The 120,827-nt window shown below is 36.5% G+C and overlaps 8 protein-coding genes, 2 long non-coding RNA genes and 4 pseudogenes across 23 annotated transcripts; 5 read left to right on the plus strand and 9 right to left on the minus strand.

Moving 5' to 3' along the window:
* Positions 1-1,679: 1,679 nt before the first annotated feature.
* On the minus strand, positions 1,680-2,596 carry LOC310722829 (transcription factor HES-5-like; annotated as a pseudogene). Its single transcript, XR_014538332.1, has 2 exons — positions 2,348-2,596; positions 1,680-2,243 (listed from the first exon to the last, which is right to left on the minus strand). The product of XR_014538332.1 is annotated as a transcription factor HES-5-like (transcript).
* Positions 2,597-5,478: 2,882 nt separating this feature from the next.
* On the minus strand, positions 5,479-8,317 carry LOC310722440 (transcription factor HES-5-like; the record flags this gene model as incomplete). Its single annotated transcript, XM_083534884.1, has 2 exons — positions 5,479-7,965; positions 8,072-8,317. 2 exons carry the CDS (start codon positions 8,315-8,317, stop codon positions 7,546-7,548), a joined length of 666 nt encoding a protein of 221 aa, XP_083391010.1. The 3' UTR covers positions 5,479-7,545.
* A 1,938-nt stretch (positions 8,318-10,255) lies between these two features.
* LOC310722442 (transcription factor HES-5-like) lies at positions 10,256-11,913 on the minus strand (annotated as a pseudogene). Its single transcript, XR_014538333.1, has 2 exons — positions 11,656-11,913; positions 10,256-11,551 (listed from the first exon to the last, which is right to left on the minus strand). The product of XR_014538333.1 is annotated as a transcription factor HES-5-like (transcript).
* A 3,513-nt stretch (positions 11,914-15,426) lies between these two features.
* On the minus strand, positions 15,427-17,023 carry LOC310722443 (transcription factor HES-5-like; annotated as a pseudogene). The gene is made up of 2 exons (XR_014538334.1): positions 16,905-17,023; positions 15,427-16,798 (listed from the first exon to the last, which is right to left on the minus strand). The product of XR_014538334.1 is annotated as a transcription factor HES-5-like (transcript).
* A 2,680-nt stretch (positions 17,024-19,703) lies between these two features.
* On the minus strand, positions 19,704-20,450 carry LOC310722844 (uncharacterized protein). The gene is made up of 2 exons (XM_083535600.1): positions 20,327-20,450; positions 19,704-20,029 (listed from the first exon to the last, which is right to left on the minus strand). Exons 1-2 carry the CDS (start codon positions 20,374-20,376, stop codon positions 19,789-19,791), a joined length of 291 nt encoding a protein of 96 aa, XP_083391726.1. The 5' UTR covers positions 20,377-20,450; the 3' UTR covers positions 19,704-19,788.
* Positions 20,451-22,911: 2,461 nt separating this feature from the next.
* Positions 22,912-23,558, plus strand: LOC310722444 (transcription factor HES-5-like; annotated as a pseudogene). Its single transcript has 2 exons — positions 22,912-23,036; positions 23,139-23,558. The product of its transcript is annotated as a transcription factor HES-5-like (transcript).
* A 3,439-nt stretch (positions 23,559-26,997) lies between these two features.
* Positions 26,998-27,984, plus strand: LOC310722881 (transcription factor HES-5-like). The gene is made up of 2 exons (XM_083535661.1): positions 26,998-27,146; positions 27,262-27,984. Exons 1-2 carry the CDS (start codon positions 27,084-27,086, stop codon positions 27,658-27,660), a joined length of 462 nt encoding a protein of 153 aa, XP_083391787.1. The 5' UTR covers positions 26,998-27,083; the 3' UTR covers positions 27,661-27,984.
* A 2,951-nt stretch (positions 27,985-30,935) lies between these two features.
* Positions 30,936-32,691, minus strand: LOC310722745 (transcription factor HES-5-like). The gene is made up of 2 exons (XM_083535434.1): positions 31,872-32,691; positions 30,936-31,756 (listed from the first exon to the last, which is right to left on the minus strand). Exons 1-2 carry the CDS (start codon positions 31,932-31,934, stop codon positions 31,358-31,360), a joined length of 462 nt encoding a protein of 153 aa, XP_083391560.1. The 5' UTR covers positions 31,935-32,691; the 3' UTR covers positions 30,936-31,357.
* Positions 32,692-36,285: 3,594 nt separating this feature from the next.
* On the plus strand, positions 36,286-37,695 carry LOC310722473 (transcription factor HES-5-like). The gene is made up of 2 exons (XM_083534918.1): positions 36,286-36,605; positions 36,885-37,695. Exons 1-2 carry the CDS (start codon positions 36,555-36,557, stop codon positions 37,338-37,340), a joined length of 507 nt encoding a protein of 168 aa, XP_083391044.1. The 5' UTR covers positions 36,286-36,554; the 3' UTR covers positions 37,341-37,695.
* Positions 37,696-40,303: 2,608 nt separating this feature from the next.
* Positions 40,304-50,910, minus strand: aldh4a1 (aldehyde dehydrogenase 4 family, member A1). Its single transcript, XM_083535308.1, has 15 exons — positions 50,556-50,910; positions 48,651-48,744; positions 48,470-48,562; positions 48,228-48,275; positions 47,717-47,872; positions 47,487-47,636; positions 47,294-47,368; positions 46,990-47,177; positions 46,523-46,596; positions 45,261-45,457; positions 43,113-43,160; positions 42,867-43,019; positions 41,644-41,765; positions 41,379-41,497; positions 40,304-41,111 (listed from the first exon to the last, which is right to left on the minus strand). The coding sequence occupies exons 1-15, from the start codon at positions 50,594-50,596 to the stop codon at positions 40,999-41,001; spliced, it is 1,671 nt and encodes a 556-aa protein (XP_083391434.1). The 5' UTR covers positions 50,597-50,910; the 3' UTR covers positions 40,304-40,998.
* A 2,210-nt stretch (positions 50,911-53,120) lies between these two features.
* Positions 53,121-54,336, plus strand: LOC310722763. The gene is made up of 2 exons (XR_014532483.1): positions 53,121-54,047; positions 54,238-54,336. It is a non-coding gene; the product is annotated as an uncharacterized lncRNA (long non-coding RNA).
* A 1,303-nt stretch (positions 54,337-55,639) lies between these two features.
* Positions 55,640-100,464, minus strand: iffo2b (intermediate filament family orphan 2b). 9 transcript variants are annotated; one of them, XM_083535334.1, is made up of 10 exons: positions 99,409-100,403; positions 71,966-72,026; positions 69,634-69,720; positions 65,001-65,066; positions 64,039-64,197; positions 61,939-62,084; positions 61,495-61,681; positions 60,624-60,713; positions 59,199-59,323; positions 55,640-57,233 (listed from the first exon to the last, which is right to left on the minus strand). In XM_083535334.1, the coding sequence occupies exons 1-10, from the start codon at positions 99,891-99,893 to the stop codon at positions 57,128-57,130; spliced, it is 1,512 nt and encodes a 503-aa protein (XP_083391460.1). In that variant the 5' UTR covers positions 99,894-100,403; the 3' UTR covers positions 55,640-57,127. The 9 variants fall into 9 exon arrangements, 8 of the variants coding, with proteins under 8 accessions (XP_083391460.1, XP_083391459.1, XP_083391462.1 ...); XM_083535333.1 differs by having other exon boundaries at positions 69,625-69,720; positions 99,409-100,402; XM_083535336.1 differs by having other exon boundaries at positions 61,495-61,651; positions 99,409-100,400.
* LOC310722758 lies at positions 90,414-100,320 on the plus strand. The gene is made up of 2 exons (XR_014532477.1): positions 90,414-97,838; positions 97,941-100,320. It is a non-coding gene; the product is annotated as an uncharacterized lncRNA (long non-coding RNA).
* A 10,444-nt stretch (positions 100,465-110,908) lies between the features above and the next one.
* inpp1 (inositol polyphosphate-1-phosphatase) lies at positions 110,909-120,322 on the minus strand. Of its 2 annotated transcripts, none has more exons than XM_083535372.1 (6): positions 120,120-120,322; positions 116,716-116,921; positions 116,573-116,633; positions 114,498-114,698; positions 114,169-114,343; positions 110,909-112,150 (listed from the first exon to the last, which is right to left on the minus strand). In XM_083535372.1, the coding sequence occupies exons 2-6, from the start codon at positions 116,917-116,919 to the stop codon at positions 111,649-111,651; spliced, it is 1,143 nt and encodes a 380-aa protein (XP_083391498.1). In that variant the 5' UTR covers positions 116,920-116,921; positions 120,120-120,322; the 3' UTR covers positions 110,909-111,648. The 2 variants fall into 2 exon arrangements, with proteins under 2 accessions (XP_083391498.1, XP_083391499.1); XM_083535373.1 differs by having other exon boundaries at positions 114,498-115,890; positions 116,123-116,633; positions 120,120-120,309.
* Between the last annotated feature and the right edge of the window lie 505 nt (positions 120,323-120,827).

The following is a 120,827-nucleotide window of genomic DNA, read 5'->3' on the forward strand; positions in this document are numbered from 1 at the left end:
ATTATATTTACTGAAATAAAAAGTCAGCTCCCGGCAGGTCTTTTTATTTATTTGTTTTGCAAATAAATGCAAAGCATGTCACCAAGAAAATCCCACCATACATACTTTTTTTAAAAGACGTCAATCTTAGTCCACTTAGACACAAACAGTCGGGAGACCATGTGTGAAATGTCAATCAGGGGACTATCTGTCAAAAAGCAAGGTGCAATAATGAAGTGTGATTCTGCCGTCCTGCACTTTCCCACACTTTTCCTATTGAAATGAAGTGTTGAACAATAGACGTGTGTCCATTTAGATGCTAATGACTCTGTTGGTTAGCAGATCCTGACAGGTTTCTTCACGAGTGTGCTGAAAATTCTTTACCAATCATAAAAGAAACAATGACGCTTAGGCAATATGGACCCAATACTTCCTGAATGTCCTCTATACCAAAAAGGACAACTGTTCATTTGAACAAATGTTGAAATGTGAAGAATGTTGGTGGCAAAAAAATCCTTTTAGAATTTACTATACTAAAAATGACAGATCATTTAAACTGTTTTTGAATGTGGTATTTGGTGGTTGATTTAATGCCTTATTAATAAAAGTATGATTTTTTTTTTAAGTATAGCACTAGCGAAGCATTTATATTAGATTACTAGAAACATTTATCAAACAATTTTTTTTAACTGCTGTTTCTTTTCACTGAGTACTTTAAAACAGTGCTCAAAATGAGTCAAGTCTTATGGGGGGGGGTCCCCAGTTCATATATATATATATATATATATATATATATATATATATATATATATATATATATATATATATATATATATATATATATATATATATATATATATGTAATTCATATATTTTTTACTAAAATAATCTTGGGGACCCCCCTAAGTCTATTTTTTACTTGTCACGGGGGTCCTGGATTCCCCCCAGCCCCCCCTCAATTCGAGCACTGCTTTAAAATAGGATCCATTTCAGGAAAGCAAGTGAGTAATTTAGACTTTTTTATTAGTTCAATATGAGGGATTTTCTCATAGTTGAACAGGTGATAACATATCACAACTTTCACTTGAGTTCTTCAAGACACATGGCACTCATAACAGAGCAGAGCTTAAAAAGCTCGTCTTTACAAAAGACACAGGAAACATTTCCGAAAGAAAAAATATCTGTTAAGTACAAACAGTAATAAACATAGAAATTACAATCAGGAAAAATGTGTCACGACAGATACCGTCATTGACAAAGTGTAGATTTCATATGCAATAGTACATACAATAGAATTATTACATAAAAGTCATTAAATAAGGTTAACAAAAGGTAATTTAACGATGTTATCATGATAAACTGACAGTAAAATTACATTTTATAAAAATCTAAGCTTAATAATTCTGTGTTAATCAGAATGTGATTACCTTCATAGAAGTATTATACGTTTTCATTTATTATATAAACATACAATGTATATAGTATCATATTTCCTAGTATTCAACACCATTTCATAGAAATGTCATTACGTCTGATCAAATATTATCAGAATTTTGTAAAATCAAAAGAGAATATAAATGTTAGTTCAATATAGAACAATGGTCAATTTTTTCCTAAAATGGAAATAAAAGATGTTGCATGAACTAAAAACTATTCATAAGTATAATTTGTAATAACAAACATGCATTGTAAGGATTCTACCAGATTTTCAGTAATAACCATTCTTGAAGTAGAAAGGTATAAATATATTGCCATAAGGCAATAATTACATGTTAAGTATTAACATTGTAATCCTGTTCACAAAAGTGAAAATAACTAAAAATGTCCACAGCTTTCTTTTCTTTAGCATGGATTCCAGAGGGAGCTCTTTACTGAACTCTTATTTTTGCTGATGATCTGCTGCTCTGTAGCGCTCAGCCTAAACTAAAGCACTTTCCCTCCAGTTCTCATCTGAAGATGGCTGCAGATTCTGGAAGTGGTTCAGCAGTTTTCTCTGCTTTTGTGTCTTCATATTCTGTTTGGACAGGAAATGGACAACCTCTGGAGAAGCCTTGTTTAGCAGCTGCTGAGCTGGAGGAGAATGCAGTCTGCTGCCTCTGCTGCGGTCTCAGGAAGCTGACTGTCATCTCCAGAATATCTGTTTTTTTCCAGGAGAAAGAGTCAGGCTGCTGGTTGAGGACCTTTGAAGCCAGGAGAGACTTTAGCTGCTCAATGCTGCTGTTGATGCGATCTCTGCACATCTACTCCACCATTGGCTTCCTCATCTGCAAATAACAAAGAAAACATTTAGTCGTCTTAAACTATAAAGAGTTATTGAGTAGAAAACAGGTAATTATAAGCACTAAATAGAAGCAGGGTCTTAATTTACCTTGTTGTTCAGAGGTAGGTGTTTGTTTAAGATGGTCATTACTGAAGTAATGGTTGGAGCAATGGCTGTGTCTCTGTGCTGTAGATCTCTCTGTGTAGAGTGAGTGTGATCTTTACTGGCTGCATCTCCTCTATTTATACTCCCAAATCTCCATATGAATGTGTGGGTCTTGGGTTTGTTGGAGTTTCTCACAGTTTGGAGCCAATGGGAGAGCTTGGACACACAATGAAGAATGTAGGGTTGCCACATGCTCAGTGGTCTTTTAGCAGAGGACAATGCTTGAATCTCATGGGAGCAGGTGGAGAGGTGGGGTGATGGAGTCACAGAATGCTGTATGAATCTGGTAAAAGTGGTGACCCTGTAAAGAGAGCAGATCTGCTGGCGGATGTTGGGATCAGTGTCACTGACAGAGCACATGCTCATCATCAACTGTGACATGTGTAGAACCTTATCTACTGAAATTCCAAAATTGTGCTATAGTATTTATTAGTATTGAAGTAATAAATATACTCAAGGATGTAGAAAGCAGGAACACGCGTCTCTTAATCCTTCGATAAACATTTGCAAGTCTTAGTTTAAGCCTGTGTACAGATGATCCATTATACTAATCAGTAAATAATATAAAAAACATTTACAAATACAAAACAGCAACTATATCAGTGATTTTCTTTAATTCTATGGAATTCTTTTAAAGTGTTATGAGTAAATATTTAGGGGTCATATTTATCATAATATCTTATGGATTCTTTTCACTTCGGAGTGCATCAATATATATCACTATTTAAACTAGCTATAAGTGTGCCTATTCCCACATGAGACTATGTATGATGTGCTGATTCAGATGACAGTACCATGATTATGCTAATAATGTCAACTGTGTGCTCCCCCTCATATCCATAAGTGTGCCTACACCCCTGTGTACCCAAAATACCCTGTGGCCGGTGGAGTTTAAGATAGACTGTGACTCTTCCTTCCTGAGCTTTCCCACACTCTGACTATTCAAAGATGGGATTCGAAACAATAGAAGTATGCCTATTCACATGCTAATGCTTCTTTAAGAAAAGATCCTCTGGGGGCTGTTTGTCACTTGAAGGAGTTACTCACACTGACCTGTAGAGTAAGACACTTTAATATCGCAGTATCCTAAAAGAATTAATGGTCTTACTTTAGAAATTATTGAAATACAAGATAGATTTTTTTGTAGAATCATGTTTTAAGGTGTGTTACATTTTTTGGTCCATTGTGCACTTGGAGGTTTATTTGTACAAGTAAGAAATTAGAAGATGACTAGTGCACCTTTTATATAAACCTGTGGTTTGAATTATAGCTGACACTACTGTAAAATCTGCTGTTATAGAAAATGTCAAACCATTGTGACAATTTAGAATCAGGACTTCAACACTGAATTAATCATTAAATGTTTTGGAAACTCGTGTACAAGATGAAATATGAGACACAGAGAGATGAAGAAGTTTGTGAATTGAGGTTTTGCACTCATGTTAAACAGAGACAGAATCCTGAATGAAAACAGTGGTTGAAAGGAGTTCATTATCAGTCACCTTCTTGAGTGAAAGATCCCTATTAGTCAGGGGTGGACAATTATTTTTTTTCCAAAAGGGCCACTTGAGAAATTGGAATGGTTTTAAAGGGCCATAATATATAAAATATATTCAATATATACTTATTGCTTATAATATACTTAAGTAGTTAAACCAAGTAAAGTTTATTTCTATAGCGCTTTTCACAATGGACATTGTCTCAAAATTTACCAGTTAAATTGAACGATGTGTGTTTATCCCTGATGAGCAGCTATGGTGACTGTGACAAGGAAAAACTCCCTTAGATGTTATGAGGAAGAAACCTTGAGAGAAACCAGACTCAAAAGGGGAACCCATCCTCATTTGGGTGACATCAAGAGTGTGATTATAGTCTTTAAACAATTCAGAACACAGGAGAGTGAGACCTAACATGAGCACTGGAATGTAAGATAATAAGTAATGTTCTTTCTACAGTCTTATACAGTCATTTCAGATTATGGAACCAGGAGCTACTGAGCAACTCAAAAAATAACTCAATATTTGTGATTATCATAGATCCAACACCAGTTTCTTCATGCCACTTAAAGAGGTCCAATGTCAAAACTCCACATGAAGTGGGATCCAAATGATACTGGTATGTCTCTAGATGGTTTGGGATGTTTGCGGGGTCGGCATCTAATTGTTTAAAGGTCCATAATCTTCATGAGGTGGGAAGTCCCAATATATATGATATCTCATTATAAGAAACAGTAAATGAAGCATTACAGTGAGAAAATGTGGAAGATAGAATTATATATATAACAATTTTAACTTTTGCAATGTTTAAAGAAAATTGCATCATAATTTAACATGTAATAGCAGCATCACCATCTTAACTTTTATTAACTAGTTTTCAAAGATCATATTCATTTATGAAAAAATGGTTTACCCCAGTTCTTTTAGTGTTTAGTGAGAGACATCTAGCCTGTTTTGAGAATGAACAAGTGCACTGAAGTCAGGTTGAATATCTGAGTTAGATATGCGAAGCACAGCACACAGATGATCATCACTGAGAGAAGATCTGTATCTGGATTTGGATCTGGATATCTTAACATTCTGCCTCAATTTTCTTTTTTAACGTTTACATATTTGATGGCTAAGAGCTAATTTCTTGGAAGCTGTCCAACACATTCACACGATCGTAATAAAGAAAAAATAGTGGCCTTCAAAATAAACAACATATAATTGTATTTTGCGCACCTATTACAAATGAATGGGCGTCACTTTTACACCTTTACTAGGAACTCATGTGGGCCGGTCAAGGGTAGTCAGGAGGCCAGATGTTGCCCGCTGGCAGTAAAATGCCCAGGTCTGCTATTGGATGAAAAGTGCTGTCTAAACATTTGCTTGTTAAAATGTAGGTATATGCTTCAGCTTATACATTATTTTGTTGTCATCAGTGAGGGACCAGTTTTAATTAAGAATTCATGAGTTCAAAGAGGTTTAGTATGAATTGGACATCATGTATATTAGTGAACATTGTAATAGCATTAAAAAAGATGTAACTAAGATTGTGTATAAGATAGAAATTCAGATTATAAAGGATTTTATGGATTTTTTTGTGAAATCTAAAGTGTTTCAAATAATACCTGCAACATGCAGTGTTTGAGTTATTACTAAGTTTGGGGTATCAGGCATTAAACCAGCAGTTCAAATGGAACAGATGTGTCTTATGTCATGTCTTTGTAAGTCAGTGTGAGTTCAGGGCTCGTCTGAGTTTCCCACACTATGTCCTCTATGCTGAGATCAGTGGACCACAAAAGCTACAGAGACCTGAATGGACCCTTAGTGATGACTAAACACATTGAGTCTGACGTCACTCACCATCTGGAGGCAAGTCTGAACGTGACTACAAAATTCAAATAGTATTCTAACCTGCTAGTAATTAATTTAGATACCTTTCTTGAAAAAAAAAAAAATATATATATATTGCGCAGGTGATCATGTGAGTAATGTGATTTATTCCGAAAAAATATGTGAAGGTACATTTCAGCATACATGCCATCATAGAAAAATACATTTCCTACCATGAATGCTTTATTAAGAACACTTATTTTAGTCCACTTTAGACACAAACAGTCAGAAAACCATCTTTAAAATGTCTACAAAATGTCAGCTGACTCTCTTTCAAAAATGCATGGTGCAATAAAGAAGTGTGATTCAGCTCTCCTGCACTTTCCCACACTTTTCCCATTTAAATGAAGCGCTCGACAATAGAAGTGTGTCCATTTAGGTGCTAATGACTCTGTTCATAAGCAGATTCTGACAGGATACTTCAGTTTAAGCTGAAAAGTCTTTACTATGCATGAAGATTAGGCGATGTGTACTCAATACTTCTAGAAATTCCTGAACTTTCTCTATAATGAGCAGGAAAACTGTTAATTTCAGACAAACATACTATGTTTTTGTAAATATTTGACAGAATTTTGTATGACCTTGGATTGTCATGTTGAATTAAAATCCCACAAATACAATTACATGTTTTGCCTGTATTTTTTTATTAACCCTAAAATGTTAAACATTCTAATTCACAATGTTAATGTAAACAAATAACTGAAGTTAATATTCTGTGTTAATTTCTAATTAATGAAATACTTTATAAATTTGCTGTTTAGAAAAGTATGGAAGTAACAAATCATTCATATTTATGAATTATAATTATTGTATATTGCATATATTAAAGAAATATAATGCTGTACAAATTCATTCAATACTTTGGTCCCAAAGCATGATAAAATATCAAAAAAGACAAAAGGTTAGAATTATTTCAACTTAATTTTTTTTATTCGTTGTACATGTACAACTGGTTAAGTTAAGAAAACAGGTGATAACATATCACAACTTTCACTTCAAGTGTTCTTCAAGACACATGGCACTCTTAAAGAGAAGAGTTTTAACAGCTCGTCTTTACAAAAGACACAGGAAAACATTCAACAGTTAAAAATTGTATGAAGGTATTTCTTAACAGTGATTAATCAGAAAAATCAATGAAACACAATGTGTCAGATATTGGCATTGACAAAGTTTCATACATAACAGTACCACACAATAGGTACAAATTTAACCAAAAACAAAAATTAAATACAAAAGTATTGTGGTAAAATGACACTAAAATTACATTTCATAGAAATGAAAAAAAGCTTGAATATAATCATCGTTATAGAAGTAATTGAATGCTTAGATGCATTCAGAATGACTATATAAATCTAAATATTTTATAATAATATCAAATGTAATCAGAATGTACATAGTACACATACTAGTGATTTTTAAAATGTGATCAATAATAAACAGATACATGTCCAACATAGAACAAGAAAACACAATATTTTTTCCTAAATTGGAAATTAACTTAATAGGCCTCTTTAAAAATTTAAACAATTTATAGATTATATTAATGTCTAACATAGACATGCATTGTCAAGCCTGAATCCTTTGCTACTGGATTCTACCAGCATCTTAATAAAGAAATAATTATCCCATGAGAAAGAACCTACTGCCAGAAGGCAATAATAATTTAGTTTAAACAAACTTTGTTAAAATTCTGCTCATGCAGAAGAAAACTTGAATGTCCACAACAACCTGTGTTTCCAGCTTTCATTTTCATTCGCGATCATCTCTTTACCAGGGCCTCCAGAGGGAGCTCTTCACTAAAGCCTTCTCTTTGATGATCTTCCCCTCTGTAAAGCTCAGCTGTGCCAGTATACTTTCCTTCCTGTTCTCATTTAAGGATGGCTGCAGATTCTGGAAGTGGTTCAGCAGTTTTCTTAGATTTTGTGTCTTCACCTCTTCTTTGGACAGAAAATGAACAATCTCATGGACACATCTGGAGAAGCCTTGACTGGTAGCAGCTAAGCTGGAGGACAATGCAGGCTGCTGCTGTTGTCTTAGGAAGCTGACAGTCATCTCCAGGATATCTGCTTTCTCCAGCTTGGAGTCAGGCTGCTGGTTGAGGAACTCTGGAGCCAGGAGAGACTTCAGCTGCTCAATGCTGCTGTTGATACGATCTCTACGCATCTTCTCCACCCTCGGCTTTCTCAGCTGCAAATAACAAAAAGAGAACATTTAGTCATCTTGAACTATAAAGAGTTATTCAGTAGTAGGCAGGTAATTACAAACAATGAAATGAAGCAGGATCTTAATTTACCTTGTGCAGAGGATGGTGTTCATTTGAGATGATCATTGCTGAAATTATGGTTGGAGCCATGGCTGTGTCTCTGTTCTGTTGATCTCTCTGTGTAGAGTGAGTGTGATCTGAACTGGCTGCATCTCCTCTATTTATACTCCCAAATCTCCATATGAATGTGTGGGTCTTGGGCTTGTTGGTGTTTCTCACAGTTTGGAGCCAATGAGAGAGCAGGGACAAACAATGTGGCATGCAGGGCTGCCACATGCTCAGTGTGCTTTAAGCAGAGGACAATGTCCAGGTCTCAGGGGAGCAGGTGGAAGTTTGGGGTGATAGAGATGGACTGCTTTGTAAGTCTGGTAAAGCGGTGATCCTGTAAAGAGAGCAGATTTTCTACCCGATGTTGAGATCATTGTCACTGACAGAGCACACGCTCATTATCACTGCTCACACGTGTGGAAAGACTTCATAGCTCTAATGATCACATTAGTTTTATTAGACATCTGATTTTAACCTGGAATTGTAGAAAATGTTTGATTAATCTCAAATATGTCTTAGGAATTACTCAATTTATTAGACATAGATAATCACTGTGGAAGACAAGTATTGCCAATGTCTTTATTAGAAATAATATAAATGTATTTAAAATAATAGTCTTCCTGTTGACTTATTTGTTTTCAGGACTATTTTTTTAATGCTATCAATGAGACCTGGGAAATGTTTATATAGAATATATCTAAAAACCATATTTTACATTAACTTTAAAGTTAACTTTTTCTAACCAAACAGTCCAGATGTGACAGATCAGATGTGTCTTATGTCATGTCTTTGTTAGTCGGTGTGAGTTTAGAGCTCTGAGTTTCCCACACCGAGTCCTCTGTGCTGATATCAATAGACTACAAAAGCTTTAGAAACCTGAATGGACCCTTACTGTTGACTAAACACTGTGTAGTGGGTCGTAAAGTGAAGTCACACACCATCTGAAGGGAAAAGTCTGGACATGGTGCTAGAATTGTGCCAGCAATCAATCTTTTTTTGTATCTCTTTTCTATGTTCATTTTTTAAAATCAGAATGAAATAACTTTTTTTCTTAAAGAATCAGTAGTGTATGTGAGTGAGATGACTACATTTATTTATCATGTTACCAGAACTGCATTCTACTTCTGTCAAAAGCAAATTGGTTTTAGCATACTGCTACCATTAAGTAGTGTGATTCTGCTTTACCACACTTTCCCACACTTTTCCCATTGACATCAAGCTCTGGACAATAGAAGTGTGTCCATTCAGATGTTAATGATTCTGGGGTAAGCAGATCCTGACAGTCTTCTTCATAAGTGTGGTAAAACCACTCTGCCTGGTCAAGGAAGACCTATCAAGGAATAAAACACTTTGTGAATTGATTTTATCATACACTTACAAATACATATATATATATATATATATATATATATATATATATATATATATATATATATATATATATATATATATATATATATATATATATATATATATATATATATATATTTGTTCAGTAACAGCATTGTTTTGCACACAGTGGAGGTATTTTTGATACCTTAAAGTTGATTATTGTGCAATAACAGCAATGCTAATGTACCAACACTGGTTGATTAATGAAAAAAAAACTATTAAATTATTAATAAACATATACTTGTATTAATTTGTTAGTTTATCAGTTATTTCTTTATTGATGCTATAAACTATGTTTGTAAGTTAGACTAGAACAAGATTTTATCAGAGTTTACATCCCTACTTAGGCAAATTACAATTTTACAAAGTATGTTCAGTGTAGGAAAAAAGAGGAAGGAAGGAAAAGAGGAAGGCCAAGGAGGAGGTTCATGGATGTGGTGAGGGAAGACATGCAGGTAGTTGGTGTAAAAGAGGCAGATATAGAGGACAGGGTGGTATGGAGACGGATGATCCGCTGTGGCGACCCCTAATGGGAGCAGCCGAAAGAAGAAGAAGAAGAAGATGTTCAGTGTAGGAAAAAAATGCAGTTCAATGAGTTGAGTCTAATAAGTGAACTGAGTCAAATGATTTGATTCATTGAAATGAGCCAGAATTCCCTTCACTGCTGAGAACATATTTTTGAATATGTTGTTTGGAAATATTCTTCTTAATATTTTTTGCTTCTGTATTATGGTTTCATTGCTTAATCAAACTACACAATGCAGACACAAGTCATTTCCACATTTTTTATTTTTTATTCTTATGCATTGTATTATAATAATTTATCACAGACAAGAACATTTGCGATAATATATCACAACAGTTTCTTAAAGAAAGCTTCAAGACACATGCACTCATAATAGAGTAGAGTTTAAACACTTGATCAGTCTTTACAAAAGACAGTGGAGGAATTTCCAACATGTGAAATAAACAAAATATGAACACACTGTTATTGAACCTAATGTTAGTAACAAATTGTATGTTTCATAAATATCAATACCACAAAATTGGTACATTTATTATATCATATCATCAGACTGGTGGAAAAGCCAGTATTTTTTAACCCAAACTGAATTATAAAACTTAATGATAATGTTCTGATCAAAATTGTATAGCTTTCTTTGAAAGTAATTCTTGTTAAATGACATACATTGTGTAATGAGTCAGAATGTACATGGTAAATATGCTGCCCATTAAATGAATATACACATTCACAAAGATGTAATCATAGTAGAGTTTTGTACAACAAAACAAAAAATGCTAAATTCAATACTAATATAGTATTAAATTGATGTCAAGACAGTTTTCCTAAAATGGAAAAAATATATATAAGAAGGAACTTATAACAAATTCAGTTAATCTGTTCATGCACATTTAGACACATTACATTAAGCATGCTTGTATTTCCTGTTTCCAACATGTCCATTCAGTGAACATTAGGAATGATGCAGATTTTATCTTTAACAAAAGGTATCAAATATTGCCATAGGCAATAAAGCAGTGTTCGTTTTTAACAATTCACGATACTCATGTACAAGGAATGGCAGGAAAAAAAACCAGTCCACATAGATTAGTTTTTTTCTGCTTTATACTTTGAGCTTCTCTCTACCATGGCCTCCAGAGGGAGCTCTTTACTGAACTCTTCTCTTTGCTGATGATCTGCTGCTCTGTAGATCTCAGCTGAGCCAAAACACTTTCACTCCAGTTCTCATCTGAAGATGGCTGCAGATTCTGGAAGTGGTTCAGCAGTTTTCTCTGGATTTGTGTCTTCACCTCTGCTTTGGACAGGAAGTGGACAACTTCATGGACACACCTGGAGAACCCATGATTGGCAGCTGAGCTGGAAGAGAATGCAGGCTGCAACGTCTGCTCTTGTCTCAGGAAGCTGACTGTCATCTCCAGGATATCCGCTTTCTCCAGCTTGGAGTCAGGCTGCTGGTTGAGGAACTCTGGAGCCAGGAGAGATTTCAGCTTCTCAATGCTGCTGTTGATACGATCTCTGCGTATCTTCTCCACCATCAGCTTCCTCATCTGCAAATAACAAAGAAACATTTAGTCATCTTGAACTATAAAGACTAATTCAGTAGAAAGCAGGTCATTATAAGCATTGAACAGGAACAGGAAAAGAAATTTACCTTGTTGTTTAGAGGATGGTGTTCATTTGAGAGAGTCATTGCTGAAGTCTTGGTTGGTGCCATGGCTGTGTCTCTGTGCTGTAGATCTCTCTGTGTAGAGTGAGTGTGATCTGTACTGGCTGCATCTCCTCTATTTATACTGCCAAATCTCCATATGAATGTGTGGGTCTTGTACTTGTTGGAGTTTCTCACAGTTTTAAGCCAATAAGAGAGCTTGGACACACATTGAGGAATGGAGGGTTGCCACATGCTCAGTGGTCTTTTAGCAGAGGACAATGTGGATTTCACAAGGGAGCAGGTGGAGAGGTGGGGTGCTTAAAATGGACTGCTGTGTAAATCCGGGAAAGTGTTGACACTGTAAAGAGGGCAGATCTGCTACCTGATGTTGGGATCATTGTCACTGCTCACACATGTAGAGATGACACTTACATCAATAAGATGTAAAATAATTTGTTTATATAATTTTATCTTTAAAAGCATTATTATCATACTGTTATCCATAAAGTCCTACTGGCTGTTTATATTGTGAAAGTTTCTTCTAAAAACCTCGATGTTAACAATAATTTGAGCTTTACACTAATATTATCTTTACTTTTGGTTTGATCATTTTCTACATTATCTTCATCATTTCTTATAGCTTTCTAATGCACTTTACACTAATGTGTTCATGCTTATGCTACTGTATGGTAATGTTCACCCTCATAAGTAAGTAAGTGTGCCTACTCCCTTGCGTGTACCCAAAATATCCAGCGGGTGCTAGAATCTAGGACAATAATGACATTAGATTGTGACTCTTCCCTCCTGAGCTTTCCCACACTCCGACTATTGAAACAGAGAGTGAGAAACAATAGAAGTGTGCCTATTCACATGCTAATACATTTACATCTTTACAAAAGACGGAACAGTTTCTCTTTTATGGCCCCTGAGGACTCTACCCTTGCTCCTGCACACACACTTAATTTATTACTACTAATGCAAGGCGCATTTCTGTTCAACAGGTAACATGACACTTCAAAAAAATAGGTGGTAATAATTTTTTAATTTAGGATTTTGTCTGGATCACATCTCAGATCTCTTACTTCAACACTGTCACAGACGTTTGACAGACAGCCCAAAATGTATTGGGATATTGATGGATTATAAAAATTATCTCCTGGATTAATTTAGCACCACAGAATTTTTAAGATGGAGTTATCTTTTGATTAGATCATTAAAATCATCAGGGTTCATGATTTCTGTTTGTTATCATCTTCATATGGATCAATCATTCATTCATTCATTTCATAATAAAACTGATTTAGGTCATATTTGGAAGAAATGTCTTACCCCCCAAAAATATTAGAAATTCATAATCATATACTGTATGATATCCTGAAAATACTAAAAATACACTTACAAATAAAAACACATTATAGAATGATTGTTCATATTATCCATTACTGACTACTGAAATAATTGTAATGAATTATTTCACTTATGTAATAGTTTTTTTTTTATTGATTTAGTTTTAACAACAAAAAATTGAATTAATTTGATCAAATTCCAAACTTTAATTATTTTGTGCTTAAACCTCCTAAAAGGACTCCAGATGTAACAGATGTGTCTCATGTGATGTCTTTTGTACGTCACCTTGAGTTTAGAGCTTGTCTGAGTTTCCCACACTGAGTTCTCTGTGCTAAAATCAATAGATTACAAAAGCTTTGGAGAACTGAATGGACCCTTACTGATGACCAAACACACTAAGTCTGACATCACTCACCATCTGGAGGGAAAGTTTCCTATTGGCTGATATATTCTGTGCTGAGTCACATTTTTAAATCTACTTCTTGTCTGTTTTTATTTTATTTCCTACCTTGATATTGTTATGTTGTTGTTGTTGTTGTTGTTGATCTTACTTTAATTTCCACCTTTTGAAATAAAATATTCTTATCATATAGAATATATATATATAGGGGGAGTGGTGGCTCCAGCGGTTAAGGCGCTGGATTGCCGATCGGAAGGTCTGGGGTTCAAGCCCCGGTATCGCCAGGCTGCCACCCTTGGGCCCTTGAGCAAGGCCCTTAACCCTCTATGCTCCGGGGGTCCCTTACGAGGGAAATATCAAGGTCCGTGACGTCGGAGTGACGTGGGGCCGCCTTCCCGTGGGCTCACCACCTGCAGGAGGGACCGTAAGGGACGGTGCTGTGAGGATTGGGCAGCAGTCGAAGGCGGAGGCCTGCTTAGACTGCTGCCCCCGCGACCCGAATTACGGATAAGCGGAAGAAAATGAATGAATGAATATTCTTATCATTTAGAAATTTCTCCATTTGGCAAATTATAAAAAAAAAATACTATACAAAAATTAGCAAAATTTCACAAGATTGTATGTAAAGCGAATTCATGAGAACTCTACAAGCGCAAATCTGAATTAGTCAACAATTGTCAAAATTTTATTCGTGCAAATTTATAAAAAAAAATTAATCAAATCGTTCCTACATGTTACACATAATGGCAAATGAAATAGATTAAGAGCTTATTTTAATAGAAAACCAATAAGCACAAGAGGAATCGATTTAAAAACTAAATTGTAAAATAGGTTTATGTTGGAAATTCGGCACAGTGAGCAACAGATGAATAAAATAATATAAAAAAATCTGTAATTGTTGAAAACGGTGTAACTCGCACAGTATGCTATATATTTTTTTTTAAACAAATCCTCTCTGTTCTGAGTGAAAACCAAATTTTATTTAGACTGTCATTTGTTAAAGTTTGCACTATTTTAATAATCATACATGAAACTTCAGGTACCATGATCCCTCTGAAAAAGATTATTTAATAATTATTGTTTAGATTAAGATAATATAAAATGAAAATACAAGAAAATCTGGAAAAAATAAACATATCATGCATATCTTAATGTAGGAAAATGGATGTGATTTAAAAAAAAAAAAATAATATTATTTAACGACAGTTATATAACAATCATAAGGAAAATTTTAAGGTCGATCATTTCAGTAAAAATGTCTAGTTGCTGTATTTTTGATAAAGAAACCCTCCTTTTATAGGATCCTAAATATAAGAGACTCAGAGACTGATCCTGGTCACTTCATTTTTGTATGTTTATAATAGTCTAATAGCTTCTATAGTGTCTGTAACAGAGGTGCCCAAAGGTTTTACAAGGAAAGGCAAAAATAAAAATCTAACTTGATTTAGGTATATTGGTCAAAAGTTAAAAAAATAAATAAAATAAATAAATAAAAAATTGTCTACATACTTTGAGAAAGCTAAAAAATGTTTTATTTCATAATTATAAAAACAATATTCTATTCTTTTAAATCAGCAGACAATTAGATTTTTTTCTGTGTGCTACTGCTTCGATCTCTCCATTTCTTCATAGCTTTGTGCTGAGTGTCACAGAACCTTCTGTACCTGCACCTTGAAGTGTACAAATTCATTCTTAATATAAATAAATGTTTGTGTTCTTGCCTAAAAATAAAACAAAAAAATAGATTTTAAATCAGAAATGAAAATGTACCCCCACTTTGACTCTTCTTATATAAAATGCTAATTATAATGTATCATTGAAACAGTATGGTAAAGTTCATCCTCTCCTCCATTAATGTCTCTTTTTTTAAGTGAGCATCAAAATACTCAGTGGCTAGTAATGTTAATCACACTGATGACCATAGACTGATTTCTTAACTCCTTTTTCTCTTTTTCATTTTGAGTCTCAAAACTCATCAAAAGTCATAAACTAGACATGACAAATTTCATTGAACATTACAAAACTACGGCTTTTTTATTTTTATTTTATTGCTCTTGCTTTTGTGTTCAAAAAAGGTAAGGCAATATATATATATATTCACGTGATAATATATCACAACATTTACTTGAAGAATTCTTCAACAGACATGGTGCTCATAATAGAGCAGAGTTTAAACAACTTGTCTTTACAAAAGACATACTGAACATTTCCATGTTCAATATGTAGACAATATTTCTCAACAGAAATAAATGAGTATCAACAGATACTGTCAAGGTGTATCTGTAAAATGTTTCATAATTAACAGTACCATACAAAAGGTACAAAAAAAAAATAAAACCTTGAATAAGGTAAAAACAAATAGAATTTTTAAATGAAATAAAAATAGGAATGAATAAAAATCATTGATATACTGATACAAAAATCCCATTTGAAAGAAATGGATTTTAAAACATAATTCTGTATAAATCAGAATGTGATCACCTTCACAGAAGGTTGTTAATGTAATTATATATTCTAGTGCACTATTTAAATATAGCGTATGAACCAGAATATACATAGTATGAATATCATACATTAAAATTGGGGACCAATTTCCAAAAATTTGATCAAACTTTATCAAATACAGAGTCAAATAAAAAAAAATTTAAAAAAAATAACAAATAATAGTTCCAATAGTGAAGAGTGTTTTTCTTATGAAAACAAAACAGCACTGTAAAGATAATTCATAAACTGAAAACAATTCATCAGTCTTATGCATTATCAAGAGTCTTAAAAATATCTTATCTTAATGTTTTTTCATTACCAGCATTTTCATTAAGAATCTACAAAAGTAGTTAGCATATTGCTATAAGGCAGTAATAACGTTAATATTTAACAACTCATTTATAATCTTGTTCACACAGATAAAAAAAAAAAGAACCCTAAAATGTTCACATAGACTTGTGTTTTCTGCATTGAGTCTAGATCATCTCTTTACCATGGCCTCCAGAGGGAGCACTTTACAGAACTCTTCTCTTTGCTGATGATCTGCTGCTCTGTAGAGCTCAGCTGAGCTAGAACACTTTCCGTCCTGTTCTCAGCTGAAGACGGCTGAAGGTTCTGGAAGTGGTTCAGCAGTTTTCTCTGAATTTGTGTCTTCACCTCCTCTTTGGACAGGAAATGGACAACTTCATGGACGCATCTGGAGAACCCATGATTGACAGACGTTGAGCTGGAAGAGAATGAAGTCTGCTGCTGCTGTCGTCTCATGAAGCTGACAGTCATCTCCAGGATATCTGCTTTCTCCAGCTTGGAGTCAGGCTGCTGGTTCAGGAACTCTGGAGCCAGGAGGGACTTCAGCTGCTCAATGCTGCTGTTGATACGATCTCTGCGCATCTTCTCCCCCGTTAGCTTCCTCATCTGCAAATAACAAAGAGAGAACATTTAGTCATCTTGAACTATAAAGAGTTATCTAGTAGAAAGCAGGTAATTACAAACAATGACATGAAGCAGGATCTTAATTTACCTTGAGAGGTTGAGGCTCATTTGAGATGGTCATTGCTGAAGTAATGGTTGGAGCCATGGCTGTGTCTCTGTGCTGTAGATCTCTCTGTGTAGAGTGAGTGTGATCTGTACTGGCTGCATCTCCTCTATTTATACTCCCAAATTTCCATATGAATGTGTGGGTCTTGGGTTTGTTGGAGTTTCTCACAGTTTGGAGCCAATGGGAGAGCTTGGACACACAATGAGGAATGTAGGGCTGCCACATGCTCAGTGGTCTTCTAGCAGAGGACAATGTGGATGTCTCAGGGGAGTAGGTGGAGAGGTGGGGTGATAGAGATGGACTCATAGAATCTGTGTGAGTCTGGGAAAGTGGTGACCCTGTAATGAGAGCAGATCTGTTGCCTGATGTTGGATCTAAGCCACTGACAGAGCACACGCTCATCATAAACACTCACACGCATTGGGTTATGAATCGCATCCCACAATGGAATGCTTTTTATTTGGAAATTTCCAAAATTTGGAATTGTTTGTATGAACACAGTCTAAATATATTTCGAAAGTCAAATGGAGAAGGTTTGATACTACACTGTATTCTACACTAAATATTTTAGTAATTTAATAATAGTGCTATGCAAAATAAGCCTAGTGTTCTTAATATTTCTTTTTCAATCATTCTACAGTAAAAACTAATTAGGAATTATCATGTATACATTTCCTAATAATTTCACAGTTTTATTCTTTTCATACTGTTTTATGCAGTTCGTCTCATTACTTTTTTGAAGCATAGTCGACATTTTTATCTAAAACACCTGTCCAGGTTTAACAGATGTGTCTCATGTCATACATCTCATGTTTTAGTGAGTCAGTGTGAGTTTAGTGCTCGTCTGACTTTCCCACACTGAGTCTTCTGTGCTGAGATCAATAGAGTACAAAAGCTTTAAAGACCTGAAAGGATCAGTGCTGATGACTAAACACTGAAGCTTAACGTCACTCACCATCTGGAGGGAAAGGTTCCTATTGGCTAGAACAAAATGACTCTGTAAAGCATTGTTTTTCCTTCCCAATTTCATTTATTCATATATTCTAATATAACCAAAGCAGAAAGCTCAATAATGGTTGTGTACTCATCTGCTGTAGCATTTGATTTATGTTGAATTGCACATATTATGACAAATGTGTTAGATAAATTGTCCCTTGTAATAACACTGATATTAAAACCGATATTGACATTTAAAGACAGTATTTTTTAATGAATAGTTTGCATAGATATTTGAATAATAAATAATAAAGACCTACTATACTATATATGAAAAATAAAATATACTGTTTATGTCAATACAGCAGCATGCTGGTGGCCCATGGAATTAATGTTAATGACTAGTAAAACTGAGACTCTGCTTTTCTGAGCTTTCCCACACTCTCTTCAATGAAAAGGTTTCAACGAACAATAGAAGTGTGCCTACTTAAATGCTAATCACTCCTACACACAGCTGGTCCTCACACCCCAAGGCCTGAAGCTTGTTAGATAACCATCTTGACCTTTCTTAACCACACTGAAAGCACAAAACATTCCTATCTGACAAGAATTTGCAAAAAAACAACCATTAATTCAAAATTCAGTTAGATTTAGTGTTGCTTTGTTGTTTGAAGTATGTTTTATCAATCAATAAAAAGTTAATCAAGTCTGAGGATCAATATATATATATATATATATATATATATATAATTTTTTTATTTTTTTATTTTTTTATTTTTTTAAACATACATTTACACATTAGCCATGCGAAGGGTATTGATTATATAAATTATATTTGGATTCTTTCCATTCCATTTATGTATTATTGTTTTTTTTTTATTACATATTAATTGTATTTTGAAAATATATCGGTAATATAAAAATCTGATTTCAAATTTTTTACATATTTTAAATTTTTTTATTTATTTATAACGTATATATTTTATATATTTTACGTATACTTTTTTTTCTTATTATAAAACTATACATTTTTTTATATAGCAATAAAACATATGCATTACACAAACAGTAAATAAAGTCGTTTAAGAATTTTGCTATTTTTTCCCCATTCTTTAACATAATCCAACTAATAGTCTACTATATTGTAATAATATTGTAATTATTATAGTTATAATTTTAATTAGTTTACTCTTGTCATTTTAATGCCCTTTATAAACTATAAGATACAATTGTATTCAGTATTAGAAGATTTTTAAAGAGATTTGAGAAACAATGTAGTTTGAAAAAGTTATGATGCTCACTGATTGCTCTTCTACACTTCTACACTAATATAGACTATAAATGAAGTTGGGAATTTTGTCCTATTTAGAATTGATGACTATTATCCTAAGGTATAAAATGGTATATATTATTTGTAAGAACAATTCATGGCACTAAATTACACAATAATATAAACTATTATAATAGGTTATTACTTTAATGGACACACAAGAAATATGTACACGATTAAAATCATATTTATTTCATAAAAACAATTATTTAACAAATGATAAAAAAAGATCAAAATCAACAAAATATTGTCTTAAAATGATACATTGTATCTTTACATATTATTTCAATGTTTTTTTTTTTGTTGTCGAACGTCTTTCAACAGACAGCATGCTCAATATTTCATTCTAAACATACAAACATCTCTCAATGAGAGCAAAAGAAGATTTTTAAAATGTATGCGAATGCATAAACTGCATCCTGTACTTATTCCACAATACTAAATATATTTGTGGAATATTTTTGCTTATAATCTCTATAGGCATTTAAACATTTTAAACTTTATAGGCTCAGGGTCTTCCAGAGTGAAAGTGCCATTTTTTCGTCTGCGGTTGAGGTAGTTCAGAGTGTCTTTTTTAAAAATTCTGACATCCTCGTTGTGTTACTGTTCAAAAAACAGCGGTGTTACATCTTCTGTTGGTGATGGACATCGTCGAAGAATGTCTCTGGTACACCTGGAGTAGCCGTTATGGAAAACCAAAGCTTTCTTCATGGTGAAAAAGGACACTGTCTTTTCCAGAAGATCAGAGGTGGGGATTCCATTTTGCAAGTGTTCTTCAAGTGATGACTTCAGCTTCTCCACCTTGCTGAAACACTTCCTTTCCAAGCTATGGAGTTTACATCTGAAAAATAAGAGTATACATTAACATATTGGTTTAAATCTGGTGTACAATATAGTGTGCTGACATACTGGTATGAAGGTTTACTGTAATATTACTGTAATATGAAAAACAAAAACCTAATTTTATGTATAAGCAATGATATATTCTCAATTCTGATTGTTCAGATGGTGTTCATTTATTTTAGTTTTTTGCATAAAGCAAATAAAAAGATATCGCTGTGGTTGTTTAATGTTAACTGCAGGAAGAGGCAAAGAAAAATGCCATCCTGATGCTGTATTAGATTTGTTTTTAAAGTACCTGGCATTATGAGCGTTGTCCTGAGGTGTGATCTCCATGTAGGCAGGCATGTTTAATGCTAGCTTCAGGTGTTTAAGAGTCAGGTCCGGTTCTTCTTAGAGCACAGGCCCGTTTGGGATTCAGTTTGAATCTGCTTTGTATCCCTTAATCATGCCTGTATTTATACAGAAGTTTGTCTGGGTTCAGCCAATGAGAGCATCCAAAATGAAACAATAGTCTGCTCATAGATCTTTGGCCAGTGGGACACTGATGGGACCCTTCAATGAACAGGTGGGATGGTCTCTTTTTTGCCATCTGGTATTGGGGTCACACTTACTTGACTGTGGGAAAATGACTAGGGGCAGATTTTCCCAAGTTCCCACACTGTGATTAGTGATAATGACAGAGGGTAGCTGTGCACACGTTTTGTAATCACGGGGTGCATAAGGCTAAATATGTGCACAATTACTGCAGAAGGAAAAAGAAATAGTCGTCCGTCTATTTGGCTTTTAGTGGATATTTTTCATATGACCCACATGCACTGTTAGTAGCTGTATTACAATTAATATGTAATATAAAATAAGTGTATATATAAAATTTGAATGTCTTGCCCAGCATGAAATGACATCTATATTAGTATTTACAGGACTACACAAAGATTTCAGAGTTTAGTTCCAGTTTATTTGGGTCCAATCCTTTACTCTGGTAGCTGATTGTGCCTGAGAGTCAGACACACTTCTTTTGTGTGAGGGATTTAATGTGATGAATGCTGAAGTGTGGGAAGCCGTGTGCCTGTGTGACTCCCACCAGCTCAGAGCAGACAGGGGTGTGTGACTAGGGCATTCTCAGCTTACTACTGATGGACAGCTGTGCATGTGCGTGTGTACAAGACTGTGTGAAATGTATAAGCCTGGGAACATGTAACATATGGATAGCTCTTAACTAGAATATTTAATATTTTTTTTAAAGAAAAAATGCTATAATTGCACCTTTTGTATATTTAGTTTGTGATTTTCATGATAATTATAATATAATAAATAGAAAATACCTGTAATCGTTATAGGGATGTTTTCAGAGTCTTTTCGGGTGCATAACAAGGGGATAAGAATCACAGTTGTATCTTTAAAAGGCCAAGAAAATGTACTGATATACAGTTTTATTAGACAAAAACTTTCTTTCGGCTTATTAGGGGTCGCAACAGCGGACCATCCGCATGGTCGATTTGGCACATGTTTTTACGCTGGATGCCCTTCCTAACGCAACCCTTCCCATTTTTCCGGGCTTGGGACCGGCAACAAAAGTGGCTGGGGTTGGCTCTCTGACCGGGCATCGAACCCGGGCCGCAGCTTTGAAAGCGCCACATCCTAACCACTAGACCACCATATTAGACAATTTAACAAAAAATTTGGTGTTATAGGAGCATTATTAATGACAGGCAGGTGTAGAGTGATGATTATTTCACTTAAACCAGAGCAATGTATAATTTGGAGTTTTGTTTAATTTTGTGGAAAATCTGTATGACAAGTGTCTTGCTGTTATCACTTGAGTTGTAGCAACTACACAATAAGTTTCTCATCATCCTCTGCTTTTCCCCCTCACTCTTGAAATTAATAAGACTGAGGCATAAAAAACAAAGGAGCTGCAAAACTGTCTATCCCGAAAGTTTGAACTAATTAATTTATTTGCTCTGACACTCAATGGTAAATATGAAGACATTTACATGTTATGACAACCCTTAGGTTCAACATTGTAATTGATCTAAACTGGAATTGAAAGGTGTTTTGATTTAATAGAGCAGAATTGTTGAAATGGTGAAGATTTCTGTAAGGAGATATTTACTATTTATGGAATAGTTTCGGGTGTTAGCACTTTGCCACGATTAGATGTGGCAAATCCTACAGTTTAACATCTAACTATTCCATAAATAGTAAATATCTCCTTACAGAAATCTTCACCATTTCAACAATTCTGCTCTATTAAATCAAAACACCTTTCAATTCCAGTTTAGATCAATGTTTAAAAACTTAATCCTACAGTTTAACATCTAATCGTGGCAAAGTGCTAACACCCGAAACTATTCCATAAATAGTAAATATCTCCTTACAGAAATCTTCACCATTTCAACAATTCTGCTCTATTAAATCAAAACACCTTTCAATTCCAGTTTAGATCAATTACAATGTTGAACCTAAGGGTTGTCTTAACATGTAAATGTCTTCATATTTACCATTGAGTGTCAGAGCAAATAAATTAATTAGTTCAAACTTTAGAACAAACATAGCGACACGTGTGCGTGTTCATGATGAGCAGTGATTCATGTCATTGACACTGATCCCAACATCAGGCAGCAGATCTGCTCTCATTACAGGGTCACCACTTTCTCAGATTCACACAGTTTTCTATGAGTCCATCTCCATCATTCCACCTCTCCACCTGCTCCCCTGAGACATCCACATTGTCCTCTGCTAGAAGACCACTGAGCATGTGGCAACCCTACATTCCTCATTGTGTGTCCAAGCTCTTCCATTGGCTCCAAACTGTGGGAAACTCCAACAAACCCAAGACCCACACATTCATATGGAGATTTGGGAGTATAAATAGAGGAGATGCAGCCAGTACAGATCACACTCACTCTACACAGAGTGATCTACAGCACAGAGACACAGCCATGGCTCCAACCATTACTCGAGTAATGACCATCTCAAATAAGCACCTTCCTCTGAACAGTAAGGTAAATTAAGTACCTGCTTCTTTTCAGTGCTTATAATTACCTTCTACTTAATAACTCTTTATGGTTCAAGATGACCAAATGTTCTCTCTTTGTTATTTGCAGATGAGGAAGCCGATGTTGGAGAAGATGCGCAGAGCATTGAGCATTGAGCAGCTGAAGTCTCTTCTGGCTCCAGAGTTTCTCAAGCAGCAAATTGACTCCAAACTGGAGAAAATAGATATCCTGGAGATGACAGTCAGCTTCCTGAAACGACAGCAGAGGCAACCTCCTGCATTCTCCTCCAGATTAACAGCTGTCAATCAATGCTTCTCCAAATAAATCTATGCAGTTTTCCACTTCCTGTCCAAAGAAGAGGTGAGGACACAGAGCCACAGAAAACTGCTGAACCACTTCCAGAATCTGTAGCCATCTTAAGATGAGAACAGGTGGGAACGTGTTCTGGCTCAGCTGAGCTCTACAGAGCAGAAGATCATCAGCAAAGTGAAGGGTTCAGTAAAGAGCTCCCTCTGGAGGCCCTGGTAAAGAAAAGATCAACATATAAGGAAGAAAAGACAAGTCTATGTGTACTTTTTAGGTTTTGTTTTCTTATTTTAACAGATTTTGTTTTTACTTTTGTGTGAACAAGAGTATAACAGAGTAGTTAAAATTTACCGGCATTCACCCTAGTTTTTAAAGGTAGATTAGATTGTTTGCTGTATATGATATGTTTTAAGGAATGATTGCATCCGTCTGCATGCGTTTTATGCTAATATTATATACTCTATGAGTGCCTTATTCCTTTCATTTCTAGATATTACATATGTTATAAATATCTAACCACAGTGTGGTTGTTGTTTAGTCAAAAATTGACATCAGTCAATTTATGTTAATCTGCAAATTGCAAGTTTTTTATTATATGCATTCCTGTTAAAAAAAAAAAAAAAAAAAAAACATGGCAACTTTCTCTGTGTCTGAGAATCGACATTGTTCAAATATGTGCTCAGTAAATATTTTTTTTTATTAATGTATTTATGTTTATTTTTCTAACGTCTAACCACAATGTGGTTCTTGATCTAAACAATGAAAATGTTTGTAAGCCTTTTATAAAGGTTTATTTCTTACCAAATAAATAACTGAATTCACTATGTGAAATAGACACCATTGCATCAGTGTTTCTGTTTGTACCAATGGCTGTTGTGAAAAGGGAATAAATAATTTAACCAACAATGGGTTCAATGTAATGAGCATTATTCTCCTAATGACATTCCTCTCTTATTAATAATGCATTAATTAACACCAAAGGAAGCCTAATAAGTAGTATGCTTTCTTTTTTTGCAAGGGCCATTAACTCTCAAATGCTTATCAGTTATGTACTCTTCTTCTGTATTTGGATAAAATATTCTGATGAATGACGATGTAATATTTTAACTTAGTGTATATGAAAACCCAATAACACACACAATCTTTTCTGTTGAGTAAAACAATGGATCAAGCCAAGCTTTAAACTTAAATACAGGGAATGTTTATTAAATTATTTTAATTACAACATTTCACCAAATAAACGAATATTAACAAAAGACAATATTAATATCCGAGATATAAATACATTTTTTGTACAACACCGGTTCTCAAATTTGGTCTTGGAATCCCTATAACACACAGATTCCTCTCAGAAAGTACTGGAAATTGGGTGATGCAATGCAATGCATACTGTGTCAGTTTTTCTTCCACGGTCTCCACAAGGCTACACGGTTTCTGGACGATGTTCTTTTGAGTGATCTGTAAACAAGATGGCTGTGATTTGGTAACATTGAGCCCAACCTCAAAATGATCCTCTGCAGGATGTAGAAACGTTTGATTTCTTCTCGGTCTCTGGGTGGCAGGTGGGCGTGTAGGGAAACATTTGCTCTCGAACAGGCCTTCTGCCTGAGAAACATCACAGCCATTTCTAAAATGTCAGCTTTCTTCAGTTTGAGAGCCTGCTCTTCAGGAATTTTTATGATGGAATAGAAAATGATTCTTAGATGCTCGATGCTGCTGTTCATTCTGTCTCGGTGCATTTTCTCTGCCAGGAGCTAGGAAGGAGAAGGGAAAAATAAATAGGAAAATAAGTTTTTAATTGGAATGAACAGGAATTTTCTTAAAATAAAAAGAAATCACATACATTTAGAATGCAATTATAAGTATTTCACGTGATAATGTTAGTAATATGAGTTCATACGTTGAAAAAAATTATACTGAACTCTATTATGCAATATAATTGAAAACGAGCTCTTAATTCATGTGCTCACAAGACAAATGTGTAAAAAAAAAACAGCATGGTCACATGTGAAGCTTATGTTACTTTTCTAAAATTGGATTTTCTTGGGATATATACACACACATACACACACACACACACACACACACACACACACACACACACACACACACACATAAAAACATGGTGCATGAACTATATTTATTTAATTAAATCGAATCTTGGATTTACATTTTCAATCCAATTTCAGAACCAGACCCACATGAAAATCAGTGGAATATATATATATATATATATATATATATATATATATATATATAGATATAGATATAGATATAGATATAGATATAGATAGATATATATAGATATATATAGATATATAGAAAGAACGCCTCTGTTCATATAAAATATTATAGTTTGAAATATAAAAAGTTCACTTTCACCATGTTATTAAACTTTATTGCAGATTTATTGCATCGACTACCTGCACATATTTCTGTTCCAAATATTATTCAGATTTCATTTTTTATTCTGTTCTTTTATTTATATACAATAATAACAATAATAATAATAATAATAATGATAATAATAATTGCAGCTCTTTCAGTTTTCTCTACTCACTTTATTTTCTGTCCTCGCACGTGCAAGATCCACGTTTGTGCAAATGCTTTGCATTTCTTTGCACATAGTTTCAAAAAGGTGTGCAGACTAAACAAAACAAAACCCAACGCGTGTACGTGAATCTATATTTATACCCCCTGACACCCACACATACACACTCTTCCCACGCCGACGAGAACAAAAAAAACCCCTCACAGAACGTGATGCCCCCGGTATGTCTTGTGTTGCAGCTACTTCCTCTCCCACGATGGGAAAGCCGACACGGGCCGCTGTTGAGGTGTTAAAAGCGTGCCGGTGACTCCTGCCGTGGCTGCAGACGCGTCACAAGTAGGCGCGAGGCTGTAAAGTCGCCCAGCCACGCTTCATTACGCGCGTGCGTCTTTGATCCTGCAAGCTGTAATGGCCTTGTCTTTGCTTTGAAGCCCGACCCGTGTTTCTCATCCTCATCTCTTTCTGGCACGATGTCTTTAGCAAACCAAGATTATAATGCCGTTATTCGCGCCGGATTAATGCATAGCTGTGCATGGGGTTATAAGCATGTGCACACCTGGATGTTAGAAAGGCACATCTGGAAAACATCTGATTTGAAAAATGAATTATTTATTGTAATATATCCTTTAAACAATTTTATTTTTATTTCGTGTATACGCACACACACACACACACACACACAGACACACACACGTGCAAACACACATTCCTAATAATTCCTAATCTTTATGAATATAACACATCACTGCTAATAAAAGTCTATTAAATATTTATTTATATTGCTTTAAAAATTGGAGATTCATTTTATGGGTCAATAAATATCTAATTTAGTAATTTTTAAAAATGATTTTGAAAATGGGTTTTTGTGGCAATGTTACACACATTCATTTAAAAATGAATCATATTAAAACATTATTTTAAATGCTTCATTGTTCAATAAATTAACTTTAATCCTACATTAATGATGTATGTATTGACTAAATATTGATTACTGGAAGCCTATTGGCATGATTTGATTTGTCGAGGACGCCTCTCCCACTGGCCTCTGAGTGTGGGAAACCTAATCCTGCCTGGGACTCATGCCTTTGTAATGCAAATGTGCTCCTATAAATAGGGCTGAGAGGGCTCCTCACTCCAGACCACATTTGACTCACGTTCCTCAGAGAAGCACAAGCTCAAACTCTCCGTCTGAAACGATGGCTCCTACCTGCATGCCTTCTGCTGACTACTCAAAGCTTTCCAACAAGGAAAAACATAAAGTGAGTATCTTTGTTGATGTATATTTAGCCCATTAATCTTATTAATTTTGAACATTTGTTCCATTTTAACAAAGTGATCAAAGTTGCTAACAGAATCTCTTTTTTATTTTTCTAGCTAAGAAAACCAGTGGTGGAAAAAATGCGCCGTGATCGCATCAACAGCTGCATCGAGCAGCTTAAGGGGATGCTGGAGAAAGAATTCCACCAGCAAGACCCCAACACCAAGCTGGAGAAAGCTGACATTCTGGAGATGACTGTCATCTTCCTGAAGCAGCAACTGCAAAGCCAGATCTCAGCACCCCAGAAAGCTCACCGTGACGGTTACACCCAGTGCTGGAGGGAGACCGTGAACTTCCTGTCTGCCAACTCGAAACTTGATGTGACACTTCAGCATCTCAACAGCTGTCAAGAAGCCCAAAGAGCACAGAAAGATTTCCCAGTGTCTCCACGTTCCTCCCAGGCTCCAGTCAAACAGGAGATCAGCGTAAACAGAGCTGTGTGGAGGCCTTGGTGAAGAGACACTGAGCACTGAGACTCTCTCATGTTAACCAGATGGTAGTTTCACCATCACTAAGTAGGAGTGTATTTTCCATTTTTAAGATTTAGATCATTTTCTAATGTTGGATTTTGATCAAAAATCGAAATGCATGTTTATTGTATGTCCTCCCTATGGGTGGGCCATTAACTTATGTCCTTTATCTTCATATTGAAGCGTTACACATGGTCTTAACTCCAATGAAGTTTTATTTATTAATTTATTTGAAATTATATTATTTTATTTTAAACAATTAAAAATTGATTATGTATGTATTCTTATTTGCATGTTGCCTTAAACGTGACAATGATTAAATTTACTAAACATATTCCTTCTCTTGGTTTTGTTCATTCATTTATATATCATCAGATAAAACACTTATCAGCTGTTGCTCCTCCATGACCAAACAAAACCACGTGTTTACATTAAAAGAAGTTTAATTGAATGCAAACCATTTACACTCTGTTTTGCCTCAACGGTACTATTTACATTTCAGTCTCACAACAAGCAGTACATCTTGGGCCACACTGTAAATATTTACCACTGGAATGGAAATGAATGGATTAGGATTTTCTTTGTTAAGAAGATGTATAGTATTCTTGAAAGAGTCTTATGCACTGTATTAAATAGCTCATGCAATATAACATTCAATATCATTATGAACACTTTGAAAAGATCATTTCTAATCAATTAGCCCGGAAATTGTATCAATTATAAAATTACAGGTCTTCTTATAAATAGATAGCAGCTGGCTAGCAGCTGTGATATGGATTAATAACCAAAAACTTTGTGAGAAAGCTGCCTTTTAGCCATTTAGTTTAAAGACATAGATTTACAGTATATAAGACTGCTTATAATAAATCTAAAAAATCATTGGTCTCCTACTCCAGGTATTTCTCACCTTTCTCCTACTTTAGTTATTCCATTGACTATTGTTCTATATGATTAGGGCACATGCACAGGTGTATAGACACAAGAATGATGCACGAGTTCACAGGACTGTGAGAAAGACAGCTTTAATATTGATGTCCGTACCCCAGAGCCCTGATCGTCAGCTCTGGTTTCATCGGACAGCTGGCGAACTCAATGGATACAGGCAGTGTTTCTCGGCACATGTGTGGGGCCAGCTTCTCGCAGGATTTCCCACACTCCTGACACAGTCTCGCCTTTCAGAGCAGACACAAAGGAAGTGTGCCGCGCTTAATTATCCATTAGGCATGGTGGTGTGAATTGTGACCCTCCATCACCTCTGATTCACAGACTTCCCCAGAGAGAGACCTGTTAAAAATCAACTTGTTGAAGAAATTAGTTTATATTGTTAATATATTACACATACAGTGCATGTATACATCATGTGTGAATGAGGACATTACAAGTGAGGCCAAAGCCAGTGAAAGCATGTAGTATATAATGAAAAATTTAAATCCCAATTTCTATAATAAATTGATAATGATTATAATGATGCAAATCCTTTAGGAATGCCAAAATAACATTTATTTCTACAATCAAAATATTCAGCTTAGTACTGCATAGTCATGATATTGCATAGTCACGTCATTGAATCACAACAGGAATCAGATTTAGAGGCAGCATCTGAATCAGAGTCAGATTTGGTAGGTGGTAACTTTGCAACAGCAACTAAGATCACTGGCACACTTTTCACACTGTCACGCATGCAAATACAACCGAATTGCTGTCCCAAGTCTAACAGGATGTCACATTAGTGGGATTAGAAAACAGACAAGCAAACACTCAAATATACTGTAAGATAGATCTGTGGTTTTCATAGTGCTATCTGAACACCCCATAAATGTGTGTTTATTCATATTTTCTGACATTTATATATTATTATATTATGAAGCTAGTTTAATGGAGATTAGCATTATTATTTAATAACTTCATAATAATGGGTTTAATACTAATACATAATGTCAAGTTAGGTTTAATAAAGATTCAAAAAGTATTGTTCATATTAAACAAAATGCTCAAAAATTGCACGATACAAAATTTTAACACAGTGATTTTTTTTGTTTGTTTTGTGCATAGAAAGAAGAAATACAAATATCACTGGTCTTTGGTGTCTAGTGTGCCTGTTATTTGATTAGTTTGGCTAAACTGACACACTTTTCTCACTCTCGCAGGTTTGCGTGGAAATTGTTTTGCACAACTGTGACCACAGTAAGTGGCATGTGCCTTTACTACTGTGCGAAGCCTTTGGTCTCTGTCAAGTTGCATTAAGAGACAGCAACCCCCAAGCGCACACACACATCTTGAAACACACACACCGTTTCGGTGTCCTAACCCCCACTGAGATACACACTCCACTTCCTGGCGTCCCCCCTCCTTTTCTTTTCCAGCTCAGGTTTGCCCTCAGGCTCAAGCCATTGATGTTATCAAGTGTTGCACACAAGCCCCTGATTGGACGATCGAGTGTGGGAAAGCTCAAAGTGTCTTAGACCCATGCTGTTAGACGCCGAGAAACGTATTGTAAATGGAGCATCACCTTTGTGTGCAATCCGCCATCATTGTCAAACTTGTTTATAGAAACCGAATAGCTTCTTACTAAATATCAGTTACGGCCTGTATTGATGCTAGCGAGGGAAAGGGATGATAAGACCACCCAAGTGAAATTTGATTAGATTTCATAGATTTCTTATGATATGAAGAATTTAGCAACAGTCAAGTTTTATTTATTTTCATTTATTTTTATTTGTTTAAATCAGATTCAGGCATTTGGATTGGAAAACCACACTGACAAAGAAAATGTTAGTAAGCTGAAAAAAACTAAAGAAAAAGAGATTTGATAGCAATATTTTTAACAGCAACTTTAGACAGATATATGATTGGAGATGAATGTGGTTATGTAAGTGGAATTGTGTATAAGATAATTGTCTACTGATTTGTGTAGTTAGATTGCTTACTAAGTTTGACACCTATAGTCCTTAAATCCGCACTACTTTTAAGGTTAATATAAAAAATTATGATCGAACTTTCATCACTTGTTCTATTAATTTCACTAGATTATTTGACAATGAAATTAAACGTACTGCTAAATCTGAAATGCATATTATCCATTACGTGCCTAACTACTATCACTTAAGTATTTAATAAGCAGCAACAGATTATTTACCCAGGAAAAGCAAATCTAAATGCAATTTTTAAAAGCTTTAGGTTTAGTGTTTGTGTATGAAATCTTCAAGTGTAAATACTGTAACAGTGTGGATTATTAAAGAACTTCAGAAGAAAGTCATAAATTCATTTTATAAATCAATTGTCTTTATTAAGCAACAACACCAGACACACGGTGTCAACTATACACTTTGGTGCATGAAAGTACCAACACGAGAAAACATATAGTTTCTCAGCTGCCTTTATAAAAAGACAAAAATCAAGGATTATAATAACAAAATCCAACATCTCATTACAATGCTTATTTTAAGCAGAATAAGTGAAAACATACAGAATTTCTGTAAAACAAATAACTTTGACATGGCAAACTTATAAAGTTCAGCTTTCAACAGTCTTCAATATGAAGAATCTGAATGAAGAATTAAGTGCTTCTCAAAGAGAAGTATTTCTTTCAAATCCATATTGGAAATACAAATCTCCTACATCATATAAGATGGTGAAACTACCATCTGGTTAACATGAGAGAGTCTCAGTGCTCAGTGTCTCTTCACCAAGGCCTCCACACAGCTCTGTTTACGCTGATCTCCTGTTTGACTGGAACCTGGGAGGAACGTGGAGACACTGGGAAATCTTTCTGTGCTCTTTGGGCTTCTTGACAGCTGTTGAGATGCTGAAGTGTCACATCAAGTTTCGAGTTGGCAGACAGGAAGTTCACGGTCTCCCTCCAGCACTGGGTGTAACCGTCACGGTGAGCTTTCTGAGGTGCTGAGATCTGGCTTTGCAGTTGCTGCTTCAGGAAGATGACAGTCATCTCCAGAATGTCAGCTTTCTCCAGCTTGGTGTTGGGGTCTTGCTGGTGGAATTCTTTCTCCAGCATCCCCTTAAGCTGCTCGATGCAGCTGTTGATGCGATCACGGCGCATTTTTTCCACCACTGGTTTTCTTAGCTAGAAAAATAAAAAAGAGATTCTGTTAGCAACTTTGATCACTTTGTTAAAATGGAACAAATGTTCAAAATTAATAAGATTAATGGGCTAAATATACATCAACAAAGATACTCACTTTATGTTTTTCCTTGTTGGAAAGCTTTGAGTAGTCAGCAGAAGGCATGCAGGTAGGAGCCATCGTTTCAGACGGAGAGTTTGAGCTTGTGCTTCTCTTAGGAACGTGAGTCAAATGTGGTCTGGAGTGAGGAGCCCTCTCAGCCCTATTTATAGGAGCACATTTGCATTACAAAGGCATGAGTCCCAGGCAGGATTAGGTTTCCCACACTCAGAGGCCAGTGGGAGAGGCGTCCTCGACAATAGAAGAGGCATCAATTATTCCATGGTTAACTGGCTTCATGGCCCCCCCAGTAGGGACAGCCTTCTAGATATCAGTAGCACAGACACAAGACAGGTTGTTAGACTTTTATTACCTGGGAACCTTCCCTTTGACTGATAAGCCGTCTACAACTGAAGTCTGAGAGTCTGATCATTTCCCAAGGGACACTGGCATAAAGATAACGCATTACAATTCTTATCTGTTTCATGCACATTTCTAAAATGAACAGATGTTCCAGCTATGAAAAAGAATAATCAAGATTTAGTTCCTGTTTATTTAAAATGTTTAAATGCTAATGAGCATTTTCTTTTTTTATCAGAAATGCATCACTAATACAACGTGATGGGATTTAATTTGACAATACATACAACTTTTTTGCTGCTTTCTCATGCCCACACATACACACACGGAGAGGAATGCATTCACAGTAAATGTCAATTAAGAACAATTATCCCATGCCCTGGAGGACGGCACACTTCTATTGTTCGGGGGCACCCTCCCTCGACCCGAGAATTTCGGGTAATAAATGGACAGACAGTGTGGGAAAGTCAGGCAGGATCCTGCTCACACGTCCTCCAGTCAATAGAGCTGAACCCCTCCTTGTCCTTCCCTCCCCTCCCCTCCCAGACACACACACACACACACACACACACACACACACACACACACACACACACACACACACACACACACACACACACACATCCTTTGAACCTGTTGCTCAGCCCGGAGGTGGTGAGGGTTTGTGAGACGCGTGCATGTTCTCATCGGACCTCTCCCATATCACCTGCTCCCTTCATTCCCACACTCTTCCCTTTCCCCTGCTCTATCACTACATAACATGTGCCTAAACATCTTCATAACAAGGATGTAAACATACATTTCTCTTCATCCTGAAAGTTTTCATCGCGATTAAAGGCCTAATTGTGTCATCTGATGTTGTCATTTTAATCATAATATTCACTTTATTTATTATTTATTTGTGAAAAAACATTTCCTTTTTATTTTTTTTACTCGACAACACGAAAATCATATACGGATAGTTAACGTGAAATAAGGTTGTAAAATAAAATACTTAATGTTGTTAGTGTTCAAACAAGCATGTAAATGTCTATAAACACCATATGCTCTGTGGTGGTTTCGGAGGGAAACTTCTATCCACTTCATTTACTGCCTAATGGTTTCCCCTCTAGCTACACATTTCTCGACAATGATTCACAATGACAGATGACGCCACTTAAAGAATGTGCAGCTTCTTTTCCATAAAAAAAGCCCCCTAATACACCACATATTCAGCCATATAGTGTCTCTATGACTGTGCGCCCGACTGCCCAAGTATCTAAAGTTTGGCCAAAGCAGCACTCTCCAGCAAAGAATGTGTGAGAGCTTCGACCTGTATGTGTTTCCCACACTTTGGCTCCATTCAGAACCGGCTCCACCCTGCCTCCACAGATCTAGTGTGCTCCATTATGCCTCAGCCTCAATAGACCATCTGGACTTCTGCATACACACACAAAGCCTCTCGCTCTTCCACACACACCTTAGAAAGGGAGGGATACAGGTAGAACTCCTGTTGACATATCTCATCAAGGTGCAGGAACCCATAACTGCGTATTCATACACAAACACACACACACACACACACACACACACACACACACACACACACACACACACACACACACACACACACACACACATCCCTGAGGCAATGTAAACAACCAGGCACTGTGCACCTGCCTATGCAAATGGTTAATATTGACTTTAATTCTGTCATGATACAAAAATCACCTGTTGGATGTTAAGTGGCATGGGTTGTAAATGTTAGGCCTAACTCCAAGCATAAACATTCAGCCACCCTCTATTTTGAGAGAGTTATCATACCTTTAAAAGTGCAAAAAAGTTATTTTTTTCTTTAGAGTGTTTCCCATTTCCTCATCTTTTTGTTTAATGACCAAAAACACACCATCAACTGCTGGCACTTTCTTAATGGGGCAGAAGGTATGTGACAATGCCACAGTTTTACACTCTAAGAGTCTTTTCATGGTTTGTCATGAATGCCAGGTCATGTGACACTGGAATGCCATTGAGCGTTTCCTCACATCAAGGACGAAATTCCACCGTGCAGAGGGGAGGTCAGGGCTTTCCCAGCTAACATGCTGAGGAGCACGCTCAGCATCTGCCTCTCTCACTCTCTGCGTGGGGGTGAGAGTGTGTCAGGCAAGGGGCGTACCGTCAAAGCCTGGTTCTGGAAGGAGGCACCCACATATTGTGCCTTTACAAGCTACTTTTGGCGGGAGTTGGAAGTGAGTGTGGGAAAGGATTTGGGGTTAAGCCCTCCATAACAACCCACACCACCCACCCACCCACACACACACACACACACACACACACACACACTTGCAGATGATTCAATGCAAAAGTTCTGTTAAATGGAGTGATGCAATAACACAGTTATGCGCTTCAGCAGGTGCTCCTGTTATATTCGTTTTTCCAGTACAGAAAAATATTGTAAATACAAGGCTTAACACGCTTTGCAACCTTGAAATATTCATATGACTTTGAACAAATTAGTGTGATATAGATTTCATTCAACATCATGTAAATAGAATTGTTAAAAATCTAACTTTGAAATTACTTAAACATTATAATTTTTCTAATATATTTTACAGAATTATTGACATTTAAGTTAGAAATGAAATTTCATAGAAATGAGTGAATCATTCAGTGGTTTTTAGATTAGATACCTTTTAGCCAACACACTTTTTACTCTTTGACATGTCCTTAAACATCTGCATTTCACTTCACTTCACAAACACTTAGGTCTGTGAATTGATCAGAGGTTGTGAAATCAGAACAGAGATAAGCATTTTGCTAAAGACTGAGTTATAGATTAAGAATATATTGTAAAATATGTGAAATCATAGTCGTAGCCATGAATTGTGTAACTTGAGTCCAACTTGAGGTAACATTGTACTTTAAATGTACAATACCACTATTGGTATGTACATGCTGCAGTCCGAGTATACCGTAAATACATTTAATCCAAGATTAAAGTACAATATTATAATTATAAAACATATGACCAACTGAAAATGTTGGAGTATTGCATGGCAATTAATGTCATTGCAATTTAATGTGGGTAACAGCTATATGTTGTTTTCTGAATACCATATGCTCTATACCAAATGGATCACATTGTAAAAATAATAAATATATTACTTATTTAAGGCAAGCTAATACAAATAGAATTGGCAATTGTCATAAATGATTTTTCTTTTCTTTTTATATATATATATATATATATATATATATATATATATATATATATATATATATATATATATTTATATATATATATATATATATATATATATATATATATATATATATATATATATATATATATATATATATATATATATATATACATTTATTTCTGCCACGTCTTCTTTAAACTTCTATAATAAAAACTAATTTGTGTCCATTTTTGACCACATTATTTAAAACTTTTTAATATTTATAGGAAGACAATTACATCTTGTTTACTGATATACATGTGAATTGATAACTTTAACTATTATTATATAATAGATAATATAATTATTGACATTTTGTTTGATGGAAATAAGTTGATCAAAAATAAAATCAACATCTGATATTCAAAAAAATAAAATAAAAAAATAAGAAAACAAAAGACGATGCTTAACATGCTTTGCAACCTCGAAATATTCATATGACTGAACAAATGAAACAAACTTCTTGCAAATATTTGCAACAACAACAAAAAAACCCTTGAAATTGCATTATAAAATAAAGAAATATAAATATCACTCAGTTGATATTGCTGTAGGCTAGACTAAAGACTATAGGCTAGATTAAAGTTTGGAAGCAAGATAAAACATATACGTTAATAAAAACAAAATAACTAAAAATTTGCCATAAATTAACGCCTGCCATTCCAAAAAAATATTTCTCTTGACAGCATCTTTAAATAGATATTTTTAGTTGTAACAACAAATAGATTTTATTTGCTTTAAAGTTAATCAACAGGACATATATATGTTGTTTTTAAAATGAAATAATTATTGAATTAATTGTTATCCAATACTAAAAACAGTAGTAATTGTTACATATTTGCTGATGGGTAAAACTTTGTTATTACGAATTCTCCCGCCGTTTCTGAGGTAAATTTTGCGAACAAAACCCGTGTTATGACGTATTATTTGTCCTAGCAGAGGCACGCGCGCCGTAGACCTAACCAATCAGGAACGCGCTCGTCGTCACTGCGGGAGTCTCTGATTGGCTGGTACGTGTGACAGCTTGACGGCGCGCGAACGCAGGGTGATTATAAATAAAAAAAATAAACGACGTTTTGGCACGTGAACGCAGCGAGCGCACGCGGGCGACGGATGACAACCGATGGCTCCCTGCGCGCGCGCGCCGACTCGTGAGAAAACAGAAAAACCCAGAGTGAGTATTTCAGATTAATATAATATAATATAATATATTAATTATATTATATTATATTATATTATATTATAATATAATATAATATAATATAATATAATATAATATAATATAATATAATATAATATAATATCATATCATATCATATCATATCATATCATATAATATAATATAATATAATTAATATGATATGATATGATACAGCTAATCATTAGAAATAGAAACCCAGTTCTTGCACGCGCTCATCCGCTCACGTGTCATTTCTTACGTTCGCGTTAACAGTTACGGAAGCCGGCGATGGAGAAAATGCGCCGAGATCGCATCAACGCCGGGATCGAGCGCTTGAGACTGCTGCTGGAGGAAGACCTGAAGCCCAGATCCAAGCTGGATAAAGCGGACGTTTTGGAAACGGCTGTTGCGTATTTGAAGACGTGCGAGACAGTGACGGCACGCGCATCGCCGGAGCAGTGCTACGCGGACCTGGAAGAGACCGCGCGCTTCCTCACGTTGCAGAGCCGAGTCGAGACGTGCAAACACGTCGTGATGAGCAGCCTGGGTCATGTCATGCATCCCAAAGAGATCAGAACTGTCAGCTCGAGCGCAAAGAATCTCGAAAGTCCCCCTGAATACACCGGAGTAGTGTGGAGACCGTGGGATTCTCAGCAAGATCCCAAAAAAAGACACTTACTAAACCATGGTCATGGTGTCCATGGTGTTCATGGTGTTTGCATTGTATAGTGTTAATGTCAATGCATGTGCAACTGTTTTTAGTGCACCTTACTTCACCTGTGTGAAGATAATAATGAATACTTTACAAATTGTAAACTAATAATAGGAATAATAATAATATGAAGTACAAGAAGCAACCAAAGTGGGAAGGTAGAGGTAGAGCTGCTCTGAGAAGATGCAAAAAAAAGGTTGCATGAAATGGGATGAGAAACCCACACACAAGATCCTAGGATTATGCATTTGCATACCTGTGAACATTCCCTATAGAGACCTGAGTAATATTCTTTATGTATTTGATCTATCATATTGATAGAATTGTCAAAGTATGTCTGAACCAAGACAATAAAAGGTTTGTTTTGATGTCTTCATTTGTGTATCTGTGAACCATTTAGGCTGATCACATAAACACCATGACATCTGGATAAAAAGACTGCATAACTATCTTCAGTAACTGCTTCATCCTGGACAGGGTAGTGGTGCATCCAGAACTTAGTTTGGCAACACAGCACAAGGCAGGAGAACATTCTGAATTCCTATACTCACACCGTGAAGCACTCACCTGTCAGTGAACTCAGAGGACACTCAATAATGTATTGGAAACCGAAGGGGTCAATTTGTAAATCATTTGACATGAGACATGACCAAACTAGGGATATTAGAGATGTTAGGTGTCCAAGTTTGACATGTGCAGAGGAGGGACATGGGGTATATCTGTAGGAGAATGCTGAGGATGGAGCTACCAGATTGGAGAAAAAGAGGAAGGCCAAGGAGGCGGTTCATGGATGTGGTGAAGGAAGACATGCAGGAAGTTGATGTGACAGAGGCAGATGTAGAGGACGGGGGTGTGGAGACGGATGATCCGCTGTGGCGCCCCCTAATGGGAGAAGCCGAAAGAAGAAGAAGGTATCCAAGTTACCACCACCATGTCATGGCATACTACTCAAAGTATTACTTCTACATTTATTCACAAAGCAAGATTTAGACTGGTGACCAGGAAACTATCATCTTCCTCCCTCTGATCTTTCAGTGGTCAAACAATGTTCATCAAAGTAACACTAGAATAACGCTCACAGAGACCGAGCCTGTAATAACAAATTCTTCATCCTGATGCATATGTGATGATCAACTTCTGTAAGTCATATTCACCACGCTCTCACGTATGAATAAAATCTACTTCAAAACTGCTCACATGAATCCAAACATACGATCAGGTTTGTTGTATTGGCTTTATCTTGACTGGTTCAGCTAATTAAACTTGACACTTCGACTTTGTCCCTGTAATGTCTTACTCAGGCAATATACACACACGTATTTTTCTAAAACAGCCACACTGAAACACGCTTTTGGTCTCCTATCTGACTGATCCAGCTGATCTAATTGCAGACTTTGAACCCTTCAGAAGGTGTCAGGGATCCTCTGACAGCCCTCGTTCCCAGGCCAGCACATCTCTCATTTTACAGCGTGTTAAGAAGTGTGTCTTACAGCCCCAGTAAAGCGTCTGAGGTGTGTATTATGAAGTGTGTCTTACAGCCCCAGTAAAGTGTCTGAGGTGTGTATTATGAAGTGTGTCTTACAGCCCCAGTAAAGCGTCTGAGGTGTGTATTATGAAGTGTGTCTTACAGCCCCAGTAAAGTGTCTGAGGTGTGTATTATGAAGTGTGTCTTACAGCCCCAGTAAAGCATCTGAGGTGTGTATTATGAAGTGTGTCTTACAGCCCCAGTAAAGCGTCTGAGGTGTGTATTATGAAGTTGGTCTTACAGCCCCAGTAAAGCGTCTGAGGTGTGTATTATGAAGTTGGTCTTACAGCCCCAGTAAAGCGTCTGAGGTGTGTATTATGGGCCTGCAGTGTGGATACATTCAAATTAGACAGTCACATATAGAGAATGATGTGAGAGTTATTACTATTATTCATTGAATGAATAAAGTTTCTATGTATGCATGCTGATAATTTTTGGAGAACAATTAGTCCTCAGTAATCATAATGAAGAAGATGGGCCAATGTTCTTTTAAGATATCACTTCCAGCCATAAAAGCTAACGGTACCCCATGAATTACCGGCTATAGGTTTCCTTCCTTTTGGCATTCGGTAGAGAACACCTATTAGTCAAATGAATCGGTTTAAACATTCATTTATCCCCTCAGCTGTAAAGTTTGTAAATTTAAGGTAAATATCTGTTATGAAAATTGCCTATTTGTACTGTGTGTTTGAGTCGTCTTATCTGATGTGGGAAATAAATAAAGATGAACTGAACTATAATAATAAATTCCTTAAATAGGATGATTTCTTGTCAACGTGACATAAACATTGCTTCCTTGTGATCAATACTTAATCTTTCTGTGTATTCGACGTAAGAGAAAGTTCTAGAAGAGGCATCTTGGATTTCCTAACATTTTGAAGTACATAAATAAATAGAAATTTCTTTCTTTTACTGTTTTTTCAATGAAATGTATAAAAAAGTACAATATTAAAATAGAAACTGTGAATAATCCAGAGATTCAGGTTATACAGCCATATTAATGTAATATCTAATCAGAGACGTGATGCTGGTTTTAACTTTTTAAACACTTTTTCATTCATTCACTTTTATTCGTTGCTATTGATTTTAAATTTTTACAGAAGAGATGTTATATCAGATATTACATTCTAAATAAATATCTGTAATAGAGCCCTTTTTTTCTCTTTCTCTTATATATGGAAATGGCGAGTTCTTGCAGGGCCTATTTTGGACATCTCTGCTTTATTGCTAGCTGTGACCATACTGCCACTTTGATCCAACACTCCTAAAGTAAAATGAAGTGTGCCACACAGACAGGTGGTCTATACGAGCTTTATTATATGATGACGTAACAATGAGTTGACTGAGGAAGTCCACTAGATGGCAGCATCGATGTCCAAATGTAGAGAAAAAAAACAAGCTCTTGATAGTAGTTTGCTGTCACATAATTTTGAACATTTCTTAACTCCAGATTCCTTTGTTTTACAAACAGCATTTCATTGTGCTGAGTTAATACCACACAATCAATAAAAATTAATAATTTGTCAATATTGTCATTGAATGACGATGACACCATGACACCAATACCATTTTCAATTACTTATTATGTTATTTTTATTGAATTCATTATTAAAAGAGTTTAGATTCAAACAAAAAATGAAAACTTAAATGGTAATCTAAACACAATCTATATTTACACTACTATAGTAATTAAACACATTCCGACCTGGGCTAAACTTTCAGGATATCAGGATGGGATTTAAAAGAGAAGTAAACAAAAAAATTACACTTTTACATTATTTTCCATAAAAAAACCACAAATGAGTGTAACAGAGACTATCAGTGGATTTCTGATGCGTTCGCTTTAATTAAATGAAATGCTTTATATTTAAATGAAATGATGTATGTGCATGTGTGTGTGCCTCTGAGTGTGGGTTGGGAAACCACTAAAGGCAGTCTTCATGCAGGTTCTTTAATTGTGTTCACATATATAAGGGCTGATTCAGTAGTTTTGCATGTTTTTAGCCCAGAGCAGCATTACATGTAGATATTTTCCCTTCGAGGCTCTTTTGTGGAAACCAAGAAGCATACAACATTGAAAGGTCACTTTTGGTAACAGAAAAGTCTTGCTTGTGCATAAGTGCTGTTTTGTGGATGGAAGGGGAACCTTATTATCCCATGTAGGGGTATTTCCATTCCCTGAGTGGAACGTGGGTCTCCTTTACAACCTGCGGCGAGGTCCATCTGAGGATATAGTGTGGGCCACCGGGTTTGTCGTTGGTACCTGAATGGATGGAAAAATAGCAAGTTCATGCAAAATAGGTAGACATTGTAGCTAAGAAAAAACAGGAGGAGGCAGGGATTAGTATTTATGCAAGACATTTGCTTTCTTTATCGAATTGTAGAATTATTATTTAACTTCATTTAAAATAACATAAAAAGGGACTTTCCACTAGATCCTTCCCCTTTTAAGTGTAATACATGCAAAACTGTTTTCAACTATATTGTCCACCCAGACTTAATACATTGATACGTGGTTTCAAACATATACCTGATGCTCTGGCGCCTCCAAATGGCTGCTGAGCCACAACTGAACCAGTGGATTTGTCGTTAACGTAGAAATTTCCTGCTGCGTGTCTCAAAACCTTCAATGTTTCGTCCACAACATCCCTGAAACAAGTATATATCCAGACGTCGGCAGTAAGTTTACTAATTCCCACAAATATGAAAAGTTGCCAGGGCGACGTCCCGTTATACAAAAAGTTATTAACGTCAGCTATTTTCAGGAACACGAATCGAATGAATGCGATACTCACCAATCTTGAGAAAAGACAGATCCTGTTAAAGCATACGGAGACGTGCTATCGATCAACTGCAGCACTTCCTTGTAGTCGTTCTCAGGATAGACGTAGACAGCCAAAATTGGTCCAAAGATCTCCTGAAAAGGATAAGATTTCTAGATTCAGTGAAAACGTCAATAACAAACCACATAATATAGCAAAATAATGGCTGAAATAACGCACAAAACAAACTCAACCAGTCGAACTTGATAGAAATTTGCACACTAATGTCCCTGTGAGCATATGTGAGCATAAATCACATCACATCAAAGCAGATTTACGTTTTATGATACCTACAAAAAAAACCAGGGCAAAACCCACAACCATAAAATGAAAATAAAATGGTTAAAGAGCACCTATAAATACATTTTCCATTAAAGGAAAACCAAACCTGTTCCACTATGACAATGCCCCTGTACACAGAGTCAGCTCCATGAAGATATGCTTTATATGGGTTGGACTGGAAGATCTTGAATGGCCTGCTATAGAGCTGAACTTAACTCTATTAAGCACCTTTTGAATGCTCACTGCACCACAAGTCTCTTCACTCCACATCAGTACCGGACTTTTCTCAAAAATCTAAAAATCGAATCTTCTAGAAAATCTTTCCAGAGGAGTGGAGGTTATCAAAACAGCATATGGGGACTGAATAGGGGAACGGGATGTTCGAAAAGCACATTAAAACCTTATGGTCAGATGTCCACATGACCTTTTGATGAGCTTTTGTACAGACAGTGCATATTTAATATGGAATAAATAACCTATTTAATACAATTGCAACAGCTTATAATCCATTTAAAAAATGCAAAGTTATGACATTACATTAAAAACAACTAACATAAACATAATAGCTATAGTAGGATACAAACGTTTTCCCTAACTGACTAGATTTACAAAATTTCAAATCAAGTTCAATGATATCTAGTCTAGACGTTTGGTTGAAGCTCTGCAGATTTGAGAAAGAAGAACGAATGAGCTGAGCTTCTGATTCTGTGAAGTTAAGCATGTAATGCAGCTCAGTGGGAGAGATTGGCTTATGCAAACAAACCAAAGTCCATGCACACACAACCCTGCTTGTGTGTGCACTGCAAACCTCTAAAAGTCAGATTTTTAAACAAGGATACTTCCATCAAATAAAAATCCGAAATTAAACACCATTAATTTTATGCACCTTATGAGAATAATCATGCGATAAATACCTCATTCATTATTTTATCCCGAGGGTCTTTGGTTTCGATAATCGTGGGTTCCACAAAGTACCCCTTTTTATTGTCACATTCTCCTCCAGCAATCACAGTAAGATTGGGAGATGACTTTGCATGTTCGAGCCAGCCTTTGATCCGGGCAAAAGACTTGCAAAAGAAGATAAAGAATTTGGAAAGTAAGTTGTAGGAACATAAATAGATAAATAATCGCATTGACAGTAGCAATAATTTCATTCTTACCTTGTCATCAATAACTGCTGAGAAAAATGTGCCAAAATCCTCAACTGGCTGTGAAGTTAAACAAAAGTTCATTTAGAATCTGTATAATCGACACATTATATCATGTAGTTCTAATGTTTATATACACTGTATAACTTTTGTACAGTTGTACATAAAATGTACATATTTCATATTGTAAAAATTTATACATCCCACATTCTCTACACATATTGTGCCTTAAAAATGCCTTGTATTAATGTATACATATATACAGTGAGGAAAATAAGTATTTGAACACCCTGCTATTTTGCAAGTTCTCCCACTTAGAAATCATCGAGGGGTCTGAAATTGTCATCGTAGGTGCATGTCCACTGTGAGAGACATAATCTAAAAAAAAAAATCCAGAAATCACAATATATGATTTTTAAACTATTTATTTGTATGATACAGTTGCAAATAAGTATTTGAACACCTGTCTATCAGCTAGAATTCTGACCCTCAAAGACCTGTTAGTTTGCCTTTAAAATGTCTACCTCCACTACATTTATTATCCTAAATTAGATGCACCTGTTTGAGGTCGTTAGCTGCATAAAGACACCTGTCCACCCCATACAATCAGTAAGAATCCAACTACTAACATGGCCAAGACCAAAGAGCTGTCCAAAGACACTGGAGACAAAATTGTACACCTCCACAAGGCTGGAAAGGGCTACGGGGAAATTGCCAAGCAGCTTGGTGAAAAAAGGTCCACTGTTGGAGCAATCATTAGAAAATGGAAGAAGCTAAACATGACTGTCAATCTCCCTCGGACTGGGGCTCCATGCAAGATCTCACCTCATGGGGTCTCAATGATCCTAAGGAAGGTGAGAAATTAGCCCAGAACTACACGGGAGGAGCTGGTCAATGACCTGAAAAGAGCTGGGAACACCGTTTCCAAGGTTACTGTTGGTTATACACTAAGACGTCATGGTTTGAAATCATGCATGGCACGGAAGGTTCCCCTGCTTAAACCAGCACATGTCCAGGCACATCTTAAGTTTGCCAATGACCATTTGGATGATCCAGAGGAGTCATGGGAGAAAGTCATGTGGTCAGATGAGACCAAAATAGAACTTTTGGGTCATAATTTCACTAAACGTGTTTGGAGGAAGAAGATTGGTGAGTACCATCCCAAGAACACCATCCCTACTGTGAAGCATGGGGGTGGTAGCATCATGCTTTGGGGGTGTTTTTCTGCACATGGGACAGGGCGACTGCACTGTATTAAGAAGAGGATGACCGGGGCCATGTATTGCGAGATTTTGGCGAACAACCTCCTTCCCTCATTTAGAGCATTGAAGATGGGTCGAGGCTGGGTCTTCAAACATGACAATGACCCGAAGCACACAGCCAAGATAACCAAGGAGTCGCTCTGTAAGAAGCATATCAAGGTTCTGGTGTGGCCTAGCCAGTCTCCAGACCTAAACCCAATAGAGAATCTTTGGAGGGAGCTCAAACTCTGTGTTTCTCAGCGACAGGCAAGAAACCTGACTGATCTAGAGAAGATCTGTGTGGAGGAGTGGGCCAAAATCCCTCCTGCAGTGTGTGCAAACCTGGTGAAAAACTACAGGAAACATTTGACCTCTGTAATTGCAAACAAAGGCTACTGTACCAAATATTAACATTGACTTTCTCAGGTGTTCAAATACTTATTTGCAGCTGTATCATACAAATAAATAGTTTAATAATCATACATTGTGTTTTCTGGATTTTTTTTTTTAGATTATGTCTCTCACAGTGGACATGCACCTACGATGACAATTTCAGACCCCTCTATGATTTCTAAGGGGGAGAAATTGCAAAATAGCAATAGCAGGGTGTTCAAATACTTATTTATACTTATTTTCCTCACTGTATATTAGTATTACTAGATTTGTATATACTGTATGTATGTGTGTATATATATATATATATATATATATATATATATATATATATATATATATATATATATATATATATATATATATATATATATATATGGATACACAGACAGACAGACAGACAGACAGACAGACAGACAGACAGACAGACAGACAGACAGACAGACAGACAGACAGACAGACAGACAGACAGACATCTGCCCTTTCATCCATCCATACGCCAGAGAACAGAAGCGATTCTACTCACGTCTCCCACTTTGATCTGTTTGTGCACAGCCAGGAGCCCTTCTTTAATCTGAGGCCAGAGTGAGTCTGGGACATACATCCTGGAACAAGCGGAGCATTTCTGCCCTCCATACTCAAACACTGAGCGAATGGTGCCGGTCACCACGCTATCGATATCTGCAGTCTTGTGCACGAAATGGAAATTCTTGCCACCACATTCTGAATTAAACAAAGCAAAAAGGTTAAGCATAAAATGTAACTGCATAGACAGAGTATCTCTGCATAGTGTTAACTCACTATAGGAAGAACTCAAATTGTATGCAGTGTCCTATTTTGCAATGTGTGTTTGGTCAGAAGGATTAAATAAAAAAAAAATGTATAACAAGATTGCTGGCTGTAATTAAAAAATTTATATCAAAGTGCTTGTTCAAATACAGACACTGATTAATCCATGGTTAATAACAAAACTATGTTAATGTGATAATTGCCCAGAAAATGTTTAATTACCAATATGTTTTTATTTTTTTTTATTTATCATTTACTGATGGAGTTGCCAGTGTCAGCATTCTGTTATTTTCCCATGGGGAATTCTTCAGAACAAAGGTTTTTTTTTCTGGTTTATCTATAACATCAGAAGCCGAGGTTCAAAAACCGGGTGAATGAACGACTGTGTGTAGTAATAACATGCTTACACAACCTTCCACTTAACTCCAATGTAACCAATTAGCCAAGACATTACTGGTGTCCAACATTTGGTCACAAGTGTAAAAGTTTCTCAAAATCTTGCCTAAATGTACATGTATAAATGAATGTAGTCTGATTAAATTTGGTGACTTATATTATCTTTTACATAATAACATTATCTGTCCAGGAAAAAACCCACTGTAGGGGCAGGATGTAGGGCACAAAGATGCACCAAACTGCAAACTACCAAGAAATTAAAGGTGATTCCAACTTTTTTATATCAATCGAAAAACTTAGACAGTAAACATCTGACAAACAAACACACGCCTTTTTGGTTAATTACAGTGGATATAAAAAGTAATCCTATGAAAGTGCAGATGAAATTGTTTTGATACCCTGCAATTTCACGAGGGTGTGTAGACTTTTTATATCCACTAGCGGAAATGTTACATTTGTACCTGGACTACTCCCCTTTAAGTGGGAATCGCATAGCATATATATTACCAGCTGTTCATTGCAGGTGAAATTAAACAAATTCAAGAATAACCAGGGAATCATCCGAATGAGTGTGTGTTCAAATAGAGTTATAAAGTCACTGACCTCCGGCAACACGAGGGAAATTTCTGTAGCTGTCCAGATTCTGTGCCACTTGTTTCCACAAGTGCTTAAATGTTCTGAAGAAAAAAAGGTAAACACAGAGCCAAAGTATTTAAAACTTATATTATATGAGATGGATGGATGGATGGATGGATGGATGGATGGATGGATGGATGGATGGATGGATGGATGGATGGATGGATGGATGGATGGATGGATGGATGGATGGATGGATGGATGGATGGATGGATGGATGGATGGATGGATGGATGGATGGATGGATGGATGGATGGATGGATGGATGGATGGATGGATGGATGGATGGATGGATAGATAGATAGATAGATAGATAGATAGATAGATAGATAGATAGATAGATAGATAGATAGATAGATAGATAGATAGATAGATAGATAGATAGATAGATAGATAGATAGATAGATATGTGTGGAGAAAAAGTAAAGTCATACGGGACGCTGCCGGTGAAGTTGATTCCAGCCAAGTGTTCAGAAGAAGTCACAGTGTCACCGAAAACCGGGCCGTCAGCTGGAACAAACTGGATGATGTTGGGGGGCAATCCGGATTCACGCAGAACATTATAAACTGCGTAGCTGGCAGACACAGCAGTGTCACTGGGTTTCCACAGTACCACGTTACCCTGAACCGAACACACAACGGCTTCGAATTAATTACAGTGAACAATAAAATCGAGCATTGACTCATGGAGTCAACAAGAGGAAGCTAATTTCCTGCTTAATCTTTAAATGAGCTCACCATCATCGCTGGCGTGCCAGCCAGGTTTCCACCAATGGCAGTGAAATTGAAAGGAGCCACAGCAGCTACAAAGCCCTACGACATAAATAAAGCACAAAGATCAAACAGAATGTATCGCGTCAACGTTGGACTTCTGGGTTTGTTTGTAAATAGCCTGAATATCAAGTTTGGTGCTTTTGAAAGAGGAGCCTACCTCAAGCCCACGGTACAGCGTGGTGTTGGTGCTGCCTTCACTGTCCAGGGGCTGCTCCTGCGGCAACTCTACTGCGTGCTTGGCGTTGAATCGAAAGAAGTCGATAAGCTCGGCTGCAGCATCGATCTCGGCTTGCACGACAGTCTTCCCCTAAAACACCAGAGGAGAGTGTCACACTTCTACTACTGAAGTCATGAGCTGCTTATTAACAGTGAGTGATGGAGCACTACCTGGCCAATCATGGTCTTGGCCAGAATCTCTGCTCTCTTTGGTCCACTGATTATATCAGCAGCCTTGAAGAAGATATGGGCTCTGTCTGCTACAGGTTTAAGGTCCCATTCTTTCCTTGCTGCCAAAGAGGCCACTATGGCTTTGTTCAGGAGCTCCTGTGGTGAAAGTAAATTGAAAGCAGGACAAAAATGTATGTAGTGCGATTGAATTGCTGTAATAAGATTGCAAAGTTCTTAACATGGTAACTAAATCTAAACATTCCTAATATTTTTTATAAGCCATCAGTGCTGGAGTCAAAGTGCAGAATCCATCCACTCAATCAGTCCATCCGTCCAAATCATACGTGTGCAAATACCCAAATCGGTCCTTGAATGTATGTTGGGCGGATGTTTATCTAGATAGATATTCACTTAGATGGATCGACAGATACGTTTTTAGTGACACATGAATGTATAACACATTTAATATTCTTTGAAGTCCAGGTCCCGTGGCGTGAATTAATTTCCTTACCTTATCAGCATAACAGAACTTGGCCACTTTATGTGCATGATTAAAGGGCTGTAAATAAGAGAGAGAGAATAATGCATTATCAGTAGCGTGATAACAATATATATGTTCTTTGTCTACTTTAGTACTGACTTAATTATGCACAGCCAAATGGCCAAAGTTAAATTACATTTTGCCCGGCTGTACTTTAATGAACAGTGTAGGCATAGAAGTTTGTGGAGTTTGTTAAAAAAAAATAAACTCACAGATAATTGATATCTGATATCTTTAGTCCATATCTTTTCGTCCCCGATCACACATGGAATCTCCTCAGTCTTCCCTTTTTGCTCCTGTAATTCCTGTTAAAACGGTGCAAAGACTTCGCTTTAAAATACACGACTAGGCATTACATATTAATTCGATTGTTCTTGTGTGCGCAGTATTCACCTTCGTTAGATCTTCTCGCTCTTTACTTCCTGCTTTGAATGCCAAGATGGGTTCATTTTTAACCTCCACAGCTACAGAACGGACGGTTTTCAACCTGTGGAGCATAGTGTTGATTTTGTGTCACATTCCCTGACTTCTATTAAAAAAAAAAAATGCAGCATGATTTTTGGACATTTTTTTTGTCAATATTCTCTTTTTAAAAGGATTGATGTTATCAATCACAATGACACTGACCAAATTTGGGCATCTGTGAGCTCATATACAGTGAATATTAATAAAGACAACATACCCCTATTAAATGGGTAAGTAATAATCATACAGCTGTCATTAATTCAATTATTAAATCAAATAGAGATCGAATAAAATTCTGCCTGAAAAGAAATACGTTTATGCCAATTCAACCACACATCCAAGTAGTCAAATCGAAAATTCCTTGAAACAAGAACCTTTCGATTTGACTACTTAGATGTGTGGCAAGAACCTGAACTTGCATTTAGAAATGCTATCAAAATGCTTTTTTAATGGATTTTGATAGCATTTCTGAGTGCAAGTTCAGGTTCTATCCAATCAGATTTCAGCCGTCACATCACGTATTGCTGGCAGAAAATTGCTAGCTTCAAATCTGTGTTGCTTGAAGGCTGTTGTTTTAATCAGATGTGGTCACTCCAAAGCCCTCTAGCAGGCATCCAGCCACGTCAGCATTTTCACGTCATTTGATAAAATGATCAGAAAACGCACTAGTCTGACTCGCAAACCGCATCTATAGCAAACTGCACTATATATATACTCATATATACTTATTTAAAAGCTACTTTTTTTTATATTTCACAATGGCTGACATTGATTTAGTCAGTTACAAGACGTTTTGAGAGAAGCTGGACATCGTGAGGAACAGTCAGCCACAACATTTACATTTATATTTGTGGCATTAAGCAGACGCCCTTTTCCAAAACGACATACAAAACTGCTTTGAGTCTTTAGCAATGAATGAATTTACACTGGTACACTAGATTATAACTTAAGAAAATCAGCCTACAACTCTTCAGGTTTTTTTTTTTGTTTTTTTTAAAAACAAAGCAGACTTGGAAAGTGTTAGTTTGATTGTTTCAGGAAGAAGTGGGTCTTCAAACGTCGCTTGAAGATAACCAGGGGCTGTTTGGAGATCTAGGTGAAGTTCATTCCACCACCTCGGTGCCAGAACAGAGAAGAGCCTCATTCTGAGAAAATGTACAATTTGCACAAAAACACACAATTTGCCTTCTTTCCAATGCCCACAAAAATGCACGAAAACCCAGCGCTACCAATATTGGGCGCTTGAGCGAGGCCTTTGACCGTGTCTTTGGTAAAGGCTCTGGGTTACTAATCAGAAGTATGAGGGTTTAAACTCCAGCAAGGTCATGCTGAAACTGTTGGGTCCTTGATATTCCAGCAATGTTAGGAAGCTGTGGTCAGAGCGCAGGGTCAGTCATGACACAGTGCCCCTTGAGCACAGAGGGTTAATGGCCTTGCTCAAGGGTTAGCACTTAAGCCCCTGCACCGCCAAGCTGCCACTGTTGGGCCCTTGAGTAAGGCCCTTAACACTTTTGGCTCCAGGGGCCATGTATAATGGCTTACCTTCTACTGCGCTCTCACCGCAGCTTCAGATATAGTGCAGCTGAAAGCTTTTCCAGTTTCATTTTTTCGCTATTATTGCACGTGTAAACGGCAATTTTGTTTCTCGTCACTTCAATGACCTCACAGATCCGATCTTGTGACGTAACAACATCAGTCATATAGCAAAAAATAAGTTCGACTTATCTGTTTCAAAAATCGGTTTAAACCGTACAATGCGTGTAATATCTGCCCTTTGCACGTGTTGTCTATAAAAAGTGAAAGTAAATATCCATGTGAAAATGACATACATACCCCCTCCAGGAGCAACGGAGCGCTGACTTAAGGCGCAACATCTCTCAAAAATGAAACAGAAATTAATAAACAACTCGGTAAAAATGTACGTCGAAGAAATGAAGGATTAAGAATATTTTTCTATACACAATAAATAAGCAACACTAAACACAACCAACAAGCTTCGCGTTACTGGATAGAATAACTGCAAAAGCCAGGGCTAGCGCATTTACACAGTCCTAGGGAAGGAAGAGGGGCGCTTTAAAAACAAAAACTAAATATTTTCCTGTATTCTCTAAATATGTAGATTCTGTAGTAAATACAAAGCATAGATTTTACAAATGTTTTATGATACATTAGTTTTCAGTTGAATCTTGATCTGAGCTTTAAAAATATTTATTACTAAAATATCGGTAGCCCCTTGTGTATGGTAAATGGAACGCGCCAGAGGTGTGACCTAAACCAGCCAATCAGCTTACGAGGCGTTTTTCTTATCCAATCACAGGGCAGCATTTTTTTTTACATGAACGTTCTATTTAGAAAACAGTCACAGCTGTAAAAACGGATTTTGGTCACTTCTTTAGCAGTCATATTTCTGTTATATTAATATATAATATATTATGTTATATTAAACGCCTATTAACGATGTAAATGATCTTTATAATGTAACTATTTAAATATAAAAAACTTTATATTTCTTTTACGGAATACACGGGGAAGGGCCGTGTCACGTGACCTCACAATTCACTTCATAACATGATAAAAAAAATAACCTGCAACAAGCCAACCCAATTCAGAAATAAATCTTTTATTGTCCTTTATCTTTTTCCTTTTTTATTTGTATTATTATTATTATTATTATTATTATTATTATTATTATTATTATTATTATATTTTAAACCCCAGCACCAACATCATCATTCATTATTTGGAAACATCTGTACATCCCTCACACCAGATTACAAATTCTTACAAATAAAAAAAAAAGAATAATAATAAAAAAATAACAAGAAAAGATTATTTTCAAATATATATGTGTGTAATTCTGGATATTACACCAAAAAAAAAAAGATGCAGAAAAAAATGACATTTCTATCCATGAGAATTTAAACACTGGAAGACACACTACTGATGAAAACAAGGTCTGTGCATGATATTGAAAAAGAAAGTATGTAATGGTGTATGGACAAAACTTATAATAATACAAATAATAAAATATTTCTAAAATTAGTTTGTGACAGACTGTATAATAAAAAAATAAAAAAAGAGAGAGAGATGTGTTTACATCTTACATAATATTTGTCGTTAACCATCACCATTTGATAACATACCCAAGACCCAAGGCCTGTAATGCAACACAATGGACAATCTATTACTTTTACAGTATTATACTGCAAATCACAAAAGATGAATGATCACTGGATCACTCCATCATTGTCTTATTTTGTCCTATAATCATCCTGTTACATCTTTTGAGGATACATCATTTTGTTCATATCAATAAGTTTTCAGTAAAAACAACGACACAGTGCATTTGTCCTTCTTTACCTTTAAAACAATCTTTAATTAAAAGCAGATATTTATTTTGTTAAAGATAAACCTAAGACTGGAAGACTCTCTTAGCACTCCAGTATTGTTTTAATGCACACCTTCTGACTTCCCATTTGGACTACACGAGTGATGCAGTGATGAAACAGTACCAGGGACTATAGGGGGTTATATCAGTGTTAACTGCTGCTCCAGTCTTGTGCTTAACAAGGTGTTGATCACATGTTCTCGCTCAGATTGGCTATATTCTTCTCTGCTCTCCAAATCCCAGTTTAAAGGTCTCGTCAAGAATTTTAAAGCAAGGAGACTTAGTAATCATAAGCTTTTTGTCTGACAGTTTTCACTATAATCTCTGCTCTGAGAACAATGTTTGGTTTATGTGGTGCTCCAAGGCTAAAAAACAGGATGAAAAAAGTTTGTGGACCACCAAAAAATCAATCGATACATCTATTAACCTTTAATCGGTCCTTGGGGTCTATATGACCCCAATCGACTTTTCCTTGATTAAAAAAAAGGGTTCCCTTCATCTGAGTGGAATAATATTTTGTGACTTTTTCTACATAATCTATCTATACACACACAAAAAACTCGGCTTGATTCGGTTGTTCTGAAGGTATGTAAAAACATTTTTTACACTTCTGGTCTTCGGGGTCAATATGACCCCACATTGAAATGAATGGGAAATGTGAAAAAAACTCAATATTTTTTCTTCATTTGTCAAAAAAAAATCTATAAATCCAGCATAAATCAGAAATTTAGATCATCATTTAAGTGATTTTTTCATAAAAAATTAATATTTCATATGCAAGCTTATGGTGTAGTTGAGGAATTGTGTGGTAAATAGGTACAAAAGTACTTAATATCTCCCAAAACACAGCATTAATGAATAGATGAGAAGTAAACAAAAAAATATATATATTATTTGTATAATTAAAAATGTATATATTTTTGTATAATTTCTCTATCAATTGTTGGGGTCATATAGACCCCAAAGACCAGATTTGTAAACAGGAAACGAAGACCTTATGAGGGTTAATGCTGCATCATCATTCCTTTGTGCACATTCAATGTTTATAAAATATGTTTTTGGATTGTAATTACAGACGGAATTGTATGTATTTAGATTTTGTGTGTCCACATGGCTCTTCCACCAAACTTGCTGACCCCAGTTCATTATGAGATGTTATTTTAGCTAATCAGGTCTGTGCCAAGTTTATTAACTAACGCAAATGTACAGTTGCACCCCTGAATGCAGTACATGATTGCACACCCTTCGAGGTGCCATTTTAGTGCCAGAAAAATGTCCGTTTTTTTGCATGTCCATCTGGTAAATAAATGTTTTTGTTAGGGTATGTTTAAATGATATGACTGCTATAGGTCTATAGCTATTTTAAATTGAAAAAACTGCATATTTAAAGTAAACAATCTTTGTCATTGTCTCATTCACACGAATGTAAACCCATTATTTCTACATTAGCACCCTTAAATGAACAATAGCATTCAGACGTTTGTTTTTTTTTGTTTGTTTGTTTTGAAGGAGCATATTGACATTCTGTCATAAACAAGTTACATAGATTTGAAATATACATTTTTGTAAAAAGCTAGATAAAAAATGTAATTCCGTTAAAAGCTCATGAGGATTAATGCAGCTTTAATTCAGCGAATAGAGAAGATATTCTTTTGCCTTGGGATATATAGGCTTAATATAACTCTAATAAATAAATGATTTTGTGCCCCTCTATGCTTTTATTGCTCTTGAGGGAGCTCAAGTACTTTTTTGGCTCACCTGCAATTCAAAAACTGCTTAGAAAACATTCTAATAAAACAAATTATACCCATGGTCCATTTCATTTTAACTAGCCAGCTAGATTTCGACCCAGTTGGCATGATGAACATCTAGTAGTTATAAGTGATGATCTATTTCACATGAATAGCTAAAAGAAAATCCACAATAAAACTATGAAAGTGATGTTCTACATTTTTCAAGAATGTATAGCTCCACTCAGCAGCTAACTTCTACAGAGCGTTTGCTTAATAGTCAAGTGGTAAAGTTCTGCATTTAAGAACCAATAGCTGAACAGTACACTATGCAATTAAAGGATTGTAATTAAGGGATATTCAGTGCCACCCAAATGAGGATGGGTTCTCTGTTGAGGCTGGATTCTCTCAAGGTTTCTTCCTTAATGCAATCTCAAAGAGTTTTTCCTTGCCACAATCGCAACTGGCTCGATCATTAGAGATAAACTGATAAGGATGAATTATAGATCTTCATAACCTTTTTATCCCGGTAAAGATGCTTTGGGACAATGTCTATTTTTAAAAGTGATACACAAATAAAGCTGATTTGAACTGGAAGTCGGAGCAGGTGTGTTTAAAACAGTACTAAAATGCATAATGCACACAAAACTTTTTATAAATGACATGTCTACATGGTTATTATGCATATTCAGTGATTGAGGTAACAGGATACCACAATGTGGCACACAAAATGATGCAAAGATGTTTCCTGAAAAAAAAAAAAAAAAAAACACATAACATTCGGACCATCTTTTTACTGCAAGTTCAGTAACGCTCCAGTGTCTACATGACAGAATTTCAACTGTTTCGGCACATTTATATGGAACCTGCAAGCAACTTACAAGGTGAAACAGCAAGGTTGTTAAGAACTCATCAGTGGCAACCCTGGGATGTGAACTCACAGCCTTCTGGTCACAAGCACAAAACCTTAAAACCTAACACTTGGTTAGCACGACAACATGCACTTAAAGAAGCAGTTTGTAATTTTCTTGCACCTTTTGGTATCTGCGAGGTGAACAGGAACTGGGGTAAAAACTGATAAGCATTTTGCTTCCACTCAAGCCAATAAATCCCATGTATTTAATAAGTCCTATGTATTCCCGGGAGTTACCTTTGAAGGAAAATCAGGATATCTGAGCAGCTCTGTTTCAAACATCAGGGCTGAAGAAAATATTATCATAAGCATTAAATTGGCTTAGTTTTTCTAAGGTAGGTTTGCAATGGTCTAATAGTTATATGATTGTTTTAAGTCTGAACCTTTACAAACTGCATCTTTAAAGTCGACAATCTTTTCTGTTATCTCTTTTACATTCATGTAAACCCATTATTTTACCATTTGAATTATTTAAAAATAGGAAGTCACTTCTCGGATATCTCTTATTGAGTTTGCTACAAAGAAATGTAGAACGATCTTCCTGTTATTGTGTTAAAGAATATAAAAAGAAGCATTGTTTGAGGCTAAAAGGCAAAATCTTAATTAGTGCATGACTGATTTACCAGAGAAAGCATTCAAATGACCCTGAATATTGTAAAGAATAATACTAAAAAAAAACTAAAGAAAAAAATCTAATAAAATAAAGTCTGAAATTCATACAGTACCCTTGAGGATTTCTTTCATATGAAATTCCATAGTGACTTTTTAAAGTATAATATAATACAATATAATAAAAAGCTGAATATGATATCAAATCTTTGTGTATTATGGAGGCTCATACGGCTGGAACTGTATTTTGCTGTTTTGTGCAATGTCTTGTGTAAGATTTTGTATTTGATCGAATGGAATCATTTTACCTTCGCAAACAATCATTTGTCATCTAAAATAACCTCTTTTTTTTTTTTTTACACAGATAGACAATTAAAATAATTGTAGAGAAAACAGAAATAACATTAAAAGAAATAGGTACAAAATATTTTAGTAAACTTAGGTATAGAACGTAAAATCCAAGAGTTCAAACATGAACAAAAAGCCAAAAATAAAAATTTTTGTAATAAGGAATTAATAATAGTGTTCTTGATCCCAGATGCAGAGAGAAATTGTCCTCTGCTGGCCAAACGTGAGATGTTTAACATAATAGTTGAAATTATGCTGGCGTATCTGATTGATCATCATCATCATCATCATCATCAAATGAATATATTAGCAGTAAGGACAGTATCGTGTGCTGAACAACAAAAAAAAAAGTCGATTTTACAATCAAAATTGCTACCTGAAATAGTTCAAGCCACTTAACAAAATAAGGCAGCTTTGTCTTTGGAAAAAACAGCAAAAAACATTGACATACAAAAGATGAAGATTATCAGAGCATATATGTAGGCTGTAATTTGAGTAATTAAAGAAAAAGAAAAAAAAAGCAGCAAGCAAATACATTAAGGCCATCAAAATAAAAAAGTCCAGTCACACGATCAGGCACATAGCTCATTTCAATCCAGAATTATGGTTTTTGAAGACATGAACTGGTAGTTTTTTTTTTTAAGTGAAGTGCTCTTGAGTAGGCACCTATACCGCACCACAGCTCCCTTCTTTGAGCTTGTAAACATTACAGGCCTCACAATTTCCTCTCGAAGCACTCACTGCAATGGCGATACCGGTCTTTCTAGCAAAAATGGCAATCGAGATACACATAACATCAGATGAAATAAGGCTAACAGTTTGCATAGACCTTAGAAATAGCTTGAGCTGTGCTGCATACTTTTCAATACTAGGTTTTTGTTAATTGGTGTTTAGAGGCAGCAAAAAGTTCATCAAAGCTATTGTTCTGTCGTCTGAATAATACAGCATTGTAAAAAAAGACAGAAAATATATTTATTCTGCCACCTTAACAGATATCCAACCCACTAGAAAAGGCTCACAACATGCGAAATGGCTCTGTATGATTGTACATTTTTTTTTTGTGTAGTCTTGTTATTGATGAATCTGAATCGTGGTTTGATTTGTACATATTTCTGGCTAACCTACACTGTGAAACAGTTATAAAGGAAGCTTGTGTTTGGTGAAATTGTTGATTTGCCTGACAGAACACCCAAAGACATCAGTGCAGAGGCACAATGCTCAAGAATATTGTGAAGGGAATGTCCCTCTTCACCTTCCCCACTAGAAAGGAGACTTTGAAGCACCTACAGGAAAATGGGACCTGTCTGTCAGAGTTCCTTTGGACTGGTCCTGTTTGATTACCGTTAGCCGAAAGCCGAGTGGCCTTGAGGCTGATAGGAGCTCAGTGAGGGGAGGGTGCGACCTGGCTGGGTAAATATCAGCTGATCGCACCCTCTGTGTCTCCGTCCTTGTCTGACTCATCTTGGATCTCATCAGTGTTCCCTGAGTCACTGCTCGCCACTGAGCTGAGGGATGGAGAGTTTCTGTAGTCCAAAAAAAATTAAAGAAGTAAATGGTAAAAACACATGAAAATGGTAATTACAGATCTAAGTGAATTCTTCTCAAACTTTGTTAATTGATATGCAATGCAGAAAAAACATATATAGATATGTATCTAATTTTTAAACATTTTGTTTGCTAAGCAATGGGACTAGGAAAGGGACAGTAACAGTTCAAACAGTAATTGGTCTTGAAATAGACTAGATAACAGACAGTTGTCTTATATCTTTTGTATTCTTTCTTACCCTTATTTAAAAGCAAAACATCTTGAAAAGTTATTCAAGTTTAATTTTCCGCAGTCGCAGATTAGCAATAATATAATCTATGTTATATAGACCATTTGCCTCTTTCTGTAAAAACCATGTTCACTGACAAAACATATCAGACTTTAGAACGAATGCTAGAGGCCCATAGTCTGCATTACAAAACAGTTGTTATCTCCTGTACCTTTTTGAAAGTTTCATCACATAGATTTTTCCTATAATCCTGTTCCACAGACAACTTCCACCAAAGTCAGAAATACATTTAAATTTACAACTATTAGCACCCTTCATGAAATATAGACATTTTTTAAAAAATATGTAATTAGCAATAAATACCATGTAAGCATTTTCTTGAGTCATTAACCCCCCCCTCACCCACACACACTCACACCCACACACACACACACAAGAGAACACTTGAGAGAGTAAGAATGAGCCTCTACAATATACTTAATAAAACCTCTTCTTTTAATAACTAATAGATTAAAAGACAATTACAGATTTATCCTGGATCCTCCTCAATGCACAGTATGTTTTACCAATCTTTTTTATTCTTTTAATTTAGACAGATGATTTTTTGCTCAGTTACAATGACAAAGATAGTCATTGCAAAATACTACATAATACTATATAACATAGATGTAATGTAGTGTGGTGGATGAACACAATGTACTTGAGTTAAAGTAGAGATACACTCGGTAAAATTTGACTTCAGTAAAAGTAAAAGTGTCCCTTTAAAAGTTCACTTGAGTAAAAGTACAAAAGTCTTTCCCTTCAAATGTACTTAAGTATCCAAAGTATTATGATTTATTATGGCTATAATGTTCCTATTACCATTTTTGTCACAAGGTTCCTTGTTTGATCAACTCAGTTTATGTGAAACTCAAATGACTCGAATGGTAATTTTCACACACTGATTTATTAATAGAATGATATTAATGAGTGAAACACTGATTGATATCAATTAAAATGATCATGAGCCCAAAACCTTCTTTTCAACTACTAAAAAAAAAAGTGTGCAAATGAGGCCATGGGTGTTGTGGCGGGTTCGAGTCAGGAATTTCGTCCATCATTTATTTATCTCTAAATGTTCTGCTTGCTGTTGAACCGATGCTGAACTGGATGTCCATGCTAAGTAGATAATTAAAACAAGTGCAAAATGAAGCACATGCTCGACCCTGATTGGTGGCTTGCGTGTTTGAACAGATAATGAAATGACTAATTTCACAAAATGCAGTAAAAATTAAGATATTTGACTTTGAAATGTAGTGAATTTAAAGTAAACTTCTCACTAAATAGAAATACTTGTAAAGTACAGATACGCAAAAAAGCTGCTTAAGTACAGTAGCGAATTACATTTACTTCATTACTGTTTACCACTGCTTCATTAAAAGTTCTATGTCTAATTCATAACCGCTTTGCCAATGCCGGGTTTTAGTTTTTAGTTCAATGTCCACAATCCTTAAAAATAACTTCCATATTATTCAATTATCCATTTTTTATTCAAACTGACAAGACCAATACTGTTTGAGTCAATTAGAGGTGGGCAGAAATCATTATATTTTGACTAAAGACAAGTATTTGTAAGTTGTTAAATTGAGCAGCAGAAGGGCAGAAACAGGAGGTATAAAAAAAAAATAAAAAAAGAATTGCTATGAATACTGAATAAATCTCAGCGGTCATTACCTTCCCCCCTTGATCATTCTCCTGCATGTCTCCATCTGTACGTCCAACCCTCTTTTCATACTACACATTTCCATGTACTCGTGAAGATGCCGATTCATGTCACTCTTAGCTGTAGCCAACTCCATCTGAAAAAAGGTAAAGGGAGCCGCGAAAGTGAGAGAGTAAATTACAGAGAACAAGAAACCACTTGGCTGGCTTCGCAAATCATATTGTGACAGCAGGAGGACAAATGAAGCACAGAATCTTATTTAGGCCTCCAGACATAAATTAATATCTGGCAGTTGTTACCAGAGTGAATAACACCAGAAAGAATCATTTCCCATATATACACAGTTTCTCCATATTTAATGGGAAAACAAAAGACAAGGAATTGCTCAACAGTGGCGGGCGGTCAGGGCCAGCAAAGTCTTCTCTGCTGGCCTAAACACTATCAGAGGCACTGACCTACATTTACAACCTAAATTCTTATATTTGTTACATGAAATTGTATTAATTTATTCCCAACAGTTTATTCTCTTCATTTCGTAGTGTTTCTCTCGGCTGCACTGCTTCCAGTACGTGTATGTGGATGTTAGATTTATTTGTTCAATCAGATTTTAGTAGTGCTGGCCGTTGTACCTTAGACTATTAGCAATGGGTCTGTTTCTTTAACCAATCAGATTTCAAGCGTCAGCATTTTTCCATCCTCTGATTGGTTGGTCAAAGGGAAACTGTTACACCCAAGTTCGACTGGCAAAACACGTCAGTAACGCTCTGCACACATTAATACATCTAAATTAGACTTTTTTATGCCCACAAGGACTGACGGAGGAAGAGAAAATGATTTGGTCTCGGACATACTTAAAAATAAATTTTCAAGGCAAACTTTTCCAGAAAAACTAGACTTCGTGAGGAGAGGTCCGCCAACCACGAAGCTAGCTAGCTTGTCTTAGCCTGGGAAAGGGTTTGTTCGCCAATTCCAGACCAGTGGCTACGAGCGGGACCACTGGCTTACAGCCTCTGAGGAGCGGTGCAAATTATGTGAGTATGCATTATGAGTCTGCATCTCTGGTGAGTATAATGTATTTTATCTAATTTTTTTATGTTTTTGTCATGTTATTAGACAAATATTGATTCTGAACTGCTCTAGATAATGTAGGTGCACAGTTGCGGTTGTAGTATAGAGGAATAGAGTCTTAACTGGGTTTCTTGCTTTAGTAAAAATATTATTCACCCTCCATCTGTGAAATGCCTCTTTCTCTGTAATGCCACGTTATAATTGCGTTTTTGTATAGTATTGATGGTTTCTATAATCGCGACTTGATAGTGGTGGTATTAAGAGGTGGATTAAGTCGTGTACGTCCCCACTGAAGACCCAGGTACCAAATGCACGGCCCGCCACTGTTGCTCAAAGAATATTAGAAATAAAAAAGACACGATATTAACCTCGATCTGGCCAATTGTTGCCTGGTACTCCTCTTCCCTGGTCTTAAAGAGCGTCTCAGTTTCATCAATGAGACTTCCCAGACTGCAATCCTACCAAACATGATAAAGGACAGGCAGTGACAAGGCTGTTAATTTGCGTATAACTAGCTACAAATATTAATATATATATATATATATATATATATATATATATATATATATATATATATATATAAAATCATTTTGTATTCAAGTAACTGATTAACACAAAAATGTACAGACTGAAAATAATCTTTTTTGCCATTTATTAGTTTGACCCCACAATTTTTATACTGCACCAATCATACATAACATTATGTCTAGTGAGAGTCTGTTACAATGGCACCTGTCAAGTGGTGGGATGTATATCACAAGTTCTCAAAGTCACTGTGTCTGAAGCAGGGAAAATAAAGTGTAAGATTCTGAGTGACTTTGACTCTATGCAAGGAACAAATCTTGATGGTTTGATGAATGTATCAGGGCATGTCCAAAACAACAGGTCTGGTGGGATGTTCCTAGTATGCAGTGATTAGTAGCTAACAAAAGTGGTTTCAAGGAAGTGTCACACACAGTGTATCACAGCTTGTGCCCATGTCCATTGCTGAAAGCACCTAATGGGCACATGAGCTTTAGAACTGGATGCAGCATATCTTCAGAGGTCTTCTGGAGTCTAATAGGAGTCAAAGCTGTTTCAGTGGCATAATATTAGCCACATAGTTTTAATGTTTAGATTATAAATGTATAAAAAACAATAGTTCTCACAATATTTGCAGTGTGTATGCATTTTAGGCTTTCAGAGGAAGTCTAACTTTTTTTTAAATTGTTTTTTTCTACGAGAAAATCTTAAACTCACGGCTTCCTGGCTGCCTCCTCCACAATCTGCACCATTAGTTGTGGTGCTGATGAACGGCACATTGTAGTTGGTGAAGTCCTCCCACAGCAGCAACGTTTCCTCATTTTCTTCCCACGTCAAACTGTCACAATCATCGTCGATGTCGAATGTCTCCCGCCTGGCAACACATGAGTTATCTGAGCAATGTCTGCAGCATGAGAAAAAAAAAGGAAAGAGAGAGAGAAATAAGAGAGGAGACTAAAGAAAAGATAGCTGCCACAGCAGAGAAACCATTTAGAAAAGAGAGTAGAAAAGATCTAGAATTGATCATTCTTTTTGCGATTTTTCATTTTACCACTTGGTGGCGATAGAAGATTTTCATCCAACAATCTATAAGCCATTATTCATTTTATCACCAACAGTTCCGTCCCATAAATTACACTCTATTTGTGTACTGTCACTCACATCTGGTTGAGCATGCGCTTCATCTCATCCGTGATGTTGAGTGATCCGGCTGCTTCCTCTTCTGACGTGCTTGGATCTGCATCCATCTCTGAGTTTTCCTCATCTGACAAAGCCTTCTTCTCTTTTCTCCTGCAGGCCACGGGTCCCTGGGACCACACAGTGCAGAAAAGTCTAGCATTAGGCATAAAAACAGCATCAAAATTCAAGATTTACAGCACTTACAGCCCTGAAGTCACATAAAAAAAGCCTGTGCAACCTTACACATTAACCTGAAGTTTATATCCAAATAGAATTTAGAAAAAGACTATTAAATAAGTAAAAAATATTTTCCCCTAAAATTTGAAAATAACATTTATAGTATGGATATTATGTTGAGTTTTTTTTATATACGAACAGCCGAGGAACATCTGTTTGGAAATTCCACCCCAAATACCTATCTAAGCACACTAGCTAGGTAAACTAGTTAAGCTAGCAAACAATCTCACTTTGCAACACTCTCACACAAAAAAAATAATGAGATATAATGAGTCCTCATTACCCCCAAATTTTTAAGTATTCAAAGGTTTTTAAATATAAATACTTCAAATAAAATTTGATTTTGCACTAGCATTAGCTATTTAGGGTAGCTAATGTGATTAGCATGCAATTTCAGTTAATTTCTGTTCATTCTGATACCAGTTTTTTTTTAACCAAACAACTTTATACCCCCTATATTTAAAACAAATTTCTTTATAATCCCAAAACACTCAAACCAAGTGAAACATCATGTGCGCAGAGTATTGCTGTCAAAAGATTCCGACTCAAACATGAACAGAGCATTAGGTTAATCAAGTCCAATGCACTGTAGCTTTAAATGTCTCCTAATAGCTACATGGAATTATCAATAAATAAAGACGTCTGGAGCAAATGACCTAAAACCAGGGAGAGATGGAGGAATATTTTCAGATTTACAAGGAAACACACACATAACACAAGGCCTGACTTTGCACTAGCAAGCTATAAAGGGTCTGACAGTAAAGTGCTATTCAGGAGATATATAAATCTCGCTACATCTCAACACTTTCTGTATGCTTTGCTTAGATACTGCGTTAAGCTTTGGTCGGTTCAGCACCTGGAATGTGACACCCTTATGTGCTAAAGGTTTGCATCAGCAGATCTGTTGCTCTGTGCGTTGCCCCTGTGTGTGGTGTGTGCGTGTGTTAGTGAAGGAGTGGATGTGCATGAGTGTGTGTATAAGTGTGTGTGTGTGTGTGTGTGTGTGTGTGTGTGTGTGTGTGTGTGTGTGTGTGTGTGTGTGTGTGTGTGTGTGTGTGTTTCTGTGTGTGGTTTGGTTACCTTGGTTTCATTATGCTTTAATGTCAAACATAGACTTTGTGTTCCGTTCTGTGTTGTCTTTGTGTGGTCTGTTTTGAGAATGTGTGCGTGCGTGTGTGTGTGTGTGAGAGAGAGAGAGAGAGAGAGAGAGAGAGAGAGAGAGAGAGAGAGAGAGAGAGAGAGAGAGAGAGAGATGACTAAAATGAATTTCAAGGTAATTTATTAAACTATTAGTTTTGTCGTCCCAATGCAACCCTTTTTTCTTTGTGGGAATGAAAATGTTTTTTGTGCCTTTTCTGACGAGTTTTTAAGTATAAGGGTCTTTTAGATGCCTGATTTTTTTTGTGTGTGACAGGTAAAATTGGCATTAAAAGTCCCATTTATCCAGTAAAACTTTCTTAATACTCAGCTAATACTATACATGAGTTTATTTTACAGGAAAATGTTAAACGTCGTACAATATATCTCCGATATAAAAATCAATGGAGGATGGCATGGTAGCTAGCGATTTTCATCTGCAGAACTTGCATGCTAACCTGTCTGTCCATATAGCAAACTTAGCTAACAGTAATGATTGTCAAGCTTTACAAAAACTAGCAAACTGGCTAGCTAAGGCTCGATGAGACAAAACTTTTAACCAATTCCAAAAAATCTGGCTTTTCCATTTAAAAACATTAAAACCAATGGAGTTAATCTAAATAAGTTAACTGCAAGTCTGTAGACAACTTGAGAAAACTGTGAGTCTGTGTGTGGGTGTGTTTGTGTGTGTGTGTGAGAGAAACGCACTGCTGGAGCTCTGGATGGACTGACGTTGAACATGATGTCTTCTGAATTTCTCTGTTGCGCCACATCACAGAGTTTCGCAGTGATGTCGATTCTCCTGCAGATGTCCATGTCCACTTTCATGGCTTTCTCCTGGATTTTCGAGTCCAGCTCAGACATTTGCTGCAAATAAATAGACTAATTCGATTAATATAAGTCTACGTGGGCATTATATCATTTATTACAAGGTGCTAAACTTTCATTCAAGTTATAATTTAAAACATTTTTCTCTCTGGTTCAAGAAAGCTGAATTGGACAAACAGAAGAAAGATGCAGTGTCACATGACAAAACATCAAATATTGATTACCAACTGTTAGATCTGTTACATTCTTTAGAAGCACATGAGGAATGGTAAAAGAAAACATTCAGCACTTTACTTTTTGTTAGAAACCGTAAGAGTTTAGCAAAAAAATTTTTATAATTAATAGACACAATTATTAAATATATTTCAACATCGTCTTTAGGTTTGTACAGGAGTTACTGCTACCAGTTTAGCATTGTATAAATGCCATGTCTGAACCATAACCTGGCTTGTTCATGTGGTTCACAGTCACAGTCGTTCTCAGTCTTGCCATTTTATTTACCAATGGTATTAGCAAATGGCATAATGGAAGATATTTTAGATGCCTGCAACATTAGCTTTGGTTACAAACTTGTTTTTAATACGCTGGGAATTGTGTATAGTTCATATGTGGTCACACTATACTTTAAATTTATCCTGACCAAAACAAACACATTTAAGGCTTAAAAATCCAAATTTTTACTTTTCTTTTTTTTAATTCATGCTTTAAGACAGCCACAAGCCAGAATAACAACCATTATGTGATTAACATTTGCTTTTTCCTGTCAAAACATTGATCAGTTAATGCCACACCAGGCGTGTTAGTCTCGGAGAACAGACACTGCGTGCTTAATTCTTTCTTACTTTTAGATCTAGGAACCTCCTCTTGTTTTCTGTAGCACTATAACAAGAAGCAGGACGTCGGCCACCCTTTATAGTGAATGGCAAAAATGTAAAAAGAATGGTACAAAGCCAATTAGAAAATCTTTGGGAATCATGAAGCCAATTTTACAAATATTACAAGCAATAAATACAAACAACTTTGTGTATAAACACTATAAAAGTGTAAAACCCACTTTGTGTGTATATAAGTGAGTATCTATGTACATAAAACAATGTATAAGATTATGCACATATGTAATTTGCTAGATATAGGGTTTAATATACTATATTTTTGTATATTTCACTATGTATGTGTATTAGCCATGCTACATATGTATGTGCACAAGGTTCTATTCAAATCAATTCTATTTTAATAGCGTTTATATGAGTTTAATGTCATATGTAAAGTAAACTGTTACACCATACAATTAAATTCTGAAGTTCGTAGTACAGATGAGTCCAATTTTGACATTTTTGTTGCTAACAAAAGAACATTTGTAAGACAGAGTACAGCAGAGAAGTTGTTAGCAGACTGCCTTACCCCCACAGTCATACATGGAGGTGGAAGCTCAATTGTTTGGGATTGTTTGGTAGCAGGGAGGCTTCGAGAATATTCCATGTGAAAGGAATTCTGAACCAACATGGCAACCATTCCATACTTCAACATCACGCAATTCCATCTGGACTTCAGCTCATTGGGACCTACTTCAACATACAATAAGACAGTGGGCCAAAGCAAACGTCCATGCTCTGTAAGCATTATTTACAGAGTCAGGTCGTCTGGAGTGCTATCTCTAATGGAATGGCCTGCCCAGTCACCGCACCTAAATCCAATTAAACTGCTCTGGGATGAACTGGGTCACAAAATCAGAAAGAACTCATTATATTCATTATAAAAAGTCTTTTTAACATGCCACACATCACAATTATGGAACATCAAAAAACTGTCATAAATAAGAGGTTATTAAAGCTGTTTTATGGCGCTATGCAATGTCCTTAGCTGATCTAATGAATCAGTGTGACTAAACTAACAGCACATGACTAATCCAGACGGAACTCCAAATGACACCTTGATAAACTGTTTATCCGTTCCTAAGTAATCAGGTCAGTGATGTGTTACAGCAGGCTTGAAGTTCATAAGGCTTAAGATCATGTTCATGCAATGTGAGGCAGAGCAATGTGAGGCAGATCAGACCTTACCAAGACACTCACTGTGTTACAGTGTGGCAGTTCAACCTCTGACAGCATCTCCCGACACAATCGTACTTACAACCCCACAACTACACTGTTTTACATGTATAGGACAGGAAGAGCTGTATGATGCTATTATGAAAGCTAAATCAACAACATGTCAGTTAGATCCAATTCCCACTAAACTACTGAAGGAAGTGTTATATACAGCTGGTGAGCCTCTTTTAAATATTATTAACTCCTCACTATCGTTAGGTCATGTCCCTAAATCCCTCAAGTTAGCAGTTATTAAGCCCCTCATTAAAAAACCTAATCTGGATCCAAACACGCTATCGAATTACAGACCAATTTCAAATCTCCCATTTATGTCTAAGATTTTAGAAAAGATTGTCGCTGCCCAGCTATGTAACCACTTGCAGGAGAACAATATCTTTGAAGAGTTTCAGTCAGGTTTTAGGCCCCATCATAGCACAGAAACTGCTCTAGTTAAAATCACTAACGACCTGTTTTTAGCTTCAGACCAAGGCTACATCTCCCTATTAGTTTTACTAGATCTTAGTGCTGCGTTCGACACTATAGATCATGATCTTCTCCTCGATCGCTTACAGAATTACATCGGTATTCAGGGACAGGCATTAAGCTGGTTTAAATCCTACCTGTCCAATCGTTACCATTTCGTAGATTTAAATGGAGAGCTATCCAGGATAATGCTAGTAAATTATGGCGTGCCACAAGGGTCAGTTCTGGGACCCCTGCTTTTTACAATATACATGCTTCCATTAGGAAATATTATTAGAAGGCATGGAATTAGCTTCCATTGTTATGCTGATGATACCCAGCTATATATTTCATCCAAACCAGGCGATACAGCTCAATTAGCTCGCATAACTGAGTGTGTTGAAGAAATAAGAGATTGGATGACCCATAACTTTCTGCTATTAAATCCTGATAAAACGGATATTTTGCTCATCGGCCCAAAAAATAGTACACAGAAGCTCCAGCATCTCAGCCTGCATTTAGACGGTTGTTCTGTAACTACTAGTTCAACGGTAAAAGACCTGGGAGTTATTTTAGACAGCAACTTATCTTTTAAAAATCACATCAATCAAGTTACAAAAACAGCCTTCTTTCACCTTAGAAATATTTCTAAGCTAAGAAATATGTTATCTATATCTGATGCAGAGAAGCTCGTCCATGCGTTTATGACCTCTAGAATAGACTACTGTAATGCATTACTAGGTGGATGTCCTGCATCATTAATAAACAAGCTTCAGTTAGTTCAGAATGCCGCAGCAAGAGTTCTTACTAGGTCAAGAAAATACGATCATATAACCCCAATCTTATCGTCCCTACATTGGCTTCCTATTAAGTTTCGAATAGACTACAAACTACTGCTACTCACTTATAAAGCACTAAATGGTTTGGCTCCCATGTATCTATCCAGTCTCTTAACACGCTACAATCCGTCACGCTCCCTGAGATCTCAAAACTCTGGGCTTCTAGTAGTTCCTAGAATAGCAAAGTCCACTAAAGGCGGTAGAGCATTTTCACATTTAGCTCCTAAACTCTGGAATAGTCTTCCTGACAGTGTTCGGGGTTCAGATACACTCTCCCAGTTTAAGTGCAGATTAAAAACATATCTTTTTAGCAAAGCCTACACATAACACACATCACATCACAACCTTGTGCTCCAGAACATCTGATCACATGCACATTATCAACTTGTGCTGTTAATATCATGAACAGCAGCTACGCTAATTCCTCTCCACTGCTTCTCTTTCTCTCCCCATCCCGAGGCTTCCTGAGGTTTGGCCAGCTCCAGTCACGTCCCACCTCGTGAAGATTATGGACCTATGGATGATCATGGAGAAGTAGATGCCGAGTGTTTAAAGGCCCTGGCATGGAGAAGCTGATGCTGGATCTATGATGATCACAAATTGTTCTGTATTGTTGAAAGATTTATGACCAAACTTTTGATGTCACCCATATGAGGATGGGTTCCCCTTTGAGTCTGGTTCCTCTCAAGGTTTCTTCCTCATATCATCTAAGGGAGTTTTTCCTTGCCACTGTCGCCACGGCTGCTCATCAGGGACAAACGCACACCATTCACCTTCACTGTTGTTTTCTGTAAAGCTGCTTTGAGACAATGTCTGTTGTGAAAAGCGCTATACAAATAAACTTGACTTGACTGACTTGACTTGACAGTTCCCACTGTAACAGAGCTGGTGGAAAAGTGCAAACAAGGTCAACACTACATCATTCCTATCACAAGATAGGATCATACTGTATTATGGCTGCACATATGTCTGGTATGATGTGACAAATGCCCCTGGTTTTTGTCTTTAGGTTCTGTAAAATGTTTAGACTTAAACTAAATGTTTATATTTCTGTAAAAATACAGAAATATAAAGAAAAATCATGGCTGCTAAAGTATGTTGTCTGGGTGATAAACAAAAATAATAAGTAAAATATTTTTAAAAAGTGGTTGAGTCTTGCTATTTTCAGTGACTGTGTCTGAGAACTGTATCCTATTGTGAATGTAATGCACTAGAAAACTTTCAAGAGCATAATGATTCATCTGATTTAAGGAGCAAACACAGTCAATATGAAGTCCTTTGGCATGATCTGAAGGTGCTATAGAATCAGGAAAGGTGCTTTATGCTTGTCAAATATACATTACAGCAGTGGTCCCTAACCTTTTTAGCGCCACGGATTGGAGTAATGTCAGACAATATTTTCACGGACTGGTTTAACGTCAGACAATATTTTCACGGCCCGGCCTTTAAGGCGTGGCGGATAAATACGACAAAATAAAATGATACAACTGGCATAAAAACTGGTATTTTCTAAACATAATAATAAACGTGAATGCACTGTTTTATTTTTTTTTTTCCTTTTGCTAGCTTGGGGGTAAGCCCAGAAACTGGGACTTGTACCCCTGACAGTACACCTGCTCAGTAACCCAGAGCCTTAACCGCTGAGCCACCACCTCCCCATATAAATACCAATGACAAAAGAAGGAATGTGTGAAAATGTGTGTAAACAAATCTTTTACAAAATAAAATAAAGCCTGTCAAAAAAAGGACCTCTAAAAACAAATGAAAGCTTCATGGTAGACAACCTATTACTACTAAAAATCACTATCCTGTTCTGGGTCCAGTCAGAGACCTTATCAGAAGATTTGATGACTTTATATATCACTGCATTTGACCAACTTTATATTTCACCTTCATGGCCGAGCTTGAGTAATATGGGACCTTGGTAAGAATGGGATCCAGATTTATAACTTCTAGAAGCAGCTATTTTACCAGTGGAAACAATTGCAGAAATTTCAGACCACACTTAATAAATCAAGCCATGTCCCACCGTCTAGAGCAATTGACAAAGTATTTTTTAACTTTGACATCTTACTTACGTCACTCACTAGGCTTTTGAAGACCACCAGTTCAGCCTTTAATCTCTCCACTTTATTCGTCAGCTCTTCCTGAATGGCTTCTGACTCCTGAGCGCTCTGAGAACACACACACACACAGACACACATTTATTTTTTACAGCTTACAGGCTCAAATGTAGACAATAGAGATCACATACACATTTGAACACTGAGCAAATTAGCAAAAAAATTTGTTAGAGATGCAATCCCTTTTCTGAGCTAACACAGAGGTCCTTGGATGGTCTGATGCTTGATATTCATCTGATATCGACATCCTCATGGCGACTGAGTGACTTTACTGTGGGCGTTATGGCAAAAGAGTTTTCTGTTGTGTCTTGAGGTCAAAATAAACAGTGGACTGAATAATAATAATAAAAAAAAAGTCAAATCTGACCTAACGTTTAACAGCAGTAACAGCCTTTCTACTGCTACATATGTAAGGATTTTGGATCAGCTGTTAGATACACATATTCTTTTACTTTCAGCCATTAATACACCCTTGTATTGGATGCCAGTACAACCCAGGGTATGGTGCACATATTTACATACTCATTCACACCTAGGGGCAGTTTAGAGCAGCTTGCCGACCCGAATGTTTTTGGGAAACTCACGCAGACAGTAATCCGAGCTCAGGATCATATTGCACACCCTGGGGATGTGAGGCAACAGTGCTACCCACTGTACCACATAATGCCTTCTTTCATGGTGTGTTCACAAAATAGCTTTGTTTCATGTGATTATTAAAATGATCTTTTCCCCAACATGATTTTCCAACATTTAAAGACTTTTAATGTGATATGCATTTTGGCAAATGCATTACTGCAGAAAACTTGATGATAAATCATTCAGAAGCCCAGCATATTGATTTCACTGTGACAACAGTGACAATAGAATGTTCATGGGTTACATGGGTTTTTTATTTACTGGTCTAGAAATTCACACTTTCCCACACCTCTATTTTTTGTTTAGGTCAAGTGAAAAATATATTCTGTACCAGGTCTAGAGGAGAAGATGAAGGTTAATGTGTAAGCCCATGTGTCTCTGAACAAAATGTTAAAGGTTATGTGGAATGTGAGGCTCTCGTGGGAATGGTCTGTTCATGCTTTTTTGCTGAGTCGAGTTGTGATTTAGTACAAACAGATACGGAGTTGTCTATTGATTTCCGGTTGGGGCGAAGAGGCAGAGATTGGTTCTTAATGTGTGCAGGATTTCTTGAGGGTGAAATACTGTTCACATCAGAAAGATGTCTTACTTATGGCTTTTTTAAATTCATGACGTTTCGTTAGGTCTCTATTGCACATGGATACGCTTATGTTATAATATTTGAATAATTTTTTTTAGAAATACAATTTCAGTTTGGTAACCGCATCCTAAATGTAGCATTAGTACTATTTTTTTGTTTTCAGCAAAATGTCTCTCGTTACACAAGACATATTTAATTAAATCTAATTACAATTTTACTGATTTTTTATTCAAACTGCAAGCTTCTGTCACTAAAACAATTTACTTGTAGGTGCAAACATATTTGGCAATTAAGCTATTTCTGATTATGTCATACATGGATCAAGAGTCGGAAACGAGTCAATGCGCTTTATTTGCCTTAGCATGTGAAGCAGAAACTTCCAGAGAAGCAAACGCCGAAGAACGGGTGGGATGCAGCGCATGGACTACGTATGCTCTGCATGTTTGCTTGAGATCAGAGATGATCTGTGGAGTAAACTGTAGATCCGATGGTAAGCAAATGGGAAAAGGGGCCTTATAAGGGGGAGGGTAGATTGGAGACAGGTGTGGGTGATTAGTAGGAAAGAGAGGCTGAGTGAGTGTGCTGTGTGCAGGAGGAAGGCATGGCTGGTGGTTCTCTGACAGATTCTGATTCGTGTCTTAAGTTTCTTCTTCTTTTCACACTGGATGTGAACGTTATGTTTACTAGCAAAAAAAATTGCTATAGGCATAAACATCAATTTTTTCCTCAGCACACAGTTTGCTATCACTGTGCATAAGCATCAGGCTCAAGTATGCATTCGATGTATAAATATTTAAAAAAGAAAAATAACTAAAAGCTTTTTTTCAGTAAATGAAATCACCTCATTAATAGAGTCTTGTTTCTGTAATGTTTCATATCAGTGCACTTCCTTATTTAATGTTATGCAATATTGTAAAGAGGCCTAAAAGTTTCCTTAAACCTGTTCTTGCTTGTTATTGTAATGAAACATCTGGGTGTAGGACACCTATTAAATACAGTTTTGATAGTGTGTGTGTGTGTGTGTGTGTGTGTGTGTGTGTGTGTGTGTGTGTGTGCATGAGAGATAGAAGGTGACCTCACCTCATGCAGTGTCTCCAGCATCGCTTCCATCTGCTCTCGTCTAGACAGCTCATCCTGCCACCTGCAATACACGACACACACCTGAAATGACTGTATGCACGTTGTATGGAAAACAGATGTGCATTAATGTAATCCTCAACTTAACATTGTGTTACTATTTTACTTATTGTTACCATAAACAAACATACAAAAGCATAGCATCACATTTGTCTTGGCAATAGATAAGCTTTTTGCTGTTTGTGGGTTTTTCCAATTTGCAAATTCATATAAAGTAACACATTTATGGATTTCTTATGAAAATTTAAAAAATTGACTTTTATTTTACATACAAAAACATATTTTACACTTTGATTTATGTTCACATTGAGGACCATATAACCTCAATGAGTACAGACAGGATATCTCTATCTCCGTATGTGATTATTCTAAAAGAAAAATACATGTATAAACCACATTTTGAGACAGAATTACTAATTTTTTTGGAAATTCTTTGGAAAAAAAACATTTCTGAAGTTGACAATTATTTGGCAAATAAAAATTATTTCTTAAAATACTGAGTTCGAAGGATTTTCGACAATGAATGCTGTATATTTGAAGATATTTTTAAATGCCTTAATATAATTTTTCTTTTTTAATATATGCGCCACTTTCCATCCTTTTTTTTTATTTATTTGATCGTCCTTAAACACAGGACGGGTTTATTCTATATTATTATTATAAATAAGGGCATTACTGATATAAAATAAAATGAAATAAAATTGGGATATTTGGATATATATTGTTATACTCTAAATTTACATACTTATACAGAACTTGGGGGCTAAACATTGATAAAACCCAGCAGGTATAAATGGCTCAGGCGCTGAAGTCCAGGCGTCTATTGTCTGTTTTTCAGGCCACAGTGTAATTTAATCCTGATGCAGCAGAACAGACCAGGAATCAGCAGCATGAGGGCAGAGGGTTCATCTTAAGACTTTGACAGATTCTGCATTTTATATATATAAAAAAAAAAAATGCTGGTACACTGACTAATACAGTCATTCAGAAAATTGACCTCTTTCTAGTGCCACAATGCAGTACATCCCAAAGTTGCCTCAGAATATTACATTCACAAGTCTAAGAATTGTATTAAAATTGGTTTCACTTTGTAACTGTTTCTACAGTGACTGTGACTTGGAAACTTTCTTTAAAGTCTTTAAAGTCCCAACGAAATGGCTTGATTTAGTATTGTAGGTTGAGTAGATTCCTTTTGGAACAGGATGCAAGAGTGACCACACAGCCAATAGCATTCAAGATACATCACCAGAATATCTAAACATATTTGACAGTCAGGGAGTCAACAATCTAAAGATAGAAACCAACATAGAGTTAACAAGATCCCTTTTTCCCCACTGTGGGGGATTTCAGAATTCTCACCTTCACTCAGGACTACTGACATTAACAAGGACAATATTGTAGACACTTTCATGCTGTGTTCCTGATTATATAAATAAGTATACTGCATATATAAACAAAGATTTCCTGTCACTGTGTTGGAAAAAAAAAACACTTCTGAAACATGCCTGCTAATGTGCTACTATTGTAAAGTATGGGGGCAGGACATAAGCACTTTCAAGAGCATTTAAATGGCATCTAATTATTACAGGTGAGTTTTCAAGCATTCAAGCTATAGTTTTAATACATCTCCAAAACTATTAAAACTTCTTTAGACTTCTTTATATTAGTGTTAATAACACTAAAGAACAGGTATAAATGATTTAGGGACATTCTAACGGTGAGGATGTTTATCATACAACCTTGTCTGATCAAAATTCATATACAGAAAGTTAAATATAGTGTCAGAGCTGACCAAAAATCCAAATATTCCCAATATCAATCCAGTCAGAAAAAAAACAAACAAAAAATCAATGATACTATATTATTATGCAATAAAATAAAAAACCTAAAGGAAGTGTCTCTAAAGGAAGTAATTACCGAAGGTTCAAAGCTAATGTTTTGCAGAAAATGTACATTTTCAATGTACTCAAAGTCATGTTGAGAAAAAATCATTCAACACTGCAGTGCAGTGAACAAACAACTTATAGAATCATTTTTCTTGACCTAAATCTGAAGCTGGTGGCAATAAAGAAGCAACTAATCAAATCTGCAGACAGATGTGTCTGCTGACCACCTAAGCAGCATTGCTCCTGTAGAATCAGTTCATTTTTAATAGATAACCCCCTATGCTGCTATGGCAACCCACATGAGAGACACCAAAATAGCTCATCAAGCTCATAGTCACACAGTCTTCTTTCAGTGAGTGATAATCGGGGCTCCATCTTTAAACATGTAGTGACTGTATCCATGGCATGCAAACGACAAATGGAAAACACCATCCCGAATTCATAAGATCACATGCACACTGCAATGTCTGCACACTGATAAACCACCCTACTGTGTTTACACTGAGGACTGAACGGAGTGACTGAACCACAACACACACAAGAACCTCTAACCACAAGAGATCAGTGAGTCTGAAACACAAACCTGAGCTCTCAGATTTGCCTTATGGGTATAAACTAAAATTGGACCGGTCACATGTAAATCCACAGGAAAGTGAAAAAAGCTTTATAGTTGTAGAGCATGCATTATGCATTTCATTTATGTATACATGCTTTACATTTTAGTAAATTGAACTTTACTGAAGTGATCATCCGATAATATTGTATGTATATATATATATATATGGAATTTTAGTAAATTGAACTTTACTTAAGTGATCATTCGATTCACTTTACTTAAATAAACATAAAACAGTGATATGCATTTGAGTGCACAAGTTTGTACACTTAGAATAGAAATAAAGAAGCATGTTTCTCAAATTTTACAATTTTACTAGAAAACAAACTGCCAATAGTTTAAAAATGGAAACAAATGTCAATGTGTATGACAATTTAAACCATAAGACAAAATCATTAAAAATTGTTTTAAATGTGTTTGCATAATCCTATTGACGGGTAAATATCAAATAGTTATCATAACATTCCTAAAAGTCAGCTCACAATATAACCTGTAAAAAGACATGTTTCTCACGACATTCTAATCTTCATCAATTTCATCAACTCTTTATGACCGGCCGATAGAACAAACTACAAAATACAAAATGCAGGTGACTTTATTATGGCCTAAGGGTGCTGCCATAATAGGGGCCTTGTGTCCAGACTGCTGTCTCAGCTGCTTCAGCTGCATTTAAATTACACATGGATATGGTGTGCTAAACTGCAGAGGTCATGAAAGTTCACAGATATACGCTCAGCAGCAGAGCAGTTACTTTTGTGATTGAATCTGATATGAGCACCAGCGTACATCAGCGTACAACATTACAGCACATAGAAATACAATAGCACGATATTACCACTACAACTCTTGAGAATTATTATTACTATAAACCATATTCAAGAAAATTTGCCTTATTTATCGCCTTATTTGTATTCCGTGAAAAAAAAAATCAAATAACACATTGATTTCAAATAATATTGAAGTTGCAGATTATGCTATGTTAAAGTAAAATACTAACATATACTGTTAGGTCAAGACTGTATGTTCAAATAAGTAATATTTTGAAAAGTAAAAAATATCATGAAATGACAAAAACTAAATAATAATCATAAATGTTTCCATACATATTATTCAAGTTTATATACACAATATCTCCAAAAGTACTTCAACATCCCTCCTACTTACTGACCAGTAATTTTCCACAGGACAGTTGCTAAGAGGTGCATAAAATCTAACACATAGCTGTGTAAACTCTATAGACCAACATTGGTAGACAAATAATGTAGAGTTCAGGAAATGTAATCATGGCCTTTTATTATAATGGCTACAAATTTAATGTGTTAACCATTAAATAGTACAAGCTGACAGGTTTGAATATCAAGTGCCCCACATACTTTTGGCCATGTTTTTCACTGAGCTTACTCATCTCTTTTTAGCTGTTAAAACCATCTAATATGTTCCACAAATGTAAATCACACTATATAAATTTCTAATGCATATTTTCAAACACTTAAGGTTTAAACTTAAATCAAAATAGTAGTGCTGCCTATTTTAACATTCATTTCCACATCACCTGAAGGTCACACCATTGTCTCAATATTTACCAAGATCAAGTCTGAGAAATGTCTAGAATGACAAGCAACACTAAAACAGAAGTGCATGCTGAAAACATTCGATACCCAGCCATCACTTTGCTTATAAGGAGTATTAGACTGGCTGTCCTTTTGTGTCTGAGTTGTAAATAGACATTGAGTCACCTTACAAGGACTCGGAAACATCCCCCGAGGATGACCAAAAGAATTCCAAAGTCATCTGAGTACTGGGTGAATGCAAGCTTAACTGAGGTAAAAGAAGAAATGACAAAACATGGTTAACATGCTAGTGTTTTTCTGTTAGCTAATATATTTATACGGAGGGCTTATCAGATGCTAATGCTTGACTAAAAAGTTTCCTTTAAAGATGCCAAAAAGAAAAGAGGGGAAAAGTGTCTTTCATATGTTTTCATTGAAATGTCGCTAGTCATAACCATGCTAGGCAACCAGCTAAGCAGCTAGCATGAGGTTACACTACATAATTCACCACACTTGGCTAGGCCCAGAGAACACAACAAACCTATGTCTCTCAAAAAGTAAACATCAAGGCTTTATATTAAATAAATTGATGTAACTGTTGCCTCTATTAACATTCTAATGTATTTCATATCGTTAGAATTTATATTTCATAGGTTCCTGTAGTTTTTTGTCAAAGTTTGTGTATCTATTTAGAGAAATTATCTCAAAGCCATATTTTTTAAACGTTCATTTGATATGAACGTTATATCCCCCCCCCCCCCCCCCCCATATTAGGTCATTATACTACTGACTGAAATGTTGTGAGTTCAAATTCCAACCAAAGCAGATCATATTGCACCCCATTTGTAATGTATGCTATGTGAATGCATGAAACATATAATCCCTATGCACTGTCTGGTCATGATACATGGGTATACCTTTCAGAGAGCCCAAGTGTCTACCATGCTGCATAGACTTCAAATTTACTATCCATACGCTTGTGAAACCCCATATCAATTTATTACACACATACATTCACAAACACACGTATGCATGTACACACACACACACACACACACACACACACACACACACACACACACACACACACACACACACAAACACACACACACACAGACGAAGGGGAGGTTTGGACAGTATTGATTATGTATAATGCAGGCAGCCTGAAGGGATCCGTTCTGTCCATGGAAGCTGCGACACATGCTGAGTGTTAATGAGTGTTTACTCTGGCGAAAGTGCAAATGGACCAAAAGCTCCATGCTCTAAAAGATCAGAACAAAGCCTGATTAAATTCATTGAGATTCTTATTTTCGGTTTCTAAATATCCTGTGCTACCTCTTTTTTCTATTTTTGTGCATATCTATTTATCTTGACTCTAACCTCGTTTTCACGTTTTCTGTGAAAATAATTATGTTACAGTAAAAATGGCACCCAAACACAATTCTGTCATGGTTATCCTCTTCTTGAAAATGTGATGGTTCCCATGGTGAGAAATATTCTTGTGTGTGCCATGTTTTTTTTTTTGTTTTTTTTTTCGTTCCACTTTTGGAATCATCATTGCTCTGTATTCCTAATTGTGTTTACATGTTTCTTGTTTTTAGTTGATTTCCATTCAGGTTTTAAATGTTATGTTATGTTCCTATTAATGTTTAAATGTCTTTTCATTCCTGCCGGTTTCGGATATATATATATATATATATATATATATATATATATATATATATATATATATATATATATATATATATATATATATATATATATATATTGTATATATTTCCTCTTATTTCACTCAGTTTTTTTCCATGTGTGGACCCCCACTACCAACAATTAAGATGATTTCTGGATTTGCTTTAATAAAGAATGAGCTTTGGATGCATTTGTGTCTTGCCTCAACATACAGCACCTTCCATTTCCATTTACTGATCCTGAAGTCAAATCCCAAACTCAAATCCCAACCTCAAAAAAGTGCAATATTTTAGTATTGAATAGTTTGATGCCCTACATTTCTATTGCAGTACCACCATAAATTTCTACTATGGTATCCTGTGATGTTCTATGGTTATGCTAATGAACACTTTAGATCTACTATGCTACTTTATTGCTTTACTGAGGAATACTCTGGATATACTGTGTAACTACATGTTGCCCAGGGAATTATTACAGCTTTACTATGGTGCCATTGACATACAGTAGTTACTACCACAAACAATTGTATTTATTAATTAACAAATGACCATGGTTGATTTTTGCAATGGCAAGATTCTCTTTCCACATGTCAGAATTAGAGCACTTTAAATAGAGCAGGAGAAAATAGCCTGCACCTCAAATCTCCAAACGTATCAATAACATCAAGTACTGAGAGGACAGCTGGCTCATGAGCTTTAGGTGTGTAAAGCAAAAGGAATTAGAGTTTAGAAAGTATAATAAAGTATAATAAAGTTTTCTAATACTCTCAGGGTTCACAGGAAATTAACCAAAAAAAACAATTATCAAATACTTACCATCCGTTCCACAGAGAGGGTTTTAGCTGGTTTTTCAGGTTAAAACCCTGGTAACATGGAAAGCAAAGCTGTTTAAAGGAATGCTGCCATGTGTGGCATAGACTTATCCACTTTCAGTGAAATATGTGCTTCTGAAATGTCTGAAATGTCATTCTTTGCTCTATCAAGTCTTAATGAAATCTGGTTTTCAGGTTATTATTAAATTTAAACCTAATTCTTTTGTATTCGACATTATAAACAACATTTATTTACTGAGATCTTTTGTTTTAAACTTTTATAAATGATTACGGTTGGCTCTGATTTCTAAGATCTGATTGGTCAAAACATGTTGCTTAAATTGCAATAAGAGCACAACACCTGACACTAGGTCATATACAGGTTATCAGATTTTTGTCATAGTCTTTCTGATAGGTGTCATTTATTTCACATTTAAGCGAGGAGTCTCCAGTAACAGTGCTCTGCAACAACAAATTCTGTTGTCACGTTCTCATTAATAAGTCAAGCTGTACCGTATATTTTGTTTCTATTTTATGAAAGAGAAACAGAAAAGTGAAGCTTGTTAGGACTGGTTAATAGCTGCTATAATGAAAGTGATAATGTGAACTTATATAACTTATATATAACAGCACACTCCCAAGTGTTTTCCTTGGAATCATTTAATTATTTTGCTGATTCTCTTATTAAACGATGTTGGGTTCTATATAAATATGCAGATTAGGATTTAACGGCTATCAATGTTATCACAAGCTCTTACTACTGTCAGAAGGTTGAAGGAGAAAATCTCTCTCTAGGTACTTCTTATGTACCTTTTAGTAACTAGTACATGACCTTCAATATGGCTGGCGACAACTATCTTACGCCCTGATCCTGTTATCTTGATTGGAAATACTTTTTGTTAGCAAAATCAGATAGAGACACCTTTGTGTATGTAAGACAGTGTTTAATAATATTACTATAAAATGTTATATACGTATCATATTTAAAGATAATTTCAGTATTGCAGATGCAGCTGTGGTTTATATAACCATGCCTATTATTTTCAAATCCTTAAATCCTCATTGGGACCAAGCCACTATACAGGAAACAATGATCTATGTCAGCCTGGACTTGACAGGATTAGATGATTTCATTACTGCATTAAGCTACTTCTTTCTGAACATGAATACTATAATAATGTGCATTACACAGAAATTATGCTTTTATTCCTTTGCCTGAGGACTTTTTCCTTTCTTTTGCCTGCAGACCAGTGCACAAAAGCAAGACCATTCAAGCCCGGACACACCTTCGAGACAGGATATAAACAGATTCATCTGAACACAGAGCACACGGGCAAACAAACATAAAACACACAGAAAGGATATCTATTATACCATTATCCTGAGGAAATGAAATCAAAGGAATTTCTATTTGGGTAGCATCAGCCTTCCATGGAAAGTTCCCCAAAGGATCTTAGAATCATACAGGTGCCCACATTATGAGATTGGGTATTTGATGATTAGGGAAAAAATGGATTTTATTTTTTTTTAGAATCATTATCTGTTATGTTTCAATGAGACTGTGCATGAGGTAGCCTCAGAGTCCTGTTTTTGGATGACAAGACTGGAACCCTATGTGGTTTTCTGCTGTTGTTGCCCTCATGGTTCAACATGCTATAATTTTGGAATGCATTTCTGCTCTCTGTGGTTGTAAAGAGTAGCTATTTGAGTTCCTGTCAACCCACACATCTGGCCATTCTCCTCTGTCCTCACTGAATGTTTTTTTACTGCCATTCTGTGTAAACTCTATAGATTGTTCTGTGTGACAATCCTAAGAGATCAGCATTATTCATTACTCATTTCCAACAACAGCCATGGTCAAAGTCACTGACATCACATTGTCCCCCATTCTGTTGTTTGCTGTAAACATCAACTAAAGCTTTTGACTTGTATTCACTGCTACCAGCTGGTTAGCTTATTGGATAATTGCATGTATGTGCATGGAGTATGTGCATATGTACATGTGTTCCTATTAATGTGGAAGACTGTATATTCACTATAGTATATAAACTATCTTTCGGTTTCTCCCATTAGGGGTCGCCACAGCAGCTCATCTGTATTTGTGATCCGCATGTTCGATTTGGCGCACGTTTTTACGCTGGATGCCCTTCCTAAAGCAACCCTCCCCATTTATTCGGGCTTGGGACCGGCACTAAGAGTGTACTGGCTTGTGCAACCCTATTGGCTGGGGTTGGTTTCCTGACCGGGAATCGAACCCGGGCCGCAATATAGTATATATTCATAATAAATTTGTTTGTGGATTTGGGCTGCAAATGAAACTGAAACTCATACAATGGTATTATGATGAATTGTTTTGATATTATGGAATGATTTGATTTTTTATTTAAAAGTGATGTTAAGATCATTGTTCCAGCTAGGTCATTCATAAATCCACCTACACTGCCATGCCCAAAGCACTCAGTCCACACCTTATTCCTCTGCACAAACTAATTATTTTATCACTTAACACTGTGGTATACCTTGACAACACATCTAATCAACCCTTGAGCTATTTGCTGTTGGAGAATAAGCCGTTTTATGAGGGTCACACCCTGAGCGAATATGTTCCTGTCTCTGAGATATAACTTTTCAAACAGGTGGGACGAGGTGTGGTCATGGAGCCTTGTTTTGACAGCTCTCTGATCAAAGAGGATTCAAGTGAAAAACACATTACTGCCTATAACTGTGGCCAGAAAACAGCCAAACCCTGTGATGTATATCTTTTTGGGAATGTAAAAGGGCGCTGCTTGGAGCAACATGTTAAAAAAATAATAGATTAGTGATAATGATTTAACGTCATGAATAGGTAATTGAATTAATCGGTAAATCTGGGTGGATCGCAAGGCTTGTTGGAATTCCTGTACAGGCAGGAATGAAACAAGGATGAGCGAAGATGAGTTATCTGAAAGGAACGACAACAAATACTTGGCAATGGGAGTTTTTCTGCAGGATTTGTACCACCTTGGTTGTTAAGTTTCAGCTCACCATTTTTTAATCACCATCAAAGGTTGGTCATGGACCGAAAAAGCCATTATAGTTCCATATTCATTGTACAAAGAGTAGAATAGTATACTGTAGTATAAACAATTTACAATCATTTTGAAAAGTCTGTCAGTTACTCACACGGTAAAAAAAGAATGACAATATGGCAGGATGTTGGTCTTTCACTCAGGTCCTGAATACCTCTGTTTGTTTTCATGCCTGCTAATAATTACTGCATGTTTATTCAACAGTAGTTTTCTATAGGTCACTTTAAAGTGGAACAAGTTCCTTGGTTATAATTTTATTGTAACCTCAATGCAGTAGAAAACATTATTACTAGAACAGCTCTGCAAATAGTAAACATGCACATGCCTTCAACATGCAAACAGAACCAAACAGTATTTAAACAATTGACACCATTCACCCAAAAGAGCATTTCCTTAGTTGGTACTCCAATGATGATGGCAGAAAATGCCCTTTAACACAAAGCTATTAAATCTCTCATAAGTAACTGTATATTTACTTTTTCATCCTCAAAAAAACATTCAATGAGTGTGATCATCCAGGAAAAGATGACACTAATTAGTATTGAACTGTTGCACCACAAGAAAAAGCTCTCTGTATTATAGGGTTTATGATTGAATGCACCAAAAGTTCAACATATCAAGCTTCAAATTCAAGTTTCTTTTTTTTAGTGCTTTTCACAATGGACATTGTCTCAAAGCAGCTTTACAGAACTTAAGAATTATAGAACAAAACAATTAAAATTTTAGTCAATTATGTGTATTTATCCCCAATGAACAACCCTGGAGTGACTGTGGCAAGTAACTTTAGCAAGTTTAGCAAGAAACTTTAGGAGGACCCAGACTCAAAAGCAGAACTCAATAGCAAATAATAAAATAGCTTAACATCTGAAATCATTACAGATCCAACACCAACTTCTCAATGCTAGAGCCTTTAAATGTTCAATAATATACATATAGCAGTATCGTACAGATATTACAATGTGTTAGTGAAGCAATAATTGTTTTCAGTCTGGTAAAATGGTTTCTAGATCATTTAGCCAGCAGACTAAAGTCTCACCACTGGGACTCCTTGGACATGTAAGTATCACATTGCAAGCTCTTTTAGTATTAAGGTCACCAAAATGTCCTTTGTATGAAGCAGAGGGATTTTGAGTGGTTCAGGTTAAGTCCACATTAATCTGAATAGATTTGAACAACGTGTATTCGTTTGAAAAAAATGCGTCTACAGCATTTTAGCTGAAATAAAAAAACAACATTACATTTGCCTACATTTTCCTATTTTTAGGCTTTTAACATTTAAATTAAACATTATTCTTTATATCTTATCTTTATATATGTTCAAAAGTAAAATCGATTAAATGTCTATAAGAAGGTAAAGAATCTGTAATTCAGACAGGATTTGGAGGTACAAATCTACAAATTTAACTCCATGATAATTACTATTTGTGAGCTATAATAAATGTCAAGAAAGCTAAATTCAACATCGTTATTTTTGTATCTTGTTAGATATGTCGAATTTTGTTAATTTATTCCAACTTGAATTAAAAAAATGAAAAGCCTACAAAATATATATATAAAATAATAATAATAATAATAATAATAATAATAATAATATTATTAATAATAATAATTATTATTATTATTGTGCTATATAATATTATACTAATGTCCCTACACTGGCAATTTCAGATTTTTTCCTAAAGTAGGTAGTTCATACTGCAACATCTGAAAACACTCACATCCCTATACCGCACATGCATAACATGTAAATGACATTGTGTGTCTTGATGCAATTGTGAGTGCATCAAAAAAAAGTTTCCTACCATTAAATAAACTGTATTCTAAAGATTGTACAAAAATCTTCAGTGCTATCAAACCGGATAACAGCTACAATACTTCGCCCAATATCTTGAACTATCACATAATTGCATCACACTGAAAAATACCACTGTTACTAACATCTTTGGTTTCTTTAATTCTTCACAACTCGAAAATGCTGTTTTCATTTCCATCTATTTCTGGAAAACTCTATTATTGTATTCAAAAATCCAAACTGTACTGTAATGTAAGATTTCTCCAGATTAATGTGGCCTAAACCTCAGCCTCCTCACATGTTAAAGACCACTGAAAGCCTTTTTATCGCTTTCCACTTCAGACTGATACAAAGCTGACACTATGTCCCTAAAGGCCATAAATAAAGCATTGAGACATTCATAAAAAAGAGATCATAATGCCAGTAATGTGTCTAAAACAGCAGTTTATTAAGAGGTTTTTAGAGAGGGTTGAATAAGAGGTCATAGAAATAGAAACAGACAATGAGGGCAGAGAAAAAAAAATTACGTCTTTTTTTTTTCGTTTCCTGATTAATCGACTCGGCTCACTTTGTGGCTGGCTGATGTCCAGCCTGGCATGTCTCCTCCGCAACCTCCCTCACTGCTCACAGATTTACAGGCAATGTGTAAACTCATTTTCTCCATGATGGAGAATGTGTTCTCTAAAAGTGAAAGCTACACTATGATTATTACAGGGAATTATTAATACCGTTTACGCGTGTGCCATAACTGTCCATTTCATACCATTGCAAGCCAGGACAGGGTGTGCTGATATAATGGTTAACTCACTTTCTCTAATTTAGTGCCACACCTTTAACCCAACCCAAGTCAAGTCTAGGCTTGTATAATTAGGTAAGGCTGCGATGTGATAAACTACATGTCACGCAATGTTTTTCCAAATTAAAAGTCAGTTAGAGTGTGTTTGAGAAGGAAAACAATTTATGACTTCTAATTGTGTTGATTAACAATTTTAATACAAGTTGGCTGCATAAACATAAAGGTTTTCTCCTGTTTGACCACTTGTTTTGACCCCTGGTGTGTGATATGGATTATTAAAAAAATCCCCGGTATTACCAAAACATTTTTTATATCAGGAGGTATCACCATTAAAGAAATCATCAGCCATCAGCGCTGTTTAGTTTTATGTGGGAAAGTAGTACAAAGTGATTTCTACCAGAATATCTCAGGATATTTAGTCTGAATCAGTCGTCAGTTTTTTACAGATTGCATGCATTTGGATTATGCTTTAATAACTGTAAATTGCTCAGTAAATTGACTCAACTGTCTAGAAAAGATTCCATTCTATTTGGTAAGAAGAGACATTTTGCTTTGTAAAGGAACTACAGGAAATGCATCGTCTATTGGAAAAAACTGAACCAAGCACTGTCAAAGTTTGAATATGGAGATATTTCCTACCTGTTCATAAATACAGTTCCATAATCTCAAATGATTGTATAAGACTGTAGAAAGGACATTACTCATAATCTTACATTCCAGTGCTCATGTTAGTTCTCACTCTCCAGTGTTCTGTATTGTTTAAAGACTATAATCAAACTCTTGATGTCACCCAAATGAGGATGAGGTTCCCCTTTTGAGTCTGGTTCCTCTCAAGGTTTCTTCCTCATAACATCTAAGGGAGTTTTTCCTTGTCACAGTTGCCATGGCTGCTCATCAGGGATAAATACACATCGTTCACCTTAACTGTTAAATTCTAGTAAGCTGCTTTGAGACAATGTCTGTTGTGAAAAGCGCCATCGAAATAAACTTGACTTGACTTGAACTTTGCTGAAATTGGAGACTCCTTCCCTAAATGTCTGTGCTCTGATTTAGGTTATTAAACACCGCCTCACCAAAGAGATTTCAGAATTTAGTAGCTTTTTGGTATAAATATAAGCTAATTATCTCATTTTGCTCCTTGTGCAATACAACTCAATCTGTATTGTAAATCATAAAAAAGCAGACAGACAGAATAAAAAGCTGCCTTGCACAGATTGTAATAGACTCCCTTGTATAATAGTGCGTTCTGCAAATCTTCAACAGACAGAATAATATTGACTGCATATTTAATTGGATTGCTTGGGTTCTGCTTGATTATTACTTTCTGAAACACCTAGTCTTAATTTAATTATGGTTCCCAAGTTGGCAAATTTATATAAATATAGCAAATGTGTAAACAAACAATTGCAAAGTAATGGATAGTGTGTTAGAGAAGTAAAGAAAAGAGTGCAGGCAGGGTGGAGTGGGTGGAGAAGAGTGACAGGAGTGATTTGTGATAGTAGGGTATCTGCAAGAATGAAAGGGAAAGTTTATAGGACTGTGGTGAGACCTGTGATGTTGTATGGATTAGAGACAGTGGCATTAAGTAAAAGACAGGAGGTGGAGCTGGAGGTAGCAGAGCTGAAGATGTTGATGTTTTCATTGGGAGCGACCACGATGGACAGGATTAGAAATGAGTTTATTAGAGGGACAGCGCATGTAGGATGTTTTGGTGACAAGGTGAGGGGGGCGAGATTGAGATGGTTTGGACATGTGCAGAGGAGGGACATGAGTTATATTGGTAGAAGAATGCTGAGGATGGAGCCACCAGGTAGGAGGAAAAGAGTAAGGCTAAGGAGGAGGTTCATGGATGTGGTGAGGGAAGACATGCAGGTAGTTGGTGTGAAAGAGGCAGATGTAGAGGACAGGGTGGTATGGAGACAGATGAGCCGCTGTGGTGACCCCTAAGAAGAAGAAGAAGAAGAAGTGTAAACAAACAATGTTTCTGCACTATGTTATCTATGCTTGATGTTTCTGAAGGGACCCAGCTAGCCTCAGCATGCTAATCACCACTTTCAGCTATAAAAATGGCTTGAACGGAAAACTCCAAAAGTTCCTCCTGCCCATATCGATCGGGAACTCTGAGATAAATTCTGCTGTGCTTCAATTATTCATGAAAGGGAAAGTGTTGAGGAGGAGTTGCTGATCTTAGAACAGTGAGGAAAGGGTTTTTTTAATAGAGCTGTGCCCGAGTTATTTGAAGTGCAGAAGATTAGTGTGTATCCAAAGCTGTGCTGGCACGTACCAAGTTCCATGCTCACAAGCCCAACGTGACATAAATAACAGGACTAATAAACACATGCATCAGACTTCCTTGCGTGCTCCTGGATTTCCTCACATTTTTTTCCCATTGGTTATGTTTTTTTTTTCTTTATTGCCATTTATTACATTTATGAACATAAGAAAAGGAAGTAGAAAACAAATGTAAGGCATAAAGCTCAAAGTGTAGTACTGAAAAATAATCAATAAAACAATTGGAAGATGCGGAACAACACTATGTCTGAAAGGAACAAATTTACCTCAGTTAGCAGAAGTGCCTTTATCAGCTTAGCTAGCACTGTTATCAAAAATGTCTTTATTATCTTATCACTAAGTGAAAGTCTTTTTTATTTTTTAATTGGCCATTAGGGTTGCACAAGCCTTAGTGCCGCCCCCAAGCCCGGATAAATGGGGAGGGTTGCGTTAGGAAGGGCATCCAGCGTAAAAACATGTGCCAATTTGAACATACGGATGATCCGCTGTGGCGACCCCTAATGGTAGAATCCCAAGAAAGTTTACTTGTTAGCCGTAATTCCTATTAACTTCCTTTTTGCAGTTAGTATCATAACCTCAGCATGTTCATTTAGAAGTATAGCTGATGCTAGTTTGCTTTGTAAAGCATGATCTCATACAGAAAATATGTAAAAAAAATCAAAAAATCTAGAAATGGAAATCGAACAACTACACGATAGTACATGTGCCATGACACCATTGATATTTTGCACTGCATTCTCTCTGGCTTTCTGTCCAACTACACACACACACACACACACACACACACACATAGTGCTGAGTGGGCAATGGTTCTACATCGCATCAATCTTTCCTGCCTTGCTGACTGCAGCACCAGATTGAAGAATGCCTCAAACAGTAAACTGCACACTGATACTCATATCACAGCATGTCACACCAAGCTCATTTCTTTGCATCTACAATGTCTGTAAACATTTTGGTTGGACCTTACAACAGTAAAAAGCACAGGGATGGTGAAATCGTTAAAAATATTCCTCAGGCTAAGACATAGTGTTTCCTGGACTCATGCATGATGCTTTATCACCGTTGAATTAGTCCCACTGAAATGTGTTTAATAGATACATCTGTCCCAGTGTGAGATCTTTCACTATTTAGTTACAAGTCTCCTTAATGCAAAAGTAAATACTCATGTGTACAGGCGGACCTGAGCGAGATTTTAACACCTGGGCAAATTTGACCCAAAAGCCAAGAAGGTGGAGAATACTCATTGTGTTTCAAGCAAGAATAGCTTGTATGATATGTTTGGAGTTGTACATAGTCGTGTGGTTTAGGGTTATGGTTAATGTTGGGTTTACAGAAAAAATTCGATTAGATTCAGCTTCAACCCCCTGGACTTTTGGTTCCACAGCAAGTACTATTAATGCATTTCAGGGTGCTTGGTGGAATACATTTATCACACAACAACATTTGAAAGGCAATGCTTAGGGAAAATGTCCTGTGTTTAAAACTAATGCTCATTGTTGCATTGTGTGGACTGTTCTTGGACTTGTATATTAGTATAGTATCTAGTTAGCTAGTTGGTTCATGCAATGTGTTTCTTTTTTGTTTCCTTTCTGAGTACTAAGATATTTGAACTTATATAACCACCCTTTACAACTGTGCTGAGCAGAAAAGTCTCCCATAATACACAACATGCTGAGTCCTCTGGAAGAAGGGCTATAGCAGCAGAAAATCTGAGTTTCAGGGAAACGGGAATTTGAGGCTACAGTGTTCACATACCGAAACTAAAATGTTACAAATCTGAAAATGGAGTATTTTGTGGTCATATGTGGTAGCAAATCAGATTTATTGCTCTCATTGCTGTAAACCTTCCAATTCCTATGAACCATTAACATATCCAAACCTACATTCCCTCCTGTTGTAACTACAATGTATTGTTAACTCTGTTCTCTAATCCAACACTTTTGAGTTCTTGGCTAAGCATAATAAAGGTAAAGATTAGTATTATAGATATATACACTGCAACATGCCCACACCGGCATCAAACCTGCCTCTTATATAAGTACCCCGGATGCATTAGTACTTCTTTTTTGAGTAAAAAAACCCTTTTGAAAATGTTTTGAAATGCAAGCATTAAAAAGGCTTAGCTTTCATTATTCCTGTTGCTCGTATGTCACTAATACAGATGGTGTATATGGTTGTCGGCTGGCTTATTCTATTATGAGAACAACAAAACATACATTTCTCAAAGTGATTTATTATAAGCTTTTAAGTCCTGGGTGTATGAGTTACTCATGCATGTACAGTGAGGAAAATAAGTATTTGAACACCCTGCTATTTTGCAAGTTCTTCCACTTAGAAATCATGGAGGGGTCTGAAATTGTCATTGTAGGTGCATGTCCACTGTGAGAGACATAATCTAAAAAAAAAACATCCAGAAATCACAATATATGATTTCTAAACTATTTATTTGTATGATACAGCTGCAAATAAGTATTTGAACACCTGTCTATCAGCTCAAATTCTGACCCTCAAAGACCTGTTAGTCTGCCTTTAAAATGTCCACCTCCACTACATTTATTATACTAAATTAGATGCACCTGTTTGAGGTCTTTAGCTGCATAAAGACACCTGTCCACCCCATACAATCAGTAAGAATCCAACTACTAACATGGCCAAGACCAAAGAGCTGTCCAAAGACACTAGAGACAAAATTGTACACCTCCATAAGGCTGGAAAGGGCTACGGAGAAATTGCCAAGCAGCTTGGTGAAAAAAGGTCCACTGTTGGAGCAATCATTAGAAAATGGAAGAAGCTAAACATGACTGTCAATCTCCCTCGGACTGGGGCTCCATGCAAGATCTCACCTCGTGGGGTCTCAATGACCCTAAGAAAGGTGAGAAATCAGCCCAGAACTACACGGGAGGAGCTGGTCAATGACCTGAAAAGAGCTGGGAACACCGTTTCCAAGGTTACTGTTGGTAATACACTAAGACGTCATGGTTTGAAATCATGCATGGCACGGAAGGTTCCCCTGCTTAAACCAGCACATGTCCAGGCACGTCTTAAGTTTGCCAATGACCATTTGGATGATCCAGAGGAGTCATGGGAGAAAGTCATGTGGTCAGATGAGACCAAAATAGAACTTTTGGGTCATAATTCCACTAAACATGTTTGGAGGAAGAAGAATGATGAGTACCATCCCAAGAACACCATCCCTACTGTGAAGCATGGGGGTGGTAGCATCATGCTTTGGGGGTGTTTTTCTGCACATGGGACAGGGCGACTGCACTGTATTAAGGAGAGGATGACCGGGGCCATGTATTGCGAGATTTTGGGAAACAACCTCCTTCCCTCAGTTAGAGCATTGAAGATGGGTCGAGGCTGGGTCATCCAACATGACAATGACCTGAAGCACACAGCCAGGATAACCAAGGAGTGGCTCTGTAAGAAGCATATCAAGGTTCTGGCGTGGCCTAGCCAGTCTCCAGACCTAAACCCAATAGAGAATCTTGGGAGGGAGCTCAAACTCCATGTTTCTCAGCGACAGGCCAGAAACCTGACTGATCTAGAGAACATCTGTGTGGAGGAGTGGGCCAAAATCCCTCCTGCAGTGTGTGCAAACCTGGTGAAAAACTACAGGAAACTTTTGACCTCTGTAATTGCAAACAAAGGCTACTGTACCAAATATTAACATTGACTTTCTCATGTGTTCAAATACTTATTTGCAGCTGTATCATACAAATAAATAGTTAAAAATCATACATTGTGATTTCTGGATTTTTTTTTTAGATTATGTCTTTTACAGTGGACATGCACCTACGATGACAATTTCAGACCCCTCCATGATTTCTAAGTGGGAGAACTTGCAAAATAGCAGGGTGTTTAAATACTTATTTTCCTCACTGTATGTATAAGCCAAATTTCAATTCAATTGAAAAGTGTCCATAAATTCACTTCTGTTCCCTTTTAACCTTACAAAAAGCTGCTAGAGAGAAAAAAGAGGTGAAAGAAATGATCAGTTTTGTTTTTACTCCAGACTGCCATTCGTTTTGTGGCCATGAGGAGCTTGGTTATAGGTTATACAGTTCAACCACAAGCAACTAACAATACTTTTATTAATCTGTGTCTGGAACTGCTTGGGGTTTTGCAAGAGGCATGCAAGCGATATGGCAAAAACAGTCTGGGTGTATACTGAAGAGGAGTCTAAGGCTGTTACTCAACACCAACAAAATGTGATGAATGGAATGGAAGAAACTTAAAGAACTTTGTTGTCAAGTTACAATGTGAGAAAAAATTTGCAGGGAGAATTGAGAATTATCCTTTGAGAAAATCTGCATACTTGCATGCTAAGAGAGCTAACTGGAAACTTTGACAAAAATCAGAGAAAAAAGATTTGACAGAAAATGTTACTGGAAGTAAATGTTAAAATGCCTGTAATGCTTGTGGATTTCATGGATTTAGGTTGCATAAAGCTACAGTAAACTGGGTTCCTTATTGTTGCACCCAAAAGATCTGTTTGGTCAAATACACAGAATGGGGCAGTTAGTGTTCGCCAAGTAAAGTTCCATAAAGCATTAAAAAATTGACAATCAGGATGATTTGGACTGTAATTAATATAAACAATTTGTAATAATGGCTTAGAACTCTATCTTTTTATGCACAGTTTTGCATGTAATTTTCCATCACTGAACAGCACCTTAAAACATAATACAACTTTAATTAATGAACATTCAGTGGCATCAAGATAGGACTTCTTCCTCAAACCATCTCAGGGAGTTTTTCTTTACAACTGTCACCACTGGCTTGCTCATTGAAGATAAACTGTAAAGCTTTGTAAAGCTGCTTCTGGACATGTCTGTTGTTAATAGCACTATACAAATAAAACTAATTTCAAGAATACCATTTTGTTCGAAATCAAGACTTCAGAAATATGTTGTTAAAGTCGCCTCTACCAAGTGCAACATTAGGTTACTCACATGACACTGTAATGATACAACAGCTCGTTTAACAAAACATTAATACGTAATATTCTTATTAAATATAACAAAATAGTAAAACATTTGTTTGATGTGCAAAAACTTTCAATAAATTTCTAAAAATGACTTCATACTTGAATTCTTTCAATACCACAGTTTCTATTTACAAATTTGTATTCTGATACTTGGTTCCCCTGGGCTTTGCGAATAAATCTACTCTGCATGCCAGGAACAGATTTCCACATCGTGTTCTGCCATAATCAAATACTGGCATGGCATGAGCTTTGAAAATATGACTGGAAGTAATCCCTCTTCTTCAGTCAGCCTGCACTTGTGAGAATGTAATCAGTTGCTGGGGTAAGATGCTGATTGGAGCATCACGGCAGGTCAAAATCACACGTCTGAAATAAAGCCAATCAGTAAGAGCTGAAGTATTGTGGTATAGATGGAAAAGATGAAAAATGCTGAAAAGGAGGAAACATGCTCTATCTAATTGATTTGAACAAACTGTATCCAAGTTGTTTAAGATTTCCTGCATATTAAAATCGTGGGTAAATCATTTCACATTATATTATTATATCATATTTCAAGCATTTATTCACAAGTTACTTTAGCTAAAAAAAATGGATGTCTGGCCCATGTTGAAGCTGTGAGAGCACTTATCTGGTGGCAAAGAAATGAATGCTAAGCTTTTTTATGCTAACTAAAAACTGTAAAATACATTTACCTCAGATTTTTGGGAAAATTCTAAAATAACAAGTCTCTGTGAAATTGAAATTCCACAGTATTCCACAGAGCATTGGGCTTCTAAACGAATAACCATGGTTTCTATGCTAATTTGAAATGACCTCATTAGCTGTGAGATATCAGTAAGTCATGCTTATTACATCAAACCATGAATGCAACATTTTTGAAAAGTATGAAGAGTCCAGTAAAGAGAAATATAGTTAACAGGGTAATTAGCATTTTAAGATACTGTCAGCTAAAACAAAAACGATTACCTCTAGGTATTTATTACTGATAATTAATAATAATACATGGATAACTATATAAATGATTTTAAATATATATAAATATAAATTATGATTGCCCAGATAGCACACATTTGCAACCCACATTACTCCTTGCGTCTATTTCTCCACGCTAAGATTGCTAATATCATGGATAATGGGTTGTCCCTTGGTGGAAGTCTAAACTGTACAAAAAACCCACTAAAATAACCAGCATGACATCATACTGCAACTGATTCAACAGTTTTTAGGGTGTGGAAATTAATTTCATTAACAAATAATAGTCATAAATCTCCAGGTTAACATGCCAAAGACAGTGCCAACAATGCCAATTACAGTGCCAATGCATGACTCCGTATATAGATATCTGGGGAAATTACTCTATTCATTCAGCAGATTAGTTAAATAAAAGGTAAAAATCCATCCAGCAAACAGAAGACTAGGCATGGATTACTTAAGAGCTATTGGGATATAAATAAATGTTTTGGTTTTTTTTGTAATCCTTACCCACAGCAATTTGTATGTAATATAGTAAATTTGTAACCACATCATTCTAATATATCTAACAGCAAAATTGTGCAACCTGTGAAAATTGAGGAAAATTGCGGAAGCTTAGTGGAACCCTGCTACATCCTACTTCTGATTTTCTATGAGTATTTTGAAGAAGAATACTTTGTTAAGTCACATTCAGGTCTCTTGGCAACCTAGTGGCCAATTAAAAATGCTGGGCATTCCTTTTCTATGACACGAGCAACAGTACATTATTCTTTATTTCTGCTTAAAGTTAAATTTTATGTCATAAAGCATCTACAAGTTCGTTCCTGTCCATGTTTTAGCAACTATAAATTACAAGTTACAGAGAAACCTAGAGGTCATCTGTCCTGAAAACTTTTCTATGATGGACAACTTAACCTTTTACTTCTGACAGTTTTCTTGCATGAACTTTAAATAAACATGCCCTTACAAAAAACCTCGCTGCATCAACAAATAGACAGATAGTTGGTAAAAAAATTTATTAGGCCAATCAAAATCAAGAATTTTACAGTGCTGTGGAATAACACATGCATTCCTGTAATTAGATATTGTTTTGAATAAAGTGGTCATAATCTTTGTCATAAATAAAGCAATTAAATTCTTGTCATTTAGTGCCTAATGTCTACTGATGAACTATTTCACCTGATTTCATTATTATAATCATTGTAATTCATAACCATGGTTCACTGTTCATGTGACCCTATATGTAATAGATTTTCCCATTGCTCTATTCATGGCATAACATAGCAGATGTCGGGTCACTATGGACTTCCAATTTCCTGTCCTTGTTTACGCAGTCGTGTGTGTGTTTTCATTCATGCCCCTGTATCGTCATTGGCCATTATTTTCATGCGTTGTCTCGTGCACAGCTGTCTGTTCCCATTCCCTTGTTTAATTCATGTGTGTATATACAAATACACACTGTGTCCATCATGTCTCTGTGAAGTTAAGGTCTTTGTGACCCGCTCTGTTTATTAACCAAGCCTTAAAGTTTATGGCTGATTGCTGGCTTGTGCTTTGCCACTGTTTCTGTACATGTTTTTGTCTTTTAGATTCTGTTTGCATGTTTTGGCACATTGCACTACTGACAGGTTTTAACTACATGTTTTGGGTCAAATGTTTGAATTATTAAGGATTATCTGTTTTTATTGCACTTGCATGTGAGTTTTATTAAACAATAAGACAAAATGTTGCATTTTACTTATTACCATTTATATACATTTATATTACCTAAAACTACGAGCTCGGAAGAATGGAAAACACAGAATTGGCTGATATTAAGTATAAACTGCTATTTAGTTTCTTTTTTTTTAATTAACAATGATAATGAAAATAGTGTTATTCATTTTGTAATCGTTTGACTTTGCATACAGTTTGCATTAAATGATCATGCCAGTTTGACATAAGTTTAATGTATTACTTTACATTAGGCTCATGGGTGGGGCAAATTAAAACAAGAATTTACTTTCATTTGAAATCAAGTAAAAGTACAAGATCTATTTTTTCCCTATATGTTTTTTAGTAATTTTTGAGACATTTAACCAACTGCTAAACCCTACTTTACAGATTAGCAAAGCCTTAACCAGTTTCACCACAGCATTATAAATATCTACTTAAATAGTCTCTTTGATTAGACTTTGAGAAACAGCAGATGCTGGCACGTGCTCCAGTCAGCAGCACGGCAAGGCAGCCAAGAGTGTCTGTATGGACAATCCAATTATTCCTTATGCAACCGCTTCCTAGGACATAACACTCACCTATACACACATGAATATAAAGGGTACTGAGAATAGGACACACTTTGTTTGATTTCTTTTTATCCTTCAATACCAGCTTGGAGTCTTTTTTGGGGTAGTGAGGCTGCCTTCCCTGCTGAGTCAGCACATGCCTGAAGGAAAAGGCAGAAGCAGACCCATAACAGCCAAACAACCCCTGACGCACACACACATACACTCACACATCCTCTCTGCACTCTGTGTGGTCATCCAAGCATGCGCAATTAATCTTCCCCCAAAATTCAGTTGAAATCTCATTCATAACGACTCCATGTAAGGCCACTTCAGGACAGCCACAGATTCATAGCAACACACTGTCATGTCGTAAAGCTTTGCAGCTGCGCTCTGCTCAGTGTGGCTGCAATTTTACACAGTTCACTGGAGTACACCAGGCTGCGGTTATGTCAGTCTACTATGGTTAGGAATCAAAAACAATATGTACTTTATAAGTACAGAAGATGTTTCTAACATAGGTGTGAAAAAGTGGCTGTCTCACTAACTTAAGGCTGCCTGTAAGTCCAGTCAGATAGATTGTAATATGTCATAACGCTGTAACTACTTTAGATTTTTCTGTGTTAAACAAATTGTAAGAAGGCAGTTGTCATCCTGATAGATTTTATTTTTTATTTTTAAGTTTTTATGTAAAAAGAAAAAAAAAACCCTCAGCTTTAATATTGTAAAATAAGATAAATAAAGCCTTGACATCTTTTGTTACTGATTAAAACCTCGAATTTGAACTTATATCAAGGAAAAATTGACACAAAAAAGTCACATCATGTTGTAAAATGTCAACAAAACAAGTCCGTTCCTGTTATCACTTGTGTAATGTCAGCAATAAACAGCCTTCATTTTTTTCTTGAAAACTGATAACAGACAAAAAAAACATTCGCTTGTATTACAGAGTAACACAAACCACAAACTCCTGTCTTAAAGACATTCTTGTGTTTCCTTTAAGTGCTGATAGTGAAGACCTTTCAAATGACATTAAATCCCATTAAAAAGTGTCCTCGCGTAAACCTTCACCAAGCAAATGCTTTCTACACACAACTTATGAACCTACTGACTGAGCTGCTTTACTAGTCAACTAATCAACAGATCTGTATATTAAATATTACCACATGCCAATGTAGGGAACACAATTCATTCTCTAAATACACTGATATCATTAACATAGAGTGGTTTACTTTTATACCAGACATTTTTCTGGGGAAACCTTCTATTAGATTGTAAAAAATGGCTAGGATCCATTGCCCATGTACCCACATGAGAAACAGATAAGGTCTGTGGGAGGTTATCCCAATGGTGTTCATTGGGATTGAGGTCTCGACTCAGATAACTCAAGTTGTTTACCACCCATCTTGGCAAACCCAGTTCAGGGAAACTCTTATGCTGGAACAGGTTTGGGTTGTTTAGTTCCATGGGGAAGAAACCAGCATCCAAAGACATTCCTTTCAATTGTGCGTTTCCAACTTTGTGACAACGGTTTGGAAAATTTCCACATTTGGTTGTGTGATGTCAAAGTGTTGTATCCTCTGTAGCATTTGGCACTACATATTATATAACTATCAAAATGCAAATTAACTGTTTATTGTATCAATCTGTTTGGCTTATAAAAAAATAACTAAAGAAAGTGCTTTTAGTCAAGACCTTTCTAACATAAATTAGAATGAAAGGATCTCCAGACAGCTGTATATACAGTAAAATCCTAAAAGAGAGACGGCCATTCAATAAAGACCATAAATTAAGCCTAACAATACACAAAGCTCCCTCTGTGTAGGGTCTTGGCCCAGGACAACATATTTAGTTGTACTTGAGAAACGCACTCTACCGTGATTGAAAGCGCAATCAAAATTTGGAGAAGGGAAAAAGAACACTGAAAGCTTATTGCTCACTGTTTCTTCATCTAATATAACCATTTGAACAGTTATCAATGCTAGAAATGTTATCAAGAAGCCTATTCATTAATTTAACACACATCAATGAGCCTTCTGTATTGCATCAAATAGAAACTTGAGGAAAAAATGTCCTTTCAATTTTTTTTCCCAGCTCATGCCTATTGTCCTGCTGCCAAGATATTCTTCAGTAATGAATCACTGCCCTCAAAACAGAGGCAGAAGTCTGTAAAACAAAGGTTTAGGTCAGTTATCCGTTCTTCTCCACACCCCAGACTTCCCATCCTTTAACAGTCATTTTACAGGAATTCAGTCTCGTTAAAGTAGCAAATGAGTTGAGTCAGGAAACGTGCTGAGGATTTGTGACCAGAACACAGCAGCTTGTAAACATTAAAGAATGCACAGCTTTTTCGCTGGAGGGAGTGTCAGTGAGTGCCTGTATGTAATTGCAATAGGTTTCGAGAAAAAAAAAAAAAAAAAACAGCAAATTATTACAATCAATTAGCACCACGCAAACCTCAGAACTAAATCATTTCAGCTGTAAATCATTTCAAACAGACAATCCGGTTTCTGTCACTCGCATTGTTATCGAGAAAAAAAAAAGGCAGATCAGTGGGTAACAGCAGTACAGCACATGTGAGTCAGGAATTATATAAAAAAAAAATGAAATGCAGTTTGCATGCTGCTAGTGGATTATCACAGACTTCTACAAAGTGGTATCAAAAAGTTTCGAGATTAGTTTTGTAACAAGCCAACAGATGGCAGCACAAGGCTGCATGCACAGCCACAGGGAGCACCGACCTTCATAAATCAGTGTGCCAAAAGACATCATCCTGTGTACATCAGGAGTTGTGGAACTGTACTATTCTAAACATGTGCACTACCCTGTCTGGTATTCTGACTATGTGTGCACTCACTGCGCTCTCTTCACACCAGAACCAGAAACAACATGATCTCACTTCGCACTCTACTTATTCGCCAGATTTGGCTCCTGCGGGTTCCTTTTCTTCCCAAAGATCAGGATCCATTGCTTTGCTGTTGCTTTTAAGTTATTCTTGTCTTTAAGGTCCAGGAGCAAAATTAAATAAAATATGAAATAAAGAAATGTGCCATTTAATTTAATGTGTTGTGAGTACAACAATATAAGGTGCAAAGTATAATTGCTAATTAGGCCACAGCCATGAGCATATAAAGAGTATAAACTGTAATGTATAAACTATAAAGAGTATGAACTGTAAAATCTATAAAGAGTATAAACTTGCTGTACTTTTTGGGTGTGAGAGACGGCATACTGGCCAATCAGGAGTGTCTATACTAATCTATGTGAAAGAGGGTAGATAGTATTTGCATCCAAGTATGTCATGCCATTTCATGCCATGTCATTTAAAAATTTGACTTTCCACTCTAAAAACTTTCAAAAGGTTAAATATACTTGTTTTTTTGTTTGTTTGTTTTAAGGGTCAGCCTGTTTTTGATTCGCTGTCAACAATAATTAATACATACAATCTTTCTCTATGTTAATTCTTTAAAGTTGCTTTGAGAAAATGTCTGTTGTGAAAAGTGCTATAGAAATTAATTTGACTTGATTTGACTTGAGTTATTGTATCTTGTTCTTTCCTGCTAGCTTCACAAACACCACACTGAGCCTGAGCAGGAGACATGGTGGACCTGAACTAAAATCTTTTACATGTGTTGAACTATAATTAACCAGTAATACTAGCCACGGGTCAAAAATACCACCCAGCTCTCAAACTGTATCACAAATGTCATACTTCACATACTTGTAGCTCAAGTAGCGAGTTCACACAAGGTTACTTAGCCAAATGGAGTATGTTTCTGCACCGTGTATGATGATCTACAGCGGCTGAAACTTCAAGTGTAAAATGTTAATTAGGTGCTACAACCAAAATGTCCAAGCAAAGTCTATCAGAAATAGATTTAGAGCACAATTTGTTTCTAAACCAAATAATTGGCTACCTACAATCTCTGAAGTGCATTATGGGATGTTCTGATTCACTGCTTCTTGTAGACACCAACCAACTGATGTTGTCATTTTACACATAACACACTTAATAATATCTAAAAACCTGTAGGTGATATGTTGAAGCAGTGTAGTGTTGCCACTTGATAGCTCCAGGGTTCTATCCTGAGATACTGTCTGTGTTTGGTTTCTCTGCTTGTTCTCCCTGTAAGTCTCTTTTCTGGTTTTGTGTCACCTCCAAAAATTGGTGTGTATGCATGTGTAAATGTCTACCTAGTGCCCTGCAATGCCCTTGTGTCCTATCCAGGCTTTATTTTTATTATGAAATCAGACCTTCCCAAACTTGCTGCAGCATGACAATACCACTTTGCACCAAACAAGCTCCAAGAAACTTTGAGTGGAAGAGCTTGAATGTGGTCCATCAATATTACTGGACAACACTGGGATGAACCTACAACCCAGACCTCTTCATCCAACACCAGAATCTGACCTCACTAATGATATTGTGGCTGTATGGGTAAATATGTTCACATCAAAATGGAATGGAAAGACTTTGCAGTGGAGTTGAGGTTATCATGAATAGGATGTTCCTCATGGAGATGTGTATTAAAAACATCCATTTAAGTAATATATCAGCCCCAGACTCAATTAAAAAATGCTCCAAACCATAAATATATAAAATGTAGAGCTGATATTATGTTTTATTTTTTTGTGTTTGTTTTTTTTTGCAACTCACTTGATCTTGTACTCCTCTCTCTCGCGTCTGACTTTACCAAGAAAGTTGTAAAGCGCCCTGAGTTCGGGTGTGATCGTGTCTATTTGCACTCCCACCCCGTCCGGATGCGACCACGACACCCCGGGTCCGTGCAGGGTCTCGACGCGCTCGCCGCGCCGCCGCACGTGCGTGAAGCTCCAGATGGTCCCCGGCAGCTTCGGCTCGGTCGAGTCGGTCTGCACGGCCACATCGCGGTGGAACCTCGGTCGGCAGGTCGCGCTCTGTGCAGCGCGCTCCAGCTGTCCCTCGAGCGCCCGGTTGCGGCGCTCTAACTCGTGCACTCGCGCCAGGAAGCGGCGGAAGCGCAGGTTCAGCGTCTTCAGCACGTGGATGTTGGAGCCCAGGTCGTCGCGCAGCGCGCTCGCTCCAGAGCCGCCGACGCCGGACAGCGTTCCGCCGAGCATCCCGGCGGACAGCATCCCGTCTCCAAAAAGCAGGGAGTTCATGATTCTTATTTTTCCTTCTTTCTGATTTTAACTGTGTTCTGTGCGTCCGATCACAAGAAGGTCGCTAGTGGAAGCCCGAGATTCACAAAACAGCCACGAGATCAGAGTGCGCAAAGATCCGCAGAGGACAAAGTGATGTCATTATCGCTTTCGATAGCTTTTGGTTTGTCGCAATAATAAAAATCCTCATTATTTCCCCCGATCACAACCTCGTTGGGCTTCTGCGCACGACAAGGCTCCGTTGTCAGCTCATTCTCCTCTTCACCCTGCGCATCCCCGGGATGCGACGGAAAATCTCGCCACACCGGAGAAAGACACTGTAACGCCTGCCGCAGTATCAGTCTGCAGAGGTGACAGTAATTCGGAGGATCAACGCGGTGCTGCTGATCCTTCAAACCGGCCGCGTTACTCGAGTCTCGTTTATACTCCACTTTTAACAGCGCATCTGGATCTTATTACAACTGTTTAACCGGACTCGGTGCCACCGCATCAACCACTCCTCCTCCTCAACCCTCCTCAACCCTCCCCTACCCTCCTTAAGCATCCCCGCCCCGCACCGGACACACACACACACACACACACACACACACACACACACACACACACACACACACACACACAAAGAAACATACATAAAGAAATAGAAGGCACATTTTAATTTAGTTCTATTCATTATTATTATTATTATTATTATTATTATTATTATTATTATTATTATTATTATTATTATTTGTATAGAGTTTTTACAACAGCCATTGTCTCGAATAAACTTTACAGAGATAAAGAAGTTAAAAAGAAAAGAACGTTTGAGTGCCCATAAGGACGAAGAATCAAGATCCCACACCTGACAGCGTGGTGTGCCACCAACAACCTGACCCTCAACATCATGAAGACTCATTGTTGACTACCAGCAGGAGACACTCGGCAGTCTCATCACACCAATGAAACTAAGCTAGAAAAGGTCTCTATCTTTAAGTTCTTGGGAATTCACAGAACACCAGAACACTTCAGCTCTGGTTAGGAAAGTACAACAGCACCTTTACTTCTTGAGGAGTCTTAAGAAAGCTTATCTGTCCCCAGGGATTGTAAGGAGTTTTTTTTACCGCTGCATCAGTGAGTGCATCCTGACCAACTCTATCACTGTATGATATGGAGGCTCTACTGTGTGTGAACGTAAAGCCCTGCAAAGTGTGGTCAAAACTGCCCAACGCATCACTGGCACCCAACAACCTGCCATTGAGCACCTTCACTACAGCATATGTCTTTGCAGAGCTCACAACATCGTCTCCTCACATACCAGTAACAAACTGTTTAAACTCCTTCCATCAAGAAGGAGATACAGGAACATACGTACCAGACCCAGCAGGTTCAGGGCCAGCGTTTTGCATTCACCATCACCCTACTGAACTCTACACTACATCTGTACAGTTTTACATACAATGTACATAATATATATTATAAAATGTATATACTTCTTAATTCTCTACACATAGTGTACCTTACATAGATCTGCACTAATATATGTGTATTTATACTTAGTGTACTCAGCTATTGCACATTAATTTACATTATATATACACTTTATAAATATTTACTTGTACTTTATTCAACAGTGTCTGCACATCTCTCACTGTCATAGCCTTATAACTGTTTACTTGCAATATATACAATGAGGAAAATAAGTATTTGAACACGCTGCTATTTTGCAAGTTCTCCCACTTAGAAATCATGGAGGGGTCTGAAATTGTCATCGTAGGTGCATGTCCACTGTGAGAGACATAATCTAAAAAAAAAAAAATCCAGAAATCACAATATATGATTTTTAAAACTATTTATTTGTATGATACAACTGCAAATAAGTATTTGAACACCTGTCTATCAGCTAGAATTCTGACCCTCAAAGACCTGTTAGTCTGCCTTTAAAATGTCCACCTCCACTACATTTATTATCCTAAATTAGATGCACCTGTTTGAGGTCGTTAGCTGCATAAAGACACCTGTCCACCCCATACAATCAGTAAGAATCCAACTACTAACATGGCCAAGACCAAAGAGCTGTCCAAAGACACTAGAGACAAAATTGTACACCTCCACAAGGCTGGAAAGGGCTACAGGGAAATTGCCAAGCAGCTTGGTGAAAAAAGGTCCACTGTTGAAGCAATCATTAGAAAATGGAAGAAGCTAAACATGACTGTCAATCTCCCTCGGACTGTGGCTCTATGCAAGATCTCACCTTGTGGGGTCTCAATGATCCTAAGAAAGGTGAGAAATCAGCCCAGAACTACACGGGAGGAGCTGGTCAATGACCTGAAAAGAGCTGGGACCACCGTTTCCAAGGTTACTGTTGGTAATACACTAAGACGTCATGGTTTGAAATCATGCATGGCACGGAAGGTTCCCCTGCTTAAACCAGCACATGTCCAGGCACGTCTTAAGTTTGCCAATGACCATTTGGATGATCCAGAGGAGTCATGGGAGAAAGTCATGTGGTCAGATGAGACCAAAATAGAACTTTTGGTCATAATTCCACTAAACGTGTTTGGAGGAAGAAGAATGATGAGTACCATCCCAAGAACACCATCCCTACTGTGAAGCATGGGGGTGGTAGCATCATGCTTTGGGGGTGTTTTTCTGCACATGGGACAGGGCGACTGCACTGTATTAAGGAGAGGATGACCGGGGCCATGTATTGCGAGATTTTGGGGAACAACCTCCTTCCCTCAGTTAGAGCATTGAAGATGGGTCGAGGCTGGGTCTTCCAACATGACAATGACCCGAAGCACACAGCCAGGATAACCAAGGAGTGGCTCTGTAAGATGCATATCAAGATTCTGGTGTGGCCTAGCCAGTCTCCAGACCTAAACCCAATAGAGAATCTTTGGAGGGAGCTCAAACTCCGTGTTTCTCAGCGACAGGCCAGAAACCTGACTGATCTAGAGAAGATCTGTGTGGAGGAGTGGGCCAAAATCCCTCCTGTAGTGTGTGTAAACCTGGTGAAAAACTACAGGAAATCTTTGACCTCTGTAATTGCAAACAAAGGCTACTGTACCAAATATTAACATTGACTTTCTCAGGTGTTCAAATACTTATTTGCAGCTGTATCATACAAATAAATAGTTAAAAAATCATACATTGTGATTTCTGGATTTTTTTTTTTTTTAGATTATGTCTCTCACAGTGGACATGCACCTACGATGACAATTTCAGACCCTCCATGATTTCTAAGTGGGAGAACTTGCAAAATAGCAGCGTGTTCAAATACTTATTTTCCTCACTGTGTATATATATATATATATATATATATATATATATATATATATATATATATATATATATATATATATATAGACTATGCTTACATATTTATCTGCACTTGTCAATTTGCATATATTTACATGTATAAACACACACACACACACACACACACACACACACACACACACACACACACACACACACACACATATATATATATATATGATATATATATGATATATATATATATATATATATATATATATATATATATATATATATATATATATATATATATATATATATATATATATATATATATATAGCTGCTCAGTAACCCCATTGATCCCTATCCCTCTGTCTCCAAATGAAAAGAACTCTATCCAGAGGTAGGACATTGGATGATTCAGGCAGATCCAAAGAGAAAAAATAAACAGAAACATGGGTCACTGGTACCTCAGGAACATGTGTAACTTGATGGATGGATTGTTTTGCCAGATTGCACTGGTCCTTTAAAAACCAGCCCATGAAGCCTCAAATCCATCCTAGGCTTTCTGCAAAGTGCATAAAAAGTGAAAAGGTAAGTTTTTCTCATCATTGGGGAAGTACCATCAAAATACACTCCTAGGCAATCAATCAAATAATCAAGCAATCAGTCAAATTAATATGTAGCCCAGACCAAAAATGGCAAAATATTTTGGTCTTAATGGTTTTAACAACAATCATTAATTAGAAACTGAGCAAGAATTGAACAAACAGGTGAAGTAACTTTGATGACATTTTTTCAATCGTTTCATTTCAGACATCATTTCAAGCATTATCATAATTTTCCTTTGTGTAAAAGAACCCTATTCAAGTGCATTTTCCCTGTTTTTACCCCAAACACATGTCATCTTGTTCCTTTATTCTTTCCGGTTCTGCCTGATTCATCCCGACACCCTAACCCTTGATGGAGTTCTTTTTGATTGGAGATGACTCCCTGCACCTGAGGATTGTTCCACATGAACAATCTAAAGAAATATGAGGTTCATGTGAAAGGTGGTAGTCCAGATCCATGAAGATGGATCTGGATTGTAAATATTATGAACAGTTTAGGATTTACAATCACCACAAGCAGTTTTGCACTCGAGTCTCCATCAATGAGCTAATATCCTCAACAATGGTGGAACTATAATTAATGGACATTCTGTGTTAAAGATGAGAATGTTTTTTTTTTTTGAGACTGGTTCCTCTCCAGGTTTAGTCCTCATACTATTTTGGAGACCACTGTCCCCTGGCTCACTTACTAGGGATAAACATAGAGTATAATTTATACATTTATAACAATTCCATTGTTAAATCTAAGCAAACATATACAATATAAAAGCCCAAGCTGCCCTGCAGAGAATATACAGGACATTATCTGGTTATTTTATTGTCATAAAAAGAAATGGTTTAGATAGAGGTTGTGCATTTGTAACCATACAATTGTTGTAGTTAAACTTAATTTTAGGAACTTAGAAGGAATTAGTACAATATTGCAATTTATCTAAAAATTACACTACTTTTTAAGGTGCTATCGATTGAGATTGAGAAATTATTCATCAAATCTGTGTAGATTATGTACAAAGTATAATCAACACATTAATGCTACTTATATTCATAACATGATAGTAAATGTAAAATTACACACATATAAGTAGTAATTACTCATTCATTACTCACACAGGTTTGTCCAGAACCATATTCATGCAAACAGTTGCACACAATTGTATGTAATATATATATGTAATATATCTGCAGGGTTTTGATGCAAAGTTCAAACCCAAGTTGGTCCTGACAAAAAAAGTGAAATATCACTGTCAATTGTTATAACTAAAATGTGTCATATACAACAAGAGCAAACTGTTTACCCCTTTAAAACAGCACTTAGTAGATAAATCTTGTAAAAAGATGCTAAAGTTATGTAGAGTAGATAGAAAAATTAAATATACAGGAATATCTGCTGAATAACTGCCTAGTGCCAAGTTATTCCTGGCTTTGTGTATTGCATAGATGTGAACGTAAAAAAAAAAAAAAAAAACATTTAGCATGTCAATTTGACAAAATAATCATAACTAATGAATGCTAATTGCCAGTTTCAACAGCCAGACAAAATATTTCATTTAAAGGTATATCTGTTCCTGCTGGTTACCTGAAAAACACAGATGCCATTAGCAGTGTTGGGCAGTAACGCGCTACTGTTACTTTTGACAGTAACTAATACTGTAACACGTTAAAATCAAGTAACTTCGTTACCGTTACCGTATGGTGCGTTACCCGTTACTTTTTTAAATGAATGAATTTGGGCTGAAGTGTACCCTACAGTCTAACCTGCTTACAGCAGAGACGCATTGTAGGATTGGTGGATGAACCACTGTAAACACGAAGAAGACGCACTGTGGACGTGTTTCCGTTTATTCAGGTCTGTGCGGCAGTAACGGCGAGTCAAGCCGAGAGCAAGACGAGTTTCTCAAAGTGGAAATATGCTCATTATTTCACTTTAGTTGAGCATAAAGACAAAAACTTTTTAGTCAAATGTAAGCTGTGTCTTTCTGGTTCGAAGGTCGTATCTACTGCGATAGCAGCAACTCCAGAAACTCCATGCCTCGACGTAGCTAGTAGCTAGAAGCTAGAAGCTAACCCGGTGTTCTGTTCTACATTGTTGATAGTTTTCATACTTCAGCTGTGAAAGGAACATGTTTAAGAGCTCAACACAACAGCAGAAGCCACTTTAGTTTTTGATTGTGAATATATAATTCAGCTTGTTTTGGTATTTATTTCAGAAATCCTTGTGATATATTCAGTTTGTGCTGCTCTGACTTTAATAAAATAGTGTTTAAAAATGACTTTGTGTTTAAGTCAGTTTTGTGTTTGTATAGACCATAACACATAAAAGGGCATTAACGGGAACATTAAAGAAGGTTCATTACTTTTTGGTGTAAGTAATCAACAAAGTAACTGAGTTACTTTTTGAATGAAGTAACGAGTAACTGTAACTAGTTACTATTTTTTATTAACGAGCACAACACTGGCCATTATTAAAGGGCCCGGATTCACAAATCCTCACTTTTGCCTGAAGAAATGAAAATGCTGTGCTGCCTGTAGTCCCATGCTGAATAATAATGAATAGTTATGTATTTTGTATAGTATATTGGTGTTAGAGATGTTATCTTGAACAGATTTGTGTATGTGGTAGCAAACACTAGAGGATACTGTTATCTATGAAAATAAGGAAAAGCATATCACAGAGCAACAGAAAACAGTATAGTTAGACATCACCCCATGTCAGCATCTGTGTCTGGTGTTTAGAGGTGATTCATAAAATAAATTCAGTCCTTATATAAAATGTTTTACCACATTTTCTTGTGGTAAACAAATGGTATTTCTGACACACACAATGTCCTGTTCTGATTGGCTACCAGATGCACGAGCACAGGAAGTGCTGGTGAAATGTGATAAATGTCTTTACTAGCAAGAAAATTTCCAACCTACGTATTTCTTAGCTACACTGATTAATACATGTTTGAGCCTTTTTTAATTCAATTAGTTTGTTAATTTTCTTAAAAATAAATTCCAAAATACTCATGCCTGTGTATTGCCAATTATTGGGTCATACATTTTAATCTACCTCATTAATTATTATGATGCCACGGTTTTAGAAACCATCAATATTATCCAGAAAAGTGGTATAACAGAGCGCCGCACCACAGAATCTCATTCAACAAGTCTCTTTTCACTGCAGCCACATCTGCAATGCCCACATACAATATCTCCAGAAGCATCAATATTAACCTCATAATGACAAAAAAAGTGCATTTCTGTGCATTTTATGATTTTTTTTTACATGCATTACAGTTTTCCAAGGTATTTTCAATTAAGGCAAATTATGTGTTTTTGTGTAAGTTCTCTACAAAATAAAACGCAAACGTATAAATGTTTTTTTGAAAAAGATTAACAAGTGTTTTGAACTGTCCTGTCTTCCTAAGTATATCTGTTAACAAAATTAATTTCTCTTTCTCTTCATTGTGGAATAAAAAAAACAACAGCTGTTTAATCTACACGAATATTAAAGTAAAAACTTTACTTTGTGCAGTTTGCTACAGATGTGGTTTGGGAGCTCTGACTAGTTCACTCTGACTAGTTCGCTCTCTGCTTTTGTATTGTATTGTACACCTGCTAGAAGGCCTCAGTGCAATCAACTGGAAATCTGTATTTGAAGCTATAGGTATCTGCACTGTTGTTTAAGAAGGCCTTAAGGCAGATTTTTTACAATAATGAAATATGATTGGATAAAAACTACAACATAAACATTTACTACTGGAAGCAGCACACTGAGAGAAAAGCCATGAAATAAAGAGAACATCCTATTGGGAATAATTTATTATATATTCATGGAAAAAATGTAAGACAGTGATTCTGATTTTGTTTAGGCGAGCAGAGAAGGTCTTGACCACTGAACATGTTTATCAGCAGTTTTTATTTTTTATTTTTTTGGCTTCCCGCATCATCAGGCGCATTCGGCAAAAAGGGCCTGATGGCTAACTTGTTATTTTTGTAGCAGTTTAGTTATGAGGTTGGTTTGCTAGCCCATCACCCTCCCTCCTCCTTTTGCAGCTGGGCTTGGGATTGTCCATAAAGACCTTTATCCCCATTCCCACAAATATGCACCAGTGGGTAAATAAATAAATATAGTTACATTTTTCAACTAAAATTGTTAATTATTGGTAATTATGAATGTCTTTAACCGTATTATGGCAGTTTACATATTATTATTATTATTATTATTATTATTATTATTATTATTATTACTACTACTATTACTATTATTATATTAATTATATTCATTATTTATATGGATTTTGTAAGGTCCAACCACAACTCTTTGAAAACGACTACCCTCTACCGGTTTAAGATGAAATTACATTTATAGTTGCCTATACAGTAACTATTATTATATTAATTATATTCATTATTTATATGGATTTTGTAAGGTCCAACCACAACTCTTTGAAAACGACTACCCTCTACCGGTTTAAGATGAAATTACATTTATAGTTGCCTATACAGTATTAGCGATAATACAAAATGTTTGCACTAGAGGGCAGCAGTCTCAATTCATAGCGCTTTTATCAATGGACAGTTGAAGTAATTTTCTTACATTTATCCGTAATTTCAAGTAGAAGTCCATTACTATAGCGCTTTTCACAATTGACATAGTCTCAAAGCAGCTTTGAAGAACTTAAAAATTAAGGTGAATAATGTGTTTATCCCCGATGAGCCGCCTGGGGTGACTGTCGCAAGAAAAAACTCCCTTAGATGTTATGAGGAAAAGGTCCCCTGGTGGTCTAGTGGTTAAGATGCAGCGCTCCCACCGCTGCGACCCGGGTTCGATTCCCGGTCAGGGAACCATCCCCAGCCACTCTTAGTGCCGGTCCCAAGCCCGGATAAATTGGGGAGGGTTGCGTTAGGAAGGGCATCCAGCGTAAAACATGTGCCAAATCAAACGTGCGGAGGATCCGCTGTGGCGACCCCTAACGGGAGAAGCCGAAAAGAAGATGTTATGAGGAAGAAACCTTGAGAGGAACCCATCCTCATTTAGGTGATATCAAGGGAAGGGATTATAAATCTTAAAATGATACAAAACATCGGAAAATGAGAACTACTATAGGACTATTATGAGTAATGTCCTTTCTATGATCTATGATGATCTACTTTGAGATCATCATAGATGCAACACCAGCTCCTCCATGCAAGACCCTTTAAACACTCAGAGGTCCAATGTCCAAACTCTATATGAAGTGGGATCCAAATGGCGCTGGTACGTCTCTAGATGTTTCAGAATGTACTTCTTTAAAGGTCTATAATCTTCATTAAGTGGGACACACCTGTAGCTGGTGTAACCTCAGGATGCTTAGGGATGAGTAGAGCGAGAGAAGAAGCGGAGAGGAATTAGTGTAGCTGCTGTTCATAATATTAACAAGCACATTTGATCAGATGTACTGGAGCACAAGGTTATATGTGATGTTATGTATAACATGCAAGGGACAGGAAACAAAAAAAACTCCATAACTGAACTATTCCTTAACATCAGCCTGGGTATGAGCATTTTACTTGACCCTATTAATTAAAAAAATGATGAATTACATTTGTTATAGATTATTAAGAGATAAAAATTTGGAATAGTCTTCCTGACAGTGTTTGTGGCTCAGACACACTCTCCTAGTTTAAGTGCGGATTAAAAACGTATTTTTTTTGGAAGTCCTGCACATAACATACGTCACATATCATAACCTTGTGCTCCAGAAAATCTAATTACATGCACATTATCAAGTGCTATAGTATAATATCTAGTATAGTGCTAGTATAATATCATAAACAGCAGCTACGCTAAATACTCTCTACTGTTTCTCTTTCTCTCCCCATCCAGAGACATCTTGAGGTTGCTTCAACCCCAGTCACTTCCCACCTCATGAAGATTATGGACCTTTAAAAAAGTAGATGCCGAACTCGCAAACATGCCGTACCATCTAGAGACGTACCAGTGCCAATTGGATCCCACTTCATGTGTGGAGTTTGGACACTGGACCTCCTGGAGTGTTTAAAGGCTCTGGCATGGAGAAGCTGGTGTTGGATCTGTGATGATCACAAATGTTGAGCGATTTTATGAGTTGCTCAGTAGCTCCTAGTTTTATAACTATAATGAGTGTATAAGACTGTAGAAAGAACATTACTTATAATCTTACATTCCAGTGCTCATGTTAGTTCTCACTCTCCAGTGTTCTGTATTGTTTAAAGACTATAATCACACTCTTGATGTCACCCAAATGAGGATGGGTTCCCCTTTTGAGTCTGGTTCCTCTCAAGGTTTCTTCCTCATAACATCTAAGGGAGTTTTTCCTTGTCACAGTCACCACGGCTGCTCATCAGGGATAAATACATATCGTTCACCTTCACTGTTAAATTCTGTTGTGAAAAATGCTATAGAAATAAACTTGACTTGAGTTAAGTCAAGTTTTTTAAGTTATTGTTTTTTTAATTTATTGATTCCTTAAAATGTAAAATAATATCAGAATTGTTTGTTTTCGATTTATTATATTAGGTAAAGGCATCACGAAATTCCATTTCACTGCTCTCATAAAAACAAATGAATTGGGGACTGATTTTGTTGAATCACATGCTGAATTAATAACTTACTTCCCGTGGGCTCACCACCTGCAGGAGGGACCGTAAGGGACGGTGCTGTGAGGATTGGGCAGCAGTCGAAGGCGGGGGCCTGCTTAGACTGCTGCCCCCGCGACCCGAATTACGGATAAGCGGGAGAAAATGAATGAATGAATGAATGAATAACTTATTTTCAGTCACATCGCTTTTTACTTTTATCAGTGGTCATGTCATAATCGAATCAATATATACAGTCAGTGGCGATAACATTCACACATTCTTCCTTCCTACTGTGCTGAACTTCTAATCAAACTTTCAGAAAACTGCTGAATTGGATCGGAAAATGGCTCGGAAAATTCCTGGGATCTCGTTTGGAACCAAACTAACAGCAAGTTGCGGATTCTCTTAAAATTTCGCGGGAATCTGCAGCGGTGACCGAATGTTCTGGAAGGTTAGGAATAAAAAACACATTGTATTAAGGTGACGTAATGTCTAGACGAATTCACTAAGGTACCATAGGGGCTTCGTGAAAGTTACATCAGTCACAACATTCACATGGGAACTGAATCAGATTGTAATTATATTATTCATAATAATATCTTTATTCATGTCACATTTCAAATTTCAACAAAATTTTCAAATATGTAGATTTCAGTCATTTAAAGAGGTATTAAAGACAGAGGCAGAAATCTGTACATGAGTGTACGATTGTAAGCAGACAACAATATGCAACAACAAGAAAAAAAAAAATACACTGTAATATATGATATTTGCATCTCAAAACTGTAAACTGTACAGGACATTACAAAATAGACTATTGCATACTGGCTACAACAGAAGTTGCGAATTGTAAATTTGTCGTGCTAATAATAAGTAGAATAAAATAATATAGATGTACATAAAATAACTAAGCAGTTCCTCTTGGAGTCTGCATTTCTTTTTTCATTAACGGATTTCAATTACGAAAATGTTTCTCGATATATATATTTTTTTCTATACACACTAAGCATCACATTTCCTCGAATGTAAATCAGCTTATGACGACACAATATTGCATTTACAATTATTGTTATTTTAAAGCGTTTGGCTTGAACGTATGTCGCAAATTCGTAGCACCCTGTGCCTGCTAGCTTGGATGCAAGCTATGAATGATTGGTTATTAGTTATGCAACCTGAAAATTTTGCCTACTCAGGCAGCCTGATTTGAAATATTACATCATCACATGTCTAATGCTATAAAAAAAATATAACGGCATTAATATGTCAACAAATTAACGTAAATGTAATACAGGATACATTTACAATATATATATATATATCATATTTTGACAGCAAGTGCTTCAACCACTCTGGCCAGAACTGCAGAGTCCAAATATGCCACCAAACCACCGTGGTTTGCCCACTGATCCACCCCTTGACACCCAGCTCTGGGGTTATTATAGGTCAGTTCAGCCCTGAGGTCCTTGTTGCCATTCCTGACTGAAGAAAGGCACTGGCTAAGGTCGCAGACGCCCCCTCCGAGGGCACGTAGTATGGCATGGGGGGCACACGAGTCCCACTTATAGGTGCTGCCCTCTGAGAGCACATACATATCCACCAAGCCCTGAATTACACACAGAATCTTATACCCCGCCCCTGAGGCGTAGGTCAGCTGACCGTCACAGAGCAGCGATAAAGCCTCTTTCACTTCATGCTTCTCACTGGAGCTCAGGACCACCGAGAGGGAGTCAGGGGTTTTCACATCAGGCCGCTGACAGGGCATGAAGGAACAGATGTTGATCTCTTCATATGAAACTCCCCAGTAGTACCGACCACGCCATCTAAAAAGGCAAAGACAAAACACAATGTGAGAGATTTACAATAAAACCATGCTAAACCATGAGCCATGCTGTGAGCCGGATCAGTGTTCACTAGCATCTCATCTCCATACAGTGTTTATCAAGCGCTTAACGTTTAGTATAGTAACAATAACACAGAGGCAGTACTGTACATTAGAAGTCAAACAGAAAGCTTTGATTATTATTGATGATTCTTTCCATCCCTTACACTCTCAATTCCAGCTGTTGCCTTCAATAAGAAGCTTTAAACAATCACAGGCGAGGAAAAATAAACAAATGAACACAAACACACATATCTTTGATATATGAAAGCTCAATGGTAAAGGCTCTGGGTTACTGATCCGAAGGTCAGGGGTTCAAACCTCAGGATTGGCCAGCTGTCACTGTTGGGTCCTTGAGCAAGGAAATTTAAAGGAAATGACAACACATCAAACTAACCCAAGATCAGCTTTCATGCGTTTTGGCCTGATCTCCATTAGTTTTTTCACAGTGCCGTTGGGTAACTTTATACCACTTTTTTTGCAAAAAAGCAAGCAGCTTAGCTTGATGGTTTATGACCATCCATCTTCCTTTCAAAGGTTTCCAATAGGGTTTAAATCTGGAGATTGGGTTGGCTATGACAGGGTCTTGATCTGGTGATCCTCCATCCAGATTCTGATTGCTCTGGCTGTATGGCATGGCGCATTGTCCTGTTGTCCTGAAAATCCAATCCTCTGAATTGGGGAACATTGTCTTAGAAGAAGAAAGAGAATGTTCTTCTAGAACCACCCTGTACTTGCCTTGATTCATGCACCCTTCACAAAGACAAATCTGTCCAATTCCAGCCTTGCTGAAGCACCCACAGATCATCACTGACCCTCTGCCATATTTGACACTGTGGGTTGTAAATTGAACTAATCAGAAAAGATGACCTTACTCCAGTCCGCTACAGATCAATTTCTGTTGTCCTTTGCAAACTTCAGCCTGGCTCTTCTTTGGCTTTCACTGATAAAGGGCTTTTTTTCTGGCTTTGTATGACTTCAGCCTTGCGTGTAGAAGCCTGTTTCGAACCGTTCTTGCCGTGCACTTCACCCCAGTCTCAGTCTTCCACTGTTGTTGAAGGTCACTTGCGGTCAGCCTACGGTTCTTGAATTGACATTCGAATAAGTTTGCGGTCATCTCGATTGATACTGAAACCGTTTTCGGCCTCTTCCAGGCTGTAGCTTTTGTTGTTTCCAGTGTCTGTTGCTTGACAGTTTTACTTGGCAGTTTTGGTCATGTTTCCAGTTACTCTGAAATCCCTTGATTTTTGTTGTTTCTCTTACACACACTTTACCCAAACTAAACATTTACTTGAAATATATTTATAGCTATTCCCACAAGCTCTCTTTTTTTCCGCTTTGCCTCCAAGTTAATAAAGCAAACGCATCTCATTCTGTTACCAAGGAGTGCGAAAGCGAAACGGTCTGCATACCGAGCACTTTCCTTGGATTCTCCTTCCAAAAACAATAAACAACTATCTTCTTCATCTCAAACATTTACAAAAGAGCTAAGTGTTTTGTAGATCCGTTTATAATTTGTGGAGTTTTTCCACCTTGAAAGTTATTGTGAATTAGCTGTTACTATAGAAACGGCTAAATATTAAAACCAATGAGTGAATCAGATGAAAAAAATTTAAATAAATAAATAAATGACAGATTTTGTAGCAGATTCGATAATTACTTTAAAAAGTATAAAATTCCTATCATATCTTGTTAAAGTCTGAGTTTTACCCTTCAGTAGAAACTAAAACTACCTTCTGAGCCATACTGACCAATCAGATTCAAGAATTCATCATTGTTACGGTATAACGTGATTTTATCACAAAGAGTGATCCAAATCAAATATTTGGTAAATAAAAACAAACCCTGCATTAAATGATGTATGTGCATCAGTGATAATGCATGATTTTATATATATATATATATATATATATATATATATATATATATATATATATATATATATATATATATATATACCCCTTGGTTGTTGAGTCCTTGCGTGTAAATGGCTGATTGATGACCCCTATCACGGGTTCTCCTGTGGCACGCAGGTAAACGCCAATAAGAACAAGAGCACATGGAAGACCCGAGGGGCAAAACTCGTCATCTGATAGCTCCCGCTCCTTTCCTTCAATATACTGACTTGTGCCATCTGCACAAAAAGAGCATTAATAGTACAATTAAGAAAATATTTAAATATATCAAGATTTAATCATATTTAAATTATATATATTTTATCTCAAATTGATCAGGTCCACTGTACTTAAAAACAATATTAACCAAAGCATACAGGAGACGTTTATTACCTATGGGGTCGATCCAGATGGCCAAGTCCTCTGGTTTCAGAGGGAGCTGCAGCTTTTCGGCGAGTTCGTCTTGTAGCTCCAGCTTCTGATGGATGGCTTCAGCCAGAAGGGACGCGGCCGTTCCGTCTCCATCCAGCACTTTGGCCAACAGCGCAGTAGTGTCCTCTTGTTTCGGGCATACAGTAACGGTCACGCTCTCTCCTAAAGGATGACACAAAAAAAAATGTCTGGTCACAACTGGCAATGGTATACAGTACATTATATATTTACTATTACATTATCATATAGCAATTTAAGAATAAAACGTAGATTATTGTATTGTAATTAATATCAAAGGTCATGAGTGGATAAAAATCTAATTTGGATTCTAACTGATAAGTGGTGAACAAAGAAATTTGTATTTTTATAACATGTTTTTATAAAAGCATGAAAAAAAAATCTAGGAATATACAGTACAGGAATTCTCCACGTTACCAGGGTTTGACTTATGATTTTCCGATCTTACGATGACGATACAGAAAAATAGTACAAATATTGACATTTTCGTAGCAAATACATTTTCGTATGATACGTTGGGACACTGCCAGGACGTACTGCCTTGTAAGATGCCTCAGCGGTCGACAGAGTTCAGTTGTCTTGGTGTTAAGAGTGCGAGTTTTCTATGTTTGTTATTTTAAAGCCTAATTTCAGCTCTCGACTCGTTTCTTTTTTTATCTCAAATAAGTCAAAATACAAATAATTTGCCTCTATGCTTCGTTTAGTCCATGTAACTACACACGAAGCATTGTGTTTCCCCACGGACCATTATTACCGACGCACCACTCTGAAACTACTTACAATATTCTCATTCTAACAGTTGAGGGTTAAGTAGCTTTCTCAAGGGCTTAGTAGTGTCATCTTGGTTGCGTTGGAATTTGAACTTCCGAATAGACAGCTATAGTTTTAACCACCGAGCTACCACTTCCACTTTTTCATAATCTGATTACAAGTACTTTAAATGTTCTAATCTGATTACATAACTCTTACATAACCATTAAAGTTTCTTCCTTTTTTAATAACTTGGATTCATTACTCAGATTTAAAGCTCTTTCCTTTCATAATCTGGTAACAATACTCTGAATCCAAACTCTTTCCTCTAGTAGTCTGATTACAGTATTCTGATTCCTAGATATTTTCTCTCATAATCGGATTCAATTACTCTGATTTCAAAATCTGTCCTCCCATAATCTGATTACATTACTCTGACTTGAAGATCTTTTTATAATCTGATTACAGTACTCTGGCTACAAGTAACCTTTTCTATTTAGATTAGACTACTTTGATTCTAAGCACTTTCCTCTTATAATCTGAATACAACTACTGTATTTTTCGGACTATAAGCCGCTACTTTTTTCTCACGCTTTGAACCTTAAACAACGAAGCGGCTAATTTATGGATTTTTCCTGGGTTTTTCCCGGTTTCACAAACTTCAAGCCCAAAAACTGAACCCTATAACATTAGACCAATGAAATTGCTGAACGGGTTCAGGTAAGCTAATGAAACTCTTTATATTAAATCAGATGCGCTCCCACTGAATCGAGCCGCACCACATCATGAATATGGATGATGTTCCTCTGACGTTTGACCTGCCGCTCACTCGGACTGTCTACAGGAAATGCGAATCATTCGTCATGCTGAAAACAACCGGGCATGAAAAAACACTTCACCTGTGTTCTGAGCTGCACGGCATCGGGAGAAAAGATTCACCGATGGTGATTTTTAAACGCACGACGATGCCAAAAGATAAACTCTCAAGAGAAATAGTTGTGAAAGGAAGGAGGAAGACAGTGAACAATGACTTTCTTGGTAGGCTACTGTTTAGATACAAGCCGTGTAACAGACACTGTCTTTCGTTAAAGCCTATGTAAAGTTCATTTGTTTCAATGTAGACACCTGCGGCTTATAGACATTCAGTGGGTGCGGCTTATATTTGGGTGCGCTTAATAGTCCGGAATATTACGGTACTTTGTTTTCGTCATCTCTATGATCGTAGCTAAAGACACTTAACTAGTGACAGTACATAATCAATCACTCACCGAGTCCGTTCTCGAACTTGTTAGATTCCTCTCCGTAAATGAAGTCGTTCAACTCTGGAAACTGTAACAAAGTTTTCATTAGACACCCAGAAATGAGAATCCAGGTGGCAGATACTGGACAGGATGAATGTTTGCTAACGCACCTGCGCACAGACGTCGTGACGGATCATTTCCTGTATCATGACATCAGCGAGAGTCTTGAAGTCCTGGACAAACTTTTTGTTCTTGGCGGTGCCGGTTTTTTCCTGCACAAGCAGCTCGAACAGCGGCGCCTCCTGCCGGCAGACCCTCGCCACATTGGCGGCTTTTTCAGCCACGCTCAGGAGCAGGCGCAGCAAATTCGCCATTGCTAAAACCGAATGTTAGAAAAGTTCTGAATATATAATTTGGGTTTGATTTTTCTGTCAGCAGTCAGTAGTTACTGACAGCCATTACATTGTACATCAGCTATTAAAAAATTTACTTGACCTTTTAACCATTGTGCTCATCTAAAAAAAAAAAATGATGCAACTTCCTGTGACTCATGTTGGTGGGGTATTGTGGTATATTGCAGTAGAGTTTGTCATTGACGATGATGCATAACTTGGCTTTTAATAGCAGCAAAACTTTTAAACAATTTACTGGATTATACTCATTTCTATTGAAAGAAATGTGCAGGATAATTCATTGTTACTATTTGTAACTGGTTGCTGGTTATATTATTGTATGGTCAGTTATCATTATTACATCTTTTTTTTTTTGCTGATTGTTTCCTTTCTATATTTTAGCTTCAGGTGGTTTAGAATGGGATAATCAGGTCAGGCTGTAAAAATACAGGGCATATAAATATCACAGTAACTGGGACAGATAGAAAAGGTTATTAGAGTTTAATAGAGGAAGTATTTTGAGTAATGCTTGTGGTATGTGCTGAGATTTTGTTTTTCCTTCCTATATGGGCAAGCTTTGACTAGATGTCGAAAATCTGTCGACATTTGTCCATAAATAAACAAAACCAATAATGTTTTCAGAACGGCAAACACCAAAATTATAATTGTCAGAGACACGTGTTTTAATGTGGCTTATATACAAATGCACACCTTTGCATACCCTCACCTCGGTCCAGCAAGACATTCGTTTCCTAATCATCATGACACAACGAAACATATATTTTCAAATAGAATATAAACATGTGCATTTTTATTCCACTCCATTCCAAGGACTTGCCATTTCCACTTGAATATTGTTTTATGTTTGTAGCTTTAGAAAACACCTATAAAAAGAAACTGGAGAAATACAAACTTTCACATTAATTATAACTATAATACAATTGCAATTTACAAACGGCTTTAAAAACGACATTATTTCATTTTTCACCCACTAGAAATACTTTAAGGTTTTCTGGTTGTGGTTTATACAATTCAGAGGAGAACCCAGAATCATAAATGTAACATTTACACTAAATTGGTGCTGTGAAATATGTACTAGAGAGATATTTTTTATGAAATGAATTGAGAAAGAACAGTTGTATAGAAAATTACATTTGTGCTGTTCACACTTCTGTCCTTTTCTTTTACTTCCAAAGCTACGTTTTAATAGCTGAAGTCATAGACTATCTTTATAGAAATCTAATATCCCTTTCTTATCCTGCAGAAAGATTCAGGAAGCCTTGGTGTGCTTTTATAGGAAAATGATAGGAAGTATAGGACGCAATGAATACTTTTCCAACAACAGCATGTCCTGAAGTGTTTTATTCCTCTTATACTACAGCTACTTCCCAAAATCTTTTTTATTTCCTGCTTAAAGGTAAACCAAAAAAATACATTTATGTTCCTGAGAAACTAAAAATTGCAAAGCGCTCTAACTTAAATTTTCGAAGATGGAAATAGTTACGCTTCAAACCAGTGCAATGGCATAAACGATAACACACGTTTTTAACTGGGTTCATGTAGAGTTTACATCATAAAAGCTTTTTTTATAGAAGAAGAGGCACTTGGTAACCATGGAAATATGAATGTATTAAGTGACTGCTTAATTATAAACTAATTATTTTCAAATTTCAAGTTTTATTTGTCATATATGTAAAGATATCAGTGACAGTTTGTACAATGAAATTTTAAAGTGAGGCTCCAGGCAAATTACATTACATTATTACAATAATTATACAATATATTAATATTAAATATTAAAAACTAAATGAAGAATAAGGAGACAAAATAATAGTAATAATGAGACATAAGAAAGTTTTAATTATGTCTCATTATTACTATTATTTTGTCTCCTTATTCTTCATTTAGTTTACTACACACACACACACACACAACTACACACACACACACACACACACACACACACACACACACACACACATCATTATATTAAGAACATAGAAAATTTCATTAACACTTTTGGACCAAATCAACCAAGAAAGTAATTTTTTTTACTGGCACATACTTCAAAAGCATGATTTAATGCCAACATGTCAAACTCGAAGCCCCTAGGCCACTACCAACCCACAGAGTCATTCTATCCAGCCCATGATATCATATCATATTTCTATTATAAACTGCAAAGTTTAACAGTCTGGGCGCTGCACAGGTTCTACACTTCATCCCTGAAACGGAGCACCATTTCTACCTACACGCTGCTAAAATGATCAGCATGTTTGGAAGAACATATCTGTGTGAGCAGCTTTTCGTTTTTTCTGAAGACGAACAAAAGCACACCAAGCAGTCATCTCACTGAGAGAAGCCACAAAGAACCGAACCCCAAACTTGAATAAACTGACAGCTATGGAATGATGCCAAGAATCTGAGCAAATAAGAGCAGAAGATCAGAATGTACTGCTTTTGTTTATATCTTTATTTTAGCACTTTATACTGTATCCTATTCATGAAATCTTGACAGTGTTTGGTTCTCTGCTTAGACCCAGTATTTTATTTTGACCCTGTTTTTGATCAAGATTGACACCACTGCTTTAATAAAATAAGAAACTCGTTCTCAGAGCAAAAAATGTACATCCTGAGGGTCTAGTTTGAGAATGGCGGCTTGAAAGGAAGAGGAAGCAAGTCCATAAATGAGGATTTCCTTATGAAATAACAAAAGCTGAGATTGTTGCAGAAAAACTGCTTTCTGGCCTTTTCTCAGGGCCAATATAGTTTATTTTCTTCACTGTTTTTAATGCAATGTTTAATATGAATATATGCACATTTACGAACCACACAGTAAGTCAATATGAAAGCAAAATTTGGGTAAATGTTTTTCCCTCCACAATCTGAGCTCTTACTACTAGCCAGCTGCATCCAAATACAATGCAAATATAATAAACAATGCACATTTTGCATTGCTCAGTGATGCTGGAAAAGTCTGAGAACACCTTTACTCCATAAAACCTGGAGACTAAAGTGAAAATGATCGTGACAATGAATACTGATCACTCATGCATACACACGCATAACAAAAACATCTGTAAGTCAGAAGGCGCAACTGTCGCCCCCCCAACCACAACAGAATGGAGAGTAATGAAGCTCGTACACATGAGATAGAAAACATCCAGGAAGCTGATACTCACCTTGAAAACACTGGCTGTTAGTGGGTTCCTGGTTAAATCCGTGCACTCGGGGTGGTCGGTGCACTCATTCGAGGTGTGTTCGCGGGATCACTTCCTCTATCAAAGCCTCCATCTAACTGAGCGGACACCCCGTCTCTGCTGTAGACGGAGTCCTGCGTCCACGGGGCACTGCGCATGCGCGGGTTTCGACGCATGCGCACTGTGCAGAGTAGGAGTTTTTTTTTGTTTTGTTTTTTTTCTACTTCGCTTTGCTACTTGTACTTTTTTTCCTTCGCTCTGATTCTTATTAACATTTCTGCTTGGATCAGACAGTTTTAGTATTTAATGCCATTAATAAAAAAAAAATAAAATAAAACCATCCAAACAAAAAATGTCAAAACAAAACATTCAATGAATGTATTAAATTCTGCCTTTTTTTTATTAGCAGCATGTGTATGAATTTATGGAGTTATGAACTTCACCAAATTACATGACATGACACTTCTTCAGCTACTAAACGTCGTCATGCACTACGCTTGAGAGGCTTTTACTTCTCAAATATACATTACTGCACTGTGAAAATCCTTTGTCGCTTATCTCAGTGATAGTAGGAAGCTGGGGTCAAAGCGGAGGATCAGCCAAGATTACAAATCCCTTGGAGCACAGAGGGTCAAGGAACGTGTTCAGGAGCCCAGGAGTGGCAGCTTGGTGATACTGTGGCTTGAGCTC

Source organism: Silurus aristotelis (assembly GCF_946808225.1).
Source record: "Silurus aristotelis genome assembly, chromosome: 29".
In the NCBI taxonomy this organism is placed as follows: domain Eukaryota; kingdom Metazoa; phylum Chordata; class Actinopteri; order Siluriformes; family Siluridae; genus Silurus; species Silurus aristotelis.

What these genes read in the sequence shown, in the direction of transcription:
- LOC310722844 (XM_083535600.1), bottom strand. Translation starts at nt 20,376, where the DNA reads ATGCCTGCCTACATGGAGATCACACCTCAGGACAACGCTCATAATGCC. An exon ending in GACAACGCTCATAATGCCAG is followed by an intron (nt 20,030 to 20,326) that starts GTACTTTAAAAA and finishes CTTATTTTTCAG; the next exon opens with ATGTAAACTCCATAGCTTGG.
- LOC310722881 (XM_083535661.1), top strand. Translation starts at nt 27,084, where the DNA reads ATGGCTCCTACCTGCATGCCTTCTGCTGACTACTCAAAGCTTTCCAAC. An exon ending in CCAACAAGGAAAAACATAAA is followed by an intron (nt 27,147 to 27,261) that starts GTGAGTATCTTT and finishes TTATTTTTCTAG; the next exon opens with CTAAGAAAACCAGTGGTGGA.
- LOC310722745 (XM_083535434.1), bottom strand. Translation starts at nt 31,934, where the DNA reads ATGGCTCCTACCTGCATGCCTTCTGCTGACTACTCAAAGCTTTCCAAC. An exon ending in CCAACAAGGAAAAACATAAA is followed by an intron (nt 31,757 to 31,871) that starts GTGAGTATCTTT and finishes TTATTTTTCTAG; the next exon opens with CTAAGAAAACCAGTGGTGGA.
- LOC310722473 (XM_083534918.1), top strand. Translation starts at nt 36,555, where the DNA reads ATGGCTCCCTGCGCGCGCGCGCCGACTCGTGAGAAAACAGAAAAACCC. An exon ending in AGAAAACAGAAAAACCCAGA is followed by an intron (nt 36,606 to 36,884) that starts GTGAGTATTTCA and finishes TCGCGTTAACAG; the next exon opens with TTACGGAAGCCGGCGATGGA.
- aldh4a1 (XM_083535308.1), bottom strand. Translation starts at nt 50,596, where the DNA reads ATGTTGCGCCTTAAGTCAGCGCTCCGTTGCTCCTGGAGGGG. An exon ending in CCAAGACCATGATTGGCCAG is followed by an intron (nt 47,637 to 47,716) that starts GTAGTGCTCCAT and finishes CTGGTGTTTTAG; the next exon opens with GGGAAGACTGTCGTGCAAGC. An exon ending in CGCTGTACCGTGGGCTTGAG is followed by an intron (nt 47,369 to 47,486) that starts GTAGGCTCCTCT and finishes TTTATGTCGTAG; the next exon opens with GGCTTTGTAGCTGCTGTGGC.
- iffo2b (XM_083535333.1), bottom strand. Translation starts at nt 99,893, where the DNA reads ATGAACTCCCTGCTTTTTGGAGACGGGATGCTGTCCGCCGGGATGCTC. An exon ending in GTCCATCCAGAGCTCCAGCA is followed by an intron (nt 62,085 to 64,038) that starts GTGCGTTTCTCT and finishes GTGTGGTCCCAG; the next exon opens with GGACCCGTGGCCTGCAGGAG. An exon ending in CAACAATTGGCCAGATCGAG is followed by an intron (nt 59,324 to 60,623) that starts GTTAATATCGTG and finishes ACCTTTTTTCAG; the next exon opens with ATGGAGTTGGCTACAGCTAA.
- inpp1 (XM_083535372.1), bottom strand. Translation starts at nt 116,919, where the DNA reads ATGGCGAATTTGCTGCGCCTGCTCCTGAGCGTGGCTGAAAAAGCCGCC. An exon ending in CAAGTTCGAGAACGGACTCG is followed by an intron (nt 114,699 to 116,572) that starts GTGAGTGATTGA and finishes GTCATCCTTTAG; the next exon opens with GAGAGAGCGTGACCGTTACT. An exon ending in CATCTGGATCGACCCCATAG is followed by an intron (nt 114,344 to 114,497) that starts GTAATAAACGTC and finishes CTTTTTGTGCAG; the next exon opens with ATGGCACAAGTCAGTATATT.